The following is a 141,965-nucleotide window of genomic DNA, read 5'->3' on the forward strand; positions in this document are numbered from 1 at the left end:
GTCTACAAAGTGAGTTCCAGGACAGCCAGGGCTACACAGAGAAACCCTGTCTCGAAAAACCAAAAAAAAAAAAGGTTCTTGTCATGAAACAATTGGGTCTGGAGGTTTCCAGAAAGCTCTGTCAAGCTGCCTCCCCTCCCCTTTTTAGAGAGGATAATGTGACTGGAATGGTCACGTGTTCCTTGGATGACAATCCAAGTGCCCGAGCACACTAAGGGGAAAGGTCAGCGTGGGAGGTAAGGAGGGCTGATGCTGCGTGGGTTACCCTCCAGGCATGGCATCTCACAGATCTGAACCCCAGCTCCCTCTTCTCTCAAACAGTGGCAGGTTCTTTGAGTTCCAACCATCGACTGTTACCTTTTGTATAATCACAAGCAGCCTGAAGACTCAAAGCTGGGCGTGTGGGCACATACACATTTGTAAAGCCACACATGAAGAGGCCAGAGAGATTGCTCAGTGGTTGAGATGGTACGCTGCTCTTGCAGAACCTGAATTCAAATCCCAGCCTCTACATGGGTGACACAATTGCCTGTGTACTGGCTGGCTTTGTGTGTCAACTTGACACAAGCTGGAGTTATCACAGAGAAAGGAGCTGCCCTTGAGGAAATGCCTCCATGAGATCCAGCTGTAAGGCATTCTCTCAATTAGTGATCAAGGGGGTGGGGGGAGGACCCACTGTGGGTGTTGCCATCTCTGGGCTGGTAGTCTTGGGTTCTATAAGAAAGCAAGATGAGCAAGCTAAGGAAAGCAAGTCAGTAAGTAACAGCCCTCCGTGGTCTCTGCATCAGCTCCTGCTTCTTGACCTGTATGAGTTCCAGTCCTGACTTCCTTGGTGATGAACAGCAATGTGGAAGTGTAAGCCGAATAAACCCTTTCCTCCCCAACTTGCTTCTTGGTCATGATGTTTTGTGAAGGAATACAAACCCTAAGACAGCCTGTAACTGCAGCTCTAGTGGGAGCCTTCAGGGACACCCACAAACATAGGCACACAGACACAAACACACAGAGTTACACATAAAACTCACACATAAAAAGAATTTTTTTTTTACTGGGTGTGGTGGCGCACGCCTTTAATCCCAGCACTTGGGAGGCAGAGGCAGGCGGATTTCTGAGTTCCAGGCCAGCCTGGTCTGCAGAGTGAGTTCCAGGACAGTCAAGACTACACAGAGAAACCCTGTCTTGAAAAACCAAAAAGAAAAAAAAAATTTTTTTTTTTTTGAAAACTGAGTTCAAGGTTGTGCTCAGTGAGTCAAATTTCTTCTCCCTGCCCTCCACATCTGCATGAGCCCCACCCCCACCCCCAAACAAAGGAAGAGATAATAAACAGCTGCTCAGAAAGCAGGAGAACCTGAGATCAGTCCTGGACTACTCTGTAGAGATCCATAGAATGGGCTTAAGGGTGTGACAGCTGCATCATTGTCTCTCGAAGCAACAACAGGGCTAAGGTTTCTGTTTTGTTTTGTTCTGTTCTGTTCTCCTACCCCCAGGCCATGGAGTTGTGGCGGATGAATTGAGCCTTACTCTCTCAGCCTGGTTTCTGGACTTGGGTGCAGATTTTCTGAGATGCAGCTACCCCTTTCCTTACTTTCCCCTGCCTTTTGCTCTTGTCTTCTTTCAATCTCCACTCAGGCCAGGAGAGGTGGTTCAATGGGGGAAAGGAATTTGTTGCCAAGGCTAGTGACCTGATGGATCCCAGGAAGCCAGGCGAAAACGGACTCTTAAAAGTTGTTCCTTAAACCGGGCCCTTTAATCCCAGCACTCGGGAGGCAGAGGCAGGCGGATTTCTGAGTTCCAGGCCAGCCTGGTCTACAGAGTGAGTTCCAGGACAGCCAGGGCTACACAGAGAAACCCTGTCTCGAAACCTCCCCACCCCCAAAAAAAAAAGTTGTTCCTTAACCTCCATACTCCTACCATAATCAAAACAAACAAACAGGACCCTGGGCCTGCAAAGTAGCTAGCAGGTGCTTGCTGCTAAGGCAAGAAACTTGAATTCAATTCCTGGGACCCATATGGTAGAGAGAGACCACCCCCAAACATTTCCTTCTGACCTCCGAAGATGCACCTGCTGAGAACACCCCCCCCCTAAATAAATACATAAGATCAAAAACCAAACAGCCCTACTCAATAATGCAGCTTTCCTGTAATCCCAGCACTTGAGAAGTTAATAGATTAGGATCAAGATTTTATTGTTAACCTACATACAAAGTTGGAGGCTAACTCAGGCTAGTGAAACTGTAGGCTTAGATTTTTCAAAACCTACTTTAATTAGGGTTCTTAAACATTTCAACCTCCCTCTGGCCCTCCGACCAAAGGTAGGGGAGAAAAATGGTTAATAGGACATGGGGGTTTTGGACCTATTTAGGAGTACTTCTTTGTCTTCAGTGTCAGGATACTAGCAGTCCAGTTCAATAGCAAACACTAAACACAAATCAGTAACAGCAGTCCAGTCCAGTAGCTAACCACCACGCGCTCCACCAAATCGACAGGACCGGAACACCACAAGAAGTTCTTTTGTGTGGTCTCTCCAGGAATTGATCCCAGCACTCGGGAGGCAGAGGCAGGTGGATTTCTGAGTTCGATGCCAGCCTGGTCTACAGAGTGAGTTCCAGGACAGCCAGGGCTATACAGAGAAACCCTGTCTCAAAAAAACGAAAAAAAAAAAAAAAAAAGACCAGCAAAGCCCACCAAAGACTAGAAACATCCTCTCACACAAGACAGCTTCCAGAAAAACATCACATGACAAACTGAGTTTCCAAAGAAACCAGAAATTTCCACTTCATGAAACCTTGTCAAACAAAACAAAACAAAAAAGACTGTGGCTACAGCTCAGTTGGTAGAGTTCATCTTGCCTAGAGCACAAAGCCCTGGGTTTAATTCCTAGCGCTGCATAAAACCAATGTTTGAGACACATTTGAGGCTACGGTATGTGTTTCAAAAAACAAAGAAACCCCCCACAGCTGATACATGTTGGGAATCATTTCCCCCTCCTCAGAGGGTGCCAGACACTGTTAATCTTTCCTACAGTGCTCCCTCAGCACCTGGTATGCAGTCTCCCAGAGTACCTCTTTGTCCTTTTGTCTGCCTCTAGCCCAAACTTGAGAAGTCCTAAAGGGCAGTGGTTATTTGTTTCCCTATCCTAGTATTGGCCCAGTGCCTAGTGGCTTGTGGGTACTGGACCCACATTGTGGGAGTCTAGCCACCTCTGCTGACTAACAGGATGTTCTATGAGGTGGCTGCCCTGGATCACTGGAGAAAAGATAATGGAGCCCTGGGGCACTGGCCTGGCACCAGGAGCGGAATGGAGAAAACTGAGTGCTAATATTGAGTGCCTGGGCACTGGAGGGTACATGTCATTTAGAACTGATGGAGCTGGGTGGGGTGGCGGGCATCTGTAATCCCAGCCATTTGGGAGGCCCAGTGCTTATATGTTCTACACAAGCCTAGGGTACATAATGAGAACTTGTGTCACAAACCAAAGCCAAGTGTCAGATTAGTGGTGACATAGTGAGTTCCAGGCTAGCCAGGGCTTATGGTCTCAGAAAACCAAACCACACCTGAACCAAACAAAGAGAACACTTGGTCGAAGCTGATTGAAATCTATTTTAACTTTAGAAGAAGATTAAGTGCAAGGACGAGTGTGGGTGAGCTCCAGGACTTGGGTTTGAGGGACTGGGGAGACCATAGTCCATAATACTTCCTAGAAAAACTGTCTGGAATTACTAGATTGAGATAAATGGATGATCTGTAACTGCAGATTCACAGACTGGAGCAGGCCAGGCCTTTTGCTCAGCTCTGGGCATGGTGCACAGGCTGAGTTTCAGCAGTGTCCTCCTGCCCCCAGAGTGGGTGTTGGGGTCAGATTCTCCCTGCGATTCTTGGTTGGCTCGCAGAGCTTTGCCTCATGTGCGAACTGCTGAGGGACTGTAAACATTACTACATATAAGTTGTCAGTAAATAAACTTTTCAAGAGCTGTCAACACCCACTCAGGCTTTGTGCCTGGGCTTCTTTGTGGCTTGGAGTCTTCCTCTCTGCCTCCCAGTCCCAACAGCTCTTAGCATAGATAAGAGGTGAGCCAGCTTTGTTGAAAGAGGACAAGAAACAAAGGAATAAAAGAACAGGTGACCTTCAAGGGGAATTGGAAGTGGACAAGGCAGTTGGCCCCACTCTGTAAACAACATTCCCTTGTAGTGCTTTTAGTATTGTTATTACTATTAATTATTATTATTTAAAATCTTTAAGGGAGATTCTTGAGTTGGGTTTTAGTAAAAAAAAAAAAAAAACTTTGGAAATGTAACTGAGGGAGGTCGTACCCACCTGTTATCCCAACAACTGGGAGACTTAGGTAGGATGACTTGAGTCAAAGAATTTGAAGCCATTAATAAACAACCCTAGGGCTGGAGAGATGGCTCAATGGTTAAGCGTACTGGCTCTTCTTCCTAGAGGACCTGGGTTTAATTCCTGGCAATCATGTCAGGCAGCTTACAATCACTTGTAACTCTAGCTCCAGGGAAATTACATGCCTCTGGCCTCTGGTGGCACGTGTAGTCATGTACACATTCACATAGAGAGCTCCCACACATACATATAAGTAAAAATTAATTCTATAATAATAATAAATTGAAAGAACCTAGTGGGGAACCCCCCACTCAATTCCCGATTCAGGGTGCACCCAAGAATCACGAACAGACGACCATCTTGATGTAAAAGCATGAGGTAGTTTAATGATGGAGCTCTGCACAACAAGTATCTCCCACAGGAGACAGAGGTGTTGACCACATGGCGGAGCCATAATGGCAGAGCTCCGGGTCGAACCGTATCTCATGCAGGAGACAGTGGATTCGACCCCGAGGCTTGGAAGCTAGGGGTTTTTATAGAAAAGAGGTGGGGCTGGGGGAGGAATTGGCGCAGTTTCACATGATTGGTCCATTTAAACATTAGCAATCTGTTAACATTTAACTTAGGTCAGCAGGGTGGGAGATAGGGAGGTGCCGGGCCAATCTGGCATGTCTGGCATGTCATTATCTTTATCTTTATGGCTAAGCAGCCTCAGGAATGTCTTAACGACGGGCCTGCCTGGGCATGTCCTGGCCTGTCCTGCTATGTTCTCAGCCCCAGGTTTCATAGCTCACAAACAACTCTGGGCTATTTGACATATATTACATAAATCACAGATCTCGAGTTTTATTTCCTTTCAAAATCATATGTCTCAGTTGGTTTTCTACTGCTGTGACAAAACACCATGACAAAGCAACTCATAAAAGCAAGAGTTTGTGTGAGGCTTACTGTTTCAAAGGATTCGAGTTCATGACCATCGTGGCAGAGAGCATGGCAGCAAGAAGGCATGGTGCTGGAGCAGTAGCTGAGAGCTCACATCTTGAGACACAACCTCTAGACAGAGAGAGCTAACTGGGAATGGCTTGTCCCCAGAGACCTACCTCCTCTAACAAGGCCAAACTGTAGAGATGGTTTGGGAATTTGATTTATTTGAAAAACACAGAGCTGTTATAAGAATATACTTTAGTTTTAACCCCAGATGTGGGATGTGGGGCTGCTTCAGAGTGTCCAGCTTACTAGCTTTGCCTCATGCTCTAGTAGGGACGTGATTTTGCCAGCTGCAGATAGTTTCTGTGATCGTGTGACATTTGGAATTCTGGAGACTTTTCAGAGGGTAATAAATGCCAGGGACCTGCGAGGTGGAGGGTTGTTGGTTGAATGTTGGTTAGTTGGTTGAATGTTGGTTAGTTGGTTGTTGCTGGTTGCATTAGTAGCTGTTGGTCACAGTGTGTTCAGGAGTCATGTGCGAGACAAAACAAAAAGAAGAAAAAAAATTAGATATCCAGACAGTGAAGATCAAACTCCCTCTAAGAAACTTGATGCTCCTAATCAGCAGGAAGTAATCTAGTGATAAGTGCGGGAAGCAGGTGCAGCTGCATGGGCCAAAATGGCGCCCTGGCCCATTGCCAGGCCCTGTGAACCCCGCATGTTTACTGCCTTGCCCGAACATGTACAGTGAAACTGCATGTAAGCTGCTGCCTGCCAAGCTATACTATTCCTCGTGATCCGGATCTGTCAGCCTATCTGTGACCGACCTGAGCTTGTGCCTGGAGCGTGTGTGATTCTGATTGGATGAGGTGGTGTGGAGCGAGATGAGGTCAGTTGCTGTGACTATATGAGAATTTCCCTTGCCCTAAGTGAAGAGAGCTGTAAGTGAAAAAGCTGCAAGTCAAAGAAGAAGCTGCTGCGTGAACCCGCCTTGGTGTCCGTGTCGTTCTTGTCTCTGTGGGTCGGAGACTGCGGCAGATAAGGTCATTCCGTTTCTGACCCCTGCCTTTAAAGATTCTAAGATCTCTTTCCTCTGATCCCTACCTTCCTCCCCCCTCACCCCCCTTCTTATCTAGTGTCAGGGAGTTGAAGAGTCAAGAAGGGTGAAAAAAAAAAAAAGAAGAACCCACAAAGAGGCTAAGACCGGCTACACAATACTCCCCAATCTTTCCCAAGCATGTCCACCAACTGGGGACCATACCCCCTAATCTTTCCCAAGCATGTCCACCAACTGGGGACCGAGTATTAAACATCGTCTCTGAGGACCATTCCTATTTGAACCACCATATCCTAGCACTCAAGAGTCAGAAGCAGGAGGTCCAACATGAGTTTGAGATCAACCTGGTCTGCACAGTGAATGCCAGGCCAGCCAGTCTACACAGAGAAACTATGCCAGTAAATATATTTAAAAATAAATTAGTTAAAAAGCCCATGAAATCTGACTGAGGATCTGAGGAAAGGGGGTTGGGGAGATAGAACAAGGCTGGTTGGGGGGATAGTACAAGGCTGGGAAAAGCAATGGCAGATGCTGGGACGTGTTTATCATTCACAGGTAAAGGCTGGTGAGGTTCAGCATAGAGGGCTGTTAGAGACAACCATGAACTAATAGTTTTTGAGCTTAGCATAATTCCTTTGCTTTGGATCTTGAGTATATATCATGGCTTTCTCTATGTAGTTCAGGTCATCCTGAATCATGCTGTATAGATCAGGCTGGCACAAACTCACAGAGGTCCACCTGCCTCTGCCTCCTGATAAAGTCTCTCATTATGGTAAGTTATATATAACACAGATTTTCCATTTAGCCAATTTTAAGTGTGTGGTCGTGTGTGTGCATTACTTTCACAGTGTGGTGCAACTACCCCAGCTCACCCATCTCCAGAGTTCTTTCATCTTTCCCAATGTAAACTCTGTACCTATCAAAATTCCTTCTAGCTTCTTTGTCCCTCCAGTGCTTGTGACTGCCATTCTACTTTCTGTCCATACCACATACCAAAATAATCGCATACTATAACTTGCATTTGTATACTATAATTTGTATATTGTCTTTCATAACTAGCTAATTTCATTCAGCATCATCTTCAAGGTTTACCCTGTTATAGAATGCATTTCATTTTTTTAAAAATTAAACTAGGGTTGGTGAGATGGCTCAGTGGGTAAGAGCACTGACTGCTCTTCCGAAGGTCCTGAGTTCAAATCCCAGCAACCACATGGTGGCTCACAACCACCCATAATGAGATCTGACTCACTCTTCTGGAGTGTCTGAAGACAGCTACAGTGTACTTATGTATAATAATAAATAAATCTTTTTTAAAAGGATAAAACATTAAACTATTTTTTCATAAGAGTGCCCTGTAGCTGGGTGGTGGTGGTGCATGTGCAGGCTTAGATTTCGTAGGTTAAGAGCTTCAACCTCAGCCGGGCGTGGTGGTGCATGCTTTTAATCCCAGCACTAGGGAGGCAGAGGCAGGCAGATTTCTACAAAGTGAGCTCCAGGACAGCCAGGGCTACACAGAGAAACCCTGTCTCAAAAAAAAAAAAAACAAAAAAAAAACAAAAAAAAAACAAAAAAACAAAAACAAAAACAAAAAAAAACCCAAAAAAGAGCTTCAACCTCTGTTCTAGCCCACCAGCCACCAGAGGCAGTGGAAAGGAAAGGCTAATAGAGGAAAGGCGAATGTGGACCTGTTTAGAAATAGTTCTTTGGGGTGATTCCAGTCTTCACTGTCAGGATATCAGCAGTTCAGGTCACACAAATCATCAGTGGTGGCTCAGTCCACTCGCAAACACCATTCATGCATCAGCAACAACAGTTTGATCCAGAAGAAACCACAAAGCACTGTGCCCATCGGCCTGAGTTCACAGAGCAGCTAGAAGCCTCCAGAGCACCGCCAGCAGGCCTCTGGTGCATTGATCTCTCTGAAGTCTGACAACTGACGATCAGTAAAGAAGGCAAAGCAAACCAATGCCACAGCATCATCAGTGAAGACCTGTCAGTCAGCAGGGCCCAACAAGACCAGCAAAGAGTAAGTAGCAAGGCAAGTCAAGGCCATAGCCTCACCGGTGCACTGCCTGTTATTTTTATAACCTTTCTGAACATCACATGTCCTCTCAAGCGTCTGCTCCATCAAAGCATCACATGACCTTTCCTCAGGCAGCTTCTAGAAAAACACCACGTGTCTGTTCTCAGCAAAACATCCTCCCACATGTCTGCCTCAACAAAAACATCCTCTCATAGGACAGTTTCCAGAAAAACATCACGTGACCCAACAGTTTCTTCTTTTTTTTTTTTTCCAAGACAGGGCTTCTCTGTGTAACCCTGGCTGTCCTGTTACTCACTGTGTCGCCTAGGCTGGCCTCAAACTCAGAAATCTGCCTGCCTCTGCCTCCCAAATGCTGGGATTAAAGGCGTGTGTCACCACTGCCTGGTTTTATATATATATATATATATATATATATATATATAAATATTTATATATTTATATATAAATATAAAGATGGCAAAGCAATATATATATATATATATATATATATATATATATATTGCTTTGCCATCTTCCCTGATGGCCCTGTGATCCTCTGTGAGACAACAGCTACTTAGCTGCCTTTTTTTTTTCTTCATATATATAAACACACTGTAGCTGTCTTCAGAAGAGGGCATCAGATCCCATTACAGATGGTTGTGAGCCACCATGTGGTTGCTGGGAATTGAATTCGGGACCTCTGGAAGAGTAGCCTGTGCTCTTAACTGTTGAGCCATTTCTCCAGCCCAAATTCATATTCTCTCTCCCTCTCCCTCTCCCTCTCCCTCTCCCTCTCCCTCTCCCTCTCCCTCTCCCTCTCCCTCTCCCTCTCCCTCTCCCTCTCCCTCTCCCTCTCCCTCTCCCTCTCCCTCTCCCTCTCCCTCTCCCTCTCCCTCTCCCTCTCCCTCTCCCTCTCCCTCCCTCCCTTTATTTTCTCTTTTTTCTTTTTTTTTAGGCTTTTAAGTGAGTTGGTTTAATTCAAAGTGGTACAGAATTCAGAGTACAATGAGGATGGAACAGTAGGCTCTGGTGGGATTCCAGACTGGGTTCACTTTAAATTCACAGCTGAGGTAGGAATTGCTGAATGAGCCATTGCATTAGTCACTTTATTCATTTTTTTTTCTTTACAAAAGTTTATTACAATGTACAACATGCTCCAAGATAATACTCCATTCATTCTAGCTATTAGGTGGCTGTCTTAGTCAGGGTTTCTATTCCTGCACAAACATCATGACCAAGAAGCAGTTGGGGAGGAAAGGGTTTATTCAGCTTACACTTCCACTTTGCTGTTCATCACCAAGAAGTCAGGACTGGAACTCAAGCAGGTCAGAAAGCAGGAGCTGATGCAGAGGCCATGGAGGGATGTTCTTTACTGGCTTGCTTCCCCTGGCTTGCTCAGCCTGCTCTCTCTTATAGAACCAAGACTACCAGCCCAGAGATGGCACCACCCACAAGGGGACCTCCTACTGAGAAAATGCCTTGCAGCTAAATCTCATGGAGACATTTCCCCAACTGAAGCTCCTCTCTCTGTGATAACTCAAGCTTGTGTCAAGTTGACACAAAACTAGCCAGTACAGTGGCAAAGATGTTATGACAGGGAATCCAGATGTTTGACAGGTTACAGGATAACACTTCATTCTTCTTGCGCGCGTCCGACTCGACCAGCAAGAACGACACGGCACACAAGTAGGATCCTCCTGTAGCCAAGCTTTAATGCATCTTGAGAGGGAGAGCATAAGCTTACACACGGATGCGAAGACTCTGAGGAACCCAGCCCTGTGCCTTATATAGAATTTTTGTCCCACCTCTGACGTGGCGCATCCTCACAGGGCCACTTCCAAACAGACCAGATAACGTACTTAACGGGTGTGTGTCCTCGCGGACAGGGACTATCCAGAGACATGTGCAGTAAGCCTTTTTTACTTGTTCAAACACCCAGCTCATGCGCCATCTTATAATGGCGAATGTGGGAGCGGCTTTCCACACATTCTAGCTGTAGTGGCAAAGATGTTATGGCAGGGAATCCAGATGTTTAAATAGGAATGGAAGAGGGGGGTCACCATCACCCCAGATATGGGAACAGCTTACTTTTTGCCACATTTCTTAATTCCACCTGTGGCCAGGGGGCCCTTCCCTGTGGCCTTGGCTTTTAGCTCCTCCAGTTTCTTCTATTCCTCCTTTTGTTTCTGCCTGAAAGCCTTATCTTCCTAGTCCATCTCCTTGGCCTGTTCTTGGGCTGTTTCAGGGGCTTCTTTTTGCCACCTTCCAGGCCTGACATGGAGCCTCCAGCCCCTTCTCCAGCCCCTGATCCTAAGCCAGAAATGGAGCTTAGAAGCCTGCGCCTATGCTGCACCTATCCCTCTCTCCCTCCCTTCCTTCCTTTCTTCCTTCCTTCCATCCATCTTTCCTTCCTTTCTTTCTCTCTTCCTCTCTTTCTCTCTTCTTTCTTTCTTTCTTTCTTTCTTTCTTTCTTTCTTTCTTTCTTTTTCTTTCTTTCTCTCTTTCTCTCTTTCTTGCTTTCATATCTCCATGGAGACGAAGTGGCGTCATGTGGAAGCATCTCAAAGCCCACCCTTCTATCTTTCTATCTCTTCTATCTCCCACCTTTTGTATTTGCAGAACTCCCATTTGAGTCTGGTATTCATTGGAAGCTATACATTCAGGGACAGCCCTACTCTTAGCTTCAGGAGACAGTCTTGACTCGTTTAAACTAGCCAAGGCAGTTGTGTTTGTTGTTGTTGTCAATGGTTGGTTTAGCGTATTAGCATGTGAGACAGGAGAGAACACTAGGAAGGTGACTGCTGGGGAACTTGCTTGCTTTCCTTTGTGTATGAGTGTTTTGCCTACAGGTCTGTCTGTCTGTCTGTCTGTGCACCACTTGCTTGTCTGGTGCCCTTGCAAGTCAGAAGAGGGTATGTGATACTGTGGAATTGAAGTTATGGATGGTTGTGAGGCATTATGTGGTTGCAGGAACTCAAACTCCTCTGCAAGGACCAGTGCTCTTAGCCACTTGTGACCAGTTTGCCATTTTCTGGAAGCTTGCATTCAGCTTGGGAAGGTAAAGTCCAGCTAAATACTCTCTGTCATGTTCTAAACTGAGCTGTGCTGACCATAAATGCAGTAAGGAGTTACATTGATTTTCCTTTTGCTGTTTTTGTTGCTACAGACCCAGCAGCTTAAAACAGCTGTTCCTCCTATTGGAGGGCTTGGTGTCAAGAGTCCATCTAGGCACAGCTTGTTTGGGGCCTCTATTCAGATTTCACATGGCTACAATCAAGGTACTGTTAGACGGTTTCTTTGTGGCACTTGGGTTCTCTTCCACATGTCATGTGGTTGTTGGCAGAATTTCATGAGGATATAAGTTGGAGGGACCTATTGTCTTCCTATCCCCAAGAGCCACTCAGGTTCTGAAGTCCCCTGTTGCTTCACGTATGTGGATTGCCTCCTAGACAGTTCTGAACTTTCCCCAAAGCCAGCAGGACCAGTCTTGCTAAGAAGCAGCCTTACTTGACACAGCAGAATCATGGGTGTGACACAGCTGTCAACTTTGGCACATTTTATTGCCCAGAAGCAAGTCACAGGTTCTACTTACCTTCAAGGGAGGGGGTTACACAAGAGTGTGACTCATTAAGGGGTCATCTGGAACTGTAGTTGCCTCAGGGATTTAGAAAAGGGAAATGTCAGAGAGAGCAGCAGTCTTCATGGACACTTGAGAGAGACTTCAGCTAGGGCTTGGCCGAGGAGAGTTCAGAGCAGCAAAAAGGTAAAAAACATCTACAACTGAAAGGTTGTGTGAGCAGACATGCAGAGGTGGGGTTCCACTTAAGTATCTCTGCTTGAAAAGGGTGATGGAACCCACTGCCCCTGTAGGTCACAGGATGTAGGGAGAATTTATCAAGATGGTGGACAGAGGAAAGAGAGTAGCCTGGCTTTGGTCAGAACACTCCAGTTCAAGGTTCAGTTCTTGGGTTAATTAGCAGGTCTGCTGTTATCTGAGCCTTTGTGAGGGTAAACTGGACTCTGAGGTGGGATGTGCTCTGCAAACAATGAGTGGTCCAAGTCTGATACTGAAGACAGCTTTGCTGACTTCCAAGACTCCGTGAGTCCGAGTCCCCCGGTCTCTGATTCCTCTTAGTCTTCCACTGATCTCTTTGCTCTTCAAGTCTTCTGCATAGTGGCTAGAGGAAACATTTCCTGGGCAGCTTAGCTTAGAGTAAGGTATTGTCTACCTTACTCTGTCATTTGTCACCACCCAAAGGCTTCCAAACCTATGCAGTGGCCCAGACTCCAGTGTCCAGTCGTGACTTGACAAATTGTCTTGGGCTTCTCACAGGCTCTTCAGGTTCACTAGGCTCCAAGTGAACTCTGTGTCTCTCCTTCTTGTTCTGGGGGACTGTGTACCATCACTTCCTCCCTGTGCCAGGGCACCTGAGATCCTCCCAGGTTCTGAGCCTCTCCTCTCCCACACCTCCCTCCTTGTATCCCCTCTGCTACTGCCCTAGTTTGAGTCCCATTAATTCTCCCGAACTGCAACTGCTTCTTAATTATCTATCTCAGCTCACTCTCCACACATCCCGGAGCATGAACTTTTCTGAAGTGCAAGTTTGACAATGTGGTTAATCCATTCAAGAAGCATTCAAAGACCCCTAAAATCCTAGGAATGAAATTTCAATTCCCGGGCACAGACAATATCTAGTTTCTTGGAGCCTCCCAAGCTCTAACTCTCCTGACTTCCAACTCTGTTCTCCCTGCCGCAGTTCTACTGAGCAGCACATTCCCACACTACACTGAGGTTCTTTCGGACTTCAACATCCCTTGCCATGATTCTCTGTTGTGAACTTGTCTCATGTATAACCACATCTCCCTATGCCCTCACCTCCAGATGCTTGAAGGTGTCTGTCACCTCTTTCAATGTGATTTAAGTGTTATAGTTTTGTCTTTTGCTATCTTGACTGCTAGCCTATGAACTTTTAAGACATTTCACATAGCCCAGGCTGGCCCTGAACTCAATAAGTAGCTCAGTGAGGCTGGCCTTGAACTTTTGCATCTAGTTCTCCAGTGTATATATAGTATATACCATTGCATGGGCTTGACAACTTATTCTCTCTCTCTCTCTCTCTCTCTCTCTCTCTCTCTCTCTCACACACACACACACACTCTCTCTCTCTCTCTCTCTCTCTCTCTCTCTCTCTCTCTCTCTCTCACACACACACACACACACACAAGCATATACATGTATTTTTTTTTTTGTCATGTTGTTTTGTTTTGTTTTGAGGCAAGGTTTTGCTGTGTAGCACTGGTTGTCCTTGAACTCTCTCTGTAGACAAGGCTGACCTCAAACTCACAGAGATCACCCAAGTGCTGGGATTAAAATCATATGCCACCATGCCCGGCTAAACATATTTTTAGATTACTTTTCTTTCTGCGTGTGTCTCAGTCAGGGGACATCTTGTGGAGTTGGTTCTCTTGGTGTCTCAGGGAGAGAACTCAGGTTGCTAGCCTGGCTGGAGGCACCTTTACCACAGAGCCATCCCCCTGGCCCTTGCTGGCCTGGCTGTAGGCTGCTTTACCACCAAACCATCACCTAGGCCCGGCTTTTCTCATTCTTATTATATACCAATTTTGTCTTTCAGTTTGATCTTTTCTAAAATTCATTATGTCTTTTTGAGGCAAGATCTCACTCTGGACTTGTGACGATTCTCCTGCCTTTCATTCTCAAGAGCCAGGATAACAGGTATAAGTCCCCAGTGCTGGCTCATTTAGTTAGCTAATTAATTAGGTTTGTTTTTAATAAGTCAGGGTTCCCGTGCCAGCCTGGCCTTGAACTTACTTAGCTGCCTAGATTACCTTGAACCTCAGATCCTCCTGCCTCTACCTGCCCAGTGCTGGCATTACATACAGGTGCTGTGAGAGCTGAAACCCACAACTTCTTGCATGCTAGACAAGCAACGTGCCATTGAGCTATGTCCCCTTATTGGCTTTCATTCGACAGAAAGTTTGAAAGTTAGAGAAGAGTTAAAGAAAAGGAATAATGAGAAAAGTCTCTCTCCTACTCCTGTCCCCAGCCCAGCTGTCCAGACTCCTTCCCTATTAGCAATCTCTCCTACCAGTTTCTTGTATCTAAAGATACTGAGCTATGTGGTTTCCCCGTTTATACACTGTAAGACATTACGTCTGTGCTCTGTCCTATTCTCGCTTGACTGGGCACAGTCTCTGTGAGCTCATTTCATGCCATACCACTAGGAGCTTCTTTAGTTTTTCTTTTTGTTTTAAGTGATGACACTTTCCATTGTGGATGTATCATATTTTACCCAATGACTGTTATTAATCCAAGCTACTGTGACTATAAACAATACTGAAATGACTTTACCGTCACAAAAGTGTTATTTCCCAGGTGTGTGAGTGGAAGTGGACTCCGAGGGGTGAAGAGGTTGCATGAAGGGCAGGGCAGTTTGACTACCTAAAACTGTAATCTGTAGATATATCATTTATCTCTGCATCTCTCACCGTTGTTAAAAAGCCTAGAACAGAATGTACATTCAATTTGTGTGTGTGTGTGTGTGCACATATGTATATATTTGTGTGTGTGTGTGCTGAAAAAAATATTGAAAAAGGGTCTCTTATAGCCCAGGATCCCCTTGAACTTGCTCTGTAGCTGAGTATGGTGACCTTGAACTTCTGATTTTTCCTAGGGCCTCCATGTTCTGAGTGCTGGGAGTGTATCACCACATCTTGTTTTTAATGCGACTAGGGATTAAGCTGGGCTTCCTGCATGCTAGGCAAGTGGTCTACTGACTGGCTGACACCCTTAGCCTCATTCAGTGTATCTATATGTATATTTGTTTATGTATATATGTATTTTTATTCGAGTAAGTACATACAATTTATGTGTTTGAGTGCTCAATTTGCATGTATGCTTGCATGATGGAAGAGGGCATCAGAACCCATTGTAGATGGTTGTGAGCCACCATGTGGTTGCTGAGAATTGAACTCAGGACACCTGGAAGAGCAGCCAGTGCTCTTAACCACTGAGCCATGTCTCTAGCCCTCCCACCTTCAGCATATTTTTTAATAAAAAATAAAGACAAATGTGTTTGTTTGTTTGTTTTTTGAGACAGACTTTTAGCATGTAGCTCCTGGTTGGCTTGCCTCAACTCACAGAGATGGGCTGGCCTCTGCATCCCGAGTGCTGGGATTAAAGATGTGGGCTTGGCAAAAATAACTAGTTCTAGCTGGGCATGGTGGTGCATGCCTTTAATCCCAGCACTTGGGAGGCAGAGGCAGGCAGATTTCTGAGTTCGAGGACAGCCTGGTCTATAGAGTGAGTTCCAGGACAGCCAGGGTTACACAGAGAAACCCTGTCTCAAAAAACAAAAAACTAGTTCTTTTAGCAGCAAGTTCTTTCCATCCAGTACTCAATTCAAAATAAATGATTCAAGTCCAAACCGGATTCCATCATTATGTTGAAGCAAAACTTATTCTATCTTTATTATTTCAGTATTTCAGAACTAACCAAGAGTCTTCATCAGCTTTGTTGTAAAACAAGGTTACTTTTATTCCTTTTGTTTATAATGCAAACCTTTCTTTTTAACCTTCATATGTATGCTCTAACTGTAGTGACTTGGTGTCTCTATTCAGTATGTTTCAAAATCTCTTAATCCCCCTATTGCTTCTTCTGTCCCTTGTAATCTTAAAAACTCTCCATGGCCAGTAAACTCTTTCAGGGGTTTGTTTGTTTGTTTGTTTTTATAAATCATCTGCTTCTTTTAGGTTCATAATTTTTTACTTGTGTAACCTCATCTACCAAGCAGGGACTGGGCTAGTGCTGTAAAGAGTTAATAAGCTCTAGATGTAATGACTTGGTACATAGTCGTGTTGAGAGAGGTAGTTCTTGGTGCTCCTCCTCTTCTGCTGGATGCCAAGAAGGCAGACTCCTGGCTCGTTATCTCCAGGTTATTTCTCCGGTTGGGGGGTTGTGTTAATATGTCACTTTGGGAGATGAAGTAATGTCCCCCTCAGGACAAAGAGCAAGTCTACTGTATTCCTTTGTACAGAATGGCAACTTTTCCAAGTTGTGATACCTTAGGGGAACATCATTCATCAGAGCTCTTTATCTACGTGGTGCTTGGTGGGGAAGAACTGAGGATACCAGAGGAGGCTGATACTGTTTCCTTTGTCTTTGCTTTGTGGAATCTTGTGTATTCTACAACATCTACTAAACAGGAATGGATTAACTAGTGACCTTATCAGTAGGGGGAAATCAAACACCAAAGTGGAGCAGTGATGGCTTAGATTGCTATGTGCATTATTTCTGTCCTTACTTGCTGTCACCAGGCACCCAGCTCTATCAAGTTTATATCCTGCCAGATAGCCAAAAACACCAACTGCATGTTTTCAAAGAATTCTCTTGTGCTATTGGAAGAAATGAAATAAACGAGATAAAAGCAACTTCAAAACTCTTGCTAAATTAAAGTTATTGACCACTTTAATATCCAGTTCTAAATCATGGAAGCTGTTGTTTTCCTCCACACATGTTTTTTTGTATGTCTGTATATAGCTGTGAAGTTGCAATACATGGAAAAGAAAGTTGCGCAAAAACAGTTGAGCTTTAAATGCTGTTACATAATTGCTGCTTGACTTTGGTAACTCTAAAGTTCCGTATCCTAGTTCTTGAAATAAGGAACCGAATTCACGATCTGGTTGTATCACTTGATTGCTGGGGCTTCGTCCAAGATGAATATACAAATGAATAACCGATTCAAGACTGCAATGAATCACCAACTAGTGGTCGGGCATAATCCCCGCAATCAGGAGGCAGAGGCAGGTGGATCTCTGAGTTTGAGGCCGGCCTGCTTTACAGAGCCAGTTCGGGACAGCAAGGGCTACAAAGGGAAACCCTGCCTCGAAAAAACAAAATAAACAAAAAAAGATTCTCACCATCCAACCAAGGAAACTTAACCAGAGCCCAAAGCCCAATAAACCACAACTCCCAGAAGGCTTTAAACCGGGATGCGTCATGCACCATTTGCAGAACTACATCTCCCAGGAGGCCCTGCAGCGCCCAACCGTCTGCTTCTCCCGCCTTGCTCCCTTTTCCTCACCCCCTCGCAGCGCGGTGGCCCACTAGCTCCAGCGGTCGGCGGGGCGGGCGCGCGCCGGGGTCGCGCGGCTGCCGAAGGGGCGGGCGCGCGCCGGAGGAGTGGAGGCGTAGGGGGGCGGGGGACCGCTCGCTTGCTCGCAAGATGGCGGACGAGGACGGGGAAGGGATTCACCCCTCAGCCCCGCACCGGAATGGAGGCGGCGGCGGGGGGTCTGGGCTCCACTGCGCCGGGAACGGTGGCGGGGGAGGCGGCGGCCCGCGGGTCGTGCGCATTGTCAAGTCCGAATCCGGCTACGGCTTCAACGTGCGGGGCCAAGTGAGCGAGGGCGGGCAACTGCGGAGCATCAACGGGGAGCTGTACGCGCCGCTGCAGCATGTGAGCGCCGTGCTGCCCGGGGGGGCGGCCGACCGGGCCGGGGTGCGCAAAGGGGACCGCATCCTGGAGGTGTGAGTATCGCTGCCGCCACGCCCCGTCCTCCTATCCTTCGCCTGTCCTGGCCCCGCACCCTGTCACCCAGGCCGCACCTCTCTTAGCTCGAGAGCCTGCCGCGACCCTCGCCCCCCGCGGGCCTTCGCGGCCCGGTTTGGAGACTCCTGCTTTCCTGGCGTCTCCAGTTTGTGCTCTCCCTGCTGCTCCCATGCCTTTGGCTGCTCTCAACCCGTTTGCCTTCTTCTATTAGCATGCCTTTTTCTGCCCCTTACTTAGGGAGTCTCCTTTCGACCTAGCCAGTACTGTGTCCTCCCCAACTTTTCATCTTTAGCATCATAGTTTCCTGGTCTCTGCCACTCCCCTCAGACCTTGTGGACTGTCCCTTCTGCCCTCTAGACCTGATAGGACCTGTGGTCAGCTCATTTTCCTCTGGAGGCATCATTTCTCCCCACCTTAACCCTCCACCCACTTTCCTTAGTTATTCCCCGTTATGATAAAAGCACACCGACATTTTTGCATCCACCGCTTGGCCTTTTCTCCCCTCTTCTTCTTTGTAGTCACACCATCACGAGTATACCTTATCACATGCATTTTTGGGGGGGAGGGGTTGGAACCTGATTTTTCAGGCTAGTTTCTCCATGGCTACATTGCTTTAGAGTACAGCCTTATCTGGCTCCCCGACTTCCCACGTGCACCACTCCTCACACCTTGGAGTTCGGTTTAATAGTGCTCCTAGCTCCTGCTTCCCTCAGGCTGCAGTCGACTTAGGTCTTTATCCTCTCCGTTTTCCTCCTGCTCTGTGCTATTGCAATCCTACACTTTATCTTATTTCTCTACGTAGCTTTCCCTTCTCTTTTTAAGGCCCCTTCTGCTGTTGCAACCCACCTTCTGCTGCAGTCTTCCTTCATCGAACTTGTTCAGGCTCACTTGTCACCACCACATCCCTTAAAGCTCCAGGGATGTTGTCTTGGCAGTTTGAACGCAGACCTCCACTGCCCTACGCTGTGTTGTGGTTATGATTTTTTACTTTGTCCTAAATTTGTATAGTGGTTGTTGGTTGACTTGTTGGCGCTGTGTGCTCTCATTGTCTCCATTCTCCTTCAATCCTGGATCTCTCCTTACTGCATCTATATTGTATCTCCCCACCCCCCACATGCAGCCTCTCTCCTTCCATGATGGGATTTACTCACACAAGTCTTTCTTCTTTTTAAACATTTCATTTTAATTGTAAGTTCCACAGCTGCCTGCTCTTCATTTTGTAAAACAGATTCATGTAAGAGCTGCACTTACAGAATCTTGGGAGACTGTCCTTGTAAAGGAGCCCCCTCCCTCCAGGCCCCCCCCGCCCCCCACCCCTTTTTGTGCCCATTACTCTTACTCTGCTTCCTCATCTTTTCCACTTGAAGAAAGAGTCGCTCACTAATGCATGTGTGTGGAGAGCGTGCACATTTCTTCTGACCTTTATGGAAAGAGATGCTTGTGGGGTTTTTGTTTTGTTTTAAATTGCTATATTACAGGCTATTTCCTAATATTTCCTGGTGGTATACTTTAGTCTTTCTGGGTAGCATTAAGACACTGAATACAATAGTGACTTTGCCTTCTAACTGGGTACCTGGGTATTTATTTTCTAGAAAACGCAAAAGTGGAGACTGATTGATGGTTTCTTCTGATAGAAACTTTTAGAATTGTCATTTTGCTTTCCCTTTGGAAATTAACTTTGATTCAGCTCTTTATATTTAATTTTAAAATATATAAAGTTTTAAGTGTATTAAAGTTCTAGGTCATTTGCTGTATAGGGTCCAAAACGATGAAACTACAGCTAATATCTACCAAGAGTGTTTAAGCTTTTTACTCTTCTTATAGTCTGCAGCAGAAATCCCAGCTGTAAACTTGCCGTTGTAAAGAAGATCTGAGGGACCCTGTGAATCCTTATGAGAGACCAGGAGCCTAGGAAGTAGATTAGCTTCTATTTTTTGGTACTGTCCTTGGTGGTGAGAGAGATTTTTGTAATTTTTGGTGACAGGGGAAAAGAAATACTGCCTAGACAGTTGTTCCTGGAAGGTTGGTGATGATAAAAAGAAATCTTCATGGTATTGGTTTTGTATCCTTTGAGCTTTTTTTTTTTTTTTTTTTTTTTTCTTTTTGGTTTTTCGAGACAGGGATTCCTTTGAGCTTTTTGTATTCTGATTCAAAGTTCTTTTTCAAAATTCAAAATTCTTTGAAACTATGGTACCACTGTAGAAGTAATAGAGGTAACTAACAATTCTAAGCTAGTTTATAACTTCTGAGACTTCTGTATACCTCCCCCAACTCCCCCATTTCCTTAGACTTTTCAAGTAAGAGAAGAAAAAAATCGACTACTAACTTTAGGGATTTATTTATATATATGAGGCAGAGTCCCATGTAGCCCGGGCTGGCCTCAAACTCTGCATGTAGCGTCTGGTTGTCCTACCTCCACCTGCTGAGTGCTGGATTCCAGCTCTGTGCCACTTTGTTGGGCTTATGTTGTGCTGAGGATGGAACCCAGGGATTTAGGGCTTCATGCTTGCTAGGCAAGCATTCTACTGACTCAGCTACAATTCCCAGCCTGAGCTTTTCAGTTTGTCTTACCCAGGTTCTTAATTAACCTTTCAGTTGTCCCAGGCAGGCTTTCATGTTGATGGAAAGTGATCGGATCTGAGTTAGGGAGAGGCTGGCTATTTTATCGTATATAGCTTTATCGTTGTGTGCCAAGTCACAGGCGGGCAGGTGTCTGGGCCTTGATAATTGAGGTCTGAGATTTCTCCCTATTTTAAACTCCTTTCCCTATGTGCAGACAGCTTTTACTCCAGTTGTCATTGTTTGGACAACTGGTAGAGGTGTGAAAGAATAGTAACAAATTTAAGTGGATCTAGACTTGAACATCAGCAAGAGGAGCCATTTCTTTGTGTTGCTCTTAGAGTCTGCTTACCCAGGCTCATTGACTCCTGGGATAATTGTTAAACTCACTGGAGCCAGTATTGGCTCACTTTCTCCTTTTCCTTTCAAGGCTGGCTAGGAGTCATGTTGCAGGGCTTGGTACCACAGTATGAAGAAGCCCTCTGGGCTCTAAATTTACTACAGATGGAAAGTTTCTTGACTAACACTGTTAGTCTCCACCTTGTAATTTTCCCCAGTGTAATGTGTACTGTGTACCTTCCCTTTGATGTGCATGTACCTTGAGGCCAGAGAATAAAAGATGCTTTCAACAAATAGAACCAAAATAAGTATATCTTTGCACTGATTATATAGTATGTGAGTAACTGGCTTCAGGTTAATCTCTGTAACGTTAACGTCTGGCTGAGGACACTTGCTTTCGAGAGAGTTGCTGTGTGCAGTGGGGCATGGAACTGCCTACACTTTTTGAGATTGTGTTTGTGGGCCTTTTTTGACCTGATCCTGGGATCTTTGTATGTGTGTGTGTGTCTCTGCCTTCTCCTCTCTCACCACAGGATTGGCTGGGGTTAAAGATGTTTCCCCCGGTGTATCCAGCTTTTAGGTAGGTTCTAAGAGTCAAACTCAGGTGGTCAGGCTTGCACAAGCCAGCACTTTTACCAGCCAAACCTGCTTTGGAGAGTGTGAATTTCAAGCACAGACCCTTAAGGCTTGGCTTGTAAACATTCAAAACCATGATGTATCCTGCTAGTCAGACAGAATATGCTTCCCTTCTTAGTAGCTACCTGATAATGTACCCATCAGCTTTTCCTTGCTAAGGTTAAGGCATAAATAAATTAGTTTGTGCAGTTTGTTTATTGAGGGTCATTTTTTGTTTAATTTCATGTGAATTTTTGAAAATAATTTAACAGTTTGATAATGATTTTTACAGTTGAGTGAGTCATGAGACATTGAGTATCTTCTTAACCTTTATTAAAAAAAATTGATTTTGTTTTCCTTTGGCTCAGATTTTCCAGGTAGACTTGGATAATAATGCTTGAAATGATTGCTGAGCAAAGGGAATGTTTATGGCAAAGTCCTCACACCTGCCATGCGTGAGAATCACTTGGGGTCCTGAGCCAGAAACACAGACTTGCAGCTACACTCTTTAATGGCTGGGATTCAGTGACTGGGTCTTGCATAAGACTAGGAATCTTTGTCACCCCTTTGCCAGGTGTAGGGAATGTAAGTCACATGCTAAGCCACATTCTCAGAACAGCATGATAGTTACGGACTCTTCTAGATTGTTCTCAGCTCATTGTGCTTTATCATTATGGTTACACTGGGAGCCACTAGCTAGGACTTTGCTAACACATAGTGACTTATTAAGCTCCTGAATTCCAAACTAAGGGGAAGACAGTTCCTCACCAAGCAGTCTGTCCAATTGTCCCTACTCAAGTGGATTTTGCTGGTGTCTTGCAGCAAAGGTGGATCATCATTTAGAGACAAATGATGATCATTGTGTCATCTCGCAGTGTCTATGGTGTGTTACAGTTTGCAGTGCAATATATATTCATTTGAACTTCAGGACAGCCTTCTGGATGGAAAGGTTTAAAGCTCCTTGGGGGCAGGGACTATGTTAACTATTATGTTTATTGAATCCCTAGCCGAATATGCTGTGGAGCCTTGGTTTTCTTTAGTGAATACTCGAATATAGTAGATAGGAGTAAAATGATCCTTGCGTTGTAAGGAGAGTCTGCGCTGAGTGACATCCAGAGTTAAATCCAGGTGTTAGGGTGCTCTCCCGGTGAGGAGAAAGCTTGCTTTCGTTATTGACTGTTAACAGTCAACTACCTTATTTTTTATTTATTCTTTGGAAGTTTTACACCTGTATCTTGATCATATGTACCCCAGCTCCTCCCAACTCCCCTTAGGATTCCCCCTCCTACCCTGTGATATCTCCTTCCCAACTTCATGTCTTCCTTTTATAACTAATTAATTAGATAATTTTTAACCCACTCAGTCCAATTAGTGCTGTTCATATGGGCATGGATGTAGGCCATTCACTGGGGCAGGAGGACCTCCCGGTGGCCATACTTGTCAAGAAGAATAACTTCCTTCCCCAGCAGCAGCCATCAACCGCCAGTAGCTCCACAGCCTAGGTGGGGTCTCCGGATAGTCGGCTATTCTGGATGGTAACTGGTTATTTAAAATCAATGAAGAGTAGCTGAACTTTGTTTCTGATTGTGACATGTGACTTGCATTTTTTTTTATTTATCCTTTATCTCATGTTAGTATGGATCAGAGGCTGGAGTCTAAAGCAAACTATCTTTGCTCCTATATTGCTGAGTTTTCTCTATTGCCAGCAAAGGGAAGGAACATAACAGTCGTTCTTGTTACTTAAAAATACTTTTCGTCTCATGTAGTGAGGGTACAAACAAATAATAGTAAACTTGAAAACCATATTACCTTTCCTTAGAAATCATTTTTATGGGTTGCTGTGGCTTAGTAAAGGCAAGGTTGCATGCCTTTAATCCTGGCACTCGAGAGGCTAAGACAGGCTGATCTCTGTGAGTTCAAGGCCATCCTGGTGTATATAGTGAGTTCAGGCAAGCCAGGGCTGTATAGAGAGGGACTCAATCTAAACCCCTTTACCTTCTACCCCACCTCCCAAAAGAAGACTGATTAGTTGTATAAGGGCTAGTTTTTAATTTGTGGTAAACAATTGTCTTTCAGCCACTACTAGTTTATTAGTTAATTTTAATTTGTTTTAGGTGAGGGTTTGTTATCATGCACTTACTGGTAAGTATTTTACAAGCCAAGTCTCAATGGGAATAATTGAAATGCTAGATAAGCAGAGAGATTTAACTGACTTTGGATTCTTTGTCTTTGTTTTTTTTTTTTTTTTTTTTTGTTTTTGTTTTTTGTTTTTTGAGACAGGGTTTTTCTATGTGTAGCCTGGGCTGTCCTGGAACTCCCACTATAGACAAGGCTGGCCTTGAGCTCAGAGATCTAACTGCCTCAGCCTCCCAAGTGCTGGGATTCAAGGTGTGTGCCACCACTGCCCAACTGAGATTTAACTGAGAAGCAAAGACTTTATGATCACAACAAAGTGCTTTAAGAATACAATCCATGCTGAGTTTATTCAGTGCATGGTGACATTACCGACAAAGACTGTTGTGGTAGTTTAGCTTAAGCCAGGGATGTTCATTCTGGCAAAAAACAATCTTTAGGCAGTGTTGGAAGCTTTTCAAAAAGCCAGGCCTCATGGTAGTAGCACAAACCTTTCATTCCAGCACTAATGAGGCAGAGGTAGCTGGATTCTCTGTCAATTTCAGGCCACCCTGGTCTTCATAATAAGTTCCAGGACAGCCAGGGATACACAGTGAAACCCTGTCTCAAAGAACCAATCAATCAACCAACCAGCCAACTCTTTTCAAAAAACCCTTCAGTAAAGTTTGTGTTTCTAGCACTCAGAATGCTGAGGTAAGTGGATCTTGAGTTTTAGACCAGCCTGTGCTACATAGAGAAATCCTATCTCAAAAACAAAACTACCAAAAAATAACCCCACCCTAAAATAAAACAAGACAGAAAACCAAAATTGTTACAACTTTTATATTACAACTCAGTGTACACACACAGACCTACATTAAGTGCCACCAAAGTAAACCACCAAACTATTCACTGTTTGTCTTTTTCTTGGTACAGTAATCAACTTTCTACCTTCTTTTAAAAGCAGTGTCTTTTAAAATTTTTATTAGTAGTGCGTGTATGAATGCACACATACATGCATGCATATTGCATGTACATGTGTACTGCAAGATGTATGTGGAGGCCAGAATATAAGCCATATTCTGTGGAGTCCACATTTTCTCCCTTTCCACCTTTGTGTGAGTTTTGGGGCTAGAACTCAGGGCTTGCTTTCCAGGCATGGGCATCTAGCAGTGAGCTACCATCTTGCCAGCCCACTCTTTGTTTGAATGCTCATTGGACCATGTCCACTCTTAAAAACCCTGATTTGTTCATCCTTTGGATGCTAGGTCTTACAGGTGCTAGGCAGGTAGTCTACTATCCATGAGCTTATCTGCAGCCCTAAACATAGTGATTTAGCTATCACCCTGCCTCCCCACCCACTGTTAATTTGTATGGACTGGTTTCATTTACTCTTAGGCACAAACTGGGATTAAAGGCAGGTGCCACCACCACCTGGCTAACAAGTCTGGATTTTGTTCTTATGTGCTAGGAATATAGTTGTGTGTGTGTGTGTGTATTTGTACCCATGCAAATTTTGGTTTTATTTTGTTGAACACATTTCCGAGGTTGAAGTGGAAAAATCGGTGTTAAAATGAAAGACCATTTTTCTCCTTTGACTGTCTTCTGCTGTATAGAGAAGGGAGCTGAGAGCAAGGTTGCTCTGACACGCTGTGCTAGGAGCAGCTGATGAGACGCTGCCTTTCATTTGTTCCCGCACTTTGCCCAGAGTCCTAGCCAGCTTCTGGAATGTCTGCTTCCTATCACCTTATGTTGTAAATGACTGAGCTGGGCTTATCACTGTGTTTATAGCATTTTGTCCTTAGGTGCTCCAGGGCCCTAACTCCGATGTCTTGTTCTAGATATACTTTGTGTCTGTGATTTGAAAGTGCCACCTTGGATTTAAATCCGTTCTGTTGGTGGTGCCGGAAACATGGCTCAAGCGCTAAGAGTAGTAGCTTCTTTCCCACAGGACCAGAGCCGAGAGTACCAGAGTACCAGAGTACTCAGGACCCACAAGACAGCTCACAACCACCTGTAACTCCAGCTCCAGGGATCCAATACCCACTCTGGCCACATACTGCCTCTCTTCCCACATGTGTGAGTGCACACACACACACATTTACATGGACATAAAAATAATCTTAAATATTCTGTTTTGGTATTATAGCTTGTTGGGAGTTGAGGTGACTAAAGTACTAAAGTGTGTACCTGAAGTCTGCCTTCAGCATGAAATAGGTGAATTTTTGCTGTGTCAGGCATGTGAAGAGTGCTTCAGTTTTGTGAGATTCTGTTAATTGGATGTCAGGTGGTATGTGTGTCATCTTGTACTTACTGTCTCTTTCGGCTTAGTAAGGCTCTCCTCACTGGAGGAGATGTGCCCATTCTTGAGTATTTGAGTTGCTGAATGAGGCACCGTGTATGAGTGTCCTTATGTTTTTCCTCCAGTGAACTTCTGTTTGGACAATGTTCTTGTTTGTGACAGTAGTCCAGGCTGGCCTTTAGCTCACTACTTAGCTGAAGCTGGCCTTGAACTAACTCTTTCTCTCTGTCTCTCTCTGTCTCTGTTTCCCTGCCTCCCTCTCCACTTCCCTCCCTCTCTGTTTTTCGGGACAGGGTTTCTCTGTGTAGCCCTGGCTGTCCTGGAACTTACTCTGTAGACCAGGCTGGCGTTGAACTCAAAAGAGGTGTGCACTAACACACTGGGCTGGTTTTGAATTCTTGATTCTTCTACTTGTATCCGAATGCATTACCACATCCGGCTTGGTTTTATTAGGTTGTCCAAGCTGACATCAAACTTGCTATGTAGCCAGGTTGACTGTCCTCGATGTTCTCCCATTTCCACCTACTGAGTGTTGGGATTCAGACATGTGCTATCACGCCCAGTGGAGAAACATCTTTTTTAAAAAAATGTTTTGTTTTTGCTTAAGCTATCTGAAGCTTTTGTTTTATTTTGTGCTGGTTAAACCCAGGGTCTGTGCATGCTTAAATACTTAAAATCTATCAAGCTATACCCCTAACATTACTCAAAATGTGATTTATTTGTGTGACAGACCTCAGATCAAGACCAGACCTCCCCCCCCCCAAAAAAAAAACCAAACCAAACCAAACCATGTATGCTGTGGATTCAATACCCAAGTGATCTGCTTACTAAGAGCCATCTGTAGGAGTTGTCTGCTTGCATTGGTTCTCTTCAGCTGCTTTCAGGATGGTTCTTTCAGAACTGTTTAATGAAAATAATAGGAAATTGGTCCTTAATACAGCAGAAGTTTGTTAAGTCTGTGTGTCTGTTTAGGTTTAGTTACATACTGTTGTTAGAATTGAGAGGCGGACTGAGTGTTTGGAGATTGGGGAAGATGTGATAATTTCAGAAAGTTTGGAAACGTACCTTCACTTGTTTTGCTAGTTTACTTATCTTCCAAATGTGCAAGGTGTTTGTCTACAGAATATACTCTGAGGGTTATACTATATTTATATTAAAAAGATGCTATTTAATTATAAGAGCAATCAGCCCTTAGGGCTAGAGAGATGGTTCACTGGTTAAGAACACTTGCTGTTCTTGAAGAAGATGCAGGTTTAGTTCCTTGCACCCACATTGCAGGGACTCACAATCATCCTTTTTTAATTTGTTTATTTTATTATTATTATTATTATTTTTTTTTTTCGAGACAGGGTTTCTCTGTGTAGCCCTGGCTGTCCTGGAACTCACTCTGTAGACCAGGCTGGCCTCTAACTCAGAGATCCGCCTGCCTCTGCCTCCTGAGTGCTGGGATTAAAGACCATCATGCCCGGCTTACAATCATCTTTAACTCAAGCTCCAGGGAATTGATCCATTAGCACCTTCTAGACCTCTTGGAGACACACACACACACACACACACACACACAAACAGATCTTCAGGTTGGGTGAGATGGCACATTCAATTAATCCTGGCAGTCAGGAGGCAGAAGCAGGTTGATTTTTATGAGTTTGAGGCCAGCCTGGTCTACAGAGCAAGTTATAGGACATCCAGGTCTACAGAGAGAGACTCTGTCTCAGAACAAACAAACAAAAGAGCAGTAAGCCTTCATAACTGCTGAGCCACATTGACAGCCCCTGGAATTTTGTATTCTAGCAGGAGTGAGATGAACAAAATGGTTTTATTGTTGATAACAAAGGTCATGCTGGCTTCATAGGCAATTTCCAAACTTTTTTTCTAGCTTGATTATGTATTTTTAAAAAAGATTTATTTATTTTATGTACATGAGTACACTGTATCTGTACAGATGGTTGTGAGCCTTCATGTGGTTGTTGGGAATTGAATTTTAGGATCTCTGCTCACTTCTGTTGCCCCCCTCCCCCAACTCCCAAGTACACTCTGGTCAACCACGCTTGCTTAGTTCCTGCTCACTCCAGCCCAAAGATTTATTTATTATTATACATAAGTATACTCCAACTGTCTTCAGACAAGCCAGAAGGGGGCATCAGATCTCATTACGGGTGGTTGTGAGCCACCATGTGGTTGCTGGGATTTGAACTCAAAACCTTCAGAAGAGTAGTAAGTGCTCTTACCCGCTAAGCCATCTCGCCAGCCCGATTATATTTTTATAGCTTGAAAAATATCTTAAAGTATCATACTTTCCTGGATGACAAATATGATTCATTTTCCAGATATATATCCTGTATTTGTAAACTGATTGCCTTGTAATTACAGACTTAGGAACTTTTCATTCTCTCCTAAGCAATAACCCCTTGTTTGTTCTAGCTGGAGGTGTTAGGTTGGAGAACAGGTGAGCTTTCTGTACTTCCCTTGCCTCAGGCAGATGCTTTGGGAGAACACGCAGCCACAGGTAAAGTCTCAGTGCAGCAAGTTACACACCAACCCCCACCCCACCCCCCTGCCAGCCTGAGACCATCTGGTGCTGACCCACACACAGTCAGCTTTGCCAGGGCCAGTTTTCACTGTTATGAAAACTCTTTTTTAGTGTCAAATTTTCTGAATAGAAATACTTGGTTTTGTTTTGTTTTGTATTTAGAGATAGGGCCTCTCTGTATAGTTCTAGTCTTGGAACATACTATACAGACCAAGCTGGCCTTGAACTCACAGAAATCTGCCTGCCTCTGCCCTCTGGAGTGCTAAAATTAAAGGCATGTGCCACCATGCCTGGCTGGAAATGTCTTATAAGTATTGGTAAAGGCTGGAGAGATGGTTCAGTAGTTAAGAGCACTGGCTGCTCTTGCAGAGGACCCTGCACCCACATGGTGGCTTAAAACCATTGTTTAACGCCAGTTCCAGGGCATTGAACACCCTCTTCTGGCCTCTGTGACACCAAGTATGCAAGTGGTGCACATACATGTGGGCAAAGTACCCATACCTTTAAATTAAATGAAAAATAAAAGTGCTGATAAGGGCTAGAGAGATCCATTAGTGGTTAAGAGCATTTGCGTTACAATCAGAGAACCAGGGTTTAGATCTTAAGTAAGTGTTCTATAAAAGCTGTAACTCCAGCCTCTAGGAATGACACACACACACACACACACACACACACACACACACACCTGTACACAAACAAAAATTTGGTAAATCCAGTTGTCATATACTCAACACTTAAGGAGACTAAGGGTTGTCTTAGTTTCAGACATTGTGTACATAAAGATTCATTCTGTGTTGGATAGTTTATAGGTTTTGTTTGACAGATAGCATTGTGCACACATTGTAAGCTGCCATGTGAGTGCTAGGAACTAAACCAGTGTTCTCTGCAGGGTCAGTCAGTGCTCCAACCCCAGTAGCATATTTCCTTTGATAGCTGAATTAATACTTGATTATATGGATGTATTCATTCACTGATTGAAGGACATCTGGTTACTTATAGTTTGGGACGATTATGAATAAGGATGTTTTAAGCATATGTGTACAGGTTTTAGTGTGGCTATGAATTTTTCTGTTCATCTGGGTCAACACATAGGAGCATGATTGATGGATTGGCTAGTAAAACTATATAAAAAATTGTCAACTTGCCTTTTAAAGTCACTGTACTAGTGCTATGAAAAGACACCATGACCAAGGCAACTCATGAAAAAAAATATACTGGGGCTTGCTTATAGTTCCAGAGGGTTAGTTCATTATCATCATGGCAGGGAACATGGTGGCAGGCAGATAGACATAATGCTGGAGAGGTAGATGAGATCCTTAGGCAACAGCGAGGGATGGAGAGGGCAATGGGAACAGGCAAATACTAGTCTTGGCACCCCACTCCTAGTGGCACACCTATTCCAAGAAGGACAAATCTCTGTCCTCACCTAGCAGTTCATCTGCCAGGAATTAAGTATGCAAATATGTGAACCTCAGGGGGCTGTTCTCATTCAAAACACCACACAAAAAGTGACTCCCATTTTACATTCTTGCTACAAGGACAATTGTATTTGTCTCACATCTTTACTGGTATTTGGTGTCTGACATGGTAAGTTTGGATTTTAGCCATGTTTAATGGCCATGCTATTGTTTTGATTTTGAATTCCTCCATGATGAATGTTGAATTTCATTTCATGTATTTATTTGCCATCTGCATATCTTCAGTGAGATATCTGTTCAGATACTTTGCCCATTTTTAATTTGGGTTGTGGGGCCAGGGAGAAGGCTCAGCTGATAAAGGCACTTACCACCAAAGCCCTGGAACCTTTGTTTGATCCCTGGGGCTTATATGGTGGAAGGCGAGTACTGATTCCCAAAAGTAATTCCTTGACTTCATATGCACAGTGTTGTTCCCAACCCCACCCCCAGGTAAATTGGGTTGTTGTGTTTTAAGAGTTTGCCATGTATTTAGATACATTTAGATACAGATACTTTTTTGGATACACGTTTTTGTAAATGTTTTCATTCTCTGTCTGTCATAGAGACTTTTTAAGTTTTAGGTAAAGTTTAGCTTGCTAGTTTTTTCCCATTTGTGGACCATGTCTTTAATGTCATATCTAAAATCTCATTTTCAAACACCAAATCACATAGAGCTTTTGTACTCTGATCTTTTTAGAAGTTTTATATTTTTTGGAGACAGGGCCTCAGTATGTTATCAGAGGCTGATCTTGAACTTGCTATGTACCCCAGGCTAGCCTTGAGTTTTGTCCTGCCACCTCAGCTTCCTGAATGTAGGATTCTCCCAGAGTTCCCTCCTTACAACTAAATTTTCTTTTCTTTTTCCTTTTTCTGTTTTTTTTTTTTTTTTTTGATAGGTGTTTCTCTATGTGTAGTCTTTGCTATTCTGGAACTCACTTTGTAGACCAGGCAGGACTCGAACTCAGATCCATCTGTCTCTGCCTGCCGAGTGCTGGGATAAAGACATGTAGCACATCTGCTCAGCCCTAAATTTTCAACTTTATAATACTTGCTTAAAGAATTAATTAACTGGGCTGGAGAGTTGGTTCAGTGGTTAAGAGCACTGACTGCTTCTCTGAAGGTCCTGAGTTCAAATCCCAGCAACCACATGGTGGCTCACAACCATCTGTAATGAGATCTGATGCCCTCTTCTGGGGTGTCTGAAGACAGCTACAGTGTACTCACATATAATAAAATAAATAAATAAATCTTTTAAAAAAATAATTAACTTACTTATTTTGAGCAGTACTAGAGGTCCAAATCCAGGACATGGATAGGCAAGCACTCTACCATTTATGCATAGCCTTGATCTATATAAAGTACACATTTTCAAAAGTGTGTGCATGCATGTTGAAGTGTGCATGTATAGGTGTGCATGCATGTGCGTGTGCATGTAAAGGCAAGAGGACAACTGAGTGTCAGCTTTGGAAATGCTGTCTACACGCTGGGAAAGGTAGCTAAGTGGGTAAAGCAAGAGGACTAGGGTTCAGAACCCCAGAATCCACATAAATGCCACATGGGTATAGATAGGGGCTCACCTGTAAGTACAGCCTTGGAAAGTGGAGGCAGAGGGTGCCTGAGCAAGTTAGCTAGTCAGATTAATATATTGATGAGCTCTGGGTTAGACCGAAAAACTGCTTTAAAAAGTAAAGGTGGCTGTCTATTAAGGAAGATTCCTGACATCAACCTGGGGCCTCCACATACATGTGCGTACACACTTCAGCACATGTACACTCGCGCGCGCACACACACACACACACACACACACACACACACACACACACACACACGATGTCCATTCCCTTTGAGACATGTTTTCTCATTGCCCCCTGAAGCTTACCAATTGGCCTGGACTGGCTAACCAGCAAACCCCACAGCTCTTCCTGTTTCTATCTCCAGATCCTGTTTCGAGGATTATAGTTCTGCACTGACATGTTTGGAGATATCTATCTATCTATCTATCTATCTATCTATCTATCTATCTATCTATCTATCTCCAAACATACAGAAACACACAATCTCATTCTGCAGTGCTTGCTGATCTGGAACTTACTGTGTAGACCAAGATAGACTTGAACCCACAGAAATTCACCTGCTTCTGCCTCCTAAGTGCTAAATTTAAAAGCATGTGCAATATTGTACCTGGCATGCCAGGTCTGCCTGCCTGCTTCCCTGTCTTCTTTCCTTAATGTGGGTTTTGGGAATCTAACTCAGATCTTCATGCTTGTGAGACAAGTACTTTACTGACCAAGATAATTCCCAGGCATTAGTTCATTAACAATAAATAAATAAACAAAAAATAACACTGTTTCCATCCTTCACCACTGGATTTATAGACACTTGCAACCTTGCAGCGGCTCCTGGCTTTTTACATGAATGCTGGGATTTGAACACAGGCATTTATGCTTATATAGCAAGTGCTTTTTACCCACCAAGCCTTCTTCCTAGTGTCCTTGTCACTTGTTAAAATTTAGGCTCTTGTGGCACATTGCCATTGTGTTTTAATGTATAAAGTTGGAAAGCATCTTACTGCTTACAGTTGCATGAGTCTATTGGCTGTATTTAAAGGACTGCTTCTGAGGATTAATTGCCATTTAGTCACTCGTGTGTGTCACAACAAAGGGAGGCTCCTTTCCCTGGTTTATACAGAAGTTTGCTTTGTTATGTTTTGTCCAAACCTTGTTCCATTATGTCCAGCTTCCTTCAGAAGCAGAGTATAAATCCTGACCAGAGCTTCTCTTCTGCTTCTGGAAGTGTTTATATTAGCTTTGTAATTTCCTCAGCTGGCTAACTTTAGTTGTACTATTTGAAGCCACTTCCATTAGCTAGCTAAAAACGTCTCCATTGGAGCTAAACATTGATCTCAAAGTAAAAATGAGGCTTTCTTTAAAATTATCAAGTGCATCTTTACAATGCTGAAAATATCCAGGTAATTTGAATATCACTTAGATTCCCAAATAAAATTTGGGTCTTATTTATGGGTTTTATTATAAAACATTTTCTTATGGAAAATTTCAAACACAGAGAAGTTGAAAGGATTGTAAAATGAGTACCCGTAGGCTTAGCATCTTTAAAAAATGTATTTATTGGGCTGGTGAGATGGCTCAGTGGGTAAGAGCACCCGACTGCTCTTCCAAAGGTCCAGAGTTCAAATCCGAGCAACCACATGGTGGCTCACAACCATCTGCAACGAGACCTGGCGCCCTCTTCTGGAGTGTCTGAAGACAGCTACAGTGTCCTTACATATAATAAATAAAAAATATATTTATTTATTCACAATTATATTAAAGTATGTGTATGAATGTAGATGTGTATGTAGATGATGTTTATGTATATGTACACCCATGCACGCAGGTGTTCAAGGGAGCCAAAAGAGGGTGTTGAATTTCCAGGAGCTAGGGTTGCAGGCAGTTGTGAGCTGATGGGTGTGGGTGCTGGCGACTGAACTCAGGTCCTCTTGGAAGAGCAGTGAACACTCTTAACTGCAGAGCTGTCACTTCTCCCCAGCCTCTGGACTGCCCCTCCGGATTCTATCATTAACGTTCAGTTTTTTTCTTCGGTCACATATTTGTTGAATTCTTTTTGATAGTTCCTTGAAGATACTGACTTCTTTGTGGAAAAGGATAGGTTGGTATTTCTTAGTCCACTGCACATCTTTTGTGTTGTTGGTTGGACTTGTGTGGTTCTCTGATGCTTGCTTATTTTGTGATCATTTATTTTCAGATGAATTTCTGATAGATTATGTTATGAAGACAGAAGGAAAGCAAAATTGTTGGAAGAGGTTTTATTGTCATGGAGAACAAGTTGAACCAGCTCACTTACTGTGTAGATATCACTGTCCTAATAGCTTTATCAGTGGTTCTGTCTTTAGTTCTCATAGTCACTTCATTAGCTGTATGTGGTGGCTTTTCATACAGATTGGGGAATTGAAGTCTAGCGAGACTGAATGAGTTACTTAATACTTAAGTAAGGTCTTATCTAAGACGGCATCATTGGTATTCAGACCCCTTGCAGTCTGATTCCCTAGAGCCCATGCTTTGAGACAAATGTCTGCACTGCTGAAACTTCCCTTTTTTATGGAAGTTACATTTTGTATTTATTTATATTTCAGGTTTGTATAAGTTTGGGACCATACTTGAACCTGGTTTAATAGTGTTCTTGTGTAAAACAGTGTATTATACCAACATTTTCATGACTAGTACATTAAAAGTAGTTATTATGTATGAGTGAGAGAGAGAGAGTGTGTGTGTGTGTGTGTGTGTGTGTGTTTGTGTATGTGTGAGTGAGTGAGTGAGTGAGTGAGTGAATGAATTCGGGTATATGCATGTGATTACCAGTGCTCTCGGAGGCCTGAGGTGTGTCGTAGCTTGTGACAGTTGTGAGCCACATAGAGTAGGTGTTGGGAATTGAACTTGAGTCTTCTCCAAGACCGAGCTGTCTCTCTAGCCTATGACTAACACTTTTATGACTGAGAAGTCCTGGAAATTCCTGAGGAGGGAGGGCCCTGTTTCAAATTAGATGGCCTGGAGTTTTTTAGTGACTTCATTCTTTAGAGAATGAAAGAATTTCTTTCTCTGTATTAAGTGAAGGCACATATAGCATTCCTTCTGCAGTTATCCAGATAAACATTAGCAAATGTGTTTAGGATATGACACAGAACACTAGAAGTTCTTTCCTGTTTTTTTTTTTTTTTTTTGTGTGTGTGTGTGTGTGTGTGTCTTTTTGTAATGCTTGGGGTTGAATCTAGGGCTCATGCAAGCTGAGTAAGTATTCTGCCACTGAGCCGAATCCCCACCCCTCGTCTGTATTTTTAATGAAGTTTTTGGGATGTTAGCCAGTTGGAAGTACATTCTTGAGGACCAGGACAGGGGACTGAAGCTGCTCCTGCTGCTGTCTGGCTGTTTATAACCCTCTCTTAAATTTCTCTGGAGTCTTTCTGGGGTTTATTTATTTTTGACACAGCCTCACTCTCTTGCTCTGGCTGGCCTGGACTCACTATTTAAAGCAGGCTAGCCTTGAACGCACAGAAGCCTCTGCTTCCAGATTTGCTGGGATCAAAAGTACATGGCACTGTAGCCAGCTTCAGGGAGGATTTTTATGAGTGACTCAAGGAGCAGTTCATTTCTGTTTACAGCTTGAAGTTGTGTTTTGAAATCAGGAGTTTTTTATCTTTTTGGAGATTGCATATTCTTTTTTGAAACCAATGAAAGACATACACTCTCTAGAAACGTTCTCCCCAGAAAACATATACATGCACATAAATACACATTTACCTACAAATTTTGTAGGGTCACTAATTTCCAAGACTATAAACAGAGTACTCCAAGATGGGGTGACATATGCTGTGATGTCCACATTAGGGAGCTGCGGCAATAGAAGTGAAGTCAGGGTGTGGCTGCAAAGTCAGATCCTGTCTGGGGAAGCTGGGGAAAGTGTTCATTCCTCCCGGGGGTGAGGTGCCGGGAACAGAGCCATGGGGGGCAATTTTTCCTGCAATAAATCTATGTTCGCTCTGCTAAAAAACAAACGATACTTTAAAGGAAAAAAAGGGCTCTGTAGAGAGACTGCCTTTTTTTTTTTTTTTAAGAGTTATTTATTTTATATATGTGAGTACACTGTCACTATCTCCAGACACACCAGAAGAGGGCATCGGAGTCCATCACAGATGGTTGTGAGCCACCATGTGGTTGCTGGAATTGAACTGAACACAGGACCTTTGGTAGAGCAGTCGGTGCTCTTAACCACTGAGCCATCTCTCCAGCCCGAGAGACTGTCACAAAAACAAAAACAAAAACAAAAACAAAAAAGAAAAAGAAAAGGAAAATAGTAAGGTTGAGGATATATTCACAAAACAATCTTGTTAGTGTTTAGGATATTATATTTTTGAGTCTTTGAGATGTTTTATGTCTCCTATTTTATTGAAAAATTAAAATGAATATTTGTTAATAAGCTAAGGTTCTTAGGGATCACTAAATCCTGTGATGATTTCTAACCTTGTCAATTGAGTTTTCTCAGAAGTATTAAGATAGATGAACTCCTTTGCCAACTCATAAGTTGAGGTTTCAGTTTCTTGTTTCCCCCCAGTGTCTTGGTGCATGATGTCATGCCTGTCCTGAGCTCTAACCTGAACCCCAGGTGCCCCACTATGAGCTCTATTCTACACCCCTTCTCAGTCTCCTCTCCTTCTTACTCCTCTCCTTTCTTTTTTTTTTTTTTTTTTTTAGGTTTTTCGAGACAGGGTTTCTCTGTATAGCCCTGGCTGTCCTGGCACTCACTTTGTAGACCAGGCTGGCCTCGAACTCAGAAATCCGCCTGCCTCTGCCTCCCGAGTGCTGGGATTAAAGGCATGTGCCACCACACCCGGCTTCCTCTCCTTTCTTGCTTGGCTTTTTAAAGTGACTATCATAGCTCACGTTGGCCTGGAAGCAGAGATCCTCATGTCTCTGCCTCCAGGATTATGTTTGAAAAGTTGGAATTTCGTATTCTGGTTTTTTTTCAGATTGTGTAAATTGGAATTTCTATCACAAAGACACCCTTAATTTTTATGTATAGAACTGATGGTTTTGGTTAAATCACTACTTTTAAGAATTTACTTATAATTAGAATTTTAGGTTGAGAAATGTCAGGAGTTTTGAGGATCACAGAATTTTTCTTTTTCTGAGTTTTTTGAGACAGCGCCTTGCCATATAGCACATGCTAGTAATGCTCCTTCCTGCTCAGCCTCCTGCATGCTCAGCTTACAGACTGAGTTACTGCCTACATTGCTAAAGGAGAACTAAGGGGGGGTGTGCTGGCTGAGGTCTCTCCTTTCTGCTCTGTTTATACAGATGGGTGTTTTAGATACAAGGCTCTGAGGAGGCTAGTCCACTGCTGAAAACTCAGCATTCTCTTCAGGAAGGGAAGACCCTAATGGTTTAGAACAGAACTGAAAAAATAATCTAACTCTTAACAGGAGGATAAACATTAAATAGTAAAGTGAGTAGAGGCCAGGTTTATTTTTCCTATGTCTCTGGTGAGAGCCAGGGAACCTTGAGGCCAGCTGCTCAGTGGTTTTACTGAGGCAGCTCACTAGGTCAGCGTTCTGGGAAGGCTGTCAGTTTGTTGAGTATTTGTGGGACTAGGCACCTTTCTTAACAAAATTATTGTTCTTCCGTATCTTACACGTCTCCTTGTTGCAGGCTCTGTACAAGCGAAGTGAATAGGTTGGTTTGTGTATAACTGTAGGTGCGTATTTCTTGGTTTGGACAGATTATACAGAGTTTAAAGTGAAATGTATGGAGGAGAAAATGTTTAGATTATTCAGATATCCAAATCATCCTACGAGATTATCCAGGCTGATTGGGAGAACAAAAGAAGTTAGGTCAAATAATAAAATTTTTAAAATAATTTTAAAATGTTTATTTTATGTATATTGGTGTTCTGACTGCATGTATGTCTGTATGAGGGTGTCAGAGCCCCTGGAACTGGAGTCACAGATAATTGTGAGCTGCCATGTGGGTGCTAGGAACTGAATCCAGGTCCTTTGGAAGAACAGCCAGTGCTCCTAACTGATGAGCTATCTCTCTAGCCCCTGAAAATAATGCAATTTTAGAGAGGTAATCTTGCCCCTTTAGAAGCCAAGAGATAGAGGAAACTGGTCTGTATGCAGATTAATACTTTTTAACTATCAAGATAGTAAATTTGTATAAAGGAAGGTTAATTTGAAGATATGGGGAAAATGTATATATAATTTAAGTAACTATCTTGGGGGCACACCTACACTTACTTTAATCTCTATAAAGGGGAGTTTTTTAAAAGAAAATCTCTGGGGTTGGAGATATGACTCAGTGGTTGAGAATGTATAATGTTGTTGCAGAGGACCCAAGTTTGGTTTTCCAGTACCCATCTTGGATGGCTCACAGTAGCCTGTAACTCTAGCTCCAGGCCTCCAGCCTCTGCGTTTATGTGCACATACCCATACATACACATAATTAAAAATAGTAGAAATAAGTCTTAGAAAGGAAATCCCCTTGAAGTGTAGGTGAACAGGCTGTAGTAAAAGTGGGAGAATTATTCAAGCCACTGATAGTATTGTACATATGGCTGGTTAAAACAAGGAAAGCAGACTGTTTGGATGGCTAAAATGAGCTTTATTTCTTCCCAGCATCCCCATCTTTCCCACATGCTTTCCTGAATCAAGCAGTGTGTAGCATTCTGGACTAGAGGAAGGGTAGGTCTCTCCTGTTTGCATTTCCTCTCCCTGCCGTAAGTTCACAAACAGCCTTTTCACTTTAGACTCTGAAAGACAAACAGCTTTTCTGGAACCAGATGAATCTTTTGATTCTATGGCTCTACTATGACACTGGAGTGGGGACAGGAGGGTGGAGTTACAAAGTGTTTGAACCCGTCTGGTTTATGGGACTGTTTTTTTCCCTTTTTCCCCTTAGGAACGGCGTGAATGTTGAGGGGGCGACACACAAGCAGGTGGTGGACCTGATCCGAGCAGGCGAGAAGGAATTGATCTTGACAGTGTTGTCTGTACCTCCTCATGAGGCTGATAACCTAGATCCCAGTGACGACTCCTTGGGACAATCATTTTATGATTACACAGAAAAGCAAGCAGTGCCCATATCGGTCCCCACATACAAACATGTGGAGCAGAATGGTGAGAAGTTTGTGGTGAGTGTCAGCCCAACTTGATCCTCAAACATGTAGTTAGCTTGTATTTCCCTCAGTCTCATTATGAGTATATTTCAGGAGGTCAAATAAGACTGCAGCCTTGGCCAGTTTGTCAGGAAGTTAGGTTCACTCAGAAGATCTTGACACTAATTGATTTATTGCAGGGGGTGGCCTATAGTAATAAGTTTCTGCATAAGTTCAATTTCATTTAATTTTCTGACAGTTTCAAGTTTGTATTCGTGAATATTTTTTTAACCATATGTCTCTGCTAGCTGTAGTCTGATTTACTGTTGGCTCTGGAGCTATAGAGCGAGATAATTTTAAAAGATATCTTCCAAAATATTTGGGTAATACAGAGGTCTATCATTTTGAAGCCTGTGCATTCCTGTACTCACTCCTCTCCACACCTTGTTCCTTCAGTTCTTGGTGATGTCTGTGTGCATGATTAACTCCTGAGTTTTCCCCTCGAGGCCCTAATATACTTTGACTGCAATTCCCTGAGCTGTTTTGCACATCTCTATTTTGTGGATAAGTAGAACTCATCTTGAATTTTAGGTGATACGTGACAGCCTGTTTCCCATGGTGCTTGTCTTCAAACCTTAGCTGCTGCTGTTTATTTGTTCTCTTGGTTGCACTGTGTACTTAATTACCTTTAATTGTTTCAGAAACATTGACATAAAAAGCTTAAATTATTTAATTCTTTTTAGAAATGTAGTGGGTTCTGTTAGATATTGGCAAATAGACTACAGGTGTCTAGAGCTGGCCTGTAGGGTTGGGGGTCTAGCTCAGTGGGTAGTGTTTAACTAACATACACAAGGTTCTACGTTTAACACTCTATAAAATAAAAAACTGATATGCTGATTAAAGTTATTGCCTCTAAAAGTAGAATTTGTCCCATGTATAGGAATGTGCTGTTAAATGCTTGTGGAATTCTTCCTAGGGGAAGGGGGATGCTGAACAAAACACGTTAGCTGGGGATAATTGCACATAGGTTTTGTGCCAGCATGGTCCCTGTGTTCTTAGAGCTGTCCACAGACTTTAGAAATGAGAGCTGATTAGTTATGGAACTTTTTGAGAATTAACCTAGGACTTTGGAAACTTCTGTAAGCCTTGAGACAAGGAATAAAACTACTAGTTATTCTTTTGTAAAGGGTCAGGTTTTTTTTTTTGTTTTTTGTTTTTTTGGTTTTTTTTTGGTTTTTCGAGACAGGGTTTCTCTGTGTAGTCCTGGCTGTCCTGGAACTCACTCTGTAGACCAGGCTGGCCTCCAACTCAGGAATCCGCCTGCCTCTGCCTCCCAAGTGCTGGGATTAAAGGTGTGCGCCACCACGCCCGGCAAAGGGTCAGTTTTACTAGCAACATTTTTGTATGTTAACTTTCATCTGCCTAGATGTCCAGTTTTATGATGTTTATAGTCTTTTATCTACTACCACATAAGGACAGAATACTTTCAGCAGCCCCAAGTTCCCCTGTTATGTTTTATAGTTATTTTCCTTTGTTAACTAACCACTGATCTGCTTTCTGTCTCTATATTTCTCTCTCTCTCTCTCTCTCTTTGAATGCCAAACAAATAATGTGTACTTGTATTAGTTACTGCAGCAAAACACCACACAGAAGTAAGCTGAGGAAGGGAAGGTTTGTTTGGGCTCATGGTTCAAGAGTACTCGATGTTAGGGAAGGCATGGGGGCTGGAGTGTTTCCAGTTGCTGTGGTTGGAAGCCATAGGCAGTTAGTCACATCACGCCCACACCCAGGAAGCAGGAAGAGATGAATGCTGGCACTTACCTTGCTTTCTCCTTTTTTTTTAAATTTTTAATATTTTTTTATTACATATTTTCCTCAGTTACATTTCCAATGCTATCCCAAAAGTCCCCCATACCCTCCCTCCCCACTTCCTTACCCACCCATTCCCATTTTTTTTGGCCCTGGCATTCCCCTGTACTGGGGCATATAAAGTTTGCAAGTCCAATGGGCCTCTCTTTCCAGTGATGGCAGACTAGGCCATCTTTTGATACATATGCAGCTAGAGTCAAGAGCTCCGGGGTACTGGTTAGTTCATCATGTTGTTCCCCCTATAGGGTTGCAGATCCCTTTAGCTCCCTGGGTACTTTCTCTAGCTTCTCCATTGGGAGCCCTGTGATCCATCCACTAGCTGACTGTGAGCATCCACTCCTGTGTTTGCTAGGCCCCGGCATTGTCTCACAAGAGACAGCTCTATCTGGGTCCTTTCAGCAAAATCTTGCTAGTGTATGCAATGGTGTCAGCGTTTGGAAGCTGATTATGGGGTGCATCCCTGGATATGGCAGTCTCTAGATGATCCATCCTTTCGTCACAGCTCCAAACTTTGTCTCTGTAACTCCTTCCATGGGTGTGCTTTCTCCTTTTAACTTTTATTCAGCCTATGAATGGTGTTGCCCACATTCAGGGTAGTCCTGCCCTCCTCAGTTGAACTCCTTTGGAAATGAAAGGTTACTTTCTGTATCACGTCAAGTTAACAGTAAAGATTAACTACTTCAGTAATGTGTATGTGTGAGTGCACACACGTGCTTGTGCATGCAGAGACTTGAGGTCATCATCGAGTGTCTTTCCTTAGTTACTTTTCAACTTTATTATTATTAGCTCTTTACATTTATTTACTTGTGTGTTGGGGTTGGGGTGTGGATATTTGCTTTCATGGGTGTGTATAGGTCAGCAAACAATATGTGGGAGTTGGTTCTTTCCTACCATGTAGGTTCCAGGGATTGAACTCAGGTCATCAGGCTTTGTGGCAAGCCATCTTACCAACTGAGCCATCTTACTGACCCTCTTCTATGTTACAAGAAACTGCAGAGCTGACAAGATGGCTCATTGGTTAAGAGTGCTCGCTGCACAACTATGAGGACCTGAGTTTAGATACCCATGGAACAAGCCAGATGAGTGGAGACAGGACTGGAACTTGCTGACTGCCAGACTGTTTGAGAAGTAAGAGCCCTTGCCTCCAAGTAACAAGGCAGAAGTGATGGAGGAAGACAGTCAATGTCCTCTGTTGTTTGTACACCACATTACACAGGTATGCACGAACACACTCATGTATTCACTGCATACATACAAATCCCTGCCAGACTAGGACTGGATGTGTAACTCAGAGGGAGATACTATAGTCAGCATCCATGAAGCTCTGGTCAGGCCCTAGCAACACAAAAACCAGGTGTAGTAGAGAACATTCCTGTAATCCTAGCACTCAGGAGCTAGAGACAGGGGATCAGCAGTTCAAGGGCCTTCTCAGCTACACAGTTACGTTTGAGGCCAGTCTGGCCTATAGGAGACCCTGTTTGAAAAATTCAACAGAAAAGAAAAGAAACTGACAAGCTGCTTTTTTAAAGTGCCTTTGTCATGTTTTCTCATTTGCAGTAGAGAATTCTAGTTTTCTATAACTTCAATATTTGGTATTTTAATTACACCCCATCACTCCCATAGGGACTTGCCATATATCCCTGGGTGGCATTTAACTCATGGTTTTCCTGCCTGAGACAGAGATGTCAGATCTTAGAGCAACTGGTTATGAGCTTCTGGTTGGACCCAAACTTGGGTTCTCTTAACCACAGAGCCATCCTTACTACAGAGTATTCTGGTTTTTATTTTGTTAAGAAGTATTTTTTATGTGTGTGTGTGTGTCTGTGTTAGTGTATGCCAACTGTTTGTAGGTACGCAGAGGTGAGAAGAGGGTGTTGGATCCCTGGGGCTGGAGTAATGGGAGGGCATGGTCGTTGGCAAGCGCAGAGAGTGTGCTTGACCACTAAGCCATTCCTCCAGCCCCCAGGTGGGCATTCTTGTGGGTTTTCATTTATACTTATCTAATAACTCATTGGTAATGAATTGATTTCTGTAGATTAATCGTCATTCATCTATTATCATTGGTGTAGAGGTCCTGCTAATTTTCTGCTCATGTAAAGTTCTGGTTGTTTATTACTGTGTTATAAGGATTTATTATGTGTCCTGGATGTAAATCCTCTCTTGGACGTTTTATATCTTCCTGGTCTCTGGCTTGGCTTTTAATTTTTTAAGCTGCTTTAAAGAGTGGAAGTTAGAGACTTTGGTGAAGTTCACTTTATCAAATTTTAATGTTTTAGAAAAGCTGCCTAACCCCAGAATGTCAACCCTTCCACCCCCAGCTCTCTTCAGGGACTTACCATGTAGCCTAGTCTGGCCTTGGCCTCATGATGCTCCTGCCTTAGACTTCTGAACGCTGAGACTGCAGTTATGTTCTACCATACCGACTTTATTTTTCTGGTTTTTTTTTAATAAATGTTTTATAGTTACTTTAACAATTTTTGTAATGTTTTTGATAAATCTATGGATTCACACAATAATGTATAAATCATTACTATAATCATATAAGTTATATAGTTTACTGTTATTTAAACTATTTGCAGATTGTACCACAGCAGTCAAGTCTACAGTGTCTTCATTACTTTGATACAGTATGTAGCCTATAACATCATCTCCTAAGCCTTTCATCTTCTTCCAGCTCTAGGTTATACTAGTGTGCTTTCTGTCCTGTAAGTTTATATATATTGAATATGTCATATAAATGTGTCATATAGGATTTTTGAGTGTGACTTGCTTCTTTCATTTAGCATCTCTTCAAGGCTTACCTGTGTTATATTATGAATCTATATTTTATTTTAACTTCCATTGCATAGTGAATTTATTAGTCAAGGTTTTCTGAATGAATAGAACTGATAGAATTTTTAAAAAAGATTTATTTATTTATTATATATAAGTTCACTGTAGCTGTCTTTAGACACACCAGAAGAGGGCATCAGATCTCATTACAGATGGTTTTGAGCCACCATGTGGTTGCTGGAAATTGAACCCAGGACCTCTGAAAGAGCAGTCAGTGCTCTTTAGCTGAGCCATCTCTCCAGGCCAGAATGTGTGTGCGCGTGTGTGTGTGTGTGTGTGTGTGTGTGTGTGTGTGTGTGTGTTACTGTTGGGGTTTTATTGCTGTGAATAGACACCATGACCAAGGCAACTCTTAACAAAGGAGAACATTCAACTGAGGCTGGCTTACAGTTTCAGAGGTTTAGTCTATTATCTTCATGGTGGGACACATGGTAGAGTCTAGGTAGACATGGTGTTGGAGATGGAGCTAGGAGTTCTACATCTTGATTTGAAGGTAACAGGAGATTGTGTACAACGCTGGGCATGGCTTGAGCACATTTAAAACCTCAGGGTCTACCTTCACTTCCTTCAGCAAGGCTACAACTACTCCAATAAGGTCCTAATAGTGCCACTTCTTATGGGCCAGGTATTCAAACACATGAGTATGGTTGCCATACCTGTTCAGAACACATGCACGCACACACACACACTCACACACGAGGCTATTATCTCTCTAGTCCCACCCAGTTTGGTACAGGAACCCTGGAGGACTTTATTAGAATCCTGAAGTAATTGGTAGCAAGAGGTTAGGTGATCTTACCAACAAGAGTGCTAGCAGGCAAAAGGCAAGGCTTTTTTGTCTGTGTCCTTTTATGTAGGCTACTGAAGGTGTGGTGCAGATTTAGGGTGGTTTAAAATTCTGATTGACAGCTGGGCAGTGATGGTGCATAGCCTGGACTACTGAGTGAGTTTCAGGACAGCCAGGGCTATGCAGAGAAACCCTGTCTCTAAAAATAGGGTGGGGGTGGGGTGGGGGTGGCAGTAAGACTAAGTCTGAGTCTAGTCAAAAATAAGCCTTTAAGAGTAACAAATGATAGTGTTACCTCACTCAGAATGATGCCCTCCAGGTCCATCCATTTGGCTAGGAATTTCATAAAGGAACTCACAAAATATGTACTCACTGATAAGTGGATATTAGCCCAAAACTTAGGATACTTAAGATATAAGATACAATTTGCTAAACGCATGAAACTCAAGAAGAATGAAGACCAAAGTGTGGACACTTTGCCCCTTCTTAGAATTGGGAACAAAACACCCATGGAAGGAATTACAGAGACAAAGTTTGGAGCTGTGACGAAAGGATGGACCATCTAGAGTCTGCCATATCCAGGGATCCATCCCATAATCAGCTTCCAAATGCTGACACCATTGCATACACTAGCAAGATTTTGCTGAAAGGACCCAGATAGAGCTGTCTCTTGTGAGACTATGCCGGGGCCTAGCAAACACAGAAGTGGATGCTCACAGTCAGCTAGTGGATGGATCACAGGGCTCCCAATGGAGGAGCTAGAGAAAGTACCCAAGGAGCTAAAGGGATCTGCAACCCTATAGGTGGAACAACATTATGAACTAACCAGTACCCCGGAGCTCTTGACTCTAGCTGCATATGTATCAAAAGATGGCCTAGTCGGCCATCACTGGAAAGAGAGGCCCATTGGACTTGCAAACTTTATATGCCCCAGTACAGGGGAATGCCAGGGCCAAAAAAAATGGGAATGGGTGGGTAGGGAAGTAGAGGGGAGGGTATGGGGGACTTTTGGGATAGATAGCATTGGAAATGTAATTGAGGAAAATACGTAATAATAATAAAAAAAAGAGTAGCAAATGAATGGTCAGACCTTGACTCTCAAAGATCAAACAACAACAAAACCCATTGTTATATTTTATTCCAGTCATTTCTGTATATGTACTTAAAAATATGTAGCTGGGTATAGTGGCTCACGTCTGTGCTTGGATTAGAGGCATAGGTAATTCCATCTGGCTGAAATATATATTTTTAAAATATTAATTGGCACAGACACTTTATATATTTGTAGAGTACAGTATGACACAATACCTGTGTATAATGTGTAATGATCAGTATAGCGTGGTTGGATATATTTGCCTACTTCCTGATCTTAGAGGAACAATTTCAGCTTTTCCTCATTGTGTCTGATATAGGCTGTGGGTTTGTGGTTAGTCCTCACTGTGATGAGATACAATCTCAGTAGACTTTGCTGAAGGCCGGTTTTTTTTTTTCCTGGAGGAATGCTGAACTTCAGCAAATCCTTTTTCTGAATGTATTGAGACGATGGTGATTTTTATCCTTCACTATTTGATGTGATATATTTATTGATTTGCATATGTTATACCAATTTTTCATCAAATTTAGCTTTTTAATATTTTGTTGAAGTTCTATATGCTTGTTCATTAAAGGTATTGCTTTTAGTTTTTGTGATTTGGTTGTATTGGCTCTGGTGTGTGTGTGTGTGTGTGTGTGTGTCTGGGGTCAGATGCATACCTAGACAGTTATGGAAGTCAGAGAACAACTTGTAGGAGGAGTTAGTTCTCTTCTACCAAGTGAGTCACATGCATTGACTGAGGTCGTTAGCCTTGTCAGCACCCATTGAGGCATCTTCTTGCCTTAGAATTTTCTTTAATTGTGTCTATTTGTATAGTTTCTAAAGTTTTTTTTTTAAAGATTTATGTATTTTATATATGTGAGTACACTGTTTCTGTCTTCAGACACACAAGAAGAGGGCACTGGATCCCATTACAGATGGTTGTGAGCCACCATGTGGTTGCTGGGAATTGAACTCAGGACCTCTTGAAGAGCAATCAGTGCTCTTAACCGCTGAGCCCTAAAGTTCTTGTTCATGTGATTTAAAAAAATATTTTGACAGGTTCATGCTTATAAACAATACAATGTATCTTGATCATAATGCTCTCCAAATCTACTTTCCTACTTCCCAAAAGCACCCTAACATTCATTCCTTCACCTTTATGTCATCTTTTTATTTATTGTTTTTTTGGTTGGTTGGTTGGTTACCCACTGAGTTGGTGCTTCTTGTTGGAATGTCATTGACCTTGTGCAGGCAGCTATAACTGTTGAAAGTTGATGAATGTAGTAGCCATGTCGTGCCCAGAAGGCAGCATTTCACAGCTCAGGTCTCCATTCTTTGGCTCTTACACTCTGCATCCTCTTGACACAGTGTTTCTTGAGCCTTGAGTTGAAGAGAAATTGATACAAGTGTTTTATTTAGGGCTGAGTACTGGATAGTTGCTTATCCTCAGCTCTTGACCAGTTACCAGTCTGCATTAACTGCTGCTCATTTCCATAGCCGCTTCTCTGGCCAGGATTAAAGGATGCATTGATCTGTGTACATAAAGCAGAATTAATTAGAAAACCATTTGACAATGTGTCCGTTTAGCAAGACCACAATGATAGTTTCCCCTCGACAGTTTATAGTCTTCTATAGCCATGGGCTGTTGACCAGATTGATGAACCAGGTGTGGAGTGTGGAGCAAGCCTCAACCCACTTCAGAAGTGATCGATAGTTACACCTTGTGTATGCTGAAGTGCCGAGTGGGCACATCTTGCCTGGTATGTCAGGATTGTAGCATGCAGGGTTCCTTGTTGGTTAGTACCACTGATGAGTTTACTTCCCCAGCAGCCTGCAGAGCACCTCTGGCACTTTGAAAGCTAACCAATAGGGAGAATGTTTTCAATCAGTTTCAGCTTGATTTCTCCGCGTTCCACAACCAAAGCATGTGTGTCTGCAGCAGTAGAGTTTGATCATCTAGTTTTGATGGGTAAGCAAGAGCAATGCAACAGCCTGTGTTTTGAGGACCTTTGAGGCTTCCCTGACCAATAACTTATAGAGAGACATTTCATGCCTCATACTGAGATGTGATAACTCGTGTCTTTTAAATAGCTGGGCAGTGGTGGTGTGAGCCTTTAATCCCAGCACTTGGGAGGCAGAGGTAGGTGGATCTTGGAGCTCAGGGGCAGCCTGGTCGACAGCCTGAGTTCCGGGATAGCCATGGCTACACAGAGAAATCCTGTCTCAACAAAAAACAACAAAAAAGCCCAAAGCCAAAAAACTAAAACAAAATAAGCCTCTCCTGCTACCCTCCCAATTATACTTATAAAGTACTGGTTTTTTTGTACTGGTTTCTGATTTCTTGTGAGTGTGTATTTGTGTGTATCTGTGTGTGTGTGTGTGTGTGTGTGTGAGAGAGAGAGAGACAGAGAGACAGAGATTAGAAAAGACACAGGTTATGATTATAACCTTTGACTTGTTGAAACTTGATTTATACGCACACGTTCAGTCAGTTCCACAGGATTCTATTTGATGATGAAACAGATGTGTATTTTGTAACTCTTAAAGCTGTATAAATGGTTTTTGGGTGCGTTTAGTCCTTAGTATAGGTTAGTCTTGACTCTTTTGTTGTTGATATTTTGGAAGGGTTTGGGTGATGAAGGTGTTGTGTCAAGTTTCTATTTATTGTATTAGAGTCTTTCCCATTAGTTATAATAAAGTTTGCTTTATATAATTGGATGCTTTGGGATATACATATATTTGCAATCCTTATTTCTTTTTGTTGAGTTTGTCCCTTTGTCATTATATATTGATAACTTTTATTTTATTATATCTATTTTTGTTGTTTTTTTTACTTAAAATCTGTTTTAACTACTATTGCTTGCTTTTAGTTTTTGTTTGCTTGATTCAAATTTTTTCCATTTATTACTTTTGGTCTTTGCCTTTACTTAGTGAACTTCCTACAACTGGCTTAGTATTGGTCCTGTTTTTATCTAGTCAATATCTTTTGGGGGGGTCACTTTCTGATTATTGATAAGTAAAAAACTGTTCTGTCATATGATATTTTTTCTGGTAATTTTGTATATTTTTTGAAACATTTATTTATTTTATGTATGTGAGTGCACTGCCATTCTCCTTGGACACACCAGAAGAGGGCATCAGATCCCATTACAGATGGTTGTGAGCCACCATGTGGTTGCTGGGATTTAAACTCAGGTCCTCTGGAAGAGCAGTCAGTGCTCTTAACCAGAGTCATCAGAATAACCTTTTTGTTCATTTTTGTGGTTTGATTCTTTTTGTGTATTAATAAGGTTTTTAATTATTTTCTCTTCTTCTTTTGTATATGTGTTCTGCTAGTGAGCGTCAAGTTTTCATGATGATCATTACCGTTTGATTTTTTTTTTCCTAGTAGAGGAAATGGGGGTGATGAATTGCTTCAGTTTTTTACTTCTCTAGAAAAAACTTCCATTTTTTTTTCTTCTTTTTCTTTTTTCTTTTTGATAGAAAGCTTTATTGGGTATGTTAGGTTGATAGTTTTTTTCTTTCAGGACTTTAAATGTACTGTCCCTTTTTCCTCTGGCTTATAAAGTTTCTACTGAGAATCTGATGTTAGTATAATGATTTTCTCATACATAATTTGACTTTTATTTTAAAGATGTATATGGGGTTGGGAATTGTTTGGTTCTTTTCATCATTGTCTTATAGTGTCAGAGGTGGTCCAGTCTGTGGGGGCAGGGAAGGCATGGCGGCAAGAGCAGGAGGCCAACATTTCCTGAGCAGTTTGGAAGAGGAGCTGTGCGTGCACATGCGTGTGTGTGTTTTGAGACAGGGGTTCTCTGTGTAACCCTGGCTGTCCTAGAACTCTATCTGTATACCAGGCTGGCCTCGAACTCAAAGGATCCTCCTGCCTCTGCCTCCTACATGCTGGGATTAAAGGTGTGAGCCACCACTGCCCGGCTGTTTTTCCTTCTTTGAGGCAGTGTTTCATGTAGCTTGGGCTGGTCTCATTGTGTGGCTGACAATGATGCTGAGACCCTGACCTCCTCCTCCATCTCCAGAGTATTGGGGTTCATCGGCAAGCTTCAATACTCTTGGCTCATTTCTCGGATTCCCTTTTGTTGTCTTCTTTTGACATTTGACCATAAGATGCCTCTGAGAAGATCTTATATTGCTTAAATCTAATAACCTGAATTATCTTCTCCAAGATTTGAAATTTTTTCATTAGCTCTTCATTGAATAACCTTTCCCCTTTCTTTTCTCTTCCTTCCTTCCTTTCTTTCTTTTTTTTTTTAAATTTTATGTGCATGAGTGTTTAGCCTATATAGATGTATGTATATTACGTGGTACCTGGTACCCAAAGAGTCTAGAAGAGGGTGTCAGATGCCCTGCAGTCCATTCTCTCTCCACACCACAAGTTCATGTGGCCAGTGCTTTTTTTACCCACAGAACTGTCTTGTCATCTCTGTATCAATTTCACAGGATGGTTTTCATTTAGAAAATGAACATTTTTTTCTTGCAATGTATCCCACGCTGTCACTTGGATAGGGTTCATTAGCATTGATTAGGGGCGAGTGCTTTAAATGTAGTGTCTGTGTAGCTTCTTCCAGTAATCAACTTTGGTGATGTCTGAATGTTTTAGTGGTGCATAAGTTGTATGGTTATAGTACCAGCCAGAATGCAGCTTTTTTGGGCAGGTTGTTTAGGCATAGAGTGTGCCTATCATTTTCTCTGGGTTGCATGGAGGGCCTGTAGAATACAGGTGAGGTGAGGCTGGTGCAGCAACAGAGGTGTGTTATCACATTTTTAAAGGACAGTGTCAATGTAGGGCTATGTTGATAAGTTTAGATAGTATGCACATCCATAGCATGGCATGTAGTAGAGCAGAAAATTTATCAGTGGGAAATATATCTACATGGGAACCAGGTGGTACCAGTAGGCCCAGATGGGGCACCTGTCTGTTCAAGGGCTGCATAGATAACTTGGCAGGACTTTTATGGCCAACTTGCATATCTGCTTCCTGGTGTAGAGGAAAAATTGGTATCTAGAGCTTAAGGCAAGGTGAATAAAGCCCTGGAGAGGTTCATAGGTCTGGATCCATCAAGCTGCCTAGGGGCAGGTATTTTGCTACTTTATAAGGCCCAGGTGTAGAAGTCTCAGGCTGAGAGGAGGAACTGGGTAGGGATGGATGAGTACAATGTAGTTACTGTGCTGGCTGCAGTCTGTTTAATAGCAAATGTTTCAGGTATCCATGGATCCTGGTTATCTTTTCCTTGTCATATAGAGACCCTCTTGGCTCAAGGTTGATCATGAGAGAGAAAAGGATGAGGACTATAGTTCCTTCTTCTGTTTATTCATTTTACTTCTGTTGTGGGAAATATTAAAAAACCAACCCATTCTGTACTCGTTCTGGAAACTCTGCCCCAGCAGCCTGGCCAGCCACACCCTGATGGCAATGGGCAACCTGTTATATCTTGTGGAGACTCTCTGGCTGGAGCTCCCGAAATGTATGTACCCAGCTCCCAAAGTTCCCAGTGACTACCACACCAGTCCCGTGCTTCAAAACCCCCAAAGCCTTTGTGGTATACATCTGGCAAAACCACACTTTGCCGCTGTACCTTTCTTTCTTGAACCCAGCAGAGCTGCCAAGTGAAGGAAAACACAACACAAACTTAGTTCAGAAACGACAGAAACTCAGTCACTGGGTGCAGCAACTAAAAATCTTAATTTTGTATGCCTTGTTAAATCTAAATCCTCCGGTGGCAAACCTGCTGTTGAAACTGGGAGATACTCTTCATTACATCGTATCCTCATCCTATCCCTGTCTAAAAGGACCTAACTCTCCTCCCTCCCTCCCTCCATCCTACCCTAAAGTCCCGCCTGCTCATCCAGTGATTGGCTCCTTTATTCATTAGGAGATTGGTTCATAAGAACAGCACCAGGCCCATCCACAACATAGTTCCCTTTATTCATTTTATTTATTCATTTATTTATTATTTTTTGAAGATATGGTCTCACTTTAGCCGCAACTGGCCTGGATGTTGGTATGTAGACCAGGCTGAGTGTTGGGATTAAATGAATGTACCACTCATACCCTATACCTTAAAATGTAAACATACAATTTTTATTTGTGTGTATATGAGTACCCACAGAGGCCAGAAGAGGGCATTGAATCCTCTAAGTCTGCAGTTACAGGCAGTTGTAAGCTACCACCATGAATCCTGGGACCCAAACTGAGGTCCTACAAGAGCAGCAAGTGCTCTTAATCATCTCTCCATTCCCCAACCGCCTTCTTTCTAAGACCACTGTGTACCTCTGGGCTGCCCATTGTCTCTGTCACATACCACTTCACTCAAGTCGGCTGTCCAGCTGCTTCCTGGGGCAGGAGGGAATAGCTGTGCTTCCAACACTCCACCGAAATAGGTGTTTTTTTTCTTTGATTTGGTACTTTGTTGTGGAGAGAAATATTTTGGGTCCCACTTATTAGCCATCTTGCTCACAGCACCAAGGTTCTTTTATCTTTTTTTTTTTTTTTTAAAGCAGCCAGTTGTTTTAGCAACTTATTTGGAAAAGAATATGTTGTCCCTTACTGAAGTATCTTAGCATTATTGTTGAAAAACAGCTGATAAATAAGTGATTCTTTTTCTGAACTTGTTTCTGTCTGTTTACTGTTTATATCTGGACATTTCAATTCTTATATCATTTTGGGGTTGACTTCAACTGAGTGGCTTTCCCTTGAGAATGGCCCATATCCTAACTCTTTATATTAATTTTTGCTTGTATCCTGGATATCGTGACTGTTACACTGTGTAGACTCTGGGTTCTATAATCTTCTTCTGAAGAGTGCTGATGATTTTGCTTTATTTGTATTGTCTTCAATCTCAGTTTACTTCTCACAGCATTGGTTATAGTGTGTGTGTGTGTGTATGCCTTTATGCATGTATGTGTGTTTGCATGATGCATGTATATGTGTGTTTCATGTGTATCATGTTTATATATTTCATGTCTGGGTGGATGTATGGATACATGTGTTGGTATGTATGTACATTTGCATGTCTGTGGGCTGGTGGGTATTTTGCATGTGTACAGGTCAGAGGTTGACATTGATGTCTTCCTGGTTCATGCTCTGTCTTATATATTGAGACTACTAGAATCCAGAACTCTTCTCCAATTTAGCTTGTCTAGCTAGCTGACTCACCTTAGGGATCTTCTCCTTCCCTCTTTGAGGGGCTAGTATTACATGTTGGGATCCAGACTCTGGTCTTCATGTTTGCACAGCAAGCACTTTATCCACCAAGCCCCTTCTGCTGTGTTTTGAGATGGTTTCACATAGCCCAAACAAGCCTCAAGCTTATTTCAAAGCAAGAACAACTCTTGATCCTCTTGTCTCTGTTTCTCAAGTACTGGGATTACAAGTGTGTACCACCATGTCTGGTGGAATAAATATTGGTTAGGTTAATTAACCATGTACATGTCACAAAAATATCTTCCTCAACCTTGTATCTGACACGGTTTGACTTACCTGCTTTGCCCATTGAGTCATCCCCAGCTGTCTTAGTTAGGGTTTTACTGCTGTGAACAGACACCATGACCAAGGCAAGTCTTATAAAAAATTTAATTGGGGCTGGCTTACAGGTTCAGAGGTTCAGTCCATTATCATCAAAGAGGGAGCATGGCAGTATCCAGGCAGGCATGGCACAGGAGGAGCTGAGAGTTCTACATCTTCATCCAAAGGCTGCTTGTGGAAGACTGACTTCCAGGCAACTAGGGTGAGGATCTTATACCCACACCCACAGTGACACACCCATTCCAACCAGGCCAAACCTATTCCAACAAGGCCACACCTTCAGATGGTGCCACTCCCTGGTCCAAGGATATACAAACCATCACACCAGCCTCAGCTGTACTTTTTGTGTCTGCACACAGCATTCAAAAAGGAGATTAGTTCCTATTTCATGTATGTTTATTCAAAGAATAGATCCTCAACTCCAGCTCTTCCTCTAGGCATCTTTATTACCTATTCCTATGGCAGCCACAGTTGTTTATGATTCTTTTCCTATTTAAGCTGAGGAGATGTTAGATTTTCTTTTGGAGGTTTTTGTTGTTAAGAGATTGGGGTGGGGGGTGTCTCAATATGTAGTCCTTTGCTAGCCCCAAACTCTTGGCTCAAATGATCCTCCTGCCTTAGCCTCTCAAACAATTGAGACAGTAGGTTCATGCCATCTGTCTAGCTTCTCATAGAGTTGTAATTGCTCAAGTTGTGCTTTTTGATTACTTACATCCATTGCAGTGAAAAGTCCTCTAAAAATAGTTAACCCCGTGTCTTAGGGTTTCTGTTGCTGGAATAAAACACCATGATCAAAAGTAACTTGATGAGGTCAGGGTTTATTTCAGTTTACAACCCTTAGGTCACAATCCATCACTGAAGGAAGAAGTTGGGGCAGGAACTCAAATATAGGAACATGGAGGAGTGTTCCTGATGGTTTGCCCAGCCTAATTTCTGTCTCAACTCAGAGACTTCTGCTCAGGGTTGACACCATCCACGGTGAGCTAGGTTTTCCCACATCAATCATTAATTGGGGAAATGCCCACAGACTTGCCTAAGGCCAGTTTTACAGAGGCATTTCTCAAGAGTCCCTCTTCCCAGACATGTCTAGGTTTATGTTGATTTTAATAAACTAGTCAGGATAGTTGACCCCATGTTAATTTAATACACAAACATATCATTTCCCAAGACTATAACCTTTCCTCCTCCCTCTCCTCTTCATCCTCTTCTTCTTCCCCCTTTTGTTGTTTATTTGAGGCAAGGTTTCACTGAGTAGCCATAACTGTCCTGGAACTCGATCTGTAGACCAGGCTGTCCTTGAACTCAAAGAGATCTGCCTGCCTCTGCCTCCTGAGTGCTAGGATTAAAGGCGTGCGCTACCACTGCCCACTGCTGGGCTTCACCATTCTTTTATTGATCATCCTGAAGATCTCATATTAATATCAGCATTACAATCTGAAACATTGCAACTTTTAATAGCCCCATAGTCTTTAATATTTCAGTTTCTTTAAAGCATCCATTTTCTCTGAAATATCATAGTCTCTAAAATATTCAAAATCTTCCTCAAATTTCTAACTCTCCCTTTCTGTAAAGTCAAAAATAAGTTACATATTTTTGTGCTTAAAGATGGAAGAACTGGGGCTGGTGAGATGGCTCAGTGGTTAAGAGCACCGACTGTTCTTCTGAAGGTCCTGAGTTCAAATCCCAGCAACCACATGGTGGCTCACAACCATCCGTAACAAGATCTGACACCCTCTTCTGGAGTGTCTGAAGACAGCTACAGTGTACTCACATAAAATAAAATAAATAAATCTTAAAAAAAAAAAGATGGAAGAACTGGGGTTGGGGATTTAGCTCAATGGTAAAGCACTTGTCTAGCAGCCACAAGGCCCTGGGTTTAGTCCTCAGCTCTAAGAAAAAAGATGGATGAAGCAGGGCACAGTTAGAATCAAATCATTAAACTCAACACTCATGGCTTTTCTATCCCAAAGTTCCAAAGTCCTTCCATAATCTCCCCCAAAACATGGTCAGATCTGTCACAGTAATACCCCATGACCTAGTACCAAATCTGACTTACGTAACATTTCTATTGCTGTGGTAACACCATAACCAAATGCAGCTTGTCCAGGAAAGGGGTTATTTTATCTTATACCTTGTAGTCTATCACCCAGGCAGGAGCTGAAGTAGAGGTCCTGGACTGCTTGCTGAGGGCTGGCAGGAGAGATGCCTCAGTGAATCCCAAGGACCTGGATTCAACTTCTGACACTCACATAGCAGCTTACAGCTGTTTGGAACTCCAATTCCACAGTTATACATGCAGACAAAAACCAATGCACATAAAATAAAAAGAAATAAATCATTTTTAAAAAGAAAAGAAAATTCCCCACAGGGTTGTCTACAGGCCATCCTATTGGGGCCATTTTCTCAATGTAGAGTCTCTTTATTCAAATGTCTCTAGCTTGTGTCAAGTTGACAATAAACATGTAGAACACCCTGTGCAGCTCTGTGCCTGATGCTTTGACTCTCCTCTACTCTGCAGTCTGAGAGCTATGTAGAACACTGTTCAAAATACTCAGGTTTGTTTGTGTGTGCTTTGTTGAGAGTTTTTTTTTTATCAGTAGGAACATTGGTTTACAATGAGTTTATGTAATACCTGAAGTAGAACCTTGAGTTTTATCCATTTTTTTTATGTATTAAAAAGCTATTATTGATGGACTGGCTTCTTTAGCATTATGAAATCTTTATCCCTGGTGGTAGTACTCTTTGTTCTAAAATGCTTCTTTGGCTACTTCAACTTTATTTTTCATTATTTTTACTATGCTCTTGCTATTGTGCTGTCTATATAATTAAAGTAGTGTGTTGGGGGATTTTCTTCTTTCTCTCCTTCCTTCCTTCCTTCCTCCCCCCTCCCTTTTTTTTTTAAAGAAAAAGTCCTATTATGTAACTCTGACTGTCCTGGAACAGACTATGTAGACTAAGCTGAACTCACAGAGATCTATCTGCCTCCCTAAGTGCTGGGGTTAAAGATGTGTGCCAACATACCAGGCTTTAAAGTATGTTTTTTATAGATAGCTTTTAACTGGGTTTCTTCATGTAGCCTGGTAATATTAGTCTCTATTTGGAGTGTTAAATTATTAACAGTGTAATTATTGCTATAATCAGTTACTCCACCATCTTACTCATTTGTTCTCTAGGTCTTGTCTTTTTTTTATTTTTTTCCATTTCAACTTTTGTCTTTAAAAGGAATGAGTTATGTATGGGAGGGGGGTTTGAATGCTTTATAGATAAGAAAAAAAACTACCCTAGAACCAACTTATTCATCATCATCATCTTCATCTTTGTCTTCTTTCCTTCTCTTCCTCTTCTGCCTAATTCTATTCATCCTTCTCCTCATCTTCATCTTCCTTCTTTTTCTTGCTCTTTTCAGCGTGGTAGGTCTTGGCTATCTTTATTTTTTTTTTTTTAACACTTCTGCTTCCTTTTGAGTTAATAGGATAATTGTCTCTACTATTGTTTTACTAGCTGTAATTTATTGTTTTATTTTCTTAGTATTCTGAATACAGTATATATCTTAATTTATGCACTTCTAACTTTCAAATATTTTATTTATTTATTTATTTAATTTGTATGAGTGCACTGTAGCTGTCTTCAGACACACCAGAGAGGGCATTAGATCCCATTACAGATGGTTGTGAGCCACCATGTGGTTGCTGGGAATTGAACCCAGGATCTCTGAAAGAGCAGTCAGTGCTCTTTAGCTGAGCCATCTCTCCAGCCCCCAAATATTTTATTTTATGAGTATTTGTCATACCTCCATCCTTTGTATTATTGTTATTATTCATTTACTTTTATGTTATAATTCTGTTACACTGTTAACTTTGTTTTAAATGATACCTTGTGGGGAGGTTGGCTGGGGTCAAACTCAGAGCCTGTGCAAGCCAGGTCAGGTCATCACTGGGCTCTACCTACAGCCTTGGCCACCTTGGTTCTCAGATTAGGTGTGTGCACTGAGCCAGGTTCCAATTTTTTTTCTTTTTTTCAAGACAGGGTTTCTCTGTATAGCCCTGGCTGTCCTGGAACTGACTTTGTAGACCAGGCTGGCCTTGAACTCAGAAATCCACCTGCCTCTGCCTCCCCAGTGCTGGGATCAAAGGCGTGCGCCACCACGCCCAGCTCAGGCTCCAATTTTTTAAAAAGATATTTTATTAATTATTATTTTTGGTGTGTGTGAGGGTGTGGAGGCCAGAAGACAACTTTCTGGAGCAGGTTCTGGCCTTCTACTGTGGGCTGTGAGGATCAAACTCAGGCTGGAGGCTGACTCATCAAGTGCTTTAACCTGCTGAGTCACTTCACTGGCCCAAAGCCAATTACTTTTGTTGTTGTTGTTGTTTATTTTTCTAGACAGGGTCTCATTATATAGCTCTGACTGTCCTAGAACTCATTATGTAGAATAGACTTTCCTCAAACTCATGGAGATTCACTGGCTTCTGCCTCCCAAGTGCTGCCCCTGGCTCTTCCCAGTTACTTCTAAAAAGACTGAAAATAGTAAGAAAAAGGAAAAAAAAAAAAGATCAATTTAACCTCATACTATTTCTGGTGTGGTTCATTACTTTGTATAAATCTAATTTTCATATGATATCACGTTCCCTCTGCTCATAGAGCTCTAGTTATCATTTCTTTTATGCACATGTGTTATAGACAGTGTGTCTGTCCTCTTCAGTTTTTGCTGGTCTGAAAAGTTTAAGAACAGAAGCTTATGTATCCCAGATGTCCTCCAAGGATGACCTTGGCCTCCTGACCCTCCCGCCTGAAGCTCTTGAGTGTTGGGATTACAGTACAGGAGTGTACTCTTGGTTTATGTGATACTAGAGATCAGTGCAGAGACTCACAGGGCTAGAATCTATAGCTACTAAAACTGAACTAAAGCTCTAGTTCCTGTTGGAAAAAGTTTGGAGAGACAGTGACTGCGAGCCTGTAATCCTAGCTCATGGGAGGCTGAGGCAAGAAAATGATTGTAAATTTAAGATCAGCATAGACTACATAGGGAATTCTAGACCAGCCTGGGCTATAGTGTGAGACCCTGTCTCAAAAAAAAAAAAAAAAAAAAAAAAAGAAGGCCGTCTGGGCCAAGGGAATAAGGAACGTTCCATATCGCATCCGAGTGCGCTTGTCCAGAAAACGTAATGAGGATGAGGATTCCCCAAACAAGCTCTACACGCTGGTGACTTACGTGCCTGTTACCACATTCAAAAATCTACAGACGGTCAATGTGGATGAGAACTAACCTGTTCATGTCAAAAAAAGTTGCACAACTGCCAAAAAAGAAAGAAAGAAAGAAAGAAAGAAAGAAAGAAAGAAAGAAAGAAAGAAAGAAAGAAAGAAAGAAAAGAAAAGAAAAAGAAAAGAAAGAAAGAAAGAAAGAAAGAAAGAAAGAAAGAAAGAAAGAAAGAAAGAAAAGAAAGAAAGAAAAAGCTAGGAGCGTTTTGGTTGCTAACACTTGGGAGGCAATGCAGGTCAATCTGAGTTTGGACCAAACTATGTACAAGTTCCAAGCTAGTGGCTGGCCCAGACTCATAGAGAACTACCTGTCTCTGCCTCCAAGTGTCCAAGTGCTAGCATTAAAGGTGTGTACTGCCACTCCCAGCTGAAAGATACTTTTATAGGACACAGAACTATGTATAATTTAATGTTTTTCTTAATTTTTTTTTTTTTTTAATTATAAGAATGTCACACCAGCGCGGGACGTGGTGATGCACGCCTTTAATCCCAACACTCGGGAGGCAGAGGCAGGCAGATTTCTGAGTTTGAGGCCAGCCTGGTCTACAAAGTGAGTTCCAGGACAGCCAGGGCTATACAGAGAAACCCTGTCTCAAAACAACAACAAAAAAAAATCAAAAAGAATGCCACACTATGGGCTGGTGAGACTGGCTCAAGGGGTAAATGTGCTCACTGCCAAACCTGACAACTGAGTACAATACACAGTTTCCACAGGGTAGAAGAAGAGAACCAAATCCTGAATGTTGTCCTTTGAACCTCCATGCACATGGCTGCACATGTGTGTGCACACACAAACCACACACACAATGTAAACCATTGGTTTACATAGTTTGTGATGAGAAGTTTGTTCTGTTTATTTTTTGGTCTTTTTTATATAATATTTTAACTCCCTCTGGCTGTCTTCAAGGTTTTTTTCTTAATCTTTGATTTATGTAAGTCTTAAGAGGGTTTTTCTCAGTATTTATCCTGTTTAGGGAAGCTGATTTAGTATCTTTTGTTAATTTCTTTTAAAAGATTTTTTTAAAGATTTATTTTATGTATATGGGTGTTTTGCCTGCATGTATGTGTATGTGTCACATGGATACCTATTGTTCTTGGAGACCACAGGAGGGTGTAGAATCCCTTGGAACTGGAGTTGCCAAGTATCGTAAGTCACCATGTGGCCGATGAGAACTGTACCTGGGTCCTCTGGAATATCGGTCAGTGCTCTTAACTGTTGAGATGTTTCTCCTGCCTCCTCATGTCTTCCCGAGATTCTGGTTTCTTGTTTGTTAGACTGGTATTGGGCTGAAGCTTTTGGCCTATCTATTCTCTTCTCTTGTTCTATCCTGTGCTCTCTTGTCTTCTTATCTTATTGGGGGTGGGCTTCAGTTCCTCTTGGGTGGCTGCTGTTGCTGTTGAGAGTGGCAGCTGGGGAGGCAGCTCAGGGGTTCTCAGTTCTTCCATTGCTACCTGAGTCTTTATACAACAGACAAGTTCTTTTTTTGTTTCATTTATTTATATTTACTTACTTCCTGTGTATTTGTTTGTTTGTTTATTGTGGATGTGTATGGAGGTCTGAAGACATCTCAGTAGATTTTCCACTATCTCAGTTTTTTGCTTTTTTTTTTTTTTTTTTTTTAAGATTTACTTATTTTATTTATATGAGTACACTGTACTTGTCTTTAGACACACCAGAAGAGGGCATCGGATCCTATTACAGATGGTTGTGAGCCACCATGTGGTTTCTGGGAATTGAACTCAGGACTTCTTGAAGAGCACTCAGTGCTCTTAATGGCTGAGCCATCTCTCCAGCCCCACCATGTGGGTTTTGAGGTGTGTGTGTACTAGACAGGGTCTCAGGATGTAGTTCTGGTTTCCTGGAACTCACTATGTCAGCCAAGGTGCCCTCGAATTCACAGAGACCTACCTGCCTCTGCCCCCAGAGTGCTGAGATTAAATGCGTGCACCAACATACCTGGCATTGTATAGCTTTTTAAAAAACACAATAAATTATAAAGTGTTGGGTTCAAACCAAGGGCCTTGAGTATGCTAGACAAGTGGTCTCTGAGTGAGGTACATCCCCAGCTAGAATAGCTCTCATTCTAGGAGTAAGATTTGTTTGTTTGTTTGTTTTTCAAGACAGGATTTCTCTGTTTAACAGTCCTGGCTGTCCTGGAACTCAATTGTAGACAAGGCTGGCCTCAAATTCAGAGATCTGTCTGCCTCAGCCTTCTGAGTGCTGGAATTAAAGGCATGCACCACCACTACCACCCTAGAACTAATTTAGTCTCCTTCCTAGAACAGGCCTTTTGTGTTCTCTTCTAAAAGCTACAAAATTCAGGGAAGTCTGGGGTTTTTTTTTGTTTGTTTGTTTTTGTTTTTGTTTTTTCCTGGTTAGAGGAAAGTTGAATTGTTCTAAACCCAGTGTGAACTCTGAGAGTTGTTCATTTACCTTACCCCCTGGTGAGAGTTCTTTCCTTGGATTGCTGTTCAGTTAGCATTGAAGGTGACCTGGAGCCTGCCTGTGTTTAGCACCCTCTTGTGTGCTTAGCCCTACAAATTTAGCTGCTTTGGCCTACTTGGTTCATGTGGCCTCCCTGAGCCATTCTTTAGAAGTTACCCAGGCAGAGATCTGCCTAGGAGCTGTAGGGCTCATCTTTCTTGTTTCCTTGTCTTAGGGATCAGTTAATAGCTACCCATTGTCTCATGTCTGGAAGAGTTGTTTCTGTTTTATGTCCATTTTCCTATTATTTATAGTAAGAGGTTGACTATAGACCACTTGAGAACATCCAGTTTAGGTGTCCTATAAAGCATTATGTAGTATTTAGGGAAAATAAAAAATAATTTAGGGGCTGGTGAGATGGCTCAGTGGGTAAGAGCACCCGACTGCTCCTCCAAAGGTCCAGAGTTCAAATCCCAGCAACCACATGGTGGCTCACAACCATCTGCAATGAGACCTGGCGCCCTCTTCTGGAGTGTCTGAAGACAGCTACAGTGTACTTACATATAATAAATAAATCTTTAAAAAAAAAATTCAGGCAAAACACCCACAGACATAAAAAAATTAAAAAAAAATAATTTAACTGTTATTGACTTCAAAAGAAATATGACAAGTTAAAAAAGAAGAAAATGAGAAAAAAATGTCAGTGGAATTCCATATTATAGAAAAAATTTACAGTTCTCAGTAGTAAATATTGTCAAGTAGTTTTTAGATCTTTTTCTGGTTTTATTAAGACAGAGTTTGTGTGTAGACCACACTGGTCTTCCTTGTTTACAGTGATCTTCCTGCCTTCACTTCTTGACTGCATGCATTACCACACTCTACTTATGCTTTGTGTCCATGGGTTAAAAAAAAAAGTCTCCTTTGCACACAAAAGTGTTCTTTATGAAGAGTGATAAATTATATTCTTAAAATTCAGAGCCTTTTGCAGTGCTTGATGGAATTGTTAGCAAGGAAGAAAGGGTTGTAATCTGAGCTAGGTATGGTGGCTCAGCCCTAGAGAGGTGGGAATGGGAGAATCAGGAGTTGAAGGCCAGCTGCAGCTACACAGTGAGTTCTAAGTGAGACTGTCGTAAGACAGACACCTAAAAACCAAATAATTAAAGAATAAAATCAAGTATTTGAAAGACCCTTAAATAAAGTAAAAACAACGAAAATGGGAGAAGATATTCACACTGTGAACATGTGAAAAACATGTCAACCACAATAACAAAAGGCTGGGCATGGTGGCACATGCCTGTTACACATTGCATCTGGGAGGCATGAGCTAGAGGATCTTAAGTTTGAGGCTAGCCTGTACTGCACATTGAGACCTTGTCTCAAAAACAAACAAAAATTCTGGTAGAAAAACCATATAGAGCTGGAAGTGCTAGCTTGTTCTTTTGACTCTAGCAGGAAAATCACTTGAGCTCAGAAGTTTGGGGTCAACTGGGCAACATAGTGAGACAGACAAACGTCTCAAGACAAAACAGACAACTACGGGACTCAACAAGTCCGTGAAAAATGCACACAAATTCAATGTAATAGTAGGTGAACCATAACAATTGGTATTTCACAAAAAAAGTGGCTGGGCCTGGTGGAGCACACCTTTAGTCCTAGCACTCGGAAGGTAGCGGTAGGCAGATCAAGGCCAGGGTGGTCTACAAAGTGAGTTTTAGGACAGCCAGGGCTACACAGAGAAACCCTGTCTCAGAAAAATTAAAACAAAAAACAAAAACAAAACAAAAAGGGATACTTGGACAATAAATAGAAAATTTTCATCATAGAGAAGCTTTGAATGTTAAAAGAGACTTTGGATGTTTTAAAGAGACTGAACTTTTAAAGACTAGGGCTGTTTTAATTTTTATATTTTTATTCCTGAGACATGGTTTCTGTGTGTAGCCCTGGCTGTCCTGGAACTCACTCACTCTGTAGACCAGGGTGGTGTCAGACTTAGAGATTGAACACATAAGCCTCCAGGCCCAGCTGACTGTGGACTTTTCAAAGTTAGAATGTTTTAGAGTGTGATGTTGATATTAATATGGGGTCTTGGAGATGATCTAAAAAGGAAAGATTGTGGCCTTAGTAAGTTATCTATTAGTGTGACATGTTGATAAGGGGCCAACTGTCCTGACTAAGTAACTTTGGAAAAATAAATTAGAACCATGCAGAAGTCTTTTCACACTCATCCCATCCATCAGCAGAAATGCATTTCTTCTCACACGTCCCAGGCTGGCCTTGAATTTGCTGTCTAGCTGCAGTTGATTCCTGAATGGTAGGATTATGGGTGTGCCCCACCACGCCTGTTTATGTGGTCCTGGGGATCAAACTCAGGGTTCCTGCGTGCTAGGCAAGCACTCTACCGATTATACGTCCTCCCCAGACCGTAAAAAGATTTTTTCCTTATGAGTATAGGTTGTAACAAATCTTACAGCTTGGCTGCACATTGTTTCGTGAGGCTAAAATGTACTTATCTTTAAATCCTCAGTCCAGTTTTCATCTCTGAATATACAACAGGAGACATGCATAGAAACGTTTACAGCAGCATTGTTCACATTGCTAGCTTAATTCAGAAACAACCCAAATGCCAACAATGAGAGAAGAAATAAAACAAAATGACCATAGGGTTGATGAGATAGCCAAGCAAGTACAGGCCACCTAGCCAGAAAACCTGACTTTTCCAGGGACCCACATAATAGAAAGAGTTGACTCCCCCAAGTTGTTCCCAGACCACCTTTGAAATGACTGTAGAGCTAGGTAGTATGAGCTACACGTATGTCAGTCAAGTCATGCTGTCTATAATAAATCCTAAGTTTTCTTTTCTTTCCTTAGCTTGCTTGTTCACTCATTGCATTCACTGCAATGGTTCTGAGAAACTTTTGCCTTTCTGAAAAACCTAGTAATTGCCTTTGAAGGTATTTAGATGTTAAAGAAACTGGTAAGAATGAGATCATACCTCCTCACAGAGAGTAGTTTTCTTGTACATAGAACTTTTGCCATGTTTATTAAAATGGCTGTGAACATTTTTTGTGTAGTGTGTAGAAATAGACCTAGCCACTATGCACCTGACTTTAATGACTATGAATTCTTTGTTCCTATCTCACCAGGTATACAATGTTTACATGGCTGGGAGGCAGCTGTGTTCTAAGCGGTACCGGGAGTTTGCCATACTGCACCAAAACCTGAAGAGAGAATTTGCCAACTTTACATTTCCTCGACTTCCAGGAAAGTGGCCATTCTCATTATCAGAACAACAGTTGGATGCCCGGCGTCGCGGCTTGGAAGAATATCTAGAAAAGGGTAAGCTAGGCTTCATTTCTTAGCAGGTAAAGGCACTTGCCACCAAAGCTAATGACCTGAGGTAGAAGAGAAGCAACTCACACAGGCTGTCCTGTCACCACCGTTTATTTGCAATGGTGGGTGTGTGCCCTACCCAAACGAGTGAATAAATAAATGTAAGTTTTAAAAATGTTCAAAAGGACCGGGCGGCGGTGGTGGCGCACGCCTTTAATCCCAGCACTTGGGAGGCAGAGGCAGGTGGATTTTTGAGTTCAAGGCCAGCCTGGTCTACAGAGTGAGTTCCAGGACAGCCAGGGCTATACAGGAAAAACCCTGTCTCAAAAAAAAAAAAAAAAAAAAAAAAAAAGGTTCAAAAGGTAAGCCAGTCCATTAAACTTTACTATGCTGAATGGGTGTAGATTCTAATTCCTAAATCGCATAGCTGTGTTTCCTAAACATCGGTAGTGCAAGGAAATCATGGTCTTGATAAGAAGTGTTGAATGATCTGGGCCCTGAAAGCAAGGCTGAAATGTCCACTATGGTGATAGTGCCCTGCTCTGCTAGCTTGCAGAGAGCCTCATAACAGAAGTTGTAAAGTTGTTGGTGGCTCTTCATGGTCTTTTATTTATAGGGTTGTATTTACCTATAAATACATTACTATGGTGCATTGATGATTCTTGGTTCATTGGAGTGTCCTGTATAAAAATTCTTTATTCCTTCTACAGCTGTTCCTATATAGGTTTGTTTATCTGTTGACAATCTAAAGTCTCCTTGTTCTCAATAGGGAGAGCTAATAAAGCTTCCAAATGATAATTTAGGGTTGTATGTATGTAGTACTGTGATATTTGTTTCTCTAGAAAGGTAAAGAAATGACACAGATCTGAAAAAATGTAATCTTGTGGTTGTGAAAAGACACTTGCCTGACTGTATTATAGCTATAGAGCTTGCTAACGGTGTGTCTTAATTACATTTCTATTGCTTTGAAGAGACACTATAACCAAGTTATATTGTTTTAAATGCTTATAAAAGAAAGCATTTAATTGGGGGCTTGCTACAGTTTGAGAGGGTGAGTCTATGACCATCATGATGGCAGGAGTACAGTGGCAGGCAGGCCAGCAACTGGACAGGGAGGGCTCTGGAGCCCATAGTTGAGAACTTATATCTCATCTGCAAGAGAGACTGGATCTGGTGTAAGTTGTAGAAATCCCCAAACCCACCCTCAGTGTCACACTTCTTTCAACAAGGCCACATACCCCAGTCCCCACCAGACAGTTTCAACAACTACGGGAACCATCCTCACTCAGATCACCACACTGTGTAATAGGGTTTTTAAAGAATATTAGCTTAAAAGAATAACTGTAAAGACTAATTGACAAAATTCAATTAAAACAAACAACCCAACCTACTTTGACAGTGAACTTTCTTCCTGAAGAGCTGCTTCCTGAAAGTAGTTTTACCTTTTCCTGTTTTTACCTTTTCCTAAAGTAAACTGGCCCCTTGAATACGCTATAAGGATGTTAGGTAGAGCACTTTAAAAATGCAGTAAAATTGTCAATGTAATTTACCATCCTTGAGGTGGAGAGCTACCCTAGATTAGATAACCAGTTACTTAGTTACCTGCTTCCCTCCTCTTCATTTGTTCCTACTCTCCCTGTGTCTTGCTCTCTGTGTCCCTCTGTCTTCTGTCTGTCTATATCTTTATATTTCCTTTTATTGTACTGTTCTATACCATATTTAGATGAATTTTGCCAGGCCTTAAGATTCATATCTTAAGGATACACATATTAGGTTATAGTTGCCTGCTGCTAATTTAAATTGTTCTGTGTTCACTCCCACCCTCACATCCTGAGATGTGTCTCTGTATAGACCTGGCTGTCCTGGGACTCAGCTTGTAGACCAGGTTGGCCTAGACCTTACAGAGATTACCTGTCTCTGCCTCCTGAGTGTGGCGATTAAAAGCATGAGCCACCACTGTAAGGCTTTGTCCACTTTTTTATACAAGGTTTTGCTGTATAGCCCAGGTTAGTCTAGAAGTCACTCTGAAGATCATGCTGACCTTGAACTTGCAGCAAACTTCTGCTTCAGTTTCTGAAGCACTAAACTTGCAGATAGCTATGACCATGCTTTGCCCTGATGATTTAAATGGAAGTCTTTTGATATATTCTTTATATTCCTGATTTAGGGCCTGATACTATCTTTGTTTTCTACAGTGTGTTCAATCCGAGTCATTGGTGAGAGTGACATCATGCAGGAATTCCTGTCTGAGTCTGATGAGGTAGGTGATCACTTCCTTCCCTGATCATTTCTCGCTGAGCTCATTTTGGGAAAAAATATAGATAATGTTTGTGAGATGAATTACAATCAACTCTGTGAATGAGTGGATTTCTCCCGTTTCCTTTCTGTGTGTAACTACCCTTTAATACCTAGAACCAGGTTCACCTTCTCTGTTTTTTTGTTTTAAGATTTTTTTTTTTTAGTTATGCTATAAAATAGTAACCTTCATTCTGGTATTTTCAATCACATATGTATGTGCAGATGCACATGTCACCATATTTTGCCCATGTTCCTTCCCCATGTTGTCCTTGTCACTTCTCTCTGGCCATCTTCTCTGCTCCAAGGACTCCCTCCTGCTTTGGTCTTTCATTTATATTTATGCATTCAAGTCTAGAGTCTGCACAGGAGAGAAAAATGGGATGCAGTCTTTGTTTCCTTCTGTATTAACTCTCTTTTGTTCCCTTTCATGTCCTGTACATGTGTTAAAATTGAATTTCAAGTATGAGAGAGCTTGCTGTCTTCCCTTTGAGTCTGGCTGATTTGGATTGTGGTGATCTCCACCTCCGCCCGTTTTCCTTGTGCGCCTTCTGTTCTCCTCTCAGCTGGAGCTAGAGACACTCGCTCCTCTTCAGTGTGCTGGTCCTCTGTGTGTCTACCTGTCAGTCTCCCTTTTGCTTGCTGGTTTTGAAGTTATTTTAAAGGTAATTTTTTTCATCTGGTGACAAGCAGCGGTTATTCTGGACCTGCATGTTGGTAAATTGTATTTCTTGAGATTCAAGTCTCTCTCTGTGTTTCTGAGGTACTGTTATGATTATTTCTACATTGTCTGACAGACCCTGATCATCAGCAAACATGGTGACTTACTCTATCTATAATGCTGTAAAATTATGTACAAGTGACACAGTGGCTGGCTGATCTCAGAGCCCCTGAGGCTTTGGGCTTAGGAGTCTCTTTTTATGGATATGTGGCAGGACTAATTGACAGTTCATTCCACTCACAGCCATAATTCCACTGCTGTGAGAAAAGGCTGGAGTCCTCTGCTCTCCCCTTCCCTCTTCTCCCTTCTGTTCTCCTCCCCCTTTCTCTCCTCTCTTCTTCCTCCCTCCTCTTCCCTCCCTTCCCCTTTTCTCTTCTTCTTTACCCTCTCCTTTCTTCTCCCCTCCTCTTCTCCACCTCTTTGCTTTTCTGTCTCTAAATAAAAGCATGGCTCATCTTTCATGCTAAAGAAAAAACAAAATTTCATTCCTTTTAGTAACCATACTTCTCCATTCACAGCTAAGCTTCTTTTTAAGATTTATTTTATTTATTTTATGTATATGAGTACACTGTAGCTGTACAGACGGTTGTGAGCCTTCATGTGGTTGTTGGGAATTGAATTTAGGACTTTTGCTTGCTCCGGTCAACTCCGTTCGCTCAGTCCCCTGACTGCTCTGGCCCAAAGATGTATTTATTATAAGTACACTGTAGCTGACTTCAGACATACCAGAAGAGGGTGTCAGATCTCATTACAGATGGTTGTGAGCCACCATGTGGTTGCTGGGATTTGAACTCAGGATCTTCTGAAGAGCAGTCAGTGTTCTTACCCACTGAGCCATCTCTCCAGCCCATGCTAAGCTTCTTAAAGGATGTTCTATTTTACTGCCATTTCCCTACTTAAAAGTTTGAAACTTTTCCACAGTTTTTTAGGATTCAGTTTGAACTCTTACATGGCACTCACTAGGCCCATCATGACCTGGTCTCTTCATCTCTCTAATCTCATTCCCTACCATTGTTTGATACATTATTAGTCCATACATTCATACGTGCCAACAAAAGGTTCTGCCACTGTGCCACATCGCCAAATCTACGAAATACATTTTCATCATTTATTATTTGTTATATGTGTATTCTGTACATTCAGTACAGTGCATTACAACATGGTAGACAACTTGGCAAACAATTGGTTCCTTTCTTCCACCATGTGGGTTTTGGGGACCAAACTCATCAAGGACATCAAGTTTAGTGCAGTGCCTTTATCAGCTGAGCCAACCTACTGGCCTTCTCATTGGCCATGGAGTACTGTTGATTTCCTTAATCCATTCTGTCCTTCTCTCGCATTTATGGCCTCTTTCAGGGAACTTCCTTCACTTCATTCCGTGCCCGTCCTTTCCTTCACTGATCCTTTACAGCATGTCAAAGGTCATTCCTCTCTGACCACCAGTCTGGGCCTCTGTACTTTTCAGCAGTCTTTATCAGCTCCCCTTGCAATTCCTTATGCCCTGCTCTGTCTTGGGAATGGAATCTATTCTTTGTTACTTTGACTTTTCTCATTCACTGTTATGCAGAGGCAGCTTCTAATCTGCCATTTTCCTGGTTTACTTCTTTGAAGTCTTTCCTGATGACTCAAGTCATCAACTTTTCATCCTAAAAAGAACTTCTACAGTTAGTATAACTCAGTCATCATTTTATTGCCATCTCATCTTTAATTTTTATTCATATAATCAGTTTGTCACTTTATATTTTTAGCTTACAAGAGTGTGTGAGCTACCAGTAGGTAAGAGCTAAATATTGATTATCTTTATATTCCCAGTGCCTTACCACAGCATCATGCATGGTGGAGGTGCTTAATAAGTATTAACTGGCTAGAAGGATGAGTATGTAATACTGTTATCCAGCAATTATTCTTTATGTATATATCTTGCTTCCCCTGACTAGATTATAGGTTTCTTGTGGATAAGGGTATAAAGTATAGTAGTACCCTCTCTTTGTCCATGGTTTTACTTTCTACAGTTTGTTACCTGTTGTCAGCCATGGTCTCAACATATAAAATACAATACTTTAGAAATAAATACTATGTAAACTTCAAATTGTGTGGTATTCTGAGTACCACAATAAAGCTTTATGTCTTTTCCATGCTGTCCCATTTGGGACCTGAATGGTCTGTCCAATATGTCTCCTCTGTATCTGCTACCTATCTGGTAGTCACCTAGGAGTTTGGCCAGTCATCAGATTGCCTGCACTGGCATCGCTTCCTGGCTGTATTCAAATAACTCTCAATCCTTCAAAGCACGACAGTGGTTTTCTTAGCAACACATAGACCCAAGAGAGCCATAGAGTACTTGCCTTGCAACAGTAAGAAAAAGAATTCTGATAAGATTGCTAAGGTCTGAGAGGATGTCTCTTCTGTCATTGAAATTATGGGCAAGAAAAAATAAATTTATGCTGGTTTTGCTGAAGCACCTTAAACTGTAAAAGTTACAGCCACAGTACATGACAACTGCTTAGCGCAGGTGGGGACAGCATGCATTAAGTGTTTCAATACTAACCATGTTTCCTGGCATCTCCTGTGGATCTTAGAACATAACCCCTGTGGGTAAGGAGGAAGCTATCGTAATGCTTAGTGTGCTTTTAATTTTAAGCAAAGAGTAGTAATGTTTTTAATGGTCAATGAGAATGAATTTATTCCTAGGTGATTATTTTTCAGTAATAAAAATTAGAAGATCAAAATCTATTAGAAGTTGGGTATGGTGGTTCATTCCTATAATCCCAGCATTCTAGAGACCAAGGGAGGAAGATGGATGGCCTTCAGTTCCTGGTGTGTACCTTGGCTGCAAGGCAAAACTGTGTCTCAAAAAACAAAACAAAACAAAAACAAAAAAGACAAAAAATAAACTATTAGAAAACTATGTTGAGGCTAAAAAGGGTTTAGCAGTTTAGGAGCATTTGCTGCTCGTGCAGAGGACCTGGGTTCTGTTCCCAGCAAGTGAATGGCGGCTCCCAGCTAATCTGCCCAAGGTGTTCCTGACCTCTGTAAGTACTGGGCACACACATGGTACACACAAACACACATGTAGGCAGCACCCAAACACATAAAATAAACCTAAAAAATTAAAAAAAGAAATATGTGTTATTCTCAAAAGCAACGAGGATTGTGGGGTTTTTTGTTTGTTTGTTTGTTTGTTTTTTGTGTGGGTTTGTGGTGTGCACGTGTGTGGTTCTAGAGCCCTAAACATTCTAGGCAAGTGTTCTCGCACTGAGCAATGTCCCCAACTCTAAGTTTTTACATTTATTTATTTATTTATTTATTTATTTATTTATTTATTTATTTATTTTTGGTGTTTTGTGACAGGGTTTCTCTGTGTAGCCCTGGCTGTCCTGGAACTCACTTTGTAGACCAGGCTGGCCTCGAACTCAGAAATCCGCCTGCCTCTGCCTCCCGAGTGCTGGGATTAAAGGCGTGCACCACCACGCCTGGCTTAAGTGTTTATTTTTAATTAAATAGAGTAAGAATTGTATAGTCTTAGCTAGAATATTGGGCATGACACAATTTACATCTCAAAGTCTCATCTATTGTACGTTTTGAAGATGGTCTGATTATATCAAGGTTCTGAAAGGACATCAGTATGTGCCTTTAGCCCGTGTAAGCTGCCGACTTATTCAACCAGTGTTGAGACATCTCCTGTCTCCTGTTTCTTACTCCTTTGTAAGTTCTAAATGGAGTGACAAGAATGAACTGAAATCTCATCTGGGCTTCACCTAGACTGTTTCACCTAGGCAGGATTCTATTTTGAAGTGGCAACTTATCTGTTCATCTTAGAGGATAACTTCTACAACCTAAAGCCAGCTTCATGAGTTGTAAATATATAAACTTTTAAGACTTCATTTTTTTCTCAATTTAATAGAATTTACTTTCTGTCTCATGTTAAATATTATTTAACTAGCGTGTAGCAAGGAGAATGAAGATTTACTACAAATTCTTTCTTTCTCTTCCTTTAGAATTACAATGGTGTGTCTGATGTAGAACTGAGAGTAGCACTACCGGATGGAACAACGGTTACTGTCAGAGTTAAAAAGAACAGTACTACAGACCAAGTGTACCAGGTAAAGCCAAAGTACATTGGATGATGTGAAACTAAGAAACAAATGAGTTAGTACATACAAAATGTGCAGAGTACACTTACTAATTCATGTTAGTACTGTGAAGTTAACTTTGTCCTTCTTAAAAGAAAGGTGTATGAGAACTGAGTATATGGCATGTGCTTGTGTGCTTGTAATCTCAGTGCCTGGGAGGCTAAGGCAAGAATTCTGCAAGTACTAGAATATTCAGGAGTATAAAACAAAACCTTGTATTTTTTAAAAAAAGTGCAGTAAATACCCCAGAGTGCAATGGTTATAATTAACTGTTCTTTCTCTTTTGTTGTTGTTGTTGTTGTTATAAAAAAAAAACAAAACTTTTTTTAAAAAGTGTGTGTGTGTACATCTGTGTGTGCATTTGTGGAAGCTGGGGGTCACATTGATGTCTTCTTAAACATTGATTGTTCTCTATCACTTTCTGGCTTACTCCTTGAGACAGAATCTCTAGACTGGTGGCCAGCACACTCCAACAGTCCCCCTGGTTTCACCCCCAGTAGTGCTGGGATTACGATCTTGAGTGCATATAGGTTTGTGGTCACCTTTTTATTTTCGTTGCTGGCGGGGCAGGGAGCAAGTTTCAAACTCAGATTCTCATGTTTGTTAGCAAGTGTTCTCACCCACTAAGCCATCTTTCTAGTCCCTTATAAAAAAATAAAACCTTTGTGTGTGGGGGAGGGGGGTCATGTGTGTATATATGTTTGTGTTACATGTATATGTGCCTGTGGAGGCATACCTGTATGTTCAGAAGTACATGCATGTATGCATGCTGTGGAAGCCAGAGGTTGACACTAGGTGTCTTCCTAGATTGCTTCCCCACCTTACAGACTACGGCAAGGACTTTTGCTAAACTGGAGCTTGGTGATTTGGCTAGTGTTTCTAGCCAATTTGAGCTGGGAACTCCTTGTCTCTGCCTCCTGGGGGCTTGGATTACAGGTAGTCCTCACAGCTCCCAGCATTTATGTGGGCACTAGAGATCTGAACTGTGTTTCTCACATTTGCACTGCAAGTGTTTTTCCCACAAAGCTATTTTTCCAGCCCTATAAAATACTTTTTCAAACATACATAAAATCAGAATAGAATCAAATCATAAATTTCCCTATATACTTTTTTTATGATATGAGCTATGGAACCCGGGGACATGGGCATGCTGCGAAAGTGCTCTACACCCCATCCCTTCATCGGTCATACTTAGTAACAGTCAAGATCTTGCCACACATACATCATGTATCCTCTTTTCTTTGCCTCTAAGGTTTTTGTTTTTTAGGCAAGCGCCATGGTAGCTCTGTATATCCAACACCAGTATCAAATCTTAAAAAGAGCACTACTTCGTTTAACTTCATAGAAATTTTCAGTTATCAAAATGATTTTTAGAGTTGATTTGTTAAATCTGGATCTAAACAGGTCCTCCATGCAGTTTTGTTTATTTACTATAAGCAGTCTCCTTTCCCTGCTTTGTGTGGATGCTATGGACGCTGGGTCACTCTGAGTTACCTTCTTGTTTTCTTGTAGGTTGCTTATCATGTCCTTCTAGTTCCCTGCATTTTCTATGAATAGAAACTTGCTCTAGAGGCTTTATTATATCCAGGTTCTGTTTTTAATACAAAATACAAATACTTCATAACGAGGCTGTAACAAAGTATAATATGTCGTTTCTCAGGGGACACTGCACAGTCTGTAGTTGTGATATGTGATGCTGATTACCTGATCTCTTCACTACAGAGGGTCTGTACATCGATAATTGTGGCCTTAATCAACAGTTTGTAAAAGCTGCAAAGTGCTGGATTTCAGTTCTCACTCCCTCTTATTTTTTTTTCCTTACACAGCTATAATTCTATAAGTAACTTTCCCTAGAAAAATAGCAAATTAAAGAAAAGCTGTTTGTGGGGGAAAAGGGATAAATATTTAATTATTTCCTTTATTGGTAGCTTTCAGGGTAAAGAATTGATGCCTTAGTTGATTCTAGTGTTGTCCATTGTAACAGTTGTTAGTATTTTATTTTTAGTTACAGGTTAATTTCTAATTAAATGTGATTTAATCAATAGAATGTTATTATCTCTTTGATGCTCAAATGGTTTCATTTTGGTCAAAAGAAGTTCCTTCATGTCTGTTTCTGTATACTTCTGATGTGATCCTCTAGCTTATATAGGCACTTTAGAATAACAGTGTGTCTTGAGCTTTTCTTTAAACATTTCCTGCCCTATATCTAGAATAGCCCTTCACCAATTAGTCTTGGTTCCTTTGTGAGAAATGACATTCAAGATCAGATCTACATGTCATCCAGTTGCTGCTTACAGGCCTTTGATATGAACTTGATCAAGACTTTCAGGGTGACAGATGGATTTCTGTTATCAGTGCGTATACAAAGTGTTCCTTTGTAGCAAATGAGAAAAATCTACCCTTCACTTGATCATCTACAGTATACAGTGGCAATTGACATATGTACGATTCCAGCCATCTTTGACATTTTATAGTAGTGGAGTAATTACAAAAAGTATGTTTTTATAGTTTTCAGATGTTCTATTCTCTACTTCTTTCAGTGTTTCTTTAGAAAGACCTAGGGTATTTTGTTGTCTAGTTTCTTATATGTAGGTGTACCTATCAATATGTATATAAATGCATGCACTTATCTGGAAAGGTCAGAGTATCATTGGGTACATTGGGTAGCATGAAACTGGAGTTCAGTGCAGGTGCCAGGAATTAAGCTAATGAGAGCAGTGAGCTCTATCTGCTGGGCCTTCTCTGCAGCCTAGACCTAGGCTGCTTTAATACTTCCCCTTCTCCCATCTCATTCTTGTGTCTTGTGTCTAGAAACCATTTTGTAAGTCCTGAGAGTATTCCAGTTTTCATCCAGTGCAGTATAGAATAGTGATTTAAAATGCTTATAATTTCCGGTTCCTATATTCATCTGATATTGTATATCAGGTGAATTGAGGCTGGATATGTGAGCAGATACCGGAAGAAGTGATACAGTCGCATTTGGTTCAGTCTTCCAATGATTTTTACCTATTTAGTGAATGCCTTGCTTATATTAGTAGTGCTTTTAAAAAACTGATTTTGTTACTAAAATCTGCTTTGTGCTTTTTTTCTTTTTGTTATGTGTATGAAATTTCAATTTTGATTTATTTGCACATGAAGTCCTCAGTTTCCAGAGAGCAATAATTGGTTCTTGTTTAATATGCTGCTTATCAACATTTTGTCACTTTCATGAAGATATTAGTGATTGTAATTCTTAAGAAAGAGAGATGTACAGTGTCCCCAATTTAGAACCTAGATCATCTGAAAAATATCTGACTAGAATTAACAATGCTTTAAGCTCAAGAATCCAGCACAGAGCCAGGTGTGGTGGTGCATGCCTTTAATCCCAGCACTTGAGAGGCAGAGGCAGGTGGATTTCTGAGTTCGAGGCCAGCCTGGTCTACAAAGTGAGTTCCAGGACAGCCAGGGCTACATAGAGAAACTCTGTCTCAAAAAACCAAAAAAAAAAAAAATCCAGCACAGAAATGCGCAGATCTGGTTCCAGGTGTTAGGAGGCTAAGGCAGGAAGACCACTTGAGTCTAGGAGTTCAAGGCCAGTAGCTAACATTGTGAGATTCTATCTCTAAAATAAACACAAATCGAAGGTTGAGGGGTCTGGAGAGATGGCTTAGCAGCCACAGTGCTGGCTGCTCTTCAGAGGACCTGGGTTTGATTCCGAGTACTCACATGGCTGTTTATAACTGTCCACAACTGCATTCTTTGGAGATCTGCATCTTCTGGCTTTCATGGGCAACAGTTACACAGACATGCAGGCAAAACACTCATACACATAAAATAAAAATAATTAAAATAATCAAAGGTTGAGATCTTGTATCTTAATAGCCTATAGTAAACGTAAGCTGAATATGTGAAACTAGGTACCAGAGACTTTGTTCTCAGGTATAATGAGGTGACTTAGTGGATAAAGGCATTTTCCTCTACGCCTAACAACCTGATTCTTGCAAATTGTTCTCTGATTTCCATATAAGCTCACCCCTCATACACATACAGAGACAGACAGACACACACACACATTCAAAAATTGAATATTTGAAAAAAATGTTGTCTTATCAAGTATATTTCTTTAAGTGATATAAAAGACCTTTGTTGGGGCTGGAGTGATAACTCAGTTGTAAGTGATCCTTTGTCTGGTCTCTGTGGGTATCCAAATATATACAGCATCATTCACACCAACACACACATACACATAAGTAAAAATATATTTAAAAAATACGTTTGTAGAATTAATTCATATTTGAGAAAGAAAATTTGACACTAAGGAGGAACTATTATTAACTTGTATCAAAGAGATAGGTGCTCATGTAGAGAGAGGACAGCTATATTTGGGTTTCTGCATCTGTGTGCATATGTGCACCTTAAGGATACCTGTGGGCCATGGTAGTTTTTGTGAAGCTAGGATGTAGTGTCTCCTTTTCCCCTTCTCATGCATGTACCTGCCTCCATAGCATTGTCTGATCTTATTTTTCCTGAAATAATTGTGTCCTGTTTAAACTTCAGGCTATTGCAGCAAAGGTTGGCATGGACAGTACAACAGTGAATTACTTTGCCTTATTTGAAGTGATCAATCATTCCTTTGGTAAGTGCCAATAGCTGTTACTATATTTTGTTTGGGGATGTTTTAGTCTAATATTCTTGGACAAAAACTGCTGAAAGGAGAGCCAACTTACTAATACTGCCTTCAGCAAGCAGACTTGGTAGATCTTATAAAGGATTTCTGATCAATATTCATCCATTTCTTCTTTTATCATTATATAGTGACTTTGAATCCATGGGAGCAGCCATCTTCCTATTATTTTTCTTCCCAACTCTCAGTAGCCTAATACACAGATATAAATTGTGTTGTAAAGGATTGGTAATGACCTTATCCTTTCCAAGCTTTCTGTAAAGGAGAAAAATCGAGTCTGTCTTTTGCAGTGTTGTAAAGCCAAGTAAGCCTCAAGAACGATTTGAAGAGCTAGTGTAGAAATTAGAAGGAGTAAGCTAGGCATGGTGGCACATTGTAATCCCAGCTCACAGTAGAGCCAGGCCGCTCAGAAGTTACTCAGTAGACACCTGGAGTGTGACAGATGCCTTAGGATTTGGGGAGTGAATGGATGAGAAGTATCTTTTAATTCTGTATGAATAAATGCAGGACACTGAGAGTGGCCATAGGAGAGTCCAAATGGCCCATAGCTGGGTAAGAGAAGAGGCTCCTCTGAAGATGTTTGGTGGACCTAGCATGTTAATGTAACAGGTCATCGATGAAACATTTTAACTGAACTTGGAGTTGGCACTCTCTCTGCAGTCATGTTATCTAAAGGACCAGTTATCTAAGCAACAGGCTGCACTCATTTGCTTTACTGGCTAGATTCATAGTTAAAAAGAGTGGATTTAGCTGGGCATTTGGTTGTTTTCTGCTCCTGAGGTAGAGTTACTTGATGAATTTGAGCTGGTGCTCCAATTAATGACAACCTACCATTATTGGTCTGCTGTGTACAGTTTCTACTAGGGAAACTCCTATACATCACTCCACTCAGCATTCTTTGTTTTGTCTTCTTCAGTACGTAAACTGGCACCTAACGAATTTCCTCATAAACTCTACGTCCAGAACTATACATCAGCTGTGCCAGGCACTTGCCTGACCATTCGCAAGTGGCTCTTTACAACAGAAGAAGAAGTCCTCTTAAATGACAATGACCTTGCTGTTACGTACTTCTTTCATCAGGTGGGTGAATAAGTCTTCCTGCTAAAAGCTAGGTTCCTTTCTCGTATATACTTAGTAGTTAGACAGTTCAGTGTGAATCCTTGGGTCCAAGTAGTACTAAGAATATGGTTCATCCTGTGTCAGAAGTCATAAATGCTAGAGCTGTGCCAGAGTTTTGAAAAAGTTCACATTTTTAATCAACAAAATGAGCCTATGGTTATGTATATGTTCAGAATTTCTAAAGCAATACTATACTGTGTGGGTCTGGGAAAAGCAGAATGTCTGGTTTTTACTTCATTCTTATATCACAGTCAATGCAGAGACTTCTGTGATGTCAAAGGGTATAGGAATTTGTCTCCACCAGCAAGTGTGTGATTCTTCGGTGGGTACCACTCTGACACATCATTAAATGTTATGCAATTCTGACACTATCTGCCTGGAAATATCAAATCCCACAGATCAAGGGCTAAATTCCTCAAACTGCCCCCATTTTAGACCTGGTTTCAAGTCCTCTGAAACTGGTAAGCTGTTTGCTGCAGATCGAATTTCTATGAACACACACACAGCTGGTTTAAATAATTTGCTTACACTGCTCACAGAGCTCAGGAAATTTGATACTTATGAAATATTTTAAGGAACATGAATAAGTAAGAAATGCAGTAATGTAGAGTGAGCCCAAAAAGGTCTAAAGCATGGGAGCTTCCTCCTTGGAAGAGTTGGGAGTACACTGCACTCCTGCCGGGGGATGAATTCTCACATTGGCTGTCTTGCAAACTGGCCATGGTGAGTGGTCCGGGAGCTTCATCTTTTGGGTTTTAGGGTGTGTGTGTCTGCCTGCCTGCCTATCTTTGTGTGTGTGTGTCTGTCTGTCTGCCTGCCTGCCTGCCTTTCTTTGTGTGTGTGTGTTATATGTATGTGGCACATGTATTTAAATATGCCAGTGTGCATGCCAATATATGCATTCGCTGAGGCCATAGCAGAACATCAAGTGCCTTCCTTAGTCATCCTCTGTGTTTGTCTTGAGATAGGATCTTTCACTGAACCAGAAGCTCACCTTTTAGGCTATGTTGAAAGCCAGTGATCTCTCTGGATCTGCCTGCCTCCTCCCCATGATGCTTGAATTACAGGCATGCATAGGCCAGCCTTTATTTATTTATTTATTTATTTATTTTTAAAGATTTATTTATTATATGTAAGTACACTGTAGCTGTCTTCAGACACTCCAGAAGAGGGCGCCAGATCTTGTTGTGGATGGTTGTGAGCCACCATGTGGTTGCTGGGATTTGAACTCTGGACCTTCAGAAGAGCAGTCGGGTGCTCTTACCCACTGAGCCATCTCACCAGCCCTATTTATTTATTTTTAACATGGGTAGTGAAGATTCAAACTAGCATGCTTGTAGAACAAGCACTTCCACCCACTGAGTCATCTTCCTTCATTTTGATATGTTTGTGTGTGTGTGTGTTAGTGTTAAAAGGGACTTAATACATGGACATGACTATAACGTAAGCAACCATATTAAAATGTGACTGGACATACAAGGTTTGGTTTAATGCTGTTAGATTTGATGGTGATACCCAGGTTGACCTTTCTGTACAGCATTCCTTTTCATAGTCCTGACCTAAGGTTTCCTTCATAAATGGGGATCTTGTCATAAGAGGGTTTTGTTTCATTTTTGTATGCATTTATGTGAAGAGTGGTAATGTGGGTGAACATAAATGCCTATCTGTGTGGAGGCCGGAAGTTAACATTTGGTGTTCCTTAGGAATTATCCTCTTTGAGATAGGGTCTCTCGCTAGGCTTGGGAAACATCATTTATGCTAGTCTGGCTATCTAGCATACCCCAGAGATCCTGCTGTCACTGCCTACCCAGTACTGAGGTTATAATGTCTGCCTTACGTACTTATACCATACTGAGACCCTCTGGACCCACTGTGCATTGGACGTTAGCCAAAACTTTATATTAATCACCTGACCTCTGTAAGCCTGTTTCTTCCAGATTACAGCTCTCTAGGTCCCCCTGGGGAAGACCTAGAGAAAGACTTAACAGTAACTAAGGTCCTTTTGTTCAAGGGATTCTGGGTCTGCAAACTGGCTCAATTCTGGTAATTGGGTCACAGGCTGAGATTTCCCCTTACCACCTTCCAATATATCCTTTCTTACTTTTTTTTTTTTTTTTTTTTTTTTTTGGTTTTTTGAGACAGGGTTTCTCTGTATAGCCCTGGCTGTTCTGGAACTCACTCTCGAACTCAGAAATCCGCCTGCCTCTGCCTCCCGAGTGCTGGGATCAAAGGCGTGCGCCACCACCGCCTGACCCTTTCTTACATTTGTCTGAGAGTTTTTCTGGTTATACAAATCAACAGAAATGCTGTAGGCTTCTTCTCTATTTCACACTTGTAAACACCACCACAGGACCAAAAGGGTCCTTTAAGGTCATTCCACTATAAAAACCACTTTGCCAGTGCTGACCATTACAGGTTAGACCATTATGGTAGCTATGCTTGCCTTGCCTTTCATGACTTGGTGCTGCCTGCTCCCTGAGGGCCCATTTAAACCCATCCCATTGTATTCATCCAGCTGAGTACTAACATCTCCAACCCTAAGGTCTGGCACAGGGAAGGGCAACACCAAAACCTTTCAAAAGTGCCAGTGCGAGCTGGACGTGGTGGCGCACGCCATTAATCTCAGCACTTAGGAGGCAGAGACAGGCGGATTTCTGAGTTCCAGGCCAGCCTGGTCTACAGAGTGAATTCCAGGACAGCCAGGGCTATACAGAGAAACCCTGTCTCAAAAACAAAACAAAACAAAACAAAACAAAAAAAAGTGCCAGTGCCCCTCTCACCATTTTGTGTGGTTTGTCTTCTGGGCCTTCTCATTAAACAGGATTAGATACCACAGTGTACCCACTCTAGCACTGCGATTTTCCTGAGCCTTAAAATCCTCATCAACTCTGAGCCAAGGATCTTGAGCGTCTTTTCTTTAGGCCATCTTTTGGCAAATGCTTCAGCCAGCCAGTCAGACTTTTGATACCCCATTGAAGTGCATGAGCTTCCATAGTAAACCTAGATCTCCACTTAGAGAGTATGTATAAACTCAGCCTGATTGATCCAGTGTTATGTTTCTTCTACCTTACTCAACACCCTTAAAATCCATTTCAATTCATAGTCTTAAGATTCCTGTTTGAATGCATTAGCAAACTCATTAAGCTCTTTAGTGATATGGTGTACTCCTTCATGACCACACCTTTGATCTCCCTGCCTAGCCTTAAGTCTAGTTATGGGACTAGAGGCAGCTATTGATGGTCCCTGAGGGACATCAGGATTGGCTTGCCTGGTATCTCCTTCAGAGAAAATCACAGCTGCTTCAGCATACAATGAACAATTAATTCCTCTTGGCAAAGGTGGAGAGGGCAATACTTCAGGGGTTAAGGGTCCATCCTCTGCTAAGAGTGGGGAGGTTACTTCCTCATATGAGTTAAACCCCCGAGGATCTGAGGGCTCAACGTTCTCAGCTTTGGGTCCTCCCACAAATCTTCATCCTAAGTGAGAAGATCCCATTCCTGCCAATCTGTTTTTAAACACTGGTGCCCTCTTGGGCTGGGACTTGAGTAGACTACTGTAAGTTAGCCAACCTTAAAATGAAAGCTTGGGTTTGATTATCTGCCGCTTGAGCTCAGTGGCTGCTGAAAAGAAGATTCTCATCCAGGGCACACTTAAAAACCTTTAGACCAGTGGTTTCTCATCTTTCCTAATGCTCCGACCCTTTAGTATAATTCTCAGTCATAAAATTATTTCAGTGCTACCTCATAACTGTAATTTTGGTACTGTTATAATATAATGTAGATAATATGTGTTTTCCAAAGGGAATCACAGCCCACAGGTTGAGAACCACTGCTTTAGACAGTTTATGTGAGCCTAGAACTGGCTGAATTTTTCATTGAGCTCATGCTTTTCCATTGCCAGTTTATCAAGAGCTCCTAGGAGAAAGTAGCCAGCACTGTTATCTTCTTTATTTATCCATAAATTGTCAAAAGTATATACAGTCATTAGATTCCTTGTGGCCATCACATGTTTCTAGCTTTCAGTGTTTTTCACCTATACCAGGGGTGTTTTTAGTAACTGAGTGTCAGTGAATTGTAAAGCCTTCACCAGAAGCTTCAAAAATTCATCCCTGTCTGGGTGACGGTGGCATACACTTTTAATCCCGGCACTCAGAGGCAGAGGCAGGTGGATCTCTTAGTTTGAGGCCAGCCAGGACTACACAGAGAAACTGATTCGAAAAACCAAACAAACAAAAGACAGAAAGAAAAGTCATCCTTCTAATTCTGTCTTTCAAGAACTACTCCTGGTTCCACACTCTGTACTAGTTAGGGTTCTTCAGAGATACAAAATCATTGTATACATGCAAGCATGAACCTGCTTGTGTGTGTCTATTAGACTACCTTACAGGCTGCCCCATTAGTCCCACTGGTTCAGCAATGGCTGCCACCTGATAGAAAGTTCATGAATACAGTAGCTGTTCAGTACATGCAAGTGTGTGCCACTGTTGGGTTTTAGTTGATTCCATATGTCAAGTTGACAACCAAGATTAGCCATCATACTGGTACTCAGTGTGTAGTCCTGGCATTGACCTCTGTATCTACTTACATTACAGATGTGCCATCATGCCTGTCTCAGAATCATGTATCCTGCTCTGGATTTATTTTCCTTTCTTATGTTGAGCTCTGTGTGGAAATTTTGTCTTTTCTGATCTGGCAAATTGTTTGAATGATTAAATTGATAGCTTCTAACCTATTGTTCTCTTTTTGAACTCTGGTTCTCATATGAAGTTTCTTTGTTCTGTCCTTCATATCAGTTCCTTGTGGTTATTCTTATCCTCCCCCCGCCCCCCACAGTCTCATGTAAAACAGGCTGGTCTTAAACTTTCCATGTAATTGAGGATGACCATGAAACCCTGACCCTCCCTCCTACTGTCGGCTCTTAAGTGCTAGGTGCGTGTCGTGGAGGAGCGTTAAGCTAGCTTACCTTGTTGTGCAGCAGGTCTTCAGAACCCTTAAAGATGCCGAGATTCCATGCACATTAAACAACAGTGCCTTGCTTCCCTCCCTACCATCCCTGTACAAACACCATTGCCATAACTTACCTCCTATAGTGGAATTCTATAGCTGACTAACATTATGTTGCTCCTACCACTTGGCTGAATAGTGCTACTGTGAACATGTGCAGATGTTCATTTGAAATCCCCTTTTTTCCCAATATGCTTAGAATTGAGGTTGCTGATTCCTGCTGGTAATTCTGTCTCCAATTTGTGTGTGATGTGTGCTTGTGTTCATGTGTGTATGGACTGTGTGCACCCATGCTTGTGTGCATGGAAGGCCAGAGTCTGAAGTCGCACATCTTCCTCCATCACTACCACTGTCCCTTTGTTTTGAGACTGGGTCTGTCATTGAACTTGGAGGTCACCGATGTGGCTACATTGGCTGTCCAGCAAGCTCCTGGGGATCCAGGCTCAGACCATATGTTGTTTTCAGAGCAAGCATTTGAAGAACTATTGTTATTGTTGTTTGTGGTTATATTTTATATTTCTACTAATAGTATTCAAAGTCTCAGATGATTTTTTTTTGGTTTATGTGTTTTGTGAAATAGTATTAAATTTTTCCTTTATTAGTTTTAGTTACTTTGTACCCTGTTTTAATGATGAGGAATCTAATACATTTCATTCTTCTAAGATGTCATAAATTATAAGATGCACCATTTTTTTTGTTTGTTTGTTTTAAGAAAGAAAATTTGCCAGGTAAAAGCTAGCACATTGCTCGCTGTGAGATACATCCCAGTCTTAGAGATTATGAAGTAATGTGTGTCTTAGAATTGGTGAGATATTACCTAATGATGGTAATGAGTCTTTTCACTGAAAGTTAATAAGGTAAAAATTCTTGGTAGTTTATTTTAGAATTCTAGCTAAATCTGACAGATTATACATGAGCTAATGCTGCCCCATCCTTAAACTCATGAGACTGTAAAAGGAAACTTGTAAGGAAAAGAGGACAGGACAGAAGATGAGACTGTTAGCAGGTTTTTTAAAACAATTGAATGAATCTAGAGGAGTTTGGGTGTTTGATTTTTGTGAAAGATTTGATGACAAAATTGGTATTATAGTCATGCGGTTGTGGTGGCATATTCCTTTGATCTCAGTACTCAGGAGGCAGAGGCCTCTCTGAGTTCAAGGCCAACTTGGTATACAAATCGAGTTCCAGGACAGCCAGGGCTACACAGAGAAACAAAAAACAAACAGAAAAGGTTATTGTTTACAGTTAATTGACAAGAATTGGATGTTTGCAAATGGAAAGTTACAAATAGGAGCATGAAGAATAATAAACCTCACAGACTTTAAATATCTTTAAATTGTTAAAGGAAGCCAGTAAAGGAGGGGTTTGAACATTGTTTGCATACTTACAAAGTACTATTGATTAAATATTCTAGAAATATTTTCTATGTGTATGTGCGTGTGATTTTGTGAATTTATGTGTATCATGTGTATGCAGGTACCTGTGGAGGCCAGAGGATGCCAAGTCCTCTGGAACCGGAGTTACAGGTAGTTGTGAGTTGCTAAGAACTCAACCTGAGTCCTCTAAAAGAACAATAAGTACTCTGACCTGCTAAGCCATCCCTCCAGCCACTGATTAAACTTCATTTATTTATCTATCTTTTTTTTTTTAATTGAGAAGTTAGGAGAAGAGTTTCCATGCAAGCCTGCTGAGGTGTGGCATATGATGTAATCCCAGCACTCTGGGGGCTGAAGCAAGAGAACAATAAGTTCACGGCCAACCTGGACTACCATAGCAACACCTAAAAAAAAGTAAAAATGTATTGGGATAGGGCTAGATATGAGGCTGAGTGATAGAGTGCTTGCCTAGTGTTCATGAGGCCTCTGGGTTCAATCCCCAGTCTAGGAGGAAGAAATTATCAGTAAGTATAACATGTAGAATTTTGTAAGGATGATCATAAAAACTTTGATTGCAAGAGATAATTTTATAAAACATTATCACTACAAAAATTGTTAATTTCTGTCTTTTTTTGTAGTCATCTTTATGTGTGGCTGTCTGCCAAACTGAGATGGTTTAGGTGACTTTGAAGTGGACTTTGGCAGGAGATAGAGCTAGGCCCTGATCTAGTTCTTGCCTTTAGTCTTGAACTCAGTCTCTTTTCTAGGACTCTAGAAAACCAGGTGTGGTGCACACACGCCTGTATTCACAGAACTCAAGTCTGAGTCAGGGTGATCGTGAAGTCCTGAGCAGTTTAGTCTGTGTTGGTCAAACCAAATAGGCCTGAGTAAGGAACCGTCTATAAAGAAATAGAAGGTTAAAACAGTGGGAAATCATTTGTACCTTAATGTTACAACATCTATGATCTTACTCCATTCCTTCCTCATCATGATGTGTGTGTGTGTGTGTGTGTGTGTGTGTGTGTATGGATGGATTTAGATAGATAAATAGATAGGATGAGCATACTTTAGCCACACACTTAAGCTCGTTGCCTTAAGTCAGAAAGGTTTCATTTAAATTCAGCAGATCTATTTCGTGTTCCCTGTCTTCATCTGAGAGTTTCTCACTCACCTGCCTAGGGAGGTCTGTCTTAGGCTTCATTGGTAACCATGGTTACAGCTGCTCCTGTTATAGCTGCACATTGCACACTTTTTGCCGTACACACACTCTGTCTTATCATCGTTAATTTTAAAAGATAACATGTGCTCTCCTTGATCTTTTGGTGGTTATCACATGGTTAATGTGCTCTCCACAGAGAGTTCTCATGTGCCACCATCCTTCTGCTAGTTATTCTAGTAAAGGCACCTGTGGTGACAGGTCACTGTGGTGATGATAATGGTGTTCCAGGTGAACACAAGCTCTCCTAAAAATGCATGTGAGTAACTTTTCTTTCTCTGTCTCTGCTTTGTGGTAGGCTGTTGATGATGTAAAGAAAGGTTACATTAAAGCAGAAGAGAAGTCTTACCAGTTACAGAAGCTGTATGAACAAAGGAAGATGGTCATGGTAAGTTTGTCTCCATTACTGCTTAAATGTCTTGTTTTGTCTGATTTTGAAAGGTACCACAGACTGGTCAGAGGCTTGATAAATTGAGAGGTGGGACATACCGACTTTGATGTAAAATCCTTGTGTTTCCCCATTATTACATAAAAAATTTTAGATTATACATAGGCATATAGTTTTTAGTAAGTTCATTTTTAGTAATTTATAAATTTTAGTAATAACCAAATAACATTGTTTGAAAATGTGGCAAACAAAGCTGGAGGTAGTATCCAGAGCCCTAGTACTCTGGAGGTAGAAACAGGAAGGAAAGGCTGCCCTTGGCTGTGTAGTGAACTTAAGGCCAGACCAACAACAGTGACCATAAAACACACTATGGGCTGGAGACTTGCTTGGTGGTTAAGAGCACTGTTGATATTCCCAGCACCCACGTGGATGCTCTCAACTGTCTGTAATTCCAGTCTCAGGGAATCTGATGCCTGTCTTCTGGAGTCTGTGGGCACCAGTCACACACATGGTTTACATATGTACATACAGGCGAAACAGTCAATGCACATAAAGTAAATTTTTTAAAAAACCCTTTAAAAACATTATAATCTATAAGAACTAGTATTTAGATTTGTTTGTTTGTTTTTTAAAGTTTTAGTATTTATTTATCCTAGTACAGGTCTCAGCCAGGTCAGCCTGGAGCTTGGTATGTAGCCCAGGCTGGCCTCAAACTCTCTGTGTTGCCTAGGCTGGCCTTGAACTTGACTTAAATATCCTATACCAGTCTCTCAAGTAGTAAGGTAACAAGAATAAGCCACCACATTCAGTTAGGTCTTTAACATTAATATTGAGTTTAGTTGTGAGGTAGCAAAACCATTGCTTTTATACCTTGATCTTTCCTGTTTGTGTAGACAGTTATGCTCAGCAGTGCTTTGTATCGTATGATTTCCTAGACTTAGGTTTGATTTTAGCTGCTACTAGTTTCATGTGGCTATTTAAATCTAGATTTAAAATTATTAAAATTTATTCCTTTGGTTATCCTGGCCACATTTTAAGTACTAAATAGCCATGTGAGGCCAGTGGCTGCCATGTGACAGTGCAGGTGCAGGTTTTCAGACTTGTAGGAAGTTCTGTCAGACAGTGCTGCCTAGCATGCTCTTCAAATGTTTTAAAGTAAGTTGTTACTTTGTACCAGCCATAAGTACAATGGTGGACAGTGTAAAAAAAAAGATGACTAGTAAAATAATAATAATAAAAATAATACTGATAAAGAATATTTAAAAGATTTCAGTCATAAGCATTTACAAATTTCTCTCTTGACAGATGACATATAGCTAAAATTTTTACAGTGTTCCATGTATATAATGAGTACACTGGTAATCATTTGGATACACTACTTGTATTTTTTTTTTCTTTCTTTATACTTATTATCTATTTTAAATTAATTTAATTGGGCCAGATATGGTGGAATACACCTATAATCTCAGCCTGCAGGAAGCCAAGGCAAGAGGATCATTATTTAAGACCAGACTGAGCTATCCAACAAGCTTGAGTTTGAGATCAACCTGGACATATGATGTGACCATGTCTCAACATCAGACACTACTCACCGCATGCATGCACATTAAGTTAGAAGGTGAATAGGGTCAGCACTGACCTTAGCCCATGCATGACTTTACGTCTCAGCAGGATAGTCAGTCACTTTACCACTTCCATGATGAAAAAAATCTCCTTCCCGTAGAAAGTCACCAGAAATCAGGGATTTGTTTTATCACTACATACGAGCAGACTGAAGTAGAAAATCAAAAATCTTTTGAGTATAGTTAAATATTGGCAGAATTTTGGCTTAGAGAGTTTTTCTATGAAATAGTATCTGAAAGGACAAGCTACATCTGTGCTTTAAGATAATAGCACTGGGACTAAGGGTGACGGCATATGCCAACAAGTTTCTATGAGTGAGGCCGGCCTGCAGAGTGAGCTCCAAGCCAACCAGGGCTACATCATGAGGTCTTGTTTCAAAAGACAAACAAAAACAAAAACAAAAACAAAACAAAAAAAAAAACCATTGTCTTCGAGGCTGGAGAGATGGCTCAGTGGTTAAACGTGCTGGTGGCTCTTGGAGAGAGGACCAAGGTTCAGTTCTCATCACTCACATCAGCTCACAACTGTGTGTAACTGCAGTTGTAGAGGATCTGAAGCCTTCTTCTGGCCTTCACAGCACCAGGCACACAAAGATACATGCAGGCAAACATGCATATACATACAATAAAAATAAATATGTAAAAAGCATACTTGAGATTGTGAGACCTGAAGAGTTTCAGAGCCAAGCCTATGTCTTATTAACTATCGAACATTTATAAAATGTCCTTTACTATACTTTTCCTCTCTACTTATCTAAGTAATATAAGAAATGCACAGAATAATTAATTGTGTGGCCACCTGTTTTTTTAGACAGGGTCTCTTAGCCAAAACTGGTCTTGAACATCTTCCCACTTCCATCTCCCAGGTCCTAGTATGACAGATGTGTACCACCATGTCTAGCTTTAAATCCTTGGTTTTTATATACATGTTGTAAATATGTTAGAAAATAAAAATTCACCTTTTCCAATTTTGAATTTATGTAAAGTTTCAATGTTTCTTTTCAAGCTTGGTACCAATTCAGCAATATAGCAATTGTCTACTTAAAACTGAGAAATAATACCAGCCTGAGCGTTTCCAAAGACCTGGGTTCCAATTAAGGTTACATCTGGCTTCTCATCAAGGACTTGTATGCCCTCAGTCTCCACTCAGGTTATTTTTATAACTTAGGCCAGTAAGGACTCTCTTGAAGATTTTTTTTCTTTCAGGGTGATATCTTGATTCCAGGGACAAGAAGAGAAAATCCATTGTGTGCTGGTTCTGTTCTAGAATGCATATGAAGTGTTAGCCTCATTTTACAAAGAGGTGGACCAAGTACCAGACAAGAAGCAACTGACGGGAGGAAGAGTTTACCACGGCTTAGTAGTTTGAGGGGTCCAGTTCATCATGGTGGCAAGAGTAGGAGACGGCTGACCCAGGCCTGCCCCCCACTCACCTACCTCTTCCAGTGAAGCTCCACCTTCTGATAGTTCCACAGCTTCCAAAAATAGTGTCAGCCAGTTGGAAACCAAGTGTTCAAACATAGGAGCCTATTTGAGACATTTCCCCTTCAAACCACAGTATCTGGGATAATGTGACTGGTCAGAGCAGAACTAGGCTTTGGGATTAGAGCTCCAGTGTGTGTTCCCCCTGAATCAAGGGAGAGCAGGTTTCTGTTCCTTCCACTTGGCAGTGGAAAAGGCCCCAGGAGTAATACCTTTCTTGATACCACAGAGCATTCAGGATACACAGTGGTCCACATCTCTTATGATCGCTTTTTCTAATCTTTGTCTTTATCTGAATGCTGCTTTTAAACAAATCTATATGGAAGGTTGGGTACAAATGGGTAAAACCGTGTTATACTGGTGCTCAAGAGGCAGAGACGGAGACCACAAGTTTAAGGCTAGCCTGATGTACTTAGCCTGATCCAGGCCAACTTACTGAGCTACATAATAAGATCCTACCTTCCCCCCACAAACAAATCTGTATAGTAAAAGGCCCTCTTAGGAATATGGCAGATATGTTTGTCAGAACAGCAGAAGTGTGTCCCAAACAAGATAATTCTCAGTACATTTCTCTTATGCTAGTCATTTTTTTGTTAAATAACTTGAGCAGAAGTAATCTTCAGGTTGTGTGACACCCACCTACATTACAGATTTTTAAGTACCACGAGTTGTCAGTGTTTCTAATTGGATTGGAGTGGATTGGATGTTAGGACAGGGTTCAAGGCATTCTTTTCCCTTTACCATTTTATTGTAAGTTTTTCAAATGCACAGAGAAGCAGGAAGTGCACAAAGCCCCAGGTACCACCTCTACACAGTGCTGCAGTCCTCACCTTTCTAATCTTACAGGCTTTGTTTACCTCTATCTTATCTTGTTTTTTTTTGTTTGTTTGTTTGTTTTAATTTCCTTGCTTCTGTGATGCTAAAGGTTGAACCCAGGGCTTCACAAGTTTGGCAAGTACTCTTTCACTGAGCTAACTTCCCAGTCCTTATCCTGGAAGTTATTTTTTTTAAATTATGTATGTGTGTTTTCCTGCTTGTCTGTATGTGTACCATGTTCATGTAGTGCCCAAAGAATCTAGAAGAGGGCATCAGATCTCCTGGAGCTGGAGTTATAGACTGAGAGCTCCCCAGTATGGGTGCTGGGAACCAGACTCTGATCATCTGAGAGTGTAGCAAGTGTTCTTAAATGCTGGGCTATCTCTCCAGCCCCTACTCTGGAATTTTTAAAAGTAATTTCCAGATCTGTCATTTCACAGCCATTCTTCCACCAAATGGGCATACCATCACTCCCCAGGTCTCAAGCTCTTCTTCAGAGAGAACATGATGAGCCCTTTGGCTAATGATAAGAAAGCTTTTAAAAGATTTTAACTATCACCAGGTGGTGGAGGAGGTGGTGGAGGTGGTAAAGGTGGTGGCACACTCCTTTAATCCCAGCACTTAGGAGGCAGAGACAGGTGGATCTCTGTAAGTTTAAGGCCAGCCTGGTCTATAAAGCAAGTTCTAGGACAACCAGGGCTACGGAGAGGAACCCTGTCTCCAAAACAAAACAAATGTAAAACTATCGTTTATTATTAATCATCTAATTATGTGTCAAATTCTGTGCTAAATATTTTATATTTGACGTTAATAAATAATATTATGACATAAATGCCATCATTCTTTCCTGTTTATAGAGTACAACACTTGTGTAAGGTTGTATAGCAAGTGTCTTAGTCAGGGTTTCTATTCCTGCACAAACATCATGACCAAGAAGCAGTTGGGGAGGAAAGGGTTTATTCAGCTTACATTTCCACATTGCTGTTCATCACTGAAAGAAGTCAGGACTAGAACTCAAGCAGGTCAGGGAGCAGGAGCTGATGCAGAGGCCATGGAGGGATGCTCTTTACTGGCTTGCATCCCCTGGCTTGCTCAGCCTGCTCTTATAGAACCAAGACTACCAGCCCAGAGATGGCACCACCCACAAGGGGCCTTTCCCCTTGATCACTAAATGAGAAAATGGCTTACAGCTGGATCTCATGGAGACATTTCCTCAACTGAAGCTCCCTTCTCTGTTGATAACTCCAGCTGTGTCAAGTTGACACAAAACTAGCCAGTACAGCTAAGGAATAGTGCAGTTTGGAATTGAACGCAAGGCAGTCTGAGTGCAGCCCAGTGATGCATACATCACTGCTCTCTGGGCTTAGGTCTGTCCCAGGCCTTGTTGAAGAGTTTTTGCATGTTCCGTTGCATCTGCCTTTTGCCACACTTACCTGTGTGTGGCAGGGTTTGTTCTTCTACTCGTAGCCATGGAGCAGGAGTAAATCGTACCATGTCTACTGGTACAGGAAGGGCAATAAAAAGGGAAAAGATAGTATAGCATGGTGGTGAGAGAGTGAGAAAAAGAGCGAGGCTTTGAATTATGACGGCTCTTCTGAACTCACCCTGCTCCGCTCTTGCCACCCTTCTGTGCTTTCCTATCTTGTAAGTTGTTATTTTACTGAAGAAAAAAATATGAAGGGGTCAGGGTGGGACCCCCGCTCCTGTAGAGCCGCAACCCCAACAGCAGTGGCAGTGTTTGAAGTGTGATTCACCAGTAGCAGAGTCACAGATTGCCATGTGTCCTTTCTTTCTTTCTCTCTTTCCTGGTGTCATTCCTTCTGTCTTGGTAAGAGAGATAGCAACTGTCTGTTTCTCAGTTTGGAATGCCTACCCATCTATGGTTGTCTCTGAAGGTGCTACTTTTCTGCACATAATAGCAGCAGCGATTTTGAAGCCTATGTCTTGTTTCTGAGGCAGCCTTTGAAAGGATGCCAGCTCGCTCAGAGACCATGAATCTTTATTCCCTTCCATATCTCTTTGCTACTGTTTTTATGCTCTATCCAGGTGTCTTCTATTCTTTGCTCAACTTGGGCTTAGGGGTTAGAGAGCAGCTGAAGCAGCAGAGGAGTGGGACAAAGCTGAGTGACCTTCAGTGTTTGAAGCGTCTCTGGGTTCATCTTGTGAGGGTCGCATATATGACTTGATATGAGTCTACATGGTCTTTAAGGAGGCACATTGTCAGGGGGCTGGAAAGATGGCTCAGTGGTTAAGAACACTGTCTGTTCTTCCCAAGGTCTAGAGTTCAAATGTGGTCCCAGCAACCACATGGTGGTTCACAACCATCTATAATGGAATCTTCTGGTGTGCAGGCATGTATGTATGTATATATATATATATATATATATATATATATATATACACACACACACACACACATAAATTGAGCACATATGTATAGAATAAATAAGTAAAATCTTTTTTTTAAAAAAAGGAAGCACATTGTCTTCTTTTCTTTTTCTTTTTCTTTTTTTTTTTTTTTTTTTGGTTTTTCGAGACAGGGTTTCTCTTTTATAGCTCTGGCTGTCCTGGAACTCACTTTGTAGACCAGGCTGGCCTTGAACTCAGAAATCCGCCTGCCTCTGCCTCCCGAGTGCTGGGATTAAAGGCGTGCGCCACCACGCCCGGCATTGTCTTCTTTTCATCCACGTTGCTCTGATAAAACACTCTGACTAGCAGCTTAAGGAGAAAGGGTTTAATTTTTAATTTAGTTCACCGTTTCCAGGATATGGCCCACCACTGCAGAGAAGTCAAGTTAGCAGGAATACTGTACCCTCAGGAGCAAAGAGAAATGAGTTGATGTGTACATGTACGCCTGTGTTCACTTGCCTTTTTTATACAGACCAAGACCGAGACCCAGGGAATTGTGCCACTCACATTTAGGTTGCATTTTCCAATCATTTATCAATCATAATCAACCAATCAATCAATCATCAATCAGATAACCTCCACAGACTGTGTATAGGCAAGCCCAGTCTAGACAGTTCCCCACTTGCCCTCCTTTCTCAGTTGATTCTAGAGTGTGTTGAGTTGACAATTAAAAAGAGCTACCACACATAGATCTACTGAGACTCGGGATAACCAGGCCACTTAGGAGTTAGTTGGTGGTGGAAAGAAGAAAGCCTAGGTTCTGATTCTAATTGTGCCAATTCTGACAAGTGACCTAGATAAGTTTATCCCACTCTGGGTTCTTAAAAATGAGTAGGTTCTTTTAGTTTATCTTAATTTTAACATGTGAGGTATGGAGTGGTTTTATCTTCATCATTAAGATCAGGGTAATTTTTGAGTATAGAAGAGATGGGAGAAGCTATTATGAAGGTAGGCTAGATTTCCATCCTTTAAGCACAGTGAAAGCAGAGGACCACACTGGCTGTCGTTGTGCTAGTGCTCTTGACCACAGTGTCTCTTCTGTCACATCACTTGTGTACCCTCTTAAAGAGAACTCAGTGTTAGAATTATGAAGGAAAATCTGAGAATGGGATAAAGGAGTATCACAGAGCCTGTCCTACCTCTGGGACAAGTGTGAGATGAGAAGCCAGGTCTCAGGTGGCTGGGTCAAGTACTCTTGTTCGTCTCAGTAACTGCACTGGGCATCAGCATCGTTGAATCCTGGTTCTCCCTTTCATTTGTTTGTTCAGTACCTCAACATGCTAAGGACCTGCGAGGGCTACAATGAAATCATCTTCCCTCACTGTGCCTGTGACTCCAGGAGGAAGGGGCATGTTATCACAGCCATCAGCATCACGCACTTTAAACTTCATGCATGCACTGAAGAAGGGCAGCTGGAGGTAAGAGTTCAGTCTGGGACTGGGCCAGGAGCTCTGTCAACGGACACTCGGATACTTTCTGTGTTTTAGTTCCTCCTTGTGGAGCAAATGAAATGAAAACTATTGATGATAATAATCAGTGAGCCCACATTGATCCTTATTGTACTAGGTCCAATAATTTTAATTATTGTAAGTGTATATGGTGTGTGTGTGTGTGTGTGTGCGTGTGCACTTGTGCCCATGCCATGGTGCATGTGTGGAGGTTATAGGACGACTCTGTGGAGTCATTTTCTCCTTGGTCACCTTTGTGTAGGTTCTGGGGCTCAAACTCAGGTCAACTTGGCCAGCAAGCACTTACCCACTGAGTCACTCCAGCAGCCTAAGTTTCTGTTGTCACAGCCTTTCCCTGATTCCATCAGAGTCCCTTTGCCTCAGCTCCCCAGTACTCTCATACTTAAACTGTAGACCTTACTCTGGTGTTCTTGGCTGTCTAGAACCAGGTAATAGCGTTTGAATGGGATGAGATGCAGCGATGGGACACAGATGAAGAAGGAATGGCCTTCTGTTTTGAATATGCTCGAGGAGAGAAGAAGCCTCGATGGGTTAAAATCTTCACACCATATGTGAGTGGGAGATGGGAGGCATGGGAAAAGTAGATTGGGTTTTGAACTTTGGAAGTAAATCCTAGTGGGAACTAAAGGGAAGGGCACAAGAACCTGGAGCTCACGGAGGCAACAAAGTCAGCTCAGAGGATTTCCTCTCCATTGCCTCACCATAGTTGGTGTATGCTGCTGATTGTTTAAGACGGGGTCTCACTATCTAGCCTTGGCTGGCCTGGAATTTTGCTAATGTAGACCAGGCTGGCTTTGAACTTAAATCCCCCTGCCTTCTGAGTGTTGGGATTACAGGTGAGTGCCACTGTACCCTTGTATGCCCTTCTCCATAGTGTGTCTATAGCCTCTGACCACAAACCTTTATTCCTTTGTTGATGACCATAAGAGCACAGATGAACCACTTGGACATTTTGTCCATCTAGAATTGTGGAATTCACACCCTGTGCAGTGTGTCGTAGTCAGCACTAGGAGGAGCTAGAGAACACTAGATGGTCAGGCCCGTGGTTTGTGGTTCCTGGCAGGATTTTCTGTCCTGGGTGGGTTTGGAAGATGGGATGATAGACTTGAAGTTCAAAGGCATGACCTTGTGCCTGGTCTTGGGGAGTCAGTGAGCATTGCTACCTTTTTTTTTTCCAGTTCAATTACATGCATGAATGCTTTGAGAGGGTGTTCTGCGAGCTCAAGTGGAGAAAAGAGGTAATTCTAAAGAGTTCTTGAATTAATTTATTCCTCTTCTTGTCTACAATTCATGGGACCATGACCAAATATCAGGACCCTCACCTCCATTTCTGTCTTTCTAGGAATATTAGTTAGAGACTGATTATCCAATGTGAGCCAGGACATTCTCCCAGCGAGGCTGGCCTCTGGATGGTGAATGGGCTATGCAAAAAAAGCCCTGCTTCTCCCCTTGTGTAGAGGGTGGACACTGGCTGCAGGCTCTCCCGTCTCTCATGACTTCATGGACCCTCTTCTGCCTGTTTGTTTGATTTTTGTTGTTGTTGTTGCTGCTGCTGTTGTTGTTGTTTGTTTGATTTTTTTAATCAATAACTCTCCATGCTGTTCCTGACCCAGGAGAGCGCCTGTCCAGAGTTTTAGCCATCTGACTGGATAAGTCACAGTAGTGTCTTTCTTCACTAACCAAGAAAATAAATGTGGGAGAAATTTTTTGCTACTGTTGTTTATAGGTGTCAGTGCTGGAGCAGAATTTAGAAAACTGTCTAAATACTTGGCTACTTACTCTGAAAGAAAAATCAGAAAATGAAGAAGTATAGTCAGTCACGTGGAAGTTGGTGTTCTTGCTCTAGTAGAAAGAACCCTGGGCTCTGGAAGTCATCTGGGATTTCTCCTGCTTCTTTTGTCTATGATTTTGGGCATAGCAGCCACCTTTTTAGATCTGAATTGTCTCTTTTATAAAAGAGGAAGACTGAGCCAGGTGGTAAATATTCAGAGTCCTCTGTGATGTGAGCGGCTGTGTTGGGTTGGGATTGTGGAATCCGGTTGTCAGCCGAGTGTGCTGCTCCCATTGTGTCGGAGGCCCTGCTGCTCCTCAGTAACTCTTCTTTTTTTTTCCTTTCAGAATATTTTCCAGATGGCGAGGTCACAGCAGAGGGATGTGGCCACCTAGCCTTTCCTCATCCCTTTATCTTCTCTTTGCCCTCAGCCTCTTAGCGTTTTCGTCTCCCATGTCAGACAGTAACCATTAACACAAAAGAAGAAAAAAAGGAAAAAAAAAGTCACTATGTCCCAAAGTCCTAAGCTAAATATTATTAATAACTTCCTGTGAATTTCCCGTCTCTGGAACTGAGCTGGTAGAGAGCAGGTTGATAGTGCCAGAAGTCCACTGAGATCAGACACACAAGCCCAGCCAACTCGCCAAAGTCATCTTTGTCGTTTGACCCGGGCCTCATACCAACAGACTCTCCTTGTACTATATTTTTAAAACTGGAACTATGAACTCCATCCATTTGCACTGTTCAAGCATATATATGTATGTATGTATGTAAAAATTATATATACACAAATTAGCTGCACGTATATACATATATATTTCTTTTTAAATTTCATATTGATGGCAGTACCTTTTTTAGCTTGTGTTTTTACACACCTTTCACGGAATTCATGACCTCTCTCTTGCTCTCTTTATTTTGAAACAAACTTTAAAAAGGAAAAAAAAATACAGGGAAAATACCTCTCCTCATGAAGGACTCGAAAAGTTTACAACCTGCTTGGGTTTTCTTCCCTTTTTTGTATTGAGTACAGTTTCTGGCTGTTGGTTTGCCAGAGAGTCTGAGGATCGAGGAGTGTAGTGTCCTTATCTTCAAGAGGGTGCTGAGGAGGAGAAAGGCCGTTTCTCAAGAGCAGTTGAGGCTGCAGGGAGTCTAAAGACCTAGAGTCTCGATTCCAAGTCATTTTCCAAGCCATGGTCCATCGATCGATGTGGAGTCCGTCCTCCATCTCCTTCCTGTTTCTTTAGGGTCTTTTATTATGCTTCCTTTTAACTGACCCAAAACAGTTCAGGGTAATCTGAGGAAGTTGTTACAGTAGGAAACTTTTTCTTCTGCAACAGGGGTCGTATCAGGACTAACCCTGACATCAGAGGCACAGAGGTTGGACAGATGGAGGAAAGGGAGGATGGAAGCTGTGCCTCATATTTATAAGGGCCTTACCTCTTCCATTCCTGTCCAGTAACCATCGGTTTTACATCCTCTGTGAGTTCTTTAAACAGTTGTATGTGGAGGGAGTGTCTTGGGTAAACAGAGTCTGGGTCGCTGCCAACCAAGTCAGAGCCCTGTTCATGGCAGCTGAGGGCCCGAGAAGTGGGAGTATGGTCAATTTTAGTTCACCACCACCATTTACTTCAGAGGAGACTGAAGAGAAATCTCTTAAAGAGTTCTTTACCTGGAGCTGGGGCTGGTCCCAGGGCTGAGGCTGGGGCCAGGAGTGTTTGCCTAGCCTGCATAAAGCCCTCAATTCCATCCCCGGCACCACATAAAATTTGGATGTTGGGGTATTGTAGCACACACCTGTAATCTCAGCACGTGGGAGGGGAATGCAGGAAACTCAGAATTTTCAAGTCCACCTCTCAAAAGTAGAAGAGTCCCTTACCTGCTACTGCACTTAGACCTCCTAGGACCTAAAAGCAACATTTGGGACAGAGGCCAGGCTGGCCCTAGAGTAATAGTCTCAAACCTTGAGTGTAAAGAACTCTGAGGTTAGGTACAACTAAAACATCTTTGGAACTCTTTACCTACTTTTCCTTCGATATTGAACCCTCCACAGGCTTCGTCTTTGGCTTTATGTAGCTGAAAGGCAGCCAGAATTGGATGTAGTCGGCAGTGTTGGATTTGGTTTAAAGTTTCTTTCATGCCTTGGTTTTGCAGAGCATTCATTATGAGGCTACTTTTCTGTCTCCATTATTCTGGCAGCCACTTGTCCCAGGAAGGTGTGAACACACCTTTTAGGACAGTCTATCCCTCCCCTCTCCAAACCCGTGGGACCACAAAGTACAAAATATAGTAGTGTTTAAAGTTGAAAAGGGCAATACCTGATTTGGAGGCTTTAATCAGGATCAGCTCTCCCTCTTGGCTTTAATAATGAGTCTGAGTACCTTAAGAGGGAGTGAGTTGATTTCCTCTCCAAGATGCTCTGGAAGCCAGCTGTGTTCAAACTGTAAAAATGGCAACATTGCAGCTAATTCCCTCAGGAAGAGAGCCTTCCAGAATAGAGACAGGGCTTTGGAAGTCCTGAAGAGTCAGCCCCAAATGTGTTGGGGTTAACAGAATCTGTGGGAACATCCTACTTTAGGTAGTCTTAGTACCAGAACACCCAGCTGCAGCAGGGAGCCGGGAAGAGGAAGCTCCCAGGGGCTCCCAGTGGGGCTGCAGTCCTGGAAGAGGAGGTCACAGTGGCCTAGAGGCCCACAGGATCAAGTTCTTTTGCATGAAGCAGTGTTAGATGTAACTACTCCCTCCCCCAAGCCCCTACACTTCCTTTCTCTAATCCCTTCTATGTTTCTTAGACCTGGCTTCTGCCTAGGAAGGCATCTACAGTTTTTTGGGCAGTTTGTCTCTGGGGAAGGGACTTCCCCTCCCGGCTTCACTCCAGCAGAATCTTCCTGGTCTCCAACTGTTGTTTCCTCCATGTGGAGTTTCTGTTCTCTGATACTAAAACTCAAGCGATCTTGACGGAGCAGGAAACTACTTAGTCCCTGAGAAGCCAGGTGCTCTAGGAAGCTTTGCTTGGGCAGTGCTTTGAGCTTGCCGCTCTTTGTACTTTTATTCTGGTCTCCGTCTCTCTGCCTTCCCCTTGCCCTTGCGGAGGCCTCAGCTCGGCACAGCTACAGTCAGTGTTCAGGGCAGTTCCCAGGCCTTGACAGAGCTCTCAGGGAGGAACAAGGTAAATGCTCTAGCATCCTCTTGCCTGGCCCATTTAATTTTATCCTTTAGTTACCTGGGCCAGTAGCTTTGAATTATCCCTTCATTGCTCCAAACCCGATGCCTGAAGCAGCAAAATAGGGCACTGATAAGAGGGAGCACCTCTCTCGCCTTAGAATTTCCAGCTTAAGGGCCAGCTCCTAGAAAGCAGTCTTCTTAAAGGGACCTACATGCATTGGAGTTGAGTTGAAGTCTCCAGGAATGGAGGTCCTTTCTGCCCTCCTGTCCATTCTGCTGGCTTCAGCACACTGCTGCTCCTTCACCAGTTGGATTGGTTGCTTTAATTTCTTTTTGGAGGAGCAGCAGTGTGGCTGAATACTTAGCGCCAGCGGGAGGGAGAATGCTTCTTTAGTCCTCCGTCTTGGATTCTTCTTCATCTAACCCTCAGCATATCTGCCAGGCCTCCTTTACCTGGATAACAGCAGCTTCTTTCTCAGCAGTAACTGAGGGTGCATGGAAATCAGGCTCTGGGGAGGAGCGACACAAGAGGGACTGATCCTGGTAGGAGCACTTGGTTAGCTGCTGACCATGAGTGCCAACTTGTTATCATGCCCCCTTGTAAGCTGCTGAGCTGGGCTTCAGTTTTTCCCAGGCCATGCACACTTATAATTTATTTGAGAGAAACTAATTGTATTTTCACTGCAGTATCTTGTACTTTTATTTGTGATTTACAAAATGTGAAGAGAAAATGCAGAGACCCACTGGCTCCAGTGTTTCTCCAGCCCCTGCTCTAGAGCTAACCACTCTAAGATTGTTTGGTAATGTTACTTAGTGTAATTAATTGTAACATATTCTTTTAAATAAATTGATTTATTGATGAAACAATTCTTTGGTTTCCTAGACTACAAATCCTTTGGGTTATGTGGGAAGAAGTAAAGAGGGGCCTTTGACAGTTGAGTTGGAACAGCTAGTCTGAAAATGAGAGGGGACGTCTAACTGCTTTTCCCAGCTAACCTGGGGAAACAGAGTCGAGGGAGGAAGGAAGGAGCTGCTCTTTCCCCATGGCTCCCTCAGAAACCCCACCTGCTTCCTCACTTCTCAGTTGTTGCACTCTCCTTTGCAAAGTCTTGTGACTATTCACAAGACTCCCTTCACCAGCCAAGCACAGGTAAAACCTGGCAGAGCTTTTGGGACATGGTATGTCCTACCTGACCCCCAGAATATGTGTATCTCATTTATAAGTAACTAGGGAAATAATTTATATCTCCCCTAATGAGTGCCTAAACAATACCATGTAGTCTGGGGTTGTGATCTTCCTCTGATCATGTGCCTGAGAATAAAAGTGGCCTTGCTGTCCTTGGTCTTACACAGAGAACCCAGGTACCAGGCCACCTCCTTACTCAGAAGAGAGTCTGCTCTCCAAAAAGCCTAGCATTGTAGTGGGTCAGACATTTCCATTTTGTGTGACTCATCATTTCATTTCTTGGTATTTTCATAGCCCTTTTACCATATGCTTTGGCCCTTAGTTGACCCTAAGAACAAGGACCACCAAGTTTGACACATTTTGTTTGGATTTGGGTCAAGACATTATTCACAGTCTCATTCACCTAGTACTTGGAATCTAATAAATACTATGCCACTGATCACTAGATATGTTAAAAAAAAAACCTCTTTAATAAAGAACCATAAAAAGGGTAGAATTATAGAGGCTAAAGTAACAGCATTAGTAAATCTATGGGACACTGCCTGTGAAATCGCAGATACAGGAATACTCACAGCCTCACAGGGGAGAGAGGCCCATGAAACACAGTGAAAGATTTCAGTGCTCTAGGGATATCATAAAAGACCCAGGTATGATGGTATATGTGTATAACCCCAGTATAGGACACAGGAGGTTTAGGAGTTCAGGGCCAGCTTCAGCTACATAGCAAGTTCAGGGCCAGCCTGGGCCACATAAGACCCTGTTCTCAAAAGCATGGGGAAGGGCAAGATGGTCCAGTAGGTAAAGATGCTTGCTGCCAAGGCTAACAACCTGAGTTAGAATCCTAGGCCTTACATGGTGGAAAGAAAAAACTGATTTCACACAAGTTATCCTCTGCACACACGTGAGTTGTATTGCACGCATATATACAATAAATATAATAAATCTTAAGATTTACAGATGATATAAGGGAAATCTTAAAGTGCTTTGTAATGTAAATGACTTAACACGAGCAGGATCTCATCAAGCAGATATCGAGCAGTATTGGCCATATTGTAGAAGACCACTGCAGCATGCAGAGTGAAGAAGCGTGGGGTAAGAAAAAAACCAGACTTGTCCAGAGCACAGTGAATAGTTTTGTGTCAGCGGAATATAGGGCATGTTCAAGAATGCAGGAGGAGGTAAGGATTCTCCCAGTCCGTTTTTATAGTGTGTGTGTTGGAATGTGTGTGTCACAGTAAACGTAGGTTAAAGAACAGTTTGTGGGAGTTGATTCGCCTCCCAGCATGCGGAAGAGGGGATGAATTAGGAGACTGGTATAATTATTCTGTTAAGAAGCAGACACAGTAATAACTGAAAGGGAGAAATAGATATAAGGAAAAATTACAGAGACAGAATCTTGTGATTTAACGACACTGAATTTACGTGAAATGGGTGAAGGGCTCCCAAGCTCTGTGTGACTAGAGAATCAAACTATTTTAGGAGTTGAGCCAGGCCAGGTGGATGTGCTGTAATGCCAGTATTCAGGATGTAATTGTAGGATGATCAGGAATCCAAGATCATGTGTGGCTATGTAGCAAGTTTGAAGCCCGACTGGGCTGCATGGGATTGGATTCTATTTCAAAAAATAAAGTGGGAGAGAGCAGTACTTACAAGGCAGAGAGGCAAGTAGATCTCTGTGAGTCCGAGCCAGCCTGATCTACAGAGTGAATTCCAGGACAGCCAGGGCTACACAGAAAAACCCTGTCTCCAAAAACCAAAAACCAAACAAAACCAAATAAAGTATCCTAGAGAGATGCCTATTGGTTAGGAGCTCTGTCCGATCTTGGCAGAGGACCCAGGTTCAGTTCTCAGCACCCACACAGCAGCTCACAGGCACGTGCAACTCAAGCTCCGGGGGGACCCAACCTCCTTGCTGTTTTCTTTGGGCATCAGGCAAATAAATATGCAGCCCCCAAATATACATGTAGACACTCACACATAAAGTTTATCTTAAAGCTGGCCATGGTGGCACAAGCCTTTAATCCCAACAGGTAGGGAGGCAGAGATAGGGGTATCTTTAAGTTTGAGGTCAGGGTGGTCTGCAGTTAGTTCCAGGACTGCCAGGGCTACCCAGAGAAACTTGGTCTTGAAATACCAAAAATAAATAAATCTTAACCAAAAAAGAAAAGCAAAAAGCCCCAAGACGTTGGAGGGAACATGTTTTAGTATTCGACTACTCAGATTTACACACAGTGGGAAATCCAGTATAGATAGCTAGGAGTCACTTTTTTTAAAAACATGTGGGTGATTTGCCTTCTTGCGCAGGTATGTGCACCACATGCATGCCTAGTGCAATGGAGCCCCTGGAACTGGAGTTACAGTATTGAGCTGCCGTGTGGTGGTAGGAACTGAACCCAGGTCCACTAGAGGAGCAGCCAGTGCTCTTAACTGCTGAGCCACCTTCTGCTCCAGGAGTCATTTCTTTTTAGAGATTTTTTTTTATTATGTATGTGTGTGCATATATATGAGTTGGAATCCTCTGGTACTAGAGTTACAGTTGTGTCCTCTGCAAGAATAGTAAACACTTTTAACTGATAAGCCATCTCTCCAGCCCCACTGGTCATTTCTTCATTGTTTACTAAATAGCTCCTAGTGTTCAGAGTACCTATTTAGAGTACTAGCAGTGAACAAGGCAGTTGTCGTTCAGATTTGGCCATGAGTGGGTATATGTGGTAGTGTTTACTAATAGGAAAACTAAGAGAAAAGGTAGCAACTTGTTCTTCCTGAGCAGGTGAAAGGACGCAGTCCACGGAGGGAAGGAGATCTCGCATTTGGCAAGCGGAAGCTGACTCCGGGAGAAGTACAGTGAACCCTGTGTAGGTGCACAGCTGCCATCCCAGAACATGGGAAGTGGGGCCAGGAAGAACAGGAGTTCAAGTCCATTCCAGAAACTGTCCTCCAACTGCCACCGCACGTGCCGGACAGGCTCACCGCCACACATGCATGTGTGTGTGCACATTAAATGAGGCTGAGACCGGTGGTGGTTGTACACGCCTTTAATCCCAACACTCCAGAGATAGGTGGATCTGAGTTTGAGGCCAGCCTATAGAGAGAGTCCCTGAACTGCTAGAACTATGCAGAGAAACCCTGTCTAGAAAAACCTAAATAAATTAATAAGTAATAAGCAGAGAGTGAAAAGTGAGAAAGCTTTCCTAAGAACCAGGATGTGAGGCCAGGGCTCTCCAAATGCTCATATTTAGAGATCGCGTTGAAGCTTGGCCATGAAGGGATTCTTGGATCACAGATACTCAAAGAAGTGAATGGTACGGATCCACACATCCTCACAGTGTATGTGTATTTCCCAGCACTAAAAGTACAGAAAAGGAAGAGTATTGAACTCATCCAGAGTCTTCCCTGCCATGGTCTCGTCAGCTGTAGGTTCCCTTGGGTTTGGTCCTGTCTCTTCTGTTAACATGACACTCTTTTTCCCTCAGCAAGTTATGAGGAGCATACAATAGAGGCAGTCCCTGAGGTGTTACCACATCTGCCTAAGAGCCCAAAGATACCAGGAGTGAGGAGGCACAGTCATTCTGGGAGAGTCTTTTGATCTAAAACTCACCATATTTGTTCTGACCTAGAAACTGTTGAGATAGCTCTGGGGAAAGTTTACAAACACTAACCACCAGCTGCTATTGGCCTTACAGCTGCTTCTTCTCGGTGTGCTGCCAAACGCATGCACACACAACTTGCACTAAGATTTCAGGCTCTTTGTTACTGGCTAAACATCCTGCCTGGAGCCTTACAGTCAGGCTTTTAAGCTTCATTGTCGTTCCAAGGTTACAGCTTGACTGGATGGAGAGCATGTCCAGAGAGGATGAGCTGAGATGGGCTCCCTAAATGGCTGACACCATCCCATGGACCCACACTGAATGAAGAACGATACAAGCAGACTCTGCTCTAGAGCTATAAACAAACCACTTTTCATAAGAACAGCGAGGAGTATGGACTTTACCCCATTCCTGACCCTTACCACATTAATATTTGTTTCTCCCCAACGCCACACGCAAAAGAGTATCTCCATGTAGTGCTGCTTGTGTGCCTGCCTGCCTGATTTCTGTCTGTCCCAGGCCGGCCTCAAACTCCTGAGCCCAAGTGCTGGGATTGCAGCCATTTGCTGCCATGCTCTGACTTCCTTTGAACTATTAGAGGCTGTGCTAAGAAGAGAAGAGCGAGGGGCAGTGGGGTGAGCTGTGAGGTTTGACCCATGGCTGCAGGTTCTCTTTTGCCCGTGTATTTACCCCCTTCCTTCCCCTCGCCACCTTCCTCTTCTTACTTCCTTGATTTCTTTCTCATTTTTCTGTATTGGTGTAGAGAGAGCCATGTACACCCTTGCCAACTGTTTTGCCACTGAGCTACACCCCCAGGCTGCAGTCCTATATTCACTTGAACAACTCTGACAGAGGCCAGATCATAACTGGAGGGGGGCAAGTTTCTAAGGCTTGGTGGGGAGGAGCTACCTACAAGCAGGTGGGTGGTGCTATACCACATGATTGCTGTGGGCCAACAGCAGTTCTTAGGAAAGAAATTGACTTTCAGACCTTCTGCTGGATGGATCACTGCAGCGGCCTGTTTGATACTCTAGAGTTACACAAATGTTCAGCTTCCGTGTTTTTCTCTTTTCTATCATTGTGACCCTGGGAAAAGGAGTTAGCCTTTAAAATATCCAATTCCCTGCCTATAAAATTATATCCTGCCCCACAGGGTCGTGGAGAGTAAGGACATGAACATTATTTTATGGTCGGCACAGGACCATAAACAGCAATAGTATTAAAGCCAGCTCCCAGTGTCCCTGAAGCTACAAGACCCCAACCTTAGAGGGGTGTGGCTGGACACAGGGAGAGGCCTCCTGACCAGTGCTTGCCTCTGCACTCACCTGCAGATTCTTTCCCCTGGGCTTGATGCGGAAGAACATTCTAGAATTAAGCCCCAAAGATGAGCAGGTAGGATCATGAAGTTACGGGCAAGATCTGAACACAGAGAAGGCTTGGCCTTCCACGAAAGTTTTGCCAAACTATAGTCTCTCCCTCCCTCCCCCTTCCCCAGTGTGAGCACCCTACTCTCAACCTTCTACGACTCATGGTTGATGCTTTCAAACGTTTTTTCTTTATTTAGACAGAAAAGACCGACTCTTTAAAAGTAAAACTCAATAAATAAGTTAAGCGTAGAGAACTGTCAGAAATTGATTCCCCCTTCTTATCCTTTACCCTCCCACCCCACCCCATGTTTTTTTCCCTAAAACCTCTTCCTAAAGAAAATGATCAGGTAATAAACCCCTTTAGCCCTCCCCATACCCTCCCCCCCCCCAAATACCCAATTACCCCAAAGCAAAGGGAGAAATCAAGAGAGGGAAAAAAAACCAAAAAAAAAAAAAAAAAAAACCAAAAAACAAAAACAAAATCCAAGGGCAGCATTGTCTAAACTCCCAGAAAGAGAGATGGCAGCGTCTGGCTGGGTGGGCTGAGTAAAGCCCTGGTGGTCATGGTATTTACATGGAGGGGCCAGCAGAGACTGTAAACATATTTAGGGACTCAGGGAGAGGTCTTTTCCTCATGAAAGGAGGGTCTCTGTGACTGACTGGCAGAGAGGCAGCCCTCAGCTCCCCCCCCCCACACACACATACCCTCCTTGGAGGGGGCTCTTGGGGGAGGCAGTGAGTTTTAGGGCTGGGAGCCCGGGGTTTGGAGATCTCCTACCTCTAGCTGAGGGTGGGGAGAAACGTGGGAGCCGGCTTCTGAGAAGACCCTGCCGTGGGGAGAGGCAAGGGGGAGGGCGCTTGGGAAAGAGGAGGGTGTCCTGCTGCCCTTCGAGCCTGCACAGCTACTGCAGGCCACTGAGGGGAGGCAAGGGCCAGCAGTGGGCACAGAGGCTCATCCAGGAGCCTTAGCAGAAGGCAGATGCCCCTGAAACTTCAAGCCTATTCCTTGCTTCCTCACAAAGGCCAAAAGGGCACTGGGGAGGAAATAGGCTTTTGAAGCCAGGGAAGCAAAACCATGGCCCTTCAGAGAGGCAAGATGGTGGGAGTGAGCCAGGTCCTGGGCCCTCGGGCCATGAAGCAGCTTTTGCCCCAGAGTCCAATCAAGGCCTGGGGCAGATGTGCAGAGAAGGCCAGGGCCAGTCATAGGAAGAGGGTATACCGAAGTGCCCCTTCCTCTGGTATCTCCAGACCTGTGAAGGAAGGAAATATAGGTGAAGCACAGGGAAGGTTTCCAGTACTGGTCACAGGTTCTGGGTAAGGTTGGGGTGGCAGGGAGTGATGGCACCTATGATGGGGCCTCCTGAGAAAGGCAGGCCATCAGGAAGGCCTTATCCCAGCAGACCCATCTGCACACCTCCCCATCCCTCCAGCTATGAGGGCATAGAGCAAGGATAGAGAAACAGGGCAGGAGGCATGGAACAGTACGGAAACTGAAGCTATTGGGAAGAAGTAGGTCAAAATGACTGGAAGATAGCTAGATGGGGAGAGAGGCGAAGAAATGAGACAGACAGGCAGGCAGAAGTAACTAGAAGGAAGGTGCTGGGGTGCATGGACAAGACAGACACCCAGCGAGGGGAGCATCCGCAGAGGCTGGGATGACTCAGAGGGGCTTAGGGATGGAGTCTCATGGGTGACACCACTCCCAGCCCTTAGCGTTCTCATTCCTTTTTGGAAAGGAACATAGGAAGCAAGAGAACAATGCACAGACCACAGACCACAGTCACCAACCACTGTTGACCACGCACATCCCGCGAGCTGCCCCGGCCCTGAGCCTGGGCTGGGGGCTGTTTCCCTCCATAGCCCCTCCCCAGATAACAAACAATTGGCTCCAAAGACAACACGCTCGTTCCATGCAACTTACAGGGGCCCGGAGCAGGGGTCCGGGATGGGGGCTTCAGCCGACAATGGACACGGACCCTGGGCTGGGGGCCCCCAGGGTGGGGGGAGTTAAGCAGCCAGGATTGGGGGGAAAGGGGAGAAACAGAAATGTGGGTATTGTTCTTGGGTTGTGATTTTTCAGGTTTGGTCCAAGGGAGATTAAACAAAGTTAGGAAGGGCTACCGGTCTGTGCCCCAAGGTCAGATGGCAGCCTACAATGGGCTGGGGACTCCTCAGTATGATTCCACTTCCTCCTCCAAACCAAGCCACACCCACTCCCATCTGTCTGGTGTTCTGCCCCAAGGTCCACTGCCCTGGGAAAACCACCTGCAGTTCAGGGCAATGGGAACTGCTGTGTCTCCACCTCTTTGGAGATCAGGTTTCAAAACCAAGTGGCTCTGTGACCCTCCAGTTCTCCAAACCAGCCTCCTGGCCCCCAAAACCTACAATACTAATTCCATCCAACCCAAAAGAAAACCAGAAAGAGAAAGACACAGACACATGGACGCTGACCAGACAAACAAGACCAGATACTGTGGAAAACTCTAGGAGCAGACACAGGTGTAGACTCGTCTCCTCTGGGGTGGTTTTGTGTGTGTGTGTGTGTGTGTGTTACATATGCACACACATGTCTATGTGGGTAGAAGACACAACTGACTGAACAATAATAGCTGGGGTAGTGGCCCAAATCCCAGTTCCTCATGTCCAGCATCAGGGTGGGGTGGGTGGTAGTGAAGGGGTAGGGCATTCACTTAAGGGGTCTGGCTGCCGTGTATGGATCCCGACATTGAGTTCACAGAACAGGAGCAGCACCCACCTGAAGCCCTTAGTAGGGCCTGTTTGCATCCTTAGGCCGCTTTAGCTGGACTTTGAGGCGCTTCATGCCAATCTGGAAACCGTTCATAGCCTGGATGGCAGCCTGGGCACTGGCCGGATTGTCGAAACTCACAAAGCCTGAGGTGAGAAGGGCATAAGGCCTGGCCCAGCCCTCCATCGCTGTCCTGCCTGCCACAGGGCCCACTTGTGTGGTTTCCCACCCTACTTCTTCCGGGCATCTCTAATACCATGAAACCTGCCTGGCACATAGTAGGCATTCAGAAATCGTTTGTTGGTGATAGATTTAATGAGTGAATCCAGTCCAGCCATTCACACAAACTAGGATGTACTTTCCAGTGTTCTTTGAAGTGGCCCCTCCCTCAGCCTGAGAGCCCTCAAAAACATTCTTTTTGGAAAGCACATAGGTGGTTTTTGAAACAAGGGACTGTAGGAAGCTTCCAAAGACAGGAACGCAACAGAAAGAAACCTATGTCCTTTTGAAATCTAGTTTCTCCACACTACATGAAATGAGGTTGGGTTCTGTGTGTGTGTGTGTGTGAGAGAGAGAGAGAGAGAGAGAGAGAGAGAGAGAGAGAGGGTAGGGGGGGATAGAACCTAGGACCTCATGCCACTAAATGCATTCAGATCTCTGCCCCAAGGCAGATGAAGTTGTGACTTTCCTAGGCTTGAGTGGAAACTGTATGGGATGGTGGGTGTGTCAGAGATGGTTCTTTTTTTGGCCTTGGATACACAGGCTTTCAAATACAGACTTTGTTGAGGCCCTAAATGCCTTCAGATGTGACGAACTTAGTCCTAAGAGTTCAAACAAAAATGTCCATACTCTGTCTTTTGGATCATCATATTCTTACCAAAACATTTGCTCTGATTGGTGGCCCGGTCAACAAAGACTTTGGCTGAGATGACATGACCAAAAGGGACAAACATCTGGAGGATCTCTGAGTCTGTGAACTCCTGGGGCAGGTGGTAGATGAAGATGTTGCAGCCATCAGGGCCTGGGTGGCAGCAGAGACAGAAGGGGTAGCTCAGAGACTGGGAAGTGCAGACTGCATTGGCAGAGATGGGAGTGACAGCGGCCACCAATCCTGGCCCCAGCAGTGTAGGCCAGGGCTCCCCACTCCTTCAGTCCTCACACACAGGCCCAGAGCCTGGGAAAGAGCCATTGGGAGTACCCAAGCCCACACATGGGTGTTCTTATCCCTGCAGGTTCTCAGCTATCAGGACCCTGCCCCAGGCTGGCACCTTCCCGTTGCTGCTGCTGCTGTTGCTGCTGCTGCTGCTGCTGTTGTTGCTGAGGTGGTGGTGGGGGCTGCTGGGCGACCAGGGCTGGAGGCTGCGGGAACGCAGGTGCAACCAGGCTGTAGGCTGCGGGGTACGCTGCTGAGGTGGTGAAGACAGAGAAAGCCAATGGGGTTCCCCTGACTCAGCACAACCAACCTAGTCTCCCCCCTCAGCCCAAACCAGTGGAATCCACAGGCCTAGAAGATGTCAGGGATGAGGCTTCCTCAGACAAATCCTGAGTGTGTGCCACTCTCACAAGCACAGCTTCTCATGAAGGCCCAAGGGTGTGGTTGGCAGAGACTGGAGAAGCTCAGACTATCGTTCCTAGGGTTCCTAGGTGGGTTTCCCCATGCTAGTCCGCCCACCTGGGCAGGGCCTGGGCTAGAGAGCCTCACCTGTGTAGTGCTGCATTCCTGCATAGGCCTGCTGGAGATGGTCCACGGGGGCTGCTGGGCTCTGGGCTGCAGAGAGCATCACAAGCCATGAGTGGGCCTGGGACATTATGGGAACCCCGCCAGCACTTCTCTCAGCAGACAAAGCCTCATCTGGGGGGTGGGGTGAGATGAGAAGGGAAATGCATGTGGCAGTAGGAAAGGGGTAAAGTCCCGAGACTGACATGCCACTTTAGTCACCTTGCTAAGCCTCAGCTGCCCTAGCCAAGAACCCAAAGAATGCCTGAGCTCAGTAGCCATGCCTTTAATTCCATACTCAGGGAAGAGCTAGGCAGATCTTTTTGAGTTCAAGGCCAACCACACAAAGAGACCCTGTCTCAAAAAAACACTTTACAAACAAACAAACAAGTAAAGAAAGGAAGGGAGGAACCCGAGGAGCATTTCCGCCCAGGAAGAGAGCAAGAAAAAGCACCTTAAGCCCTGAGGTTGGAGAGGGAAGGTGAGCCATGGCTGCCAGCAATGGGAGTAGTGGCCCGGGTGGCTGATGGAGCAAGGTGGGCAGGCAGAGAGCCCCACCTGGGTAAGGGTGAACCCCGTTGGTATACAGAGCATCCGGGGCAGGCTGCCCTGTAGGCTGGGTGGGCACTGGGCTGTAGCCGTTGACGCCCAAGGCAGCAGGGATGGCAGAGACGGGCGTGGCAGCAATGGCAGGAGGGGTGCTGGCTCCTAGGAAGGAGAACATGACAGCAACAGAGCAGAGAGGCAGGCACACAGATGCAGAGAAAAACTGGGGGGGGGGGTCAGAGTAGAGCAGAAGGTCGTTCTCTGGCCCCTGAGCACCTCCTGTACCCCATGGTTTCCCCTGGTCTCTGTCACCATGTTGTCATTCCCTGCCCAGCTGCCTAGCACAGGCCTTACCTGAGGATGGAGTGATGGGGGTGGCAATGAGGCCATTGGCACTGATGGCAGCCATGTGCTGCATCTGCACGGCGGCCATGGTGGCCATAGGGCTGAGGTAGGCACTGTGAGCTGCTACCAGGGCCGCCTGCTGCTGCATCAGCTGTGGGATGGGGAGAGGAGAGTAGGGCCTGGCCCCCAGCACCCCTGCTTTGGTGTTTAGAGGGTGGTTCTGGAAGGACATGGAGATGAGCAAGATCTAGCACTGCGGGTGGGAGGGTATGCTTACGGCCTGGGTGTAGGCGCTGTAGGCTCCAAACTGGAGGGCGATAGGGCTGAACATGCCCAGCTGGGTAGCCACCTGCTGCATTCGACGGAGACCTCGCTCCTTCTCTGTGTCAGCAAACTTTACCACCAGGCTGGATGAGGCACCCTGGGCATGGGCCCCACATGTCACAGGAAGAGTCAGAATCTGCTCCCTGGGGGCCTCATCTGGCCTCAGGCCTCCTTGGGAGCACAGCCATTACAGTGCCCAATCCAAATGGGGAGACCCTAATCCCACCACCTCCCTGCAATGGGATATGTAAAAGGCTAGATAGAATTGAGGAATGTGAACCTAAGTTAAAAAAAAAAAATACCCAAACTGAAACAAACAAACAAAAAAACCAAAAAACCAAAAAACCAGACAGGCCTGTGGAAATAGAAAGGGTGGCACTGGCCGGGCGTGGTGGCGCACGCCTTTAATCCCAGCACTCGGGAGGCAGAGGCAGGCGGATTTCTGAGTTCGAGGCCAGCCTGGTCTACAAAGTGAGTGCCAGGACAGCCAGGGCTACACAGAGAAACCCTGTCTCGAAAAACCAAAAAAAAAAAAAAAGAAAAAAGAAAGGGTGGCACTGAGAGACGTCTGTGCTGGCAATCCACAGCGGATTCGCTGTGGGGAATGTTAAGCTGCCCCATCTCCCTGCCATGATTCTGGACCCACGCCCAGGTCTCATGGAGTGCTCAGTGGGTGCCACAGCACATTTTAACGTTAGCCTGAGCCAAATCAAGTCTAAATCAGAACATTGGCAAGTATTGTTAGAGTCCTAGACTCAGAGGTGAAGGGGCCCAGCCAGCTGGTTCAGTTCTCCGTCTGATGTGTGAACTTTTGAGTCGTGAGAGGCCCACATCTGCTTGAAAGCAGCTAGGTTCCAGCTGGAATTCCAGCTCATACGCAACTGAACGAACACTAACATTTAGGGACAGCAGTATCAACATGTGCTGTGCAGAGGTGGGGCCTCTAAACCAGGGTCCCGACACCCCAAGAGATGAGGTGGGGTCAGGAGGGTAGAGAAGCGGTAGGAGCTAAGAGGGGAGGCTGGAGAGGAGCCGAAGGGAATTGGACTAGAGAGGAGAAGCAGCTATGGGGGTGTGGTATTTGATTCGTTGATTTTTTTGGGAAAGTTCAAAAAGAAATAAATTAGAAACCCTATCTTGAATGGAAGTGTGCTCTGTGCCAGGGCCTGGCAAGTGTGCCAGTGGGAGAGAGAGAGAGACAAGGAAGAAGGGGGCTGGGGCTCACCGGCAGGGTCCGGCTGCTGTGAAGGGTGTTGATGGCTGCCTGGGCCTCAGCGTGAGTCTGGAACTTCACAAAGGCACAGCCTAGAGTAATTGGATGGGGTGGAGAAGAGGAGTAAGTGCCTACCATGAAGGTGCCCTACTGGGCCCTGCGGAGAAGGGATAAGGCGGAGGGCTACCTTTGCTGGTACCGTCTGGCCCCCGGAGCACAGTGCACTCGTCTATAGTCCCAAATGGTTCAAACATCTTCCGGACATCCTCATCTGTCTGCTGCTTTCCTAGCATGCCCACAAAGAGCTTCCGGTCTTCTGGGGGGTGGGGCGTAGGAGGGGAGGAATGTACGAGCCTCCTGACCACTTTCCCAGCCCTCCACCTTCACGCATCCCTGTTGCTCCTGACACCACCTCCCCCATCCTGGGGAACTGTGGCTCTAGGGTGTGAAGAACTGATAGTTGGGAATTAGAGTTCAGTAACATGCAGAACTCAGCTCTGAAGGACGTGAACTCTACTTGGCCTCCGCTTTGTAATCTCTGCAAATGGGCCAGATCTCCTACCACCACTCCTACCGCCCACTCCCTAACCCAACCTTAGCAGAGAATTCTTTAGCATTACCAGACTTCCTTCCTCAAGAAAGGCTGTCCTTCAGCTCCATCAAGCCCTGGGCCTGGGGGTAGGAGAAAAGGGGCTAAAGCCAAAGTTATAGAACCTACCTCCTCGACTCTCGCTGTCGGCTGGCTTGACCTGGATCGGCCTGTTCATCTATAGGAGAGAAAAAAAGCAAGCTGCCAGAGCCTCCTCAGAGCATCCGGAGGGATGAAGGGAGCGGAGTTGCCTCCACCCTCTAAGTTGATGGGAAGGAAAGGGTAGGCCCAATTTTGTCTAGAATTCAGACCTGAAGGGATTAGAGAGATTGGGGAGAGGGATGCGTTGGAAGATTTCATGGGGTGCAGCTCTGGGCTCAAGCTGGCCTCAGAATGGGTCACCCATAGGTGTTGCTCTCTTAGGTGAGGAAGGCCTGCTCTTAGGACCTAGGTCTTGAGTCAGAGCTCAACCAAGGAACCGATCAACCAGAGCTGCCTCCATTCTGCAAAGTAAGCGCAAACAGGCTATCTCCTAGAGAACCCCCAAGGAAGGCTGAGGGAGACCCCACAGAGGCCCAGAATTCCTTCTGACCACTGGAGGTGTGTCTGCCTCTCTTTCTGCTCCCCTATACCCCTTGACCCCAGGGGGAAGGCACTCGGGCAGCACAAAGGGAGCAGATGCCCAGTCTCCGTGGCAACGGGAGAATGCGCACCATGGCAACCGCCCACTCAGCCTGATTTATCCGTCCCCGTCGCCCTGGCGACCGTGGTGACGTCATCACTTCTGCTTCTCCACACACATCAGAGGAGGACTGGAGGGGGGTGGGAACAGGGTATGCTGGGGGGTAGAGTATTGGATGGGGGCTGGGAGGTGGGGGAGGGGCCCAAGAAAGCATCCTGGTCTTGGAGAGACGTGGAGTGAGTCCTGCAGGGCCCATACTGTTCCGGTCTCCAGTTCCTGCGTCCCGCCTCCACAACCAATCCTTCCTATCTGAAGAGCCAAGAAAGCGCTAAAGAAGCTCTGAAGGAGCGGAGGCTATCCGTGTTCCTTTGCAATCCTCCCTGACTCGGAAGTCCTCCAGAGCTCTATTCTCTCCCTGACACCCACAGTATCACCCTTTGTTCAGTCTTCAATGTGGGCAGAAAAATTTCTAGTTCTATTCTGTATCTTGTCTGGTGAGTGGACTTGGGAAATACTCCTACAGGTTGATCTCCTTAACAAAGATGGCGAGTAACTGGAAAATAGAAGCATGCAGCGTTCTGCCTCTGAACTTCTCTTGCTATTGAGGAGGACTCTGGCTGCTAGGGTCACACCCAGTCCCCTCACTCATGTGATGATGGGACAGTCTTAATTCCAGGGACCAAAACCATAAAAGAGGCATTCATTTACTTGCTAAGAGTGAGGTTTAGCTTAGGGTACTCTAAGGAAAGTCACTTAACTGACTGGAGCCTTGCCCCCTCACTGGCTGTGTCCCTCCAGGCTCCAACTTCCTCTTCCGTTAAACAAGAGGATAGACCAGGAAGTCTGCAGCCAGATGCTGCTCAACTTTGATGCTCTCGAATTTGGAAACCTTGAGTGGCATCCGCTAACATGGAGAAATAAATACAGCTCCTGGCTGGACTCTGCCAGCCAGGTGCTCACAGCCTTGGATCAAACCTGAGACTCATCTCCAATGATGTTCCTGCCCCAGCCTTCCTGCCCCACAAATCTCTGCATCTGAGAGCAGCTGGTGGGCGGGGGAGGTCACTGGCACATAAATCCTCCTGCCAATCTGCCCCCAGCTTTACCTTCTACCAATCTGGGATTATCCTATCTGAAATTCAATCTCCTAAAGTGTGTGTGTGTGTGTGTGTGTGTGTGTGTGTGTGTGTGTACACACACGCACCAGGGGAGGTCTGTAGGCTAGAAACTTATGGCCATTCATCTCTTCTGTACTGAAGTCAAAACAGGAACTTCCCTCCCAGGCACCAGCACAGCTAGCCACACCCATCCCTCAAGATAGAATGAGTCAGAACCAGGGCCACAGCATGGGGCAATCTTAGATTGGCACTTTGCCCTATCCAACAAGTCTCTGGCAAGTTGCTGTTCTCTCAGAGACCGAGAACTTGGGAGAGAAATGATGTGATACCTGCCCTGCACAGGCTTCCAGCACAAAAATAGCATATCAATAAATACCCACGGTGCGCATTCGCTCAGAGACACAGCACAGACCACATTATGGATCTTGTGGACAGAACTCCCCACCCTCACAGAGGACTTCTCAGTACTCCTAATGCCCATTTTCAGTCCTCCCTTCCTGGCCTGGCACTTCCTGTGGGAAGCTCAGCTTTGTTAGCTCACCTGGGCACACCTGCCCCCTCCCCTGAGTCCAGCTGTACTGTGTTTACCTGGCAACCGGCAGGCGCCTTGTCCCTAGCTTCCACCCACCAGGTGATAAGCCCTCCCAAGGGCTGCCCAAAGAAGAAGGGGCTATTTATACCCCAGCCAGGGATCTCTAATCTGCTTTCCCTAACAGGACCACTGTTCAGGTCCACCCCCCTCATTAACAGTCCAGATCCCACCTCCAAAAAGAGCTTGTTCTCTCACAGAACCTAATTCTCTTGACTCGCAGGTCTGGAGCCCTGCCCCTCCTGGCTCCACAGTTGGTCCTGGTGTCCCAGAGACCATTATCCCTGCCTCGAGATGATGGGAAAACCCACATCTTCAGAGTGGGAGTTTGATCCAGAACAGATGGGGAAGATAAGCCAGGCAGAGGCATCCCTCATAACCAACTTCCAAGAGGCCACACCCTACTCAGAACAGACCCAGGGACCTGCCACAGAGCCATCCTGGGGACTCCCGCTGGAGAGGAGTGAGGCTCAACAGCCACAGGCCACTAGATTCTGGGTGATAAGGGGAGCAGCACAGGCAGGCTAAAACTGCATGAGTTAAAATAGACCTTGCAGGAAGGTTTGCAGATTAAACAGTAGGAAAAACTTACTGACAGAACTATATACTCACACACTACACACACACACACACACACACACACACACACACAAAACTGAGGGGGCCACTTGGTAGGGTACAAAGGCAAAATTTGTTTATAGGTATCTCTTCCCTTAACTGACCTGAGTCACCGTTCTCAACCCCTTAGTGTGAGATTCCCGCTAGGAGAATGGACCCCTCCTTTCCTAATAGAAACTTTATCAGTCCCCCTGGATTCTGTCCACTGTGACAAAGGCCATTGTGGGAACTTAGTGTCACTTGGGAAGTCTGGAGCAGAGTGACAGAGCCATTCTTACCAGGGAGCCTTTCCTGGCTCCTATGTCCAGCCAACTGGCTTCTCAGGACAGCTTTACCTGAGCTTCACGGGCAGCTGGAGGAGCCAGATGCAGGGGAGATGTGCCCAGATGCAGGGGAAATGTGCCCAGATGCAGGGGAGATGTGCCCAGCTGGTACTGTGCTTTTGGGGCGCCTGCCCATCCCCACACTGCCAAGTCCCACTCTGGCCTCTTATGGGCTCCTTCCCCTGATCCTCCAGTTCCTGTAGGAGTTCTGAAATGAGCAGGAAACCCACAGGAATGGAGGTAAAACCTGATTGGTGAGGGCCTTCTGGAGAGAAAAAGGAGGGATAGCTGGGACTCAGCAGCTCGCATTTATCCCTAACCTGGCCTGTCAGGTGCTCACATGCATGTGTGCATGGGCGAGTGCATGCTTATTCTAGACCCCTGTGTCTGTCCACACCCATGCTCCTGCCCTCCACTCTGGGCAATGGCTGTTCCTGTTGGTTGGGATAAGATGGTTGAGGCAGGCTACAGGAGGACCTCAAGAGAGTCTGAAGTTGGGGCAGTTTAAGTAGTTCTATTTTCCATAGCTCCACCCCATCTGTTTTGTCTGTTTCCTCTCAGGAGGATGGGTGGTCAGTACCATTCTGTGTCCCATGTGGGGAGGAAGCAGAGGCTAGGACAGATGTCTCCAGCCCCTAGACAGTGCTGGGACTCAATCTGAGAGAAAACAGAAGCAGATAGATGGCCAAAAGGACCAGGAGGCTTCTTGATGTCTGTTCTCAGTTACCAACCCAGGCTTGTACAAGGCTATCTCAGAAGAAGAAGAAAGAAAAAAAAAAGTCACTTTGCAGAAGGGAAGCCACTTTAGAGCCATCTCTACTCCCCAGGCACACCTGGTAGGGTCAAGCCTGATCTTCCATGATGGTGTCGGCCCTTGTTTGCTGTCCCCAAACTCATGTCCACTCCGGGCCTTCTATACTTTGATGCTCTGTGGCTCTGTTTTAGAGTGTTTCCTGGGAGTCAGGCAGGGGAGCCTGTGTGATCTCAGACAGCAGCACAGAACAGTCCAGCAGGCCCAGCTGCTGGTTCTCAGGGCAGCAGCGCCCCTCCCCCATTTCACAGCCACCCAGCCTGTCTTAGCACCACAAAAGAGCGCCTGGGTGCCTCGTGCTCCATCTGACACAGGTGTCCCGTCTACTCTACCTTCCTCCCATACAGCTAAGTCTTCCCCCTTGCATGGCCTGGGGACACACGGGGGCGTGGGGGAGGAGCTGCATGCGCTACTCAGAAAAGGTCACGCTCACTCCACCAATCATTCCTGTTTCACGCCTCTACAGAGGGAAAGGGATGCTTACAGGGACTTCCCAGTGATGAAGAGGTGAAAAATAGCTCGGTGTCCTAGGAGGGCGGTGGGTTCGAAGCCACTCCTAAGGCTGTTGGGGGGGGGGGGGGGCTGACCCTGCTGAGCATAGAACTCACCCCTGGGAGAGTCTTCTGTTCGTGCAGGGCACTCTGGGCCTTCAGGGCTGAATCGCGAGCACAGTACGTCAGGAAAGCACATCCTGAGGACACAGGCAGAGAGACAGTGTCAGGTGAGTCCTCATGTTCCCCTTCCTAAGGGGCTTCCCTGCCAGATCAAGGACCTGGAGGAGCGATTTTCCCCTTCTGGACATCTCTGCCTGCTTGGCTGGGGAGGGAGGAGGCATTTATCCAGAGGTTTAAAAAGTATACCCTATCTCTGGGTCAGAGACCTGGAGGTGAGGGACGTGGGAGAGCATTTGCTCTGTTGAGAGATGGGACTGGGGACAGAAAGAGCTGTGATCTCCAAACAGGTAGTATTGTGCGCGCGCTCTTGCTCGCTTTCTTTTCCCTTTTCTCCTTCCCCTCCCCGCCCCCCGCCCCCCCATCTTGACCATCATCACCCTCTCTTTCATTTTCCCTACTTCTCGAATCTCCCAGACTCCACAAGAGACAGGTGCGCAGAGTGCGCGGAGAAGAAAGCGACAGCCGGAAGTGCTTTTTCCCCAGAACCCAAAGATTTCAGGAAGTCTCATAGCCCTGGGTCCCCGGAGCTTGGAGCTCTCCAAGTGCTGATCCAAGCCAGCTCTGCTTAGCAGCACAGCTCTTGGAGAGACCTCAGGAACCTCTTCCTAATAACTTTCTAAAACCAGTCTCTCTTGTCCATGCCCCTCTCCCAGGCTCCTTCACCTTAGTCCTGGGTTGCCCTGGTTTGACTGTGGCCACTCTTTCTAGGTTAAACACACCTGACCAGCCATCCCAACATCATCTGGGGCTTCTCACATTGTCAGTCTTGATCATCTCCTAAAACTTGTCCTTCTCATCCTTCTGTTCATCCCATGCCACCAACGCCCTCCTCCATCTCGTGCTGAGTTCTCCTTAGTTTTTCACCTTATGGTCCCTGTCTCTCAGCTGAGTTCTCACTTAGTTCCTTTATCCAGTCCTCCAGCCCCTGGACTCTGCTTCCAAATCAGCCCTTTCCAGCCACTCCATCCCCCCAGCCTCCTCCATCCTTCTTGCCTCGCAGGCCACTCAGTGCCTCCTCTCCTCCTGGCCTGACCCCTCACCCTTGTGCAGCCCGGTGTACTTGTCCTTGATGACAGTCAGCTCGAAGATCCGACCAAACTGCTCGAAGATGGGCTTCAGGTCCTTTTCCTCCAGATGCCTCGGGATCTGCCCCACAAACAGCTTGATGGCATCCGGCTCCTTCATTGGGGCGGCCCAGGAGGAGGGGCCGGGGGAGGGGAGCAGGGAGAGGACCAAAGGCAAAGGAAGCTGCCCAACCAGGAGGCAGGTGGTAGGGCCCAGGGGCCCAGCAGGGCCGGCTTTCCCTTTGGCCCCAAACCACACTGCTGAGCAGAGGAGGGCTCTTCACACAAAGGAGGCCTGGGGAGTTGAGGGCTAGGGGTCAGGGGTCTAGGCAGACAGTGTCAGGCCACCAGGGGCATAACCCAAGCAAAGGATCTCCCTCCCAGAGATCTGGCAAATATCCCAGGCCGAGGGTCAGGGTGGCCAAACCCTGGGGCGTTTGGGTGATAGCTGGAACGGTGGAGCTCAGAGGGCGGGAGCAAAGGCACAGATGCCAAAGGAGATGGAGTAAAAGTCAGAAGAGGGCGATAGGAAGGAGGCTGAGGGGCTAGGGGACTGCTATGGTTGCCAGCAGCGTCATGAGGGGGTCCCTGCTCCTGATGTGGGGCAGGTGACTCTCTCGTTGGCTTCCTAGGGAGGACACCTCCCTGTGGCTGATCCTTCTGCTGGGTCCGAAGATCCCTGATGCCAAATGCTTGATCTCTGATGGCGGCAGGGCTTCGGGGGTCCCTTCTGCCCTGCCCCCTTCAGGTTCTCCCTAGACCCCCCCTCCCACCCCCACCCTGTATGGTTCCCCGGCCTGGGCTGTTGCCGGCTACTCCCGACACTAGGGCTGCCTGCTTTCCCGGTCACCTGGGTCCCGGAGCTCTGCTCTCCGGCCGCGCTCTCCTCAACAAAAAACTCCCCCCTCCACACCCCCCCTCCCCACTCCCACCTCCTTTCCCCTGACATCAGTGATGTCAGTCTCAGGGGTGGAATACAAATTCTCTACCCTGGAGAGAGACGCACAACCCAGGCAAGAGCCACGCCCTCTTTCTATCTCTATCCTCCCTGACTCCCTTTCTGCCCCAGAAGAGCAGCTGGTCTTGATAACAACCCTTCCCCCATCTTACTCCCCAATCAGGAGTTGGGCAAGACACGAAGATGGAGAATTTATAGAGGAGCCCTAGGGTGGGGTCCATTGTTCCGGGGGTTGGAGCTGTCCCCGGTGCTGGAAGAGGAAGAGCAGACCCGGGAGATGGAAGCTGGGGGGTGGGGAGGAGAGGGCAGCCTGGCCTTTGGGGAGTCTGAGAGTGAGAACCCAAGGAAGGAAACAAGGAAAAGAAACGAGAAAGATCAGTCAGGCAGGTTGAAGGGCAGACAGGGAGGTGTAGATGAGGAAGGAAGTAGCCACAGGGTCTAGGAGGAAAAGAGCAAAAGTGAGATGGAGAGTAAAAAAAATTGAACCGGGTGTGGAAAAGGAGAGAGCTGGTGGGAGTGAGTGCAGAGAGAGTCTGCATACTTTTCCAGAAAAAGAAACAAGGGAAGCTATAGCAGTCTGGCATTTTCAGACACCCCCTTCCTTCTCTCTGGGGGTGTTGTGTGTATGAGTGCTTGGGCAGGGAGGCCAGTGGCTGGTGGCAGCTCTCACTAGTATTATCCTTGAAGACCAAGACTGCTCACAGTCTAGCATGATGTCTTGCTCACACATAGTAGGTGCTTAACAAATGTAAAGAACCTGTGACAAGTAGAGAATCTTGATTCCTTCTGTGGGAACAGGCACAGCTGCCAGGCTCCCCTTGAGGGCAGAGTACCCCATTTCTCCTTCCTTTGCTTCCTTTGGTTGGGTTCCTTGGGTAGATCTCAGAGTCAGATGAAAGGAGGCAAAAAACAAAACAAAAAACATTAGAAACTATTTTCCCCCAAAATAGTTATACTTCTAAACCTGGTTGTATGTTCCAGGTTGGCCCTCTGTGCTCCAGCCCCACACCTGCCCCATGTGTCTGTTGGCATCAGCTCTCTGGTAGCAATCTTGGCTCACCATCGATCCATTCTCCACTCGCAGCTTCCATAGAACACCCTGCTTCCCCTTCTGCCCAGGGTGGAGCAGCTGTCTCTGAGACTCCCAGATGCATCCCAGAGGCCTCCATTCCTGAGTTATCACAGCAAGCAGGTTCCTCCTCTGAAACTGAAATAACACTGCCACATCCTAGGGATTGTCCCAAATGTGCTAGACCACCCTCCATGATATGGATCTGCCACATCCTAGGGATTGTCCCAAATGTGCTAGACCACCCTCCATGATATGGATCAAGAAACTAAGACACAGAGTGGTTAAATTACTCGCCAAGATCACACAGCTAGAAACACCAGCCTGGGCAAGGTGGGGCCTGGGGTAAGGCACTGAATGCCCACACCCAGCATGCCTTGTAGGAATGAACTGATGTGAACCTGGCCTTTCTTTCCCTCTGTGCTCACTGAAGCACTGGGTAAGACTTTGTGCTTCCTCCTACTGCCCTGTTCCCTACTGACTGCGTCTGATTCCTTTAATCTGGGTCTCTGTAGCCTGAAGCTAGATTCTGTGAGGTTATATATAAATCTATATGTGAGTGAAGTGAATGTATGTACAGAGCCTTGGTTACACTTCACCATGCAGATGCTCAGGCCCTCCCAGTAGGGTGCCCTAAAATGGGTTGGGAGGGTGAGGTCATAGGAGACTTCACACTGAGTGGCCTGGAGATGCCATGGGAGTGCCAGGGGACCAGGAAGTAGAAAGCTGTAATTCTCCACAGTAACTTTCCATTCACCCACCCCACCCCCCACTTCTCCATTCTTGCCTTCTAATCTGATCTTGACATTTATGGAGACGCTAAACAGATCACGCCCTGTGAATGTGGGAGACCCCACGGACGGGCCCACTGATCTCATTACCTTGTGTCTTCTCAGCAGATCTGCCGCCCTGCTGCCCATTCAGGCTCGAGCCTAATCACATTAATCGAAATATTAAACATTCACAAAAATGAATTTCAATGAACCCCTCTTGTTCCTTTTCCCAAGCAGCAACTGGGAGAGAGCTAGAGTCAGCAAAGAATTTTCAATCCTTTGCTTAGTGTCCAGTCTATATTGGTACGGTCTCAGAGAGGGGAGAGGGTACTCAGGAGACTCTCTTAGCTGAGTGGCTATGGGTACGTCTCTGAAGTTCTGTCACTCTGAGGGGATGGCAGCCCTGTGAGGTAGCGACTAAGGGGCCCTGTGACTCAGAAGCCCATCCTTGGGAGCCTCTTTCTGGGGAAAGGAGGCTTCAGGCTGTAATTCCCCCAGGGGATTTTCCCAAAGGTCACTCTTTCCTGTTACTCTTCAGCCAAAGCTAAGTTGCTATGTATTAAAAAATTTACTGACTTTAAGGTCTGGAGAGATGGCTCAGCAGTTAAGACCACTGGCTGCTCTTTCAGAGGACCCAGGTTCAATTCCCAGCACCTATATCACAACTAACAATCACGTGTAATTCCAGTTCCAGGAGACCTTAGGTCCTTTCCTGGCCTCCACAGCAATACACATACACGATACCCAGATATACATGCAGGAAGACACCTATACATATAAAAATAAGTATCTTTAAAAATGGGGTAAGAAGCTGGGTGTGGTGGCGCACGCCTTTAATCCCAGCACTCGGGAGGCAGAGGCAGAGGCAGGTGGATTTCTGAGTTCGAGGCCAGCCTGGTCTACAAAGTGAGTTCCAGGACAGCCAGGGCTATACAGAGAAACCCTGTCTCGAAAAAAACAAACAAACAAACAAAAAACAAACAAAAAAAAACAAAAAACAAACAAACAAACAAAAAAAAATGGGGTAAGAATGGTAGCACATCCCTTTAATTCCAGCTCTTGGGAGGCAGAGGCAGGCAATCTCTGTTCCAGGCCAGCCTGGTCTACATAGCAAGTTCCACCACAGCCAGGGCTACATAGAGAGACAACAAGCCCCCAACAGGTTACTGATTTTACATTGCTATCTTCTTCCTCTTACTCTTCCCCTTCCTCTTCCTCCTCCTCTTCTTCCTCCTCCTCCTCATCATCATCACTATTATGATTTTATTGTGTATGGGGTGAGTGTGTCACAGTGTGTGTGTGAAGGTCAAAGGACTCTCAAGAGTGGATCCTCTAATTCCTTCCTCCTTTACTTGGGTTTGGGGATCAAATTTTGGACTTGAGGTTTATGGGCTGTTTTACCCATTGACCATCTTGCTGGCTTGTTTAAGACCTGTTTGTTTTTTGAAACATGATCTCACTATGTAGCCCTGGCTGTCCTGGAACTCGATACACAGACCATACTGGCTTCAAACTCATGAAGACCCTCTTTGACTCTGCCTCAGGAGTGCTAGGAATAAAGGTGTGTACTTGTTTCCTGACTTTTAAAGAATTGTGTATTTGTTTATTTGGGGTAGGGTCTCCTGTATCCCAATCTGGCCTGGAACTCACTGTGTAGCCCAAGATAAACTTCTGGTCCTTTCAGCCTCCACTTTCCAAGTCCTTGAGGTTACAGATATAACCCACTGTCTGTGTCTAGCTTGTGAAGTTATTTTGAAAAATAATTTTATGGAGCAGAATGATGGCACACACTTTTGATCCCCATACTTAGGAAACAGACACAGGCAGAGCTCTTGTGAGTTCGAGGCCAGCCTGGTCTGTGCAATGAGTTCTAGGCCAGCCAGGGCTACAGTGAGACCTTATTTTGATTAGAGATCATCTTAAAGGCCTGAGGAGATGAAAGTCCTGAGTTCAAAAGCGTCAGCACTCTCGTAAAATGCTGGGTGCTATCTTGAGTCTGTGCTTTCCAGGGAGAATGTGGACATCTGTGGACTCCTGCACCCCAGGCCTTCCTGGACAGTCACTGAGCTCCAGGCTCAGTGTAAGGTCAAATGGTACGTGACTAACATGGGATAAGGACCTCGTTTCTACATATGTGCACATAACACACATTCACATGTGTACAACACACACATGCACATGTGCACAACACAACACAACACACACACATGTGTACAACACAACACAACACACACACACATGTGCACAACACAACACAACACACACACACATGTGCACAGATTTTATTTAACCTACTATTTTCAAAACACTATTTGAACATGCAATGCATATAAAGTTATTGAGATAGTTTGCATTATTTTCTTCCATTAAGTCTTCAGGATCCAGAGTGCATGTTAAATGTCTGGCATATCTAACATAGCCGCATTTCAAGCATTTGGGAACTGAGAGACTGTGCCAGACACACTAGCTACAAGTCTATGGATTTTATCTTAGTCTCTCCCTCCAACAGAAACTATCACCCTTGAGTAACCTCTGCTCTTGCTGGGGAAACAGTGCTCTGGCAGATGGCAGCTTATCTCCCTCACTATTAACTCGATCGCCTAAAAAAAAAAAAAAAAACCTGATAAACAACCCAAACGATTGCTAACCCATATGGGCCTCTAGGAAGAGGCTTATAGCCACAGCCTGATTCACCTGCTTATGGGCTTGGGATTGTTAACACTGTTTCTGCTGCTCTGGTGGAGGCCTTCAGATCACAGAGAGACCCCTCCTTGACATAACATTTAGCTGTTTTCTCATGCTGTGTCTTGGCTTGGGCATGGGGCAGGGTTGGGGGAGGGGGGATTGTTCATGAATCCCAAACTCCTCTGATGTGAAGGTCTCTGCTGGGCACCATCTTTCTGAACAGGGAAAGCTTGTGTGTGTGTTGACAGACAGGCTCCTGCCCTTTCCAGGCAACTATTTTAAGAACTGCAGTTTTATGTTTCATTTACCCTTCTAAATAGATACTAGAAAAACAAATCTTGCAGCCAATTAGTTTCCTTCCCTTTTTAAATTCAGTTGAAAGTGAGAGAAATAATTTACAATTTATGAGGAGCCTAAGGTGAAGAGAAAATTAATCCACCTGAGGAAGTCATTCCAAGAAGGGAACTTCCGCCCGAGTACCGCCCAGTCCCCGCAGTCTGAGTTTGAGAATTACAGAGCATGGATCCCACCATGCTCTGTGGTGATTTCATATTTTAGGAATCCAGGACTTCAATATCTACTGTCTGTCTACAGAACAGATGGAATGCTCGGCTTCTGCGCCAGAGGGAAGAGAAGAAGCCTGGATTTCTTTCGGCAAGCACAGTGCCTGCCCAAGTTGGGAGCTGGGTTCTGGGGGACCCTGAGCTAGGAACCTCTTCAGTGGTATTCCTCTAGCTAAGTAAATGCACGATTTGAGGTCGGTCGAGTGGGATCAAGAAGAAAGGTTCATTTTATATACAATTCAGCTCAGCCTTTAAGTCTGAGAAAAGTACTCCCCTTAAGTCTCCAAGTCCAAGTTGATTTAGCTAGATTGGCCTTGCTTCCCTCGGTGCGACTAGGCCTTCCTTGCCTGGAAAGGATTGGTTTTATAGAGGGGCGGGGCGGGCAGCAGGGCGGGTCTTTGTTACTGGGCGGCTTGTCGCCTAGACAACCGAGTGCGCTTGATGGAGACCAGAGGCCATGGGATAGTGGGGCCGGATCCCGGAACGCTGAACCCGGAGCAACTGGAGCAGTTGCGAGATTTCAAGGTGCGTGAGTCGGCGTCACCTAAAACCCGTTTCTACCAAAGTGAAGCTCCTCAAGTCTGAGGGCCATCAAACAGGGAGGAAGGTCCCGGGAAAGGGGAACGGGGAACTGTTCCCCCAGCTGAGTGCCAGAGGACTAGATGGAGTGACCGACCGTGAACCCAACTTTCCAGGCACTTGAAAGTGCGAGGCGAACCAGATAGGGGTCTGGCCAGAGAAGCGGCAGTGGGTGTAGCTTAGTTGGCAGCCTCGCATGCACAGACCATTGGGTTCCAATTCCCTTCACGTCCTCATCCCCACCTGCATTAACTAGCACTCCCTAGGTAGAGGCAAGAGGATCAGAATTCAAGGCCAACTTCAGCAAGTTCCAGCCCAGCCCAGGCAATATGAATTTCTTCCAGAAGAGAAAAGAAATGAGGTTACCTCAAGAGAAAATCCGAAGATAGCTTTCAAGCACTCTAGGAAAAGACCTGGCTTATGCTCATTCCCCCGCACCCCACACAACTTAACGTGTCCTTTGAGGGTTGAATCCTGGATCTGTCGCACTAGATCTTGACTCCTGGTTGTTGCTCCTCAGATCCAGACTCGGATCGCAAATGAAAAGTACTTGAGAACCCACAAAGAGGTGTCTCTGCTCATCAGCGGCTTCTTCAGGTAGGTGGCTTGACAGGCTGGCATTGGGGAGCTAGTAAGAACTTTATAAAGCTGGCTGGGAACAGATGAATGGATTAATATGTGTGCCTCTTTCTTTAGACACACTCTTTTTTTTTTTTAAAGATTTATTTATTATCTAAGTACACTGTAGCTGTCTACAGATGCACCAGAAGAGGGTGTCAGATCTCATTATGGATGGTTGTGAGTCACCATGTGGTTGCTAGGATTTGAACTCAGGACCTTCGGAAGAGCAGTTGGTGTTCTTAACCACTGGACCATCTCTCCAGCCCCTAGACAAACTCTTAAAGCCACACAGGGAGAACCTTCAGTTTGAAGCCAGCCTGAGCTACACAGTGAAACCCAGACTCAAAACTGTTCCTTTTCCTTTGATTTATTGATTTTTAAAAACAGAGTCTCATATAGCCCAGGGTGGCTTCGAACACAAACTCATTCTGTAGCATAGGCTAACCTTAAACTTGTGATGATTCTTTCGACCACACCATCCCAGGTGTTGGAACTACACAAACACACCAGGGCATCTTGGTTTTGACCTCTTAAAAGTTAGAGAATTAAAAAAAAAAAAAAAGTCAGAGAATTCCCAAGAGTCAACCTTTTGTAACTCTGACACTTGTGAATTTTCTTCAGTTATCTCTACACTCTTTAAAACCATAATGTTAATTTGCTTCACCTGTAAAGACAAACATACATGGCATGTCCCTGGGAGAGGGTATGTGGCATTGGGGAACAGCGGGCAGGCATCAGTGTAAAACATTGTTCTCTCCCACAGGAGGATAGGGTTCCAATAGTGCTCCTTTGCCTACCTGGGAACACTGTAGAAAAATGCCAAGGAGCCAAGGTATGGGCTCCAGCCTGTAACCGTAGCACTTGGGGAGATGAGGCAAGAGGATCGCAAGTTCAAGGCCAGCCTGGACTACATTAGTGAGACCCTATTTCTAAAAACCAAAGAGAGAGAGAGAGAGAAAATACCAGGGCAAAATAATAATATTTTCCAAGTTTGATGGCAATCTCATGGTCCCACAATTTGGAAGTCAGAGGCAGGAAGATTTGTGTGTTCAAGGCCAGTCTGATGACAGAGTAAAACCCTCTCTCAAAAAGCCAAACATCAATAAAGAAACAAAAATTTTCCATTTCCCAGGGTGTCCTAGAACAGGCTTCTTCAGGGTTTTCCATCTAAATAAATCTGAGAATGCAGAAAGGCCAGGTGGTGAAGGCGTTGGATCTAAGACACTAATCCTTTATTTAATTCCAGCACATGGGGGCCGGAGACAGGTGGATCTCTGTGAGTCTGAGGCCAGCTTGATCTACATAGAGAAGTCCAGCCATGGCTACATAGTGAGACCCTGTCTCAAAATAATCTCCTAATGGGGTAACAGGCAAAGATCTGAGGAATCATGGAGCAACGTGAACGGAAACAAGAGTACTACCTTGAACTCTGACTCCAGCCAATCAGCACCGTTAAAGTAATGCTGGTGTCCTTTGCTAGGGGCTGGTTGGTTTTCTCATGTCGGCAGTCACCAAACTGCATTGTGATGGTGGTCAATCTTTGGTTTATGTTACTGGTCTCATGTTCCAAGCTGGTGGTACCATGTGTGCCTCTACGTATTTATACTGTGATGGCATCTTGGTAACATCTGGTGACCCCCTCCCACCCCCCAGTGACACTATAAAAGGGGGGTAATGATGATTCTGAGACAGAGTTTAATTATATAGTCCTGGCTGGCCTGGAACTCACTCTGTAGACCAGGCTGGCCTTAAACTTAGAGATCTGCCCACCTCTGCCTCCCGAGTGCTGGGATTAAAGGTGTGCATCATATACCCAGCTCATTATTATTTATTAAAAGCCATTTTATGGGGGCTGGAGAGATGGCTCAGCGGTTATGCCCACTTGCTGCTCTTACACAGGGCCTTGGTTCAATTTCCAGTGCTCACAGGATGGCTCACAGCCTGTAACTCCAGCTCTAGGGGTCCTGACAATTTCTTCTGGCTTCCTTGGGCATCAGAGATGCAGGTAGTACATCTTCATACATGCAAACAAAACACTCATACACATCAAGTAAAAATAAATCTTAGAAGACGTAGAGGACAGCTTCTATTGTTTCCGTTTCTGCAAATGACACGTTAAGCTCAGATGAGAAGTATATTCATTCCTCAGGTTGCCGACCCAGGATCCCCCCCCCTGGTTGTTCTCCACGGTACTGCATGCACAGGTGCACACGGAACCTCTACGGCAGAGCCATGGCTTAGCCATGTGTGAAGACCTGGGTTCAAGCCCAAGTCCTGGAGGCTTCCCAGGTCCTTTTGCTTTTCCTTGGATCTTTTTAGTTTTCATATTTTTGCCCACTTCTCCAAGGAGCTTCAGATTCACACAGTAGGCAGGGAAGGGATTAGTGAACACCGAGAGCTGGCCTCTGGGAAGGGCAGATTCACTCTGGCCAGGGCAGATGATATTGTGCTAGTTGGGTGCGCTGGTGCACACTTTTAATCTCAGCACTCAGAAGGCAGAGAAAGCAGATATCTGTAAGTTCAAGGTGCCATCTAATCTATATAGTGAGTTCCAGACCAGCCAAGGCTACATACAGGGAACCTGTCTTAAAAAAAAAAAAATTCAGAGTCATCTGCCTGTGTCAGATGTGGGGATGATGTTTGCATTTTTTATTCTAAAGGGAAATGAAGAATGAACAGCGTGGCTCCAGTTCTGGGACCTTAAGTCTAAGCTGGGTATGGTTCTGGCAGAGAAATTAGAAACACTGAGGACCTGTGTTAGATCTACACTGGCATCATTCACAAACGAGGGATTAGCACACTGGGTGGTGAATGAGGGTGGAATTCTGGGTGGCCCTGTGTCTCTGCCCAGGAAGTTTCCAGGGAGAGATGGGGCATCTGGGACCAGCTCTGCAGTATCCCTGTAGCCCCCAAAGCCTTCCACTTCCTCCCTTTCCACCTCCCAAGGCCAACCAGCCAAGCCCAAGTGGCTTTGCTGCCCTGCAGCTCAGCTGGGCTTCCTCCTCTGTGAAGAGGAAGGAGAGGGAGGGGCTAGGTGAAGGCAGCGTGCCTGTTCAGACCTGTCCCTGGGGTGTGCTCTTGATGTGCAAGCCAGATGAAGCTGCACACTGTTCCGGTTGGGAAGAGCATCCTCAGATTGGTTTTTCTGCATTCTGTGATTTGTGGCCATTTAGAAATACAGTGCACTTAATAACTTCAATCTCGGCCTGAGAAATGAGAAGTACAGAGACCAAACCTATTCCAGGTACCGAGAAACTGCAGACTCGGGGCTGGAGCTGCAGCTTCCTCAAAAGCTTAGTCAGACAAGTTTTCCTACAGCTCTGCCTATCACCCCTTGTCTAGAAGACTCTCCAGTGGCTCCTTCAAGCTTACAGCGCTCTCTATCATCCCTTGTCTGGAAGACTCACTCTCCAGTGGCTCCTCAATGTTGCCTTTTCTGTTTGTTTTCAAACAACCTGTTGAAAGAAATATAGAGACAAATGACAAGTCTTAAGCTGGACAAACTCTCCCATGCATGGCTACACTCCGGATGGAGAAACAAACATCTCAGGTGATCTCAATTCTAAGGATTTCAGTCTCACAACACAGACCAGGCTGGCCTCAGCCTTTCGGGTGGTGGGGGGACAGGTGTGAGCCGGGTCTAACAGCACATATCCATTGCCTTTTGTCTGTGGCATTCTCCAGTCCCTGCCACTTTGTGCCCACTTCCTTTTACTCAGTACTACCTCCATCCTGTGACTGTGACTTCGGCACACACTGCCATTGCTGCCTTCTTTTTCACAGTGCCAGGCACCCTGGTGCCCTATGCTAAGCACATGCTCTACCACCCATCCCACCACGAGTACTTCATGTCTCCTCCACTATGCATGTCTGCATGCCAACCAGCCAGCCTTTCTAGTTATTCCCTAAGCCCAGGGAGCCCAGGCAGACATCCCTGACTGCTCTCCTGGACCCTGGGGATATAAGAGCAGATACAACCCAGCTGCTAACCCCAAAGCAGTCACACACACAGGACACAGGGCTGTTTGCATCTCTGGGTTTTGTTTGGTCTTGCTGTTTCCCTGGCCCTGGGATGCTCTTGTCTTTCAATCTTTATTTTTTGCTAGTCAAATCCCATTTGTATCACAAGGGTCCCTTTCAATACAATTACTCTGTAAAGGGTTTTGGGGTTCCACTTGCAGTAACTAGTCCCTGCTCCCAAGGTGCTGTTGAGTAATCTTCTTTTAGCACTTACTTGAGGTTCCTTGGCCTTTTGGGAAACTTACTTGTTTTCTTTTGCCCCTAAGCTAGTTGAGTCAGGGCTGTGTTTATTGTGTGCTTGAGTGTGTGTGCACTCATGTGCATGTGTGTGTATGTATATGTGTGTATGCGTGTGTACTCATGGGTATGAACATGTGTGTGTGTATGTGCCTATGTATGTATGTATGTGTATATGTTTGTGTCTATGCACATGCATGTTGAGGCCAGAATGCTCTATGCCTTATTCACAGAATCTGAATCGAGGCTTGATACCAGCACGCCCCAGTGATCCTTGTCCCTCTGGTCTTCTCAGGTCACGGGCAACAGGTCGTGGCCCAGATTTTGATGTGGATACTGGGTTTTCAAGTTCCCATGTTTGGGCAGCAAGTGTTCTTTGCTACTGAGTCATCATCTCCCTAGTCCCTATTTTTTTTTCTTCTCTTAAAATCATTCCTCGTATATCATAGTTACTTACATATAACTGTCTAATTGAACTAAAGGAGGAATGAAACAAAATTATTAAGCCTTGAGTGAGGGCTTTCTCAGGAAGGGAGACTTTGGCCAAGAGAGTACCTGGAACTGAAGGTGGTAAGCCAGGTCAGACAGCCTGTGGCCAAGAAATCACTATAGGGAGCTCTGGCCTTGGAGACACAAGACCTGGGCCTCTCTTCTCTCTCTCTCTCTCTCTCTCTCTCTCTCTCTCTCTCTCTCCCTCTTTTTAGATTTATTTATTTATTTTATGTATATGAGTACACTGTAGCTGAACAGATGGTTGTGAGCCTTCATGTGGTTGTTGGGTATTGAATTTTTAGGACCTCTGCTCGCTCTGGTCAGCCCTGCTCACTCAGGCCCAAAGATTGATTTATTATTCTAAATAAATACACTGTAGCTGCCTTCAGGCGTACCAGAAGAGGGTGTCAGATCTCATTATGGGTGGTTGTGAGCCACCATGTGGTTGCTGGGATTTGAATTCAGGACCTTCAGAAGAGCAGTCAGTGCTCTTACCCTTTACTGTCTGTATAAACTTGGGCACATGATTAACCTTTTTGAGGTTTGGTTTCTTTCTTTCTTTCTTTCTTTTTTTTTTTTTTTTTTTTTTGGTATTTCATGACAGGGTTTCTCTGTGTAACCCTGAGCCCCTGAGCCCTGGCTGTCCTGGAACTCACTCTGTAGACCAGGCTCTCCTCGAACTCAGAAATTTGCCTGCTTCTGCCTCCCAAGTGCTGGTATTAAAGGCGTGCGCCACCATGCCCAGTGATGTTTGCTTTCTTTATAAGCAAAACAGGGATACAATTATCACAGGGATGTCATAAAGTGAGATAGTATTAGTACACATGTTTTATGAACTGTGAAACTTTCTGTTCTATCAGACATTTCCAGTACCCTGGATGCATTGAGACTTTGGCATTACCTTCATGTCTGCTGTGCATCAGAGCTAATAACCCATTTGAAGTCCTTTAAAATTTTTTTTTAGGTTGTTTATTGTCTCCCTGGCCTCGGGAAATCCACGGATAAACTTCCTCAGACCATCACAGGGCTGCATTCTGTCCATAAGGCATGGGCCTCTTGAGGACTTAGAAGACACTCTTCACATTTGCTTGGTCCTGAGTGTATGAAAGTGTTAGATGAGAAAGCCCCACCTGCTTCTCCGCAGCTCCTCTGTGGAATGAATATGGCTTAGGTTTGTTTACTGCTGTTTGAATGCTTGGTTTATGTTCTTTTGAGACAGGGTCTCACTGTGTAAACCAGGCTGGCCTGAACAACACAGAGATCCACCTGCCCATGTCTCCTGAGTGCACACCATGCCCAGCCATTGTTTTGATCCTCATGTTTTTGTCTAAGATCTCCTGATCTATTGACTTCTAGAAGGGGAGACCTGTCATTAAATTGCTTCCTAAAGAGCAAGATGGGGCAGTGGCTGCAACCTGCAGGACCCTCACTTATCTTCACTCTTCTTCTTCTTCTTCTTCTTCTTCTTCTTCTTCTTCTTCTTCTTCTTCTTCTTCTTCGTCTTCGTCTTCGTCTTCGTCTCCGTCTCCTCCTTCTCCGTCTCCGTCTCCGTCTCCGTCTCCTTCTCCTTCTCCTTCTCCTTCTCCTTCTCCTTCTCCTTCTCCTTCTCCTTCTCCTTCTCCTTCTTCTCCTTCTCCTTCTCCTTCTTCTCCTTCTCCTCCTCCTCCTCCTCCTCCTTCCTCCTCCTTCCTCCTTCTTCCTCCTCCTTCTCCTTTTAATGTTTTACAGAGAAATGTTTCTGAAAAGACCGGACAACATTCTTGAATTTGCTGCACGTGAGTACAGTGGCATTGGGGTGTCCCACATGTCTGTGCAAGAAGTAGAATTGGGGATCTAGAGTTGGACAAGCCTGGGACTTTTTGTGGAGTCTAGGTTCCGTTTTCACCTGATGTCCCTCACAGGAGCTATTTTTTGAAGGCCTTTTCATTCTCCTGTCTTTTTTCTCAAAATGAGGCCAGAGCAGCACTGGGGCAGGACTTCTCTTGGTGAGGACTAAGAATTTTGAGATTCCCAAAGGAGAGTCAGGCAGCCATAGTCTATGGGGATCCCAAAGTGGTTTCTGACCCAAGCTGCCCACTAAAACCACCTGGGGAGCTTTTAAAAAATGCTGATGTTCAGGCCTGGCCTCTGGAGATTTTTATTTAATTAGTCTGGGGGGGGGGTGTTGGAGGGTGGAGGGGTGGCAGGGGGGGCAGCCAAGGTTCTGAAGACTCCCCAGGTGATTTTAATGGACTTGGCTGCAGAGATGGCTTCCGGTCAAACAATATAGAGTGGGGAGCTGTGGCTGGTGTCTTGGGTGCAGTTAACCCTGGGAGCCCACAGTATTCTGAGCAGGCCTTCCCTGCCACAGCAGATGCACTGTGACTCACATTCTTCCTGGTGTAAAAATCATCTTCCATCATCTCGCTGTGAGCCTGGCTCTCCCAGGAGAGGGAGTTCTCAGAAAAGGCCTGCATGGCAAACTGAGCGGAGGCCAGGTCCTAAGCTGGACCAGGGGCAGAACACTCAGAATCTCGGAGGCCTTGGTGGCTCCCGGAGCTTCAGGTGGGCCAAGAGCAGAAAGCCTGGGCAACATGCGCAGGCCTTACCTAGGATGGTTTCCTGGCGCTCATTGGGACGGCTGCCAGGGACAGTACGGGTACCGAGATTGTGTTGTAAAGTGGGGACCACCAGTGAGCCCTGTTAGGACAAAGCATCCGATGTTTTAGCAGAGTAAGCTGTCGCCCAGGCTTTCCCCTTCAGCATAGATGATTGCGTTGTTCTGATTTTCGTCCCAGACTATTTCACGGATCCAAGACTTCCCAACAGAATTCACATGCAGCTAATTAAAGAGAAGAAAGGAACCTAATTAGCAAAGCCACAATGCTCAGCTGCTGGGAGAAGCCAGAAGGAATCAAGCTTTGGGTGGGTGTTAGCCTCACTCTCGTGAAAAGCAGCACTGGTTTATGGGTCCAGGCTGTGAAAGAATGCAAGTGGAGAAACAGCAGAGCAGTGTGGTAGCAGCAGGCCCTTTTCCTGACAGTCTAGGGGGATAGAGGCTGTGACTAGAGGCCTGGAGTTGGTCTCTATGTCACTGACAGGAGTCTTTGGTCTAGTGAGGTGGATTGGGAGATGGATATGGGAGGTGTCCTGAGGTGCAGGGGCTGGGTCAGTACCAAGTCCTTTTCCTGAACCCTAGAGATGAGGAATCCTTCCTACAGTCTTCCAACCACCTTGTACATCAGATTAGCCCTTAAGGTCATAGCGTGTTTTATCTCCTCCTCCCTCCACAGGCAGAATGGTTCCTAAAGCCATTCTGAAGACCGAAGAGGTTTTTGTTGTTGTTGTTTGTTTGTTTGTTTGTTTTCTATTTATTTCTTTGTTTTTTCTTAATGTGAGGTGGGAAAAGCCTCACTCTTTTTTTTTTTTTTTTTTTTTTTTCTGAGACAGGGTTTCTCTGTGTAGCCCTGGCTGTCCTGGAACACACTCTGTAGACCAGGCTGGCCTCAAACTCAGAAATCTGCCTAAGGCCCCACTCCTAATCTAGTGAAACCACTTCTGTTTTGCAGGGTCGTCTGGAGCCCTGAGAGCAGCATTGCCACCAGTGTGGGTTTCCAAGCTGTGTGGACCTTCTCCTATCACGGGCCTTTCAGATCCCGATTAAACCCAGATCTGCCTGCCTTCTCTCTTAGTTTCACTTGAAGGGGGGAGAGCTCTGTGCATGGCAGCCTGCTGTGCCTGACTCCTTTTCTCCTGGAGGTGGTCAGGGGTCTAGGGTGCCAGGGACTGTTCCCACTCTGGTCACATATCAAACCACAGACAGAGTTGGGGGGTACCGAGCAAGCCATTGTTAGTTGTGGCTGGCTGAAAACAAGCAGGTCCTCACCAGCATCCTGTGACCTTCTCAAATGTCAGGTGGTGATTTTCTTTGCTTTTCATAGATGCAATAGTGAGAAAAATTGGGCTGGAAGAACATCCAGACAGATGGACAGACACTGAAAACTCAAGAGGCCCATGAGTGTTGTAACAGATGGCTGGGAGGTAGAGGACTTTGTTTTGGGGACTTTAGGAGCAAGCCAGTCATCTATTTGATGTCTGGCTAAGAGACTGAAAGATGGTTCAGATGGTAGCATGAAGCCCTTTGCATGTTTAGGAGCTCTGTGTGTGTGTGTGCGCGCGCACACATCTTTCAGGTTTGTTGCCTCAGTCTTTGGCCTCTGCAGTCAGCTGACTCCAGTGTATAAAGGAGCTCTCCTGTGTTTCCCCGTGTCGACATCACCATGGCAACAGAAGCACAGGCTGAGTGTTATTTGTTTTCCCTTGCTCCTAGCTGCCCTCACTTGCAGTGGCAAAAAGGGCAAGGGAACAGGAAGACTCAGAACCATGTTCGTTAGGAGCCGGAACCCTCGGAGGTTGGCTTGGTTTGGTTTTAAGAAAGGGTCTCACTCCCTGACCTCAAAGTTGCCATGATCCTCCTGCCTCAACCATGGCTTTGAAGGTGTGGCTACATCTGGCTCCAGAGGAGTTATTGCTGTGCTTTCAGAATTATACATCAGCATCTCTGGCATGGACAGACCTGTCCTTGCTTAGGAAATACACAAAAAGGGGGGATGGAGACAGTGAAATGCCTGCTTTGTAAGCTGGAGGATCTGGGTTCAGAACTCACATTTAAAAACCCCAAGTGTGGTAGTGTGCGCGTATAGTCCCAGAACTGGAGGAGTGGAGGCAGGTGGATTCCTGGGGCTTCCTGGTAAGCCAGCCTAACTTGGCAGGTGAGTTCCAGGTCAATGAAAGACCCTGTCTCAAAATAGAAACAAAATGAAAGAAAGAAATAAAAGTGGATGGTGCCAGAGACAACCCCCCCCCCCCGTGCCCTCTGGCCTCCACAAGTGAGCATGTGGATGTAGCTTGTAGCCCTGTCACAAACAGACAAACAAACAAACACAGGGCTGGAGAGATGGCTCAGTGGCTAAGAGCACATATTGCTTTTTCTAAAGGTCTGAGTGTGAATCCCAGTAGCCATAGGAGGCAGCTTACAACTACCTGTAACCCCAGCTTTGCCCTCTGTGGGCACTTGCATTCATGTGCACATACCCCCCTCCCACTACACACATAATTAAATAATAAAAACAAAATTTTTTTAAAAAACAAAGAAAGCTTTGATCAGAAAACACACACACAGCAAGGCCTTATGTGATGTGTTGTATTAAGCCTCCTGGGCCTACCCCAGTGAGAAGAACCTGAGAAGATGGGATTAGGGAACAGGGGAATTTTTGAGGTGCTTGATTGGCTGCTATGATGCTGGTGGGGTACCCAATGGCTTATTCTTGGGGTGGGAGGCCCCGTGATAGCAATGAGGAAATGTTTGTCCCCTCTGTTGTTCTTTTTCTTATTTAGTACATTTTAAAAGTTATATTTTGTGTGTATGAGTGTTTTGCCTGCATGTATGTCTACACATCTTATGTGTGAGTGGTACTCAAATAAGCCAGAAGATGGAGTGAGATCCCATGAAACTGGAGTTATAGACATTGTAAGCCACCATATGAATGCTGGGAATTGAACCCAGGTCCTCTGGAAGAGCAGCCAATGCTTCTAACCACCTTGCTTTATATGACTTTTAAAGTGGTCATACAAAGAAATGGTTTCATTGTGACATTTGAATACATGTATGTGTTAGTCAGGAGTCTCTAAAGGAACAGAACTGATTACACACACACACACACACACACACACATATGACTTACAGGCTGTGTGGCTCTCTCCTGACAGACAGAAAGGCTAAGAATTCAGTGGCTGTTCAGTCTACAAGACTGGCTGTCCCAGCTGTCCCACTTGAGTGCTAGAGCCCTGGAGGGTTCCTAGGAGCTACTGGTCTTTAGTCTCCTTGGGAATCATGAAGTAGCAGGTTCTAAGATCAGCAAATGTCTCAGGGATGAGATAGATTCAGCAGTGAGTGGGGGCAGCAGGCAAAGAACAAACCCTTCCTTCTCCTGTGCCCTGTGATGTGGGCTGCCACCAGAAGGTGTGGCCCAGCTTTAGGGTGGTCATCCCTCCTCCAATCAAGAGAAATCCCTTGCAGGTGTGCCCAGCTGCTCAGGTTTTAGTTGATTCCAGCCACAGTCAAGTTGACCACCAAAATTAGCCACTCGGAGCCAGGCAGTGGTGGCACATGCCTTTAATCCCAGCACTTGGGAGGCAGAAGCAGGCGGATTTCTGAGTTCGAGGCCAGCCTGGTTACAAAGTGAGTTCCAGGACAGCCAGGGCTACACAGAGAAACCCTGTCTCCAAAACCATAGAAAAAAAATTTAGCTACTCCAGTATATGTTGTATATTTTGTTCTTATTCCTGTTGCCCTCCAGCCCCCTTTGCTTGGTTGCCTCTTAGAATGTACACGTCAGAAATACATTTCACAGCTTTTCCAAGAAAAGCTTGAGTTTAACGCCTGGCAGTAGGGCTTCTCTTATGCTCAGTATTGTGTTCAATATCCTTGGGCGGAGAGTGTCTCCTGCTATAAGGTTGCTTATGGTCTGGGGAGATGAAATTCTTTCCTCTCACAGCTTTACCTGAGCATGTCTTTTGTTTGTTTTGTTTTTGAGACAGGGTTTCTCTGTGTAGCCCTGGCTGTCCTGGAATTTGCACTGTAGACCAGGCTGGCCTCGAATTCAGCCCCCTGAATATTAGGATTACAGGTCTATACCACAGCATTCAGCTCAAATATAAACCTTGTTAGCAATTGCAGATTTGTTGAGGGCAGTAGTTAGCAAAGTCTCGGGATTTGATCAGATGGGATTTACGGCGGCCATAACAATGGCATTCCATAGTTTTCAAGCCTCCCTCGGGATCAGCCCATGTATGGGGGGGGGGTATATGTCACGGTATTGGGAGGTTCTTGAGTGGGGCTGGCTCAGTAGATGCAGATGGTGTAGCACTTATCTTTCTTTCTGACTTGGACCTGAATGTTCAATGCATGGAGCCAAGCAGATCTCCTAAGAACATATGAAATGACAAGGGTCAGACTTCTGAAGCAACAGAGAGGACAAGGTCAGAGGGTCCCAGGACTTGGGGCATCTTAGTAGGGAAGGGAACAGAAGGAGGAGGTGGCAGGAGACAAATCACAAAAAGCCCTGGTTAGTAGGCAAAGGCTAGACTTTTACATTTGGGATGGAGAGCTAGCAAGCATTTTAAATGATAAGTTCCTGAGGAGGGATGCATTTGCAGAGTGTTATCTATGGGACAGAAAGTAAAGCGAACGGAGACTAGAAAAGACCTGTGGAGAGGCACAAGATACCACTATCTCTCACTGTATTCTTGTGGCCACAGTGTAGAGTATACTCAGTCCCAAGTGTACCTGCCGAGAATATGTTTAATTGTTATCACTAGAATGTCTGTTTATAATGGCTTGTTGGGATGTTTTACTCAGTAATTCTGGCAGCAGCAGGATTCTGTTTTCGGCATGATGACAGTTACCCAGTTTGGCCTTTCCTGGCTTTTCACTCCACCAGCCTCAGCTGGTCACCTGCGCTTATAGGAAGGCTCTGTACTATTAGTGCATTTCTACATTTCTGGCAAGAGTAGGCAGTGCCACACCTTCTGACTCTGTCCCTGTCCACAGGGCCAGACTCTAGGCCATGTAACCCACCAGGAACTTAACAGAGACCAGGTCAGGGGGCAAAAGGATGTGGTGAGCAGCTGTTGGCTCTGCATCCCCCAACATCCTCCACTTCTCTGACTCATTCTCCTGGTAAGAGCTGGAGGATCTGGGAGAGGAGCTTGGATAGTTATTTTGTCTTTGGTACTGTGGACCAAATCCATGGCCTTGAGCAAGTTAGGCAGCCATCTTACCACTGAGCCATATCCCCAGTCCACGGACATCTCAAGAACCCTCATCAAATATGCTCTCTTAAAAAATTTAAATTGTGTGTGTGTGCATGTGGGAGGCATATGCATGTGCAGGCAGGTACCTGAAGAGGCCAGAGGTGTTACATCCCCTGAGACTCACAAGCAGCTGTGAGTCACTTGATATGGGTACTGAGAACTGAACTTGGGCCCTCCAGAAGAGAAAAGTGTGTCTAAATGACTGAGCCATCTCTTCAGTCCCTGCCTAAGGACTCATTAGTGTCCCATTAACTTAAAACCCAGATGGGTTTCCAAAGCCTACCTCTCTACCTTATAGACTTGCGGGTTCCCATTTCCCCATACTCTACAGCAGCCATCTTCATCTTTTTCAAACACGAAGGGGCTGTCAATAGTTATCTTTCTTTTCTGGAAGGCAACAGGAGCCCAACTGGGTTTCTGCCATGGTTAGGTCTCACAGTCATCTCTGTGGTCAGAACTCTGCAGATGTTTGAGAAGATCAGAATTTGAGTATCTAGGCAGCAACAGTGCTGGAGATTGTGGCTTACCAGTCTTGGAGGGTCCTTGGAGATCCAACTAAAGTAGTCTCCCTCAGATAGTTTTGAATAATTAAAAAATATATTCTTATCGCCTGGGAGGTGAGGGCCTAAGGGTTAGGAACTCAAGGTACTCTTCATATCCATGCTGAGTCTGAGACCAGCTTGGGCCATGAGCTCAGTCTCCATGCAAACAAGGAAGCTGGAGAGAGATGGCTCAGTGGTTGAGAGGTCTTGTTCTTGTAGAGGAGCCAAGTTCTGTTCCCAGCACCCACATGGTGGGTCACAACCTCCTATAACTCCAGTTCCAGGGAATCTGCTGCCCCCTTCTGGCCTCTTTAGGCACTGTACACACGGTGTCTTAGGGTTTCAATTGCTGTGAAGAGACACCACGACCCCAGAAACTTATAAAGGAGAATTTTTCATTGGGGCTGGTTTACAGTTCAGAGGTTTAGGCCATTATCATCGTGGCGGGAAGCATGGTGGTACAAAGGCAGACATGGTGCTGGAGAGATAGCTGAGAGTTCTACACCCAGATCTGAAGGCAGCAGGAAGAGAGCCACACTGGGCTTGGCTTGAGCTTTTGAAACCTCACACCTAACCCCAGTGACACACTTCCTCCAATAAAGCCACACCTACTCCAACAAGGCCACATCTAAGAATGTCACTTCCTGTGGACCAATGGGGCCTATTTTTATTCAAAGCACCACACAAGGGTGCACATACACACATACGGGCAAACACTCCTATAAATGTTCAAACCCGCAGGACTTGTCATCGTTCTGCCTACTGTATTTCCTGCTTCTCACTGCTGTCACTCTCCCGCTGTCTGTGGCATAAAGCTGTGACTTGCAGTGATGGCAGCCCTTACTGAGCCTGCTCAGCACTCCACAGCCAGCCTCTCAACAGTGTCTGATACATGGCATTGCTCCAACATGCTTGACATCCTACATGGATGGCTAGGTGGACAGTTGGAAGCCTGAGCTACGGGTGAGCCTTAATCTATGCAGTGGCACAAACACAGGTGAAGCCCAGGCAATTAGGAGAGGAAGAGACTGAATGTGATTTGAATGGAGGTTAGATGGAAGGGAAAGTGAAGAGTCTAGAGACTTCCAAGGTTTCTCGCAGGAAGAAACGATTGGATTATTCCTAAGTACAGAAGGGAAGCGATGGGGGTTCAGGGGTCAGAATGGAGGGTTGAACTTGGTTCAGGTTTGCCTGGATTTGCAGTTGAGTAATGGGAGGTGTTAGCATGAAGAGGGTCAGTGGGGAAGGCAGAAGCCAGCAGTGGCTTCACAGCAACTGCAAGACAAGGGTGTCTGGGGAAAGCTACACATGGCCTATGTAGGCGGCTTTCTGGAGACATCTACTCCTCTTAAGCCAATGACTAAGTCCTGTTAAAAAACCCAACTAAGTAAACTGGAGGTGGCGCTCACATCTGCATTTCCAGCACTCTGGAGGGGAGGCAGGATTTAGAGGAGTATTTTAGCTTTCTTTCTTTTCTTTCTTCCTTTCTGCTTATTTTTGTTTTGTCTTGTTTTTCAAGACAGGGTTTCTTTGTGTAGCTCTGGCTGTCCTGGAACTTGATTTGTAGACCAGGCTGGCCTCAAACCCAGAGAACCCCATGCCTCTGCCTCTTGAGTGCTGGGACTAAAAGCACCTCCATTGCCTGGCTTTAGCGTGGAAACACTCTGGCCAGGAACTAGAGAGATAGCTCATCTGTTAAGAGCACTGTCTGACCCTCCAGAGGTCCCGAGTTCTATTCCTAGCAACCACATGATGACCCAAAGCCATCTACATTGGGATCTGATGCCCTGTTCTGGTATGAACGTGTACATGCAGATAGAGCACTCATATATATAAATTAAAAATAAATCTTAAAAGCAAACAGCAAAGTCCTCTGGCTTGTGGAGAAAAGGGGCTATTTGGCTTCCACGTCCCAATCACACAGCTTGAGGCAGGAGCTTTGAAACAGAGGCCACAGAGGAATGCTATTTACTGGCTTGCTGTACATGGGCTTGCTCAGCTTGCTTTCTTCTACAACCCAGGACCACCCCAGCCGTAGTACCATCCACAGAGAGCTGGGCCCTCAGACACCATCATCAGTCTAGAGAATGTACCACAGCAGTGCCTATAGGCTATCTCAGGTTCCTCTTCGCAGATGGCTTAGTGTCAAGCTGCTATAAAACCAGCCAGAACAAGGACGGATTCACTGCAAAGAACATTTAGTATTTAGCTTTTAGACCATGTTCTTGGAATAGGAGATGACGGACCTGATATTTTCATTTCCACTAATCTATTTCACTTTTAGGCTTACAAAGTCAGCGGCTTCTGGAATTGCTGTTCAGTTGGTATCTGATATTTAGGAAGAAGGCGACAGCTGATAAATGGATCCAGGTGGCCCAGCTTTGCCACCTAGTGAGCTAAAGAAATTTCTGTGCCAAGGGTCTCACCCACCAAAATGGCTGTAGCTCTCACTCTGGCTTGCAATAAGGATCGTTTACTACGAGGCTGATTTTTCCCCCTTCACTTATTATTCATCTCTGTGATCAGTCATTTACCAAGTCCCAGGACTCCTCATACATTCCTGATGCAGTCTTGAGTACACTCTTCCCTCAAGGACTCGGCGGCCTGAGGGGGCGTGGTCTCATTGAGTTCTTAGGGTGGAACCTGGGCAGCAGCTAGAAACCAGGCCACCCAGTCTTGATGCTCTGGTTTCTACTGCCCTCTTGTGGGCATGGCTATGAAACCAGGAAAAGTCAATTGTAGAACAAAGTCTACAGAGATCTAGCAGAGGAGGAATCAGGGCTAGAGTGGGAAGTAACATATATTTTCAGAGTTCATTTTTCTTTTAAATTTCTTTTTTCTAAACGGGGTTTCTCTGTATAGCCCAGGGTGTCCCGGAACTTACTACGTAGACCAGGCTGGCCTTGAACTCAGATCTGCTTGCCTCTGCCTTCTAAATGCTGAGATTAGAGGCTTGTGCCGCCATGCCCAGCTTGTTTTTTTTTTTTTTTTTTTTTTAAATTATTCCGTTTTTGTGTTGTGTGTTCTGGAACTGGAGTTACAGATGGCTCCAAGCCATCACGTGGTTGCTGGGAACTGAATGCAGAAGATCTGCAAGACCAACAAGTGTTTCTGAATCCCTGAGCCCTCTCTCCTGCTTCCTAGTTTCAGATTTCTGACGTAGAAAATTTCTTGAAAAGTTCCAGGATTGAGGGCTTTGCTGGTTGGCAGTTCTGCCTTGCTGAGCTCCTAGATGTTTTCTCCTCTTCCCTTTAGGAAAGAAAAATAAGATTTATCCTACTTTTATGTGTATGAGTGTTTTGCACGTGTTATGAAATATAATGTGGGGAGAAGATACTTCCGGGAGGCTGAGCCAAGGTGCGCCGGGAGGAAATTATGCCAATCAATAGAGCTGGTGTAATGGAGGTTTACAGAGGAAGGGGAGAGGTCGAGGACCTGGGGAAGGGGTTTGAGTGGACATGTAGACCAGCAGACAGGAGCAGAGCCGCGTGGGCAGAGAAAAAGTGGGGCAGGTGGGGTGAGCGCTGAGAACAGGAAGAGGAAGAGAATTGGGGAGGGGAGAAAGAGAAGGAGGGAGGGAAGGAGGAAGCAGAGACAGAAAGAGATCTTGGAGTACTGGGGCCCTTTTATCGCCACACACACCTGACTGCAGCGGGTGATGAAGTAAGCAGCTGCTAGGCCACTGAAGGCAAGCCAGCGGAATCACCTGTATGCTAACAGCATGCATGTGGGTATGTTCGACATGTGTGTGCCTGATACCTGCGGAGGCCAGAAGAAGGCACCAATCTCCTGGCAGTCTATAACTCCTTAGAAGGTATAGACAGCTGTGAGCTGTCATGTTGGCACTGGCAATTGAACCTGGGTTCTCGGCAACAGCAGGTGCTCTTAACCATCAAGCCATCTCTCTAGCCCCAATGCTTGCTGCTTACACACAGCTGAGGGGTTGATTTCCCCTTCCTTTATTATTCATTTCTGTGATCATTTACCGAATACCAGGACCCACCACATATGTGTGATGCAGTCTTGGGCACACACCTCCCTCGATGGATTCACAGTCTAGTGAGTGAAGACAGATAAAGTACAGCTTCAGAATAAACCACAACACTCACAGCGCACTCTTGACCACAGATATCAGAAAAGGCTTTGGTGTATAGCATTGGGTGGGTTTTCTCTTCGGCTGGCAACTCTGACCAGGAAGTCAAACTATGAGACATATATTAAGCTAATCAGGGCAAGAAGATGTCTTATGAAGGAATTCCTCTTCTTTGAAAGGTTCTGTAGTAGAGGCTGAGGCATCCCTTCAGAACCTACCTTCAGGACTTGTCCAGGAGCCAACTCCATGTGCCACTGAACCTTTGGTGCCTGGTTGTTCCAGCTGGGCCCTTTCCAGGACTGCTCAAGCCCCATGTGGAGACTCACAACCATCTGTAATTCCAGTTCTGCAGAATCCTATGCCCTCTTTTGTCCTAAGTAGGCATGCATGTAGTACAGACATACATGCAGGCAAAACACCCCAAAATAACCGCCCCCCTCCCCCAGCTCTAGTGCTGGACAGATTTTAAAAGCAGGAGCACTGGTAGATTCACCAGCAGCCAGGATCCCACAGCAAGGGAAGCCGAACTGCTGAGTGTTAATCAGTCACTTTACTTAGGTTGTTACAGCATTCACTAGGACTGCCTGGGAAAGGGGCTGGCAGTGGAGAGAAATAAATCAGGTTTGAGAAATGTATCAGGTGTCATAAAGGATGTGGCTGGAGGTAATCAATACACCAGAGAAAGACAATAAAAGCTAAGGATGATTGATCACCAATTAAAAGCTAAGTGT

The 141,965-nt window shown here is 44.3% G+C and overlaps 3 protein-coding genes, 1 long non-coding RNA gene and 1 pseudogene across 16 annotated transcripts; 3 read left to right on the forward strand and 2 right to left on the reverse strand.

Moving 5' to 3' along the window:
- Positions 1-10,427: 10,427 nt before the first annotated feature.
- On the reverse strand, positions 10,428-10,621 carry LOC110290691 (translation machinery-associated protein 7 pseudogene; annotated as a pseudogene).
- A 6,784-nt stretch (positions 10,622-17,405) lies between these two features.
- Positions 17,406-98,116, forward strand: Snx27 (sorting nexin 27). Of its 2 annotated transcripts, none has more exons than XM_021157590.3 (12): positions 17,406-17,890; positions 38,292-38,523; positions 63,418-63,610; positions 65,800-65,864; positions 70,619-70,723; positions 75,290-75,368; positions 76,333-76,496; positions 84,429-84,518; positions 92,116-92,265; positions 92,739-92,867; positions 93,495-93,554; positions 93,659-98,116. In XM_021157590.3, the coding sequence occupies exons 1-12, from the start codon at positions 17,586-17,588 to the stop codon at positions 93,665-93,667; spliced, it is 1,581 nt and encodes a 526-aa protein (XP_021013249.1). In that variant the 5' UTR covers positions 17,406-17,585; the 3' UTR covers positions 93,668-98,116. The 2 variants fall into 2 exon arrangements, with proteins under 2 accessions (XP_021013249.1, XP_021013248.1); XM_021157589.3 differs by having other exon boundaries at positions 94,435-98,116.
- A 5,701-nt stretch (positions 98,117-103,817) lies between these two features.
- Positions 103,818-117,633, reverse strand: Celf3 (CUGBP Elav-like family member 3). 9 transcript variants are annotated; one of them, XM_029475343.2, is made up of 14 exons: positions 117,599-117,633; positions 116,725-117,427; positions 115,619-115,701; positions 110,999-111,047; positions 110,468-110,596; positions 110,293-110,372; positions 109,021-109,164; positions 108,753-108,894; positions 108,411-108,560; positions 107,838-107,987; positions 107,404-107,541; positions 107,013-107,156; positions 106,145-106,281; positions 103,819-104,639 (listed from the first exon to the last, which is right to left on the reverse strand). In XM_029475343.2, exons 2-13 carry the CDS (start codon positions 116,867-116,869, stop codon positions 106,154-106,156), a joined length of 1,482 nt encoding a protein of 493 aa, XP_029331203.1. In that variant the 5' UTR covers positions 116,870-117,427; positions 117,599-117,633; the 3' UTR covers positions 103,819-104,639; positions 106,145-106,153. The 9 variants fall into 9 exon arrangements, with proteins under 9 accessions (XP_029331204.1, XP_029331203.1, XP_021013170.1 ...); XM_029475344.2 differs by lacking the exon at positions 117,599-117,633 and having other exon boundaries at positions 103,818-104,639; positions 107,404-107,538; positions 116,725-117,497; XM_021157511.3 differs by lacking the exon at positions 117,599-117,633 and having other exon boundaries at positions 107,838-107,903; positions 110,468-110,593; positions 116,725-117,497.
- On the forward strand, positions 115,660-121,634 carry LOC147005523 (uncharacterized). Its single transcript, XR_015046698.1, has 3 exons — positions 115,660-115,731; positions 121,016-121,109; positions 121,558-121,634. It is a non-coding gene; the product is annotated as an uncharacterized LOC147005523 (long non-coding RNA).
- A 1,590-nt stretch (positions 121,635-123,224) lies between these two features.
- On the forward strand, positions 123,225-133,574 carry Riiad1 (regulatory subunit of type II PKA R-subunit domain containing 1). 4 transcript variants are annotated; one of them, XM_085835689.1, is made up of 6 exons: positions 123,225-123,321; positions 123,896-123,972; positions 127,339-127,546; positions 130,474-130,520; positions 131,523-131,649; positions 132,294-133,574. In XM_085835689.1, exons 1-3 carry the CDS (start codon positions 123,238-123,240, stop codon positions 127,487-127,489), a joined length of 312 nt encoding a protein of 103 aa, XP_085691815.1. In that variant the 5' UTR covers positions 123,225-123,237; the 3' UTR covers positions 127,490-127,546; positions 130,474-130,520; positions 131,523-131,649; positions 132,294-133,574. The 4 variants fall into 4 exon arrangements, with proteins under 4 accessions (XP_085691815.1, XP_085691817.1, XP_021014512.1 ...); XM_085835691.1 differs by lacking the exons at positions 127,339-127,546; positions 131,523-131,649 and adding an exon at positions 129,710-129,916; XM_021158853.3 differs by lacking the exon at positions 127,339-127,546.
- Positions 133,575-141,965: the final 8,391 nt, after the last annotated feature.

This window comes from Mus caroli, unplaced genomic scaffold (assembly GCF_978045245.1).
Source record: "Mus caroli unplaced genomic scaffold, Mus_caroli_1 scaffold_3, whole genome shotgun sequence".
NCBI classification, from domain to species: Eukaryota; Metazoa; Chordata; class Mammalia; order Rodentia; family Muridae; genus Mus; species Mus caroli.

What these genes read in the sequence shown, in the direction of transcription:
- Riiad1 (XM_085835689.1), top strand. Translation starts at nt 123,238, where the DNA reads ATGGAGACCAGAGGCCATGGGATAGTGGGGCCGGATCCCGGAACGCTG. An exon ending in AGCAGTTGCGAGATTTCAAG is followed by an intron (nt 123,322 to 123,895) that starts GTGCGTGAGTCG and finishes GTTGCTCCTCAG; the next exon opens with ATCCAGACTCGGATCGCAAA. An exon ending in CTCATCAGCGGCTTCTTCAG is followed by an intron (nt 123,973 to 127,338) that starts GTAGGTGGCTTG and finishes CCCCTTGTCTAG; the next exon opens with AAGACTCTCCAGTGGCTCCT.
- Celf3 (XM_029475343.2), bottom strand. Translation starts at nt 116,869, where the DNA reads ATGAAGGAGCCGGATGCCATCAAGCTGTTTGTGGGGCAGATCCCGAGG. An exon ending in GCAGCAGCAGCAACGGGAAG is followed by an intron (nt 107,157 to 107,403) that starts GTGCCAGCCTGG and finishes GCTGCCACCCAG; the next exon opens with GCCCTGATGGCTGCAACATC. An exon ending in CAATCAGAGCAAATGTTTTG is followed by an intron (nt 106,282 to 107,012) that starts GTAAGAATATGA and finishes TTCTCACCTCAG; the next exon opens with GCTTTGTGAGTTTCGACAAT.
- Snx27 (XM_021157589.3), top strand. Translation starts at nt 17,586, where the DNA reads ATGGCGGACGAGGACGGGGAAGGGATTCACCCCTCAGCCCCGCACCGG. An exon ending in AGTGATCAATCATTCCTTTG is followed by an intron (nt 75,369 to 76,332) that starts GTAAGTGCCAAT and finishes TGTCTTCTTCAG; the next exon opens with TACGTAAACTGGCACCTAAC. An exon ending in AGCTCAAGTGGAGAAAAGAG is followed by an intron (nt 93,555 to 94,434) that starts GTAATTCTAAAG and finishes TTTTCCTTTCAG; the next exon opens with AATATTTTCCAGATGGCGAG.